Source organism: Octopus sinensis, linkage group LG24 (assembly GCF_006345805.1).
Source record: "Octopus sinensis linkage group LG24, ASM634580v1, whole genome shotgun sequence".
Classification (NCBI taxonomy): domain Eukaryota; kingdom Metazoa; phylum Mollusca; class Cephalopoda; order Octopoda; family Octopodidae; genus Octopus; species Octopus sinensis.
The window spans coordinates 28,560,142-28,703,052 of NC_043020.1; the positions used below are offsets into that span (position 1 = coordinate 28,560,142).

A 142,911-nucleotide genomic window follows, 5' to 3' on the forward strand; every position below is an offset into this window, starting at 1 on the left:
GACATAGCTGAGTGTGCTGTCCAAGGCAACCCTTGTGTTTGCCAAAGCATGCTTATACAGCAGACCCAAGGGTGCTGCCCTGATAAAAGCATTGGATGGGGCAGGCTGTCCCTTCGTCCCTAGCTATGTAATTGGGGAAGCTAAGTAAAAGCATGGTTTTACTTAGTCTTTGCACACTGGCTAGTCCCTTGCAACCCTCTCCAGCTGAGCATCTCTAATCTTGGGAGCTCATAAGTGCTGGTGCCATGTATATAATAATGAAATTATTGTATAAAGTGCTCAGGTGCACCACAACTTGTCAAAAGTGCGTATAAAGCATATACAGTAATGTACAAATGTCTGGGAAGTGAACAGTGTATGAGTCAGATACATGCTTGTGTGTGAATGAAGGGGAGAAAATCAGGTATAGTGTTGGCGAATCTCAGGAAGAATGGAGGTTTTGAAGGATGCAGTGCTCCGATAACTAACAACTGATGCCGGCAGTTTGTTCCGTACTTCAGCAACTCTTAGCGTGAAAAAAATTTTCTGAAAGTCATGGGAGCTGTGCTGTTTTCTGACTTTGTAAACATGTCCACAGGTGCTGCGTAAAAGCATCAAGTACACATGGTAAAGGGGTTGGTGTTAGGAAGGGCACCCAGCCGTAGAAACCACGTCAAAATAGACATGGAACCAGAACAGTATTTCAGCTGGCCAGCTTCAGTCACGCAATCCAGCCCATGCCATCACGGAAAACAGATATTAGATGATGTATACAATAGTTGTAACTGTAGTATCATGCATAAATCTGTAAAACAAAAACAATCTCAAAACCAATTTCATTCATTTACAATGGTTACTGGTTCAATCCCACCGGTTGACACCTTGGGTAAATAAATATCTTCCACTATAGTTCTAGGGCAACCAATGCATTATGGAGGAAACTATGTAGAAGCCTGTTGTACATCCTCATCATCATTTAACATTCATTTCCCATACTGGCATGGGTTGAATCGCTTGGCAGGAACAGGCAAGACAGAGGACTGCACCAAGATCTACTGTCTGCTGTTGCATGGTTTCTACAGTTGGATAGCTTTTTTAGCGCCAACTACTTTCCAGAGTGTAGTGGATGTTTTTTACAAGGCACCAGCAAGGTCACCAAGTAACTTGCAATACAAAGATCCCAAAATACCTGTTACATGGTAGCAGGGCATTCAAAAAATAGCAGCCAAATCTTTCCTTTTTCTGGGGAAGGGAGCCGTTTACACATGATTTCGATGTCACATTTGTTGAAAGCATGCGAAATAACCTGGAAAAGAAAAAAATCCACGAAACAAAACACTGTTGCTGGGAAACTCCCAGTTTCCTGGTGACCCAATGGGTCACAGGTTGTCTAGTATGTATATGTGTGTGTGTGTGTATATATATATATATATATATATATATATATATGTGTGTGTGTGTGTGTATATATATATATATATATATATATATAGAGTCAATCTAGCTAAAACTAAAGTCGTAATAAGTAGGAAGGTAGACAAATCACAAACGCCTTCAGGTAGATGGCCCTGCTCGATCTGTAGAAAAGGTGTAGGTAGAAACTCTATAAGATGCACCAAGTGTAAGCTATGGACACATAAGAGGTGCAGCAATGTCATAGGAAGGCTAACTAGGAAGATGGTTTTTGTATGTGGCAGATGCTCGGGAGCATTAACCTCTGAAAATCTGCAGAAAACAACTTCCGTCACTTTCCAGGGGGAAAAACTAGAAGTAGTTGATAGCTTCCATTATCTTGGTGACCAAGTCAGTAGTGGGGGGTGGGTGTGCTGAAAGTGTAACGGCTAGAGTAAGAATAGCCTGGGAAAAGTTTAGGGAGCTCTTACCTCTGTTGGTGACTAAAGGCCTCTCGCTCAGAGTAAAAGGCAGACTGTATGATGCATGTGTACGAACAGCCATGCTACATGGCAGTGAAACATGGGCCGTGACTGCTGAGGACATGCGTAAGCTCGCAAGAAATGAAGCTAGTATGCTCCGTTGGATGTGTAATGTCAGTGTTCATAGTCGACAGAGTGTAAGTACCTTGAGAGAAAAGTTGGACCTAAGAGGCATCAGATGTTGAGTGCAAGAGAGACGATTGCGCTGGTATGGTCATGTGGCGAGAATGGATGAAGATAGGTGTGTGAAAAAGTGCCACACCCTAGCAGTTGAGGGGACCTGTGGAAGAGGTAGACCCAGGAAAACCTGGGTCGAGGTGGTGAAGCACGACCTTCGAACTCTAGGTCTCACCAAGGAAATGACCAGAGACCGAGACCTATGGAAGTATGCTGTGCGTCAGAAGACCCGGCAAGACCAGTGAAAACAATCAAAATCAAATCATATATCAGAAAGCAGGGGTTAAGTGACCCATCCGTTCGTGTCCACTGCCAGCCTCGTCTGGCACCCGTGTCGGTGATAAGTAAAAGCACCATTCGCTCGTGGCCGTTTGCCAGCTCTGTCTGGCCCCGTGTCGGTGGCACATAAAAGCACCATCCGTTCGTGTTCGTTGCCAGCCTCGGCTGGCCCCCATGCCGGTGACACGTAAAAGTACCGTCCGTTCGTGGCCGTTTGCCAGCTCTCTCTGGCCCTGTGTCGGTGGCACGTAAAAGCACCATCCGTTCGTGTCCGTTGCCAGCCTCGGCTGGCCCCCGTGCCGGTGACACGTAAAAGCACTGTCCGTTCGTGGCCGTTTGCCAGCTCTGTCTGGCCCCATGTCAGTGGCACGTAAAAGCACCATCCGTTCGTGTCCGTTGCCAGCATCGCCTGGCCCCGTGCCGGTGATACGTAAAATCACCATCCGTTCGTGGCCGTTTGCCAGCTCTGTCTGGCACCTGTGCAGGTGGCACGTAAAAAACACCCACTACACTCGCGGAGTGGTTGGCGTTAGGAAGGGCATCCAGCCGTAGAAACACTGCCAGATCTGACTGGGCCTGACGAAGCCTTCCAGCTCCACAGACCCCAGTTGACCCGTCCAACCCATGCTAGCATGGAAAGCGGACGCTAAATGATGATGATGATGATGATATATGCGTGTATGTGTGTATGTATGTATGAAAGAGTGCAGAAAAGTTCCTGGCTTTGAGTAAAAGAAAATAGAGGAGGATCAGTTAATTATGATTTTATTCAAAATATTCCCTCTAAGATTAACACACTTATTGCAGTAATCCTTCAGTTTTTCTAAGCCCTGTAAAAGAACTCAGAAGGCCTTCAACCAGGCCTTTCGCCCTTACAGCACCTCCTTGCATATATACATACATGTATGCACATTCAGCCTTAACTAGCTTAACTTTCCCTAATCATACATCATCGACCTGCAAACTAAACCCCACACGTCAAACTTGCATTGATTCCATAAAGGGAGACATTGAGCACATCCTTGAGTGGGGCCATGCCAACTTTGTCCCTTAATAGCACAAACACTCAAGCACAACTCATATCAAGAAAACACCATCATGCTACACTCCCGCTAAACATAAGTGGAACTCAGAACCCTTAGGGTCGGTCCAAATGCTGGTCCTCAATATCACTGAGGATCTATCCTAGCAAAAGCTAGCAGACACTCCACAAGACCAGAGAGCAGCCCACAGAGGAATGCTGCCCCTATATTTGAGACAGTGATGCTGTTTCACAGACATCCTAGATCAGAGCCAAAGAAGAGCCACTCGCATCCACTCACTGTGATGGACACATACTCCAACATCAGACTCACAGGCATACTGCCTCCTTTTCCTCGATTTCTTTATTACTACTATAATAGCCTCTGAGCTGGCAGACGCGTTAGCACGCCGGGCGAAATGCTTAACTGTATTTCGTCTGCCGTTACGTTCTGAGTTCAAATTCTGCCGAGGTCGACTTTACTTTTCATCCTTTCGGGGTCGATAAATTAAGTACCAGTTGCGCACTGGGGTCGAGGTAATCGACTTAATACCTTTGTCTGTCCTTGTTTGTCTCCTCTATGTTTAGCCCCTTGTGGGTAGTAAAGAAATATATAATAGCCTCTGCCCTTTGGAAACAACTGGCTATGTACCGCCATCACTCGAGCACCCTTCACCCACTCATTACCTTAGTTGCATCTACCCCTACCTCCACTAACCACTATTTCTAGTCCTTTCTTCCTAAAACATTACCGGTACTTGTCTATTGTCGTGGTCCCGTTTTCGCACACGCGAATTCGCGCGCGCGCGCACGCCAGACTTGGGTACTCGATACTCGAGATCCTACGAGGTGACTTGCGCATGCGCAGTGCAGAATTCGCGCATGCGCGTTACCCCCCCCCCCCTAAAAAAAAGGTGTTGGATTTCACTAAAAATATATATATGTGTGTGTGTGTGTATATAACATTTTCAATTTTACACAAAAAAATTACATAGTCGCTTTCCTCGCGGATTTACAGATAAATGAATTAATTACTATTTTACAGAATAAAATTAATGAATTAATTATATAAATTAAATAATTCTTGAAAATTAATTAATATTAACAATATTTTTTGAACAAAGTAAATAATTTATAAAACTTGGTTAATAATTTTTTTTACACAAACGCGAACGTATATAATTTGTGAAACTTTTTTTTTTTTTACAGACGTATATAATTTGGTAAACTTAATGAATTAATTTCTTCTCATCATCATCATCGTTTAACGTCCGTTCTCCATGCCAGCATGGGTTGGACGGTTCGACCGGGGATCTGGGAAGCCAGAAGGCTGCACCAGACTCCAGTCTTATCTGGCAATGTTTCTACAGCTGGATGCCCTTCCTAACGCCAACCACTCCGAGAGTGTAGTGGGTGCTTTTTACATGCCACCCGCACAGGTGCCAGGAGAGGCTGGCAACGGCCACGGTCGGATTGGTGCCAGTCGAGGCGGCTCTGGCATCGGCCACGATTCGGATAGTGCTTTTTACGTACCACCAGTCCAGGGGTCCTGGCATTTGCCGGGTGCCACACTTGCCCCAACATGTCTTCGCAAGCAAAGGGGGTTGGCGTGGGTGCCTGTCGTGGGATGAGGTTCGATATCAACTTCGCTTGCCTCAACAGGTCTTTGTGTATAAATGTATAAATTTTTCGCACTAAATTCTTTCCGTAGAATTTATCAAAAAACGCGCAAAATTATTCCGTAGAATTTATCAAATTAAAAAACGCAAAATTAATATATTTTTTGAAATTGCAAATTATTTAGAATATAAAACAAATGAAGTTAAATTTTTAAAATAAATGTCATATACTTATACTCTGTAAGGTGGTGTGTTCACACTTCAATTTACTATTTTCTAGAAATGTTGCTTTTCTAATTGAAACAATTTTTCTCAATCTCCATTTAAAAGTCCATAATGCCTCTTGAGCCATATCAAAATGAACAACTTTGAATTACGCGGCGGTGGTGGTGGTGGTGGTGTGAGGTTCTAATTTTTTTTTCTGATCTCTCTTTGCCCCCTCTTTATCTCAGTTGTTCATTCCGCTAATATTTAGAAAAATTTTCGCGCCCAATTTTTGTTGTCGCGGGAAAAGATGAACGATTTAAAATAAATATATCTTAATTGTAGTGTGAGAAAGTATATATATTCTGATGACAAAATATATTATCTTTCAAAAACATCCCAAATTTATAGACTATATCGTGTAGGTTTAAGAAATATATATATATATATATATATATATATATATATATATATATTTCTTAAACCTACACGATATAGTCTATAAATTCTACGGAAAGAATTTAGTGCGAAAAATTTATACATTTATACACAAAGACCTGTTGAGGCAAGCGAAGTTGATATCGAACCTCATCCCACGACAGGCACCCACGCCAACCCCCTTTGCTTGCGAAGACATGTTGGGGCAAGTGTGGCACCCGGCAAATGCCAGGACCCCTGGACTGGTGGTACGTAAAAAGCACTATCCGAATCGTGGCCGATGCCAGAGCCGCCTCGACTGGCACCAATCCGACCGTGGCCGTTGCCAGCCTCTCCTGGCACCTGTGCGGGTGGCATGTAAAAAGCACCCACTACACTCTCGGAGTGGTTGGCGTTAGGAAGGGCATCCAGCTGTAGAAACATTGCCAGATAAGACTGGAGTCTGGTGCAGCCTTCTGGCTTCCCAGATCCCCGGTCGAACCGTCCAACCCATGCTGGCATGGAGAACGGACGTTAAACGATGATGATGATGAGAAGAAATTAATTCATTAAGTTTACCAAATTATATACGTCTGTAAAAAAAAAAAAGTTTCACAAATTATATACGTTCGCGTTTGTGTAAAAAAAATTATTAACCAAGTTTTATAAATTATTTACTTTGTTCAAAAAATATTGTTAATATTAATTAATTTTCAAGAATTATTTAATTTATATAATTAATTCATTAATTTTATTCTGTAAAATAGTAATTAATTCATTTATCTGTAAATCCGCGAGGAAAGCGACTATGTAATTTTTTTGTGTAAAATTGAAAATGTTATACACACACACACACATATATATTTTTAGTGAAATCCAACACCTTTTTTTTAGGGGGGGGGTAACGCGCATGCGCGAATTCTGCACTGCGCATGCGCAAGTCACCTCGTAGGATCTCGAGTACCTACGTCTGGCGTGCGCGCGCGCGCGAATTCGCGTGTGCGAAACCGGGACCACGACAATAGACAAGTACCCTGAATTTGTTACGCGACTTATACCCGAATAGATACGGTGCATAGTTTCGAAGCTGAGTGCAACCTGTAAGGTAAATTATTTATGTCAGTGCATAAAAATGAAACCTCGTGTCACCATTCCCAAGACAAGTGTTACCACGCTGTTTTGAAACGATAACCCCCAGAAAATCCCTGGCCTCTTCTACAAAACAATGCCTATAAATACTTCAAAGAAATAAAAATTACAAACTCGGCCTTATATGAAATGACAGTCTCTATGTTGAGTGAAACAGGTTACGAAAATTATTCATGTCAGAGTATGAAGCGAAACTTCGATTGATTGGCGAGGAGTGAGGGTCACCATTCCCAAGACATGTGCAACCACGCTGTTTTGAAATGATAATAATAATATCCAAGAACATCGCTGGCCTCCACTGCAAAATATAACGACGTTGTTTTGAAAGTAATGTAAAATGCAAATATGATAAACAATTTTATCCAGACATACCTTCCCATACTTGATATCAGCGATAGTCGCGATTTGTTGACTGGCATCCCAGTTAATTCCAGGTAGGTAGGACGACGATTCATAAGCGGAGATTAAGTTAGCGGCAACAACTTCTGTCTTGATGGCATGTTCCAACTGTAGAGATGTGCTGCTAGTAAGGGCACTTTGCTGGTCATCTTGGAATTTTAACGGAAGCCCGTCAATGTTCGGGGCTTTCAGTAAACGCCTCGCGGGTTTCGGTAATCTCTTCAAAGAACTCGCCGTCGACCTGTTACGTATGGAAGGCCGATCGTTGCTGTGATTGTGGTTCTCCCTAAACGATATTAGCTCTTGTTTGTTCGACATGACAGCGCTAGAGAGACAGCCCAGTGTTTTACACTTCCAGTAAATTCTGTCTTTGCGTTTATAGTTAAGACGAAACAGATAGCCATTTAAGGCCAAGAGTTGTCCGCCTCTCGTCGTCACGACCAGTTCGTACTCCGGCTGGCGCGGTTTGAATGTCTGCCTTTTTTTATTTAGTTTATAATCGTGGTTAACATTGAGAAACGAATCGTTCGCCATAATGACAACACCTCTGTAGCAAATGCTTCGGCAGAGATGTAAATAAACTAAATATATATTCTCCTGTGCTGTATATTCAACGACAGTATACGCAAGACACTGATACGTTACGCAAATCGAGCAGACATTCGAAACAAGTAAAACTTGAAGGCGAATAAGGCAAAATTAGGACAAGGCGAAAAACAACAAAAAGCAGGCGAAACGACTAGCTTTGCTGAAATGTTAATGGAAAAAAATGTACTTTTACCAGATAAATTCAAACTGATATATTACAAACTATCAGCCTTAGTTTCCTATTTGTCAACAACAAATACAAACAGCGAGCATCAATTTATTTCTATGCTGCATAATGATTTATACGGAGTTTTATGAAACTACCATAGTACAGTTATGTTAATCTGTAAAGGCACTACAAAAGTAAGACTGGGCAAGACGGAACGAAACTTAATTTTTATATCTGTTTTTTTTCGTTTTTGCTGCAGCATACCTACACAAGTGTGCCCCTTCCTCACGATATTGTTTCTCCCATAACTTTTAGAAAAGTGAATGGATTTTAATGAAATTTTCAACAGATATCTTACAGATGGTGCATATTACGATTATATAAAGTGAAAAAGATTGAAGGGGGCACACACAAACATGCTAGCACATCACATCTATCTTCAAAATAAAATTTGAAAAAAAGTATGTGGTGCGTGTGAACATTGTACGTACGTACGTACGCCCATCCTTATTTTTATTTATTATTTTTTTTTACACATTAAACTCCAATATAATTGGTATCAACACTGTCTGAAAGATATCTGTAGAAAATCTCATTTAAAAATATCAATTTCTCTGAAAGTTATAAAGAAACAAAGTCGTACAAAGCACACTTGTTTCGTATGTCGCTTTTTCTATGGTTTATGCGAGAGCGTTCTTACGATCTAGGTTTCCATTGCAGTTATTTCGGTAAAGTTCATTAATGCTTCGGGGAAGGGATGATTTCTAAATACATTATGTTCCCTACATCCCTGCTAATGCTATGAGGATAGCATTTAATTGATAATTTTAATACAGAACGGTTGAGCCATTGTTTTGTTACACTAGTAATTCAAATAAAATTATTAAGTTTTATTAACTCTGAAAGGCACAAAAAGAAAATGACTCTCCCCAGACACAACAGAATATGCGGTTAATATCTAGATCCGCACCCGGTGGAAAAAATGGAAACGCAAATGTGTAACAGTTGTAAGGCATCGTATATTGACGTAATAAGACGGAAAAAAAGGGCGCTGACGAACGGGGGTGGGGGAGGGGGGTCGGAAAGGGGGGCGTGGTCGGAAAATTCCCAGGATCAACCGTAGAGGATCCACGCCCAGGTGGCAAAAATGGAAAAAAGTATGTGTAAGAGGTGTAAGGCACCGTATATTGAAGGAATATGACGAAAAAAAAGCGCGCTGACAAACGGGGGGGGGGAGGGGGCTCGGAAAATTGCCTACGATTTAAAGAAAAATTTACCATCAATTTTCACCATTTAAACGCATTGTTGGCATAAGGGAAGTAACTCTCTAAAAATCTCTATATATAAACGGCAGTTTTTCTGTGTGTCTGTCAGGTTGTACCCTCACCCTGACCACGGCTTTCAACCGATTCTGATGAAACTTGACACACACATAGCCCAATGTCATAATTCAAAACTAACGCAGCAAAAATTTTGAAAAGTTCCCCCAGTTCTGATAAAGATCGATAAATTTGACATGGGGTCGAGAATTTCAATTTTTTTGCTATTTTCAATATTTTTGCTAAAAATGCTTTATAGTTATTTCCCTTACAAACCCGAGCAACGCCGGGCGATACTGCTAGTCTATATATATATTTTTTTTTATTTTACAAACAAAAAGTGAAAACTGAAGTAATGGAATTTGAATTTTTGAAGTTGCGATTGATAATTATTCTGTGACAATCAATAATATTGGGAAAATATAATCTGTACTTACCACATGCGTGGTAGATTTATGCCAACAATGCGTTTAAATGGTGAAAATTGATGGTAAATTTTTCTTTAAATCGTAGGCAATTTTCCGACCCCCCCCCCGTTTGTCAGCGCCCTTTTTTTACGTCTTATTCCGTCAATATACGATGCCTTACAACTGTTAGACATTTTAGATTCCAGGTTGATCCTGGGAATTTTCCGCCCCCCCACCCCTTCCGAACCCCCTCCCCCACCCCGTTCGTCAGCGCCCTTTTTTTCCGTCTTATTACGTCAATATACGATGCCTTACAACTGTTACACATTTGCGTTTCCATTTTTTCCACCGGGTGCGGATCTAGATATTAACCGAATATGCTTCAACACACGAACTCACATAAAGAATCTTGCAAACCAAATCCAAAAACGAAATATTATTACTAGAATGTACGGATTTCCCTTTTAAATATGCAAGATAAAACAAAAAAATAATAAAGAAACTATAGAACAAAAAATTTAGTTTAAAAATCGAATTTTAAAAAAGAAATTTTCACCTGGTGTCTGAATGGAACAGAAGTTTGGTTGGGTTCTTGTTTCACAACTGTTTCAAGCTACAAAGAGAAAAAATTTGAACAAAAATTCATTTGAACAATAGGAGATCAGCATTTAGTAAGAATATAATATAAAATATTGATTTCAAAATTTTGGCACAAGGCCAGCAATTTCCGGGGATTACATCGACCTTAGTTCTCAACTGGTATTTATTTTATCGATCCTGAAGGATGAAAGGCAAAGTGGAACTCAGAATGTAAAATCGGAAGGAATGCTGCTAAGAATTTTGTCCGGCGCGGTAACGGTTCTGCCAGCTCGCCGACTTGAAGTACAATATGAAATATTGATTTTGAGGTAGAGATATAGGTTGAAATCCCTTATCCGAAATTCCTAAAGATTTCGGAATATTTTTATACTTGCATCCATGAAATAGGACACCTTGGGGGATGGGACCCAAGTCTAAACACAATATCCACTTACATCTTATATTATATATATTTTTTTTTATTCTTTTGCTTGTTTCAGTCATATGACTGCAACCAGGACTTTTTTTTTCAAACTCTAGTACTTATTCTATTGCTCTCCTTTGCCGAATTGCTAAGTTACGAGGATGTAAACACACCAGCACCGGTTGTCAAGCGGTGGTAGGGGACAAATACAAACACAATAACGTGCACACACACACACACACACACAATGAGCTTCTTTCAGTTTCCGTCTACCAAGTCCTCTCACAAGGCTTTGGTCGGCCCGAAGCTATAGTATAAGGTACTAGCCAAAGGTACCGCGCAGTGGGACTGAACCCGGAACCATGTGGTTGGGAAGTAGGCTTCTTACCACACCCCCACGCTTAACATTAGAACAGTAAGATATCCGCTTCGATGTCATGTTTTGATTAAAAGATTACACTACATGTACGCCATTTGTATTTCATTCTTTGCTCTACGGATATTGGGTTTAATGTAAGATATAAACATTTTTAAAAAGCCAAAGCATTGAACATGATTACAGGTAAATAAAATGAAAACTGAAAAAGTCAACATAGCATTTTAAAAAAAAGTAATGTACAAATAACGATGTTAGTCATGTTATACTTATACACGGATGTGAAATTCGGGTCTAAAATAAGAATCACGTTTTGGGCTTACTGTTTTTAAAGATTTAATGCCGTGCCTTTTCCTAAATTTTTGCAACCAGTCTGCAGAATATTCACAGCTACCCTTAATTTTCAGTTTGTTATGATAGATTTTTGCCTGTTTCGTGATCAGCAATGCATTAAGCGGGATGTGTTTACTCTGGCACTGACGAATCCATTCCATTAGAACACGATCGTGATTTTCATTTTTCGCTCTATGTAATTTTTTCCTGTACTTCATCAAGCTTTGATCATCGCTTTCTTCATAGAACTGTCTTTTCAGGTCGTAAACAGTCGTTGTTCCGACACCAAACTCCTCCGCCAGTTGCTTCACACTTACACCGCTCTCAAGTTTTTTCAACAACTTAACTTTCTGCATTATAGTTAGACATTGATGTTTTCTCTTTTCACGATTACCCATGTGGGTATTTCCAGGCCTTTTCGACATTTCCGACATCTTCTTCTCGTCACAGGGCACAAAACAGGCGGCAATCACAAGTAACGAGCGAAGGTGTCACTCTGATGGCTGCTAACAAACTTCCAACTGAACTCTGGACGATAAAACTGCACCCAGGGTAGGTGAGGTCACATACGATAACGGCACACATCTGCACTTGGTGGAACTTTCTTAGCACTTTGTAGAATATTCTATTTGAGGTATGTCATGTTAGAATCCACAAAAAAACTTTCGGATTTGGGAATTTCGGATACAGGATTTTCAGCATGTATAGTCGATTAAATTGACCCCAGTAGTATGTAGTAGAATTTCAACGTCCACGATGCTTTCGCCGTGGGAGGTAGACAGTAATACCTTTATTTCTTGGATACTACAATAAATCAAACGAAATGTGTTGACATACAAGTTGTCTTGGTCTGTGATATAAATTACATTGTTAGAGAAGGGCTTATAGAACTGAGTGCCCATAGTAACATCAACCATACAGTTACTAAGGCAGGTAAAGATGTGTGGAGATGTGAACTGTAATATATTCCACATCTCTATATTTCAGCCGCCTAAAATCTTCAACGTAACTTTCCAAGTTTTTCTCACGAACACAACTTCGGCAAGTTTTCAATTATTATAGAAGAAATACAAGTAAAGTTTGCTATTTTATTTGAAGGTATTTTTTTAAAATGCAGTAAAAACTATCATCGCATCTCTTTCGATTAACTCCTCATTAACTCTCAGTCCAAGACAAAATAAAAGCTTGAAGGGTGACACAGGAGATTTTACTCTGAAATATATTTTAGCCGAGATGTGTGCCTTGTCGATGGAAGTTTGGGGCGAATAACGAACCATGTTAGAAAGAGAACATCTCAAATTTTTATAACTTTTTCCTTTTTACTAATTAACACCATGACTTTTATTTCACAACATAGCATAACTTAAGTGAAATACCTTTCTTACAATGCTATAACCATGCAGCATTATAATTCGAATTATGTACATAACAATTTTATAACAGTCCCCAAAACTACCACAATATTAAATAATACCCTTTATCAATACTTTAAATTTCAGCAGGCAACCATCTACCCTTTGCCATATAGACACTTTTTTTGTGTATTGTTACAATGCTCGCGTTCAACAGTGTTAAAAATAAAGTTAGTTTTACATTCGTTTAGCGTTGCAATGTCAGAATTATGTTAGAATCTATGTGCAATGGTGTTAAATATATAAAAAAAAAGACAATTACAGTTGTTTGTTATTGTGATGCCCCTTACCAGATTAGAACCCACGATCAATGATGTTAAAGTTAAGATGCATCCGTTTATATCTACAGTACCCCTATATATATATATACACACACACACAATGAGCTTCTTTCAGTTTCCGTCTACCAAGTCCTCTCACAAGGCTTTGGTCGGCCCGAAGCTATAGTAGAAGGTACTAGCCAAAGGTACCGCGCAGTGGGACTGAACCCGGAACCATGTGGTTGGGAAGTAGGCTTCTTACCACACCCCCACGCTTAACATTAGAACAGTAAGATATCCGTTTCGATGTCATGTTTTGATTAAAAGATTACACTACATGTACGCCATTTGTATTTCATTCTTTGCTCTACGGATATTGGATTTAATGTAAGATATAAACATTTTTAAAAAGCCAAAGCATTGAACATGATTACAGGTAAATAAAATGAAAACTGAAAAAGTCAACATAGCATTTAAAAAAAAAGTAATGTACAAATAACGATGTTAGTCATGTTATACTTATACACGGATGTGAAATTCGGGTCTAAAATAAGAATCACATTTTGGGCTTACTATTTTTAAAGATTTAATGCCGTGCCTTTTCCTAAATTTTTGCAACCAGCCTGCAGAATATTCACAGCTACCCTTAATTTTCAGTTTGTTATGATAGATTTTTGCCTGTTTCGTGATCAGCAATGCATTAAGCGGGATGTGTTTACTCTGGCACTGACGAATCCATTCCATTAGAACACGATCGTGATCTTCATTTTTCGTTCTATGTAATTTTTTCCTGTACTTCATCAAGCTTTGATCATCGCTTTCTTCATAGAACTTCAACAGTTTGTCCTTTTGTTTCTTCAGGTCGTAGACAGTCGTTGTTCCGACACCAAACTCCTCGGTCAATTGCTTCACACTTACACCGCTCTCAAGTTTTTTCAACAACTTAACTTTCTGCGTTATAGTTAGACATAGATGTTTTCTCTTTTTCCTTTCACGATTACCCATGTGGGTATTTCCAGGCCTTTTCGGCATTTCCGACAATATCTTCTTCACGCCACAGGGCACAAAACAGGCGGCAATCACAAGTAACGAGCGAAGGTGTCACTCTGATGGCTGCTAACAAACTGCCGTCAAACGGGCAACTGATGACGGGAAAACTGCGCCCGGGGTAAGTGATGTCACGTGCCATAACGGCACACAACATCTGCACTTGGTGGAATTTTCCTAGCACTCTGTAGAATATTCTATTTGAGGTATGTCTTGTTAACATTCACAAAAAAAACTTTCGGATTTGGGAATTTCGGATAAAGGATTTTCAGCATGTATAGTCGATTAAATCGACCCCAGTAGTATGTGACTGATACTCCCTAATCAAGGAAGATGAAAAGTAAAGGCACTTTCGGTAGAATATAAATTTTTAAAGATACTTTTACTACAGCAATGTACTTCCGTCCGCCACTCTACCAATCCAAAAGTTAGGATTATTTCAGGTTGTTGGTAGAATGAAAAACAGAGTTTTTTCAAGAAAATGCAGTTTTATGAAAATGTTTGGCCCGAGGTTTGGAAAGTGAAAAAAAAAAATCGTGAACACTCGAGGTCGCTACAACAGCTAAATTTCCCGTTACTGAGGATCTCTCTTAATAATCCCACATACTTAATACACCAAAGACTACAGAACAAAAAATATCCTTTCCCTTTAGGGCCCGAAAATACTCGAGTCCCCAACAACTAACTTTCTACGAGGCCCGTGTGAGATCCAGAATGAAGTACCGCATTAAAAAAAAAAGGCCACTCGACAAAACCTGATATGAATTCGCTCATCATCTCTCCAAACTTCGGTGTCAAAGCATGTTGCCTCCTCTCAGTCATTTCTACTATTAGAGAGGCTTCTGCTTCTTTGAGCAAGTTGGTTTTGTGCCACTTCTACTCCAACACCATAGATTCGTCCATTCTCCCTCACGCCACCGCAGGCCAGTACGATCTTAGGAACTTTATAGGGCCCGGGAAAATCAATGCACAGCTGTGAGTACTGAGTGACAACATACAAGCGAGGTTTAAACTATTGGGGGATCGTAATAAAATCTAGATAACCACAAATTCAATAATTTTATCAAACGCAAACAACTCATGAGACCTATACTTCAAAATGTTTCAGAATATACACGGTATTTTGTCCGCCGTTATGTTCTAAGTTCAAATTCCGCCGATGTCGACTTTGCCTTTCATCCTTTCGGGGTCGATAAATTTAGTACCAGTTACGCACAAGGGTCGATGTAATCGACTTAATCCTTTTGTATGCTCTTATTTGTCCCCTCTATGTTTAGCTCCCTGTGGGCAATAAAGAAATAAATATATACACTTAACCTATTCGAATATATTCGGGATATTCGATTTAAATCCTAAACCAACATCACCTCCATCTTCTCAAAAGACTGCAGACTCAGGAAACTCTCTCCTCCCTTTCTATGTTCCTACAATGCATTAACCTCCCAAATTTCAACGTCCACGATGCTTTCGCCGTGGGAGGTAGACAGTAATACCTTTATTTCTTGGATACTACAAATAAATCAAACGAAATGTGTTGACATACAAGTTGTCTTGGTCTGTGATATAAATTACATTGTTAGAGAAGGGCTTATAGAACTGAGTGCCCATAGTAACATCAACCATACAGTTACTAAGGCAGGTAAAGATGTGTGGAGATGTGAACTGTAATATATTCCACATCTCTATATTTCAGCCGCCTAAAATCTTCAATGTGACTTTCCAAGTTTTTCTTCGGCAAGTTTTCACTTATTATAGAAGAAATACAAGTAAAGTTTGCTATTTTATTTGAAGGTATTTTTTTAAATGCAGTAAAAACTATCATCGCATCTCTTTACATTAACAGTCTCAGGCCAAGACAAAATAAAAGCTTGAAATAAAAGATTTTACTCTGAAATATATTTTAGCCGAGATGTGTGCCTTGCCGATGGAAGTTTGGGGCGAATAACGAACCATGTTAGAAAGAGAACATCTCAAATTTTTATAACTTTTTCCTTTTTACTAATTAACACCATGACTTTTATTTCACCCCAATTATCATAGCATAACTTAAGTGAAATACCTTTCTTACAATGCTATAACCATGCAGCATTATAATTCGAATTATGTACATAACAATTTTATAACAGTCCCCAAAACTACCACAATATTAAATAATACCCTTTATCAATACTTTAAATTTCAGCAGGCAACCATCTACCCTCTGCCATATAGACACTTTTTTTGTGTATTGTTACAATGCTCGCGTTCAACAGTGTTAAAAATAAAGTTAGTTTTACATTCGTTTAGCGTTGCAATGTCAGAATTATGTTAGAATCTATGTGCAATGGTGTTAAATATATAAAAAAAAAGACAATTACAGTTGTTTGTTATTGTGATGCCCCTTACCAGATTAGAACCCACGATCAATGATGTTAAAGTTAAGATGCATCCGTTTATATCTACATACCCCTATTCATGTTAATCCATGTTTAATAGCGTTAAATAAGTTATATATATATTTGTTTAATGTTACACTGACCCCAGTCGGATTAGAACCGACGTTTAATGGTGTTAAATCTTTTTTTTTTAATGTAATATACATCTGGCTATCGTTTACAGTGTACCCCATTCGGGGTGGACCCCACGTTTAATAGCGTTAAATAAATAAAGTTATATATATTTGTTTAATTATAGATTGACCCCAGTCGGATTAGAACCGACGTTTAATGGTGTTAAATTTTTTTTTAAATGTAATATACATCTGGTTATCGGTGCAATGTGCCCCATTCGGGGTGGGCCCCCACGTTTAATGGTGTTAAATAAAGAGCAGAACGGAAAGAGAGTCCAGGGGAGACAAATATATAAACTTACATTTTCCATCACCAAGTCCTCACTTTTCAATATCCTCAACATAAACAGTTCCGACTGCGACTGGTCATTCTTGTCGTTCCATCGACCCGTCGCCGGATTTGCTGACTTCACTGGACTCTTGTTGAATCTGGCCTTACTACAATGGTTCTTGTAATTTCCATGTCTGCGACTACTGCACCTCGGACACAGAGAAATATAGATTTTTATGGCTTCGGCCGTCACATTGGCATATAATTGACGGGTGATGTTCTGCATTCTGTTGATACCAGCATGAGAATGTGTTAAGTGAACAGCTTTCAGGGCTCGGAATAAATCCTCGTCGGCGATGTAAGGACGAACGGATTCCGAGTCTCTTCGTCTTCTTCTCTTAATTAGTTTGGTTCCTTGATCATTGGTGACCAAATCAAAACGGCGAGTTACATTGTATTCTTCCCCAGTCCAAGCGGTTTTCTTGTCCCAAGCCCCTTTCAAAATGAGCAGGTATTTGTTGTATTGTTCCTTTGTCATGCTAACTACATTTTTACCTATTTTCTCATTTTTCTTCACTCTCCACGTTCTCAAGAATTCTTCTTCGGACGTCAACATGATGAGACAAGTTGTATTTACCTCATGTGTTTTCTCCTTACCCCTGGGCCGTTATCAAACGAGCAGGTTGGTGTTGGTCAGTTAGTTTCAAGTTGAGACACACGGACCAAATTTGATGTTTATTTTATACACTATTTCCATGTACACTCCTTTCGGACGTGAGCTATTTATTATTTAAATTCAATTTTCTTTTTTAAATCCCCTTCCCGTGTTAGAAAAATAGACGAGGTATAAATACCGAATTAATCTTGTTCCACTGGTTTCAGATGTCTATATAAAGTGGTGATATTTGAAGATATTATTGATCGTAATATGCCTATTTTTAACAAAAATATCCCATCTATGAAGAGATATATTTATATGTGTTATCCGGATGGTTAACTCGCGATCCAAATATATCAGACTTATCCATAGATGTAATTTGCTATCCAGGGAAAAGATGTTAAAAAGAGATCTACAAAGAAAAATGTCCAGAGTGAAAAGATAGGCAAAAATATGCCAGTTGGGCGGGAAATAAAGTTTTATCAGTTGAGATAAATGGATTAGATTAAATAAATTGGAAACTATATCATAACGAAAAACATAGAATTCATTGCGATAATAAGGCAAATGTTGGATCGTAGAGCGAGTGGTATATATTACAAATCATATATAGTTTATGCAGTCTCAAAATAGATAAATGCACGATGCTTAAAAATGACAAAGACGTAAAACGAACAGCTTTAAAGAATATATATATATATTGCTCAACTAAAATCGATATGCAGACATGTAATATTAATCGTATATAAAATTATATGGTTTTTCCTGAATAAGCCATCATTCCTTCTCAGAAAACAGTCTTAGTTCCATAAGGTGAAAGTAGTAAAATGAAATAAGGTCATAATTTCATCTCCAAGTGACATGGAAGTTAACTGAAACAAAATAATAAGTATGGTATATAAATATGTGCGCGTAGAAATGTTAGTCTGGTATAAAAAATATTTTGTTTAAGCAGTTTCTTTTAGATGTTTAGTTATCCGAAGTTTGTTTGCTTCCTTGGTCAGTTTCTATATCGTAGAATAAGAGCATTATATTCGGTAAATCTACACTAAGTAGGTGAATATGATAAAGTTCACAGCTGGTGAAATTCATGAAATGTAGGCTGTTCGTTCTTACGGCATACAGAGGCCCGGGCCAGTTTCCTTGGCAACGAGGGAAGTGCTTTTGATTGATTGACTGTATCTAGAGACGGCGGTGGCGGCGATGGTGGTGGTGACGGTGGCGGTTGTAATAGTTGTGCTATTTGCGTTGGTGGAGGAGCCGAGAGGGGTGTTGCTGTCAATGACGCTGGTAATGGTGGTGGCGGCGGCGGCGATGGTGCCGTATATGCGTATATTGCACATCTTTATATATTCCACGCTGACTGCTGCATTGTGTATGCTCAGATACTATTAACATAAATATGCAATATTGGAGAGGTTAACCTGAATAAGGTGTGGTGGTAGCAGCAGATGTATGTATCTGATTTGTACATGTTTGTGTGTATTTTTAATCTATATATGATGCAAAACCAACTTGGCTCTAATGCATGCCTGCTGTAATTTGAGTGGCTAGCGCTTCGTCATTAACTTTCTATATACATGAATCTAAACTTAAAATATATGGATACCGTATATAATTACATTATGTGCCAGCTTGCTAGTGCTCTGTCTACACATCTATCAAACACGTAGTTATAAGTGTATGTGTGTGCTTATAACACTAATAATGTATGTGTACTTTTAATGTAATGTATGCACGTTGGAGTGCTTAAGCTTAGAGCTGGACTACACCGGCTGAAATCAAACTGGAAAATTATAAACATCATAAGAGGTTTGTGAGTTGTAAACGGAATAAATTTGGTAGCGTTTTGGACTGTGCTTGTCACCAAAATGGGAAAGATATAGATGGAATTATATGGATTTCGATATTAGAGAAACAGAAAAAAGAAATATTGTGTGAAATGTTTGAAAAGAGGAAGGTAAGACAACTGCGCAGGGTGAATTGTAAGAGGGAGATAGAATAATGATCTCTTAAGAAAAGCTTAACGGGAACGGGTGGTTAGGGGGGGTCCCTAGGTGGAAACAAAGAGGGGACGCTAAAAGACAGGACTGATTGTGAGAATCGGAAGGTTTTTCAAAGAGCAGAGAAAGGGAACAAGGATAAAAGAGGGAGAGAAAAAGGAATCGAGTAGAGTGAAAGGTCAGTGCAAGAAATGGAAAATGGTGACAAACACACACGTGTGTGTGTGTTTAATGTAACTGGAATCTTTATATATATATAAAAACCACCCTTTAAAAAAAAATTTTTTTCGACACAACCCCACCGCTTTTCGGCTACGGGGAATAGGAATATGCAAAAAAATTTTCCTTTTTCAAAATATGCAGGAAAATACGGAGATTATGGATTCTGAAAAAAATTTCCAAAAATTTTTGTAAATTTTTTTTTTTCTAAATATGGGGAAAAATTCGGACAAAAATTTTAAAACATTTCTGTGGTTACGGTTTTAGGGTTTAGGGGGTTTTAGGGTTGGAGAGAAAAGTCAAAATTGAAGAAGTTGGGGGGAATTTCACAATGGCAATTTTCTGGAACCTCCGTATCCGAAAACTGGGATTTTTGGCAAAAAAAATTTTTTTAATAAACAAATTTGGAAGAAAATGGGGGGGCGGGGATGGGCGAAAGTCTTTCCTTGTTAAGGGTTAATAAAGCCATGAAAATGAATGGCACTTAAAAACACATCAGAAATAATTAATTTTAATATCCTGTCTAAGATAAACTATTAATAATTATGTTGTGATGGGTCATTAAAAGATCATCATCATCGTTTAACGTCGGTTTTCCATGCTAGCATGGGTTAGACGATTTGACTGAGGACTGGTGAACCAGATGGCTGCACCAGGCTCCAATCTGATCTAGCAAGGTTTCTACACAGATGCTCTTCCTAATGCCAACCGCTCCAAGAGTGTAATGGGTGCTTTTCACGTGCCACCGGCACGGGAGCCAGTCAGGCAGCACTGGCATTGGCCACGTTTGGATGGTGCATTTTTCGTACCACTGGCACAGGAGCCAGTCAGGGTGTAGGTGAAGGCTGGCATCAACCACATTTGGATGGTGCTTTTTACGTACCACTGACACAGGAGCTAGTCGGTGAGATGGTTGTTTTTGAGATAGCACCATACTTCCAACAGTTTTATGATATGCACCAGGTGGACCTTATGCCTGATATAATGGATAAGCATTTTCTCTTTTGCACGAGCAATCCAAATTTTCCTTCCTAATAGGTTGACTTGAGATTAATGCCTGTAACACAACTGTAACTGGTTTTCACAAAATCCCTGTTGAAAATTTTCCTACACCTACCTATGTTCTGCTTGTGTTTTATATTATTTTTTGTAATTTTATTGCAATTTATCATGTGCCACCTAAAAGCACCTGGTACACTGTGTAAAGTGGTTGGTGTTTGGAAGGGCATCCAGCCATAGCGACCATACCAAAACAGACAAATGGAGCTTGGTGCAGCTCTCTGACTGGCCAGTTCTATGTTGAACTCTCCAACCCATACCAGCATGGAAAAACAGACGTTAACTGATGATGATGATGAAAATAATTATTTAATATATTTATTGAAGCTGATACTTTGCAAAATGCTTTATGAAGTTTTCACTCCCAATAAATCTGTTGTGAGGGGTCAAACAGACAGTTGTTGGAGCATTGGCTAGAAAGCTTCCCACTATTTGTTCTGGCCCTCAGTGATCTAAGTTCAATTTGTGCCTTTTATCCCTTCAGGATCAATAAAATAAAGTACTAGACCAGTGCAGAAAGCATCCCTTCTTTCTCTTTTTCTTTATCTGTTTGTCTCTCCTTCTCTCTCTATTTTCCTCCTTCTCTCTCTCTAAAAAAATTCAGCTGTGACCAGAATTGCAGGGGAATGGGTCCCCTCTGATTTAAATCCCACAGATATTCCACATGTCATGTTGGAGTCCCTGTGACTCCATCAGTTGTTGAAAGCACTGTACACATTTCATGCATACAAACATAACCTTGCACACACAAATAACCATTTATATAAAACTAGCTGTACCACCCGGCATTGCTCAGGTTTGTTTCGACCCTTTAGAATAGGAATTTTTGAAAAGTAAAAATTTTACATTATGTAGCTTGTTATTCTCTTTAAGTGAACATTTTTCTGGTTGAAATACACCGAAAAACGGCGACACAGCAGTCAAAATATTGTAAAAATTAGGGATTTTCATAGAAAAAAAGCACCTTTTTGATGTAAATAATTTTTGGTGTTAACATGGTCCGATTTGAATTTTACAGAAGGAAGAGCAAGCCTTCTATCATACTCTCAATTTTGGTGAACTTGCGCTGCAGGGTCTTGGAGGAGATAGTGTTAGTTGAAGCCTACCAAACCTGCCATACACAGACAACTTCAGCTTTATATATAGAGAGAGAGATAACATAAGTGTAGTGGAAGCTAAGGTTATAATCATAATGTCAGTGATATTATGCAAATGGCTACCATCAGTCGTACAAATGACTCAATGATCAGTTTTTATATCTTTGCAGGTTCCAGCCATCTTTTGGATGCATTGCATTCTGTTGCCTTGGCTACATTAAAAATACCAAACTTTGAGTCTCCATTATATTTCATTATGTTTTATTTCTTTTTATCTCCAGGTGACTCTTTTAAGACCTTTGATTGTAAGCAGGTGATACACACAACAGATAAGGTGATGAGATGGCAGAATCGTTGCTGTGCATTTTTAATTGGCATTGATGAAGCAGTCCACCACATAGTTTGTTCCTTGCTGTAGCATGGTAGCTTGTGTCCCTCAATGACCCTGGAGCTATGCCAGCAGAGCATAAGCTCCAGTTGAGCTGGCAGAGTGGTTAGCACGCCGGGCGAAATGCTTAGCAGTATTTTGTCTGTCGCTACGTTCTGAGTTCAAATTCTGCCATGGTTGACTTTGCCTTTCATCCTTTCGGGGTTGATTAAATAAGTACCAGTTACGCACTGGGGTCAATATAATCGACTTAATCCATTTGTCCCCTCTCTGTGTAGCCCCTTGTGGGCAGTAAAGAAATAAGCAGAGCATAAGTTCCTGGTAGGTATTCCCATGCTGGACATGGCTAAGGACAGCGACCAGACTAATTAGGACTACCTCTTCCCAGAGATAAAAATGGGCCAGAAGCACTGATGCCATTTCAAAACCAATGAGCTAGGAAAAGAAGGTCACTCCTAATCTAAAAGCCCAGAGCCAAGAGCAGTGGAGAAAAGTTGTCAATGGCCTACATTTCATTGGGAGCAATGGGCCTAAGTAATTGATAAAGTAACAGCTTTCTAAAAGTTCAGATTTAAATTAATGAATTTAGGTATTATATTGCTTGGTATTTTAGAAGTTTTGTTATTTTGTATTGCTGCCTCAAAGCATAGGAATACCTACCAAGGACAGAAGCAACCAACAAATTGATTAGTCATGCAAGAATGAGTGCAGATTGGTTGAGAAGTTCAGTTCTCAACAATATGGTTCTGGATTTGATCCCGTTATGCAAGCATCTTCATCAGCTGCTTTCTATCAAAGCATTGAGTTGAGCAAAACTTTGTGAATGGAATTTGGTCGATGGGACTACTACGTCCTACAATAGTTCCTTTGTGGTGAACTCCATCAGGGAAAGCGGATGGTTGTGGAGTAAAGGAAATGGTTAAGGTGCAAGGACTGCTGAAAAACATCTCTGAAAGGCTGCAACAAGTTTACAGGTGAATGACTGGTAGATGATGATGATGATGAAGGACTGTTGTTGGAGTTGGAACATTGTGCACTCAACAATTGGCCATTTTCACCATTGGTCCCTGTGCATGTCATGTGACAGCAACAGACACATGTATATAAAAGACGTATGAGCGTGATCGTTGTTAGAGCTGGTGGCACGTAAAAGGGCACCATTCAAGCATGATTGTTACCAGCATCGCCTTACTGGCATTTGTGCCCGTGCTAGTAGGGTGCCAAGAGCACCATCCGAGCGTGATCGTTGCCAGAGCAGCCAACTGGCTTCCGTGCCAGTGACTCGTAAAAGGGCATCATTCGAGCGTGATCGTTACTAACGTCGCCTTACTGGCACCTGTGCCGGTGGCATGTGTAAAAAGATTCGAGCGAGGTCGTTGCCAGTACCGCCTGACTGGCCCCCCCTGTGCTGTGGCATGTAAAAAGCACCCACTACACTCTCAGAGTGGTTGGCATTAGGAAGGGCATCCAGCTGTAGAAACTCTGCCAGATCAAGATTGGAGCCTGGTGCAGCCATCAAGTTCACCAGCCCTCAGTCAAAATCGTCCAACCCATGCTAGCATGGAAAGCGGATGTTAAACGATGATGATGATGATGATGATATAATACCTACCTTAAGTGGACTTGAAATAACGATGGGAACGAACTGAGGGTGTTATGTTTCTGTCACATGTACTGGAATGTTAAGGAGTTTGTGTTTAGTCTACTTCTAGCAAAGAAGTATCAAACCAACGTTTTACATGTGAAACTAGGGCAGCTCATGAAACGTAAGAGGGAAATATATTCCACAGGAAAATCCTATTTACCAAGTGAAAAGTCTTTGTTGCTTTTGCCATTGTCTCTGCTCACTACACTACTCAGTGTAGCCTGGTCAGTTGCTCACCTCTTCACCCAATATAAATTTCTACTGCGTAATATAATTTGGACCTCCACACGTACATACACAGATGATGTTTTGGAGCAGCTGTGGTCCACTGAACTGAATACAGTAAATATTTCCTGCAGATCAATGGTGGAATAACATGCAAAACTAATGACTGTTCAATGCATCACCATCTGTGCCACCCTTAATGATTTGATAATGGTTTCACAATAAATTGTATTTAGATAATAGTAAACAATAAGAATAGTTTCAAATTTTGGTATAAGACCCGTAATTTTAGGGACCGAGGGTTATATATTTTATGATTTAAGTTTTCAAAATAACTAAGGATTAAAGCTAAACAAAATGTCATATATCTGAGAGGATTAATTAATAAAGTTTGTTGATTAGTTATCATTAGTAATGCTCATGCAACATCTTCCAATAAGTAAATCAATTCTAAAAATGTCCTGTGCCAACATCACATAAAAAGCACCGGTGCCAAAGCCATGTAAAACGCACCTGTACCAGCACCTCATAAAAATGCACCTGTGTTGGTACCACATAAAAAGTACCCAGTACACTCAGTAAAGTGGTTGGCATTAAAAGGGGGCATCCAGCTGTAGAAACTGTGCACATAAAGCATATGCAGTAATGTACGAATGTCTGGGAAGTGAACAATGTATGAGTCAGATACATGCATGTGTATGGAGGGGAGAAAATCAGGTGTAGTGTTGGCGAATCTCAGGAAGCATGGAAGTTTTGAAGGATGCAGTGCTCCGACAACTAACAACTGATGCTGGCAGTCTGTTCCATGCTTCAGCAACTCTTAGCATGAAAAAAATGTTTCCGAAAGTCATGGGAGCTGTGCTGTTTTCTGACTTTGTAAACATGTCTACAGGTATTAGACAGGTGGAGTTTGAAAAGGTGCTCAGAGTTATGTTAGCTTTGAACAAATATGGCTTAGGTAAATTGATGATATATGTAAAACAAATGGAGAAAATATAGAAGAAACAATACATAAGATTTATAGATTGAAAATTAACACTTGGCTAGTAATACATGTATAACAGCCCTTTGAAGGAGACTGAGGGTAAAAATGATTAGAGCTAAAATATATAATGTATTATGTTTGAAAATTAATTAAGAATAAGAGTCTAGAATTAGCAGAAATAAAATATGATACTAATTATGCAGTAAGTTTCTAAATTTTTATAAGTGGAGGAGTAGATAAGGTGTGAGGATAAAAAGGGATTAGGGTTAAATATATAATGTATTACATTTGACAATTAAGAATATTATAAAGGAGCAAGTGAAATGTAAAAAATTATTAATTTTTATAATGAATGTTTAGGGGAAACAATAGTCCATTGAAACAGTTAAAGAATGAGTATTAAGAATTAGCAGAAATTAAACTAATGAGGGTCGTCAAAAAGTGGAATGTAATATCTGTGATGTAATTGGATGCTGTTTTTTTTTTTAATATGTATGAACTGTAAGAAACGTTTAATGAGGAAATTAACGAGCAAAGGCGGAAACAGAGAATATATGAGAACAAAGAATGTCTTGCAACGAGAAACAAGCATGAGATGTATTGAAGTTGTGTTACATACTCTTTTTACTCTTTTACTTGTTTCAGTCATTTGACTGCGGCCATGCTGGAGCACCGCCTTTAATCGAGCAACTCGACCCCGGGACTTATTCTTTTGTAAGCCCAGTACTTATTCTATCGGTCTCTTTTGCCGAACCGCTAAGTAACGGGGACATAAACACACCAGCATCGGTTGTCAAGCAATGCTAGAGGGACAAACACAGACACACATATATATATACATATTTACGACAGGCTTCTTTCAGTTTCCGTCTACCAAATCCACTCACAAGGCTTTGGTCGGCCCGAGGCTATAGTAGAAGACACTTGCCCAAGGTGCCACGCAGTGGGACTGAACCTGGAACCATGTGGTTGGTAAACAAGCTACTTACCACACAGCCACTCCTGCGCCTATAAAAACATTTGGAAAAGAACTAGGTTCAGAATTTATGAGATGGCATTAGCAATGATATAGTTGAGACAGAGTTTGAATAGCTTTGAACTCTCCCATCTACTTTTATAGGAAGCCTAAGATATATGCTGGAGAGGACAAAGGATGCTGTGACTTATGGGTGTCTTAATCCTTTCATCACTTTTACGTGCAATGCTAAATGGATCAAGATGTAAGCAGAGCTTTTTCCCAGGACAGTTTGTACATTGACAGACGCACCTTAATTGTAAGAGCTTTTTCCTTTCAAGGTTTCCGAGTTGTTCGACCTAATAACTAAATCTCACATATTTCAACCAATTTGTTGTGTCATGAACGCAATTGACTGGCAAGAAAAAGAGCTGTCTCACCTACATATATCATTCTGCCTTTTACAGAAAATTTATGAAACAGAGAATTTATGGCGGAGAGAGTGCATGTCATTGAGGAAGTCACAAATGGCAACAAAAGGACTTTGAAAGCAAGTGAGCAATTAGCTGGTAGGCTAAATAACTAACCAGTGACTAATAAGAAAGCTGAGCTGACCCCGAGAGTACCAAACAACATTAAAATCCTCCAGCACATTGTTTGGTTTTCTTTAAATCATATGAAATAGGACACAAAACTTTTATAAAAAACTTGAGCGAATCCTCAGTCATTTTGATGTTAGCTTTTCCATTCTGGCAAAAGTTGGATGAGACTTCTTGCCCTGACATCAATAAAGGAAGTACCAGCTTTGTGCTGGTGCAGTTTCCACTTTACCTCCTCCTGTCACATCCTGAATCAAGGGTGGGACAACAAAGGGTGCTTATGTCTGCTCACGACTGCATGGGCACCTAAAACAATCAACAACAGCATGGGTGGAGGTGCAATGGCCTAGTGGTTAGGGCAGCGGACTCACAGTCGTAAGAACGTGATTTCGATTCCCAGACTGGGCATTGTGAGTGTTTATTGAGCAAAAACACCTGAGCTCCACGAGGCTCCAGCAGAGGGGTGAACCCAGCTGTACTCTTTCTCTCACTCTTTCTTCCTACTTCTGCCACAAAGCAGAGGAACCATGGTATAACCCACTATGGTGTGGTAAACTTTCAGACCCTAGTCTAGATTGCGAATCCTCTCTACCCCAGAATGGTTCAGCTCTCCACTCGTTAAAAGCCACCGTTTACGGAATGAGGATAACAACGTAGCTTTCATGCCCGTGCAACTGCCAGTCTGTCGTGTGTGGTGGGTGGATCTTCAAGTTGCCACACGCATTCTTAGTAGCTTAGAGTAGAATCGAAGTAGAGGTTATTCTTTGTAGCGAATGGCGTGAGTCCTGATTGGAAGAAGAAGAAGACAACAGCATGGTACAAGCTAACAAGTTGTCTTTGATTACCAAGAATCTTAGAAATATTTACACAGCATTGAAACGATTATACTAAGTTACTGACTGATGTTTTAATTATTTTGGTAAGTATGGGAGACAACTAAAGACATGTTTCAATACACTTAGTCCTCCTCAGCAAATAAATTTCACTACACTTGCATTATTAATAATGAGAGAACCATTAAGAACAAGTGCAATATGTTACACAACTGAGTATTAAAATTTAGTGTAGGTTGCTTACTCAGAGACACCACCTGCATGAATAAACAATAGTTAAGTTAGTGTTAATGTATTTCATATTTGCAAAGTATGAAAAATTTAATTACAATTACTTATGAGCTGATGAATAAAACAGCATTATTTCAATAACTTGTGCACATGTGTTTCTAATTAAATTCTTAATGTTTTTTCCTTAACATAATTCTTAACGATGATTTCTCCTTAGTGCATAATTAGTTTTAATTTCATTCTTCATGTTTATAATTTTTAACAGAGCTATTTTAGTTTGAATGACGACAATCAATGGAAGAATATGAAATACATTAACACTAACTTAACTATTGTTTATTCATGCAGGTGGTGTCTCTGAGTAGCATTTTTCTTGTTTGTTTTTTTTTTGCCATATGGGGATTTTTTTTCTAGTGCAAAATAATTTAAATATTAGCTTACTCTAAAGGCAGCAAGCTGTTAGACTCGTTATCACGCTGGGCAAAATGCTGAGCACCATTTCAGCTATCTTTATGTTCTAAGTTCAAATTTGGCTGAGGTCAACTTTGCCTTTTATCCTTTCGGGGTCGATAAAATAAGTTGGGCGGGGGAGGGGGGTCGATGTAATCAACTTAACCCCGCCCCCAAAATTGCTGGCCTTGTGCTAAAATTTGCAATCACCATTAGTTTACTTTAGTTTAAATCATTTTGTATGATAAAAAAACATTTCAAACTGGTGTCAGCTCCCAGTCGAAAATATTTCAGTGAAATAAATTTCTTCCCTCTTTGTTAACGGGAATACAAAAATAAAACTTGCATCCATGTAATTCTTTGAAACTTTTGGTGGAACTTTAGTGTGCAGTCTACTGCGATACCCACATGATACTATGAAATACCCTGATCTCAGTTACGAATGGGGTTAGGGTTAGGATTCAGAGTTAGATTAGGGGTAGGATTAAGGTTAGTGTTCAACTGCATATTTTCTTCTTTATTCCCCTCATAAACATAGAGGGGACAAATAAGGACAGACAAAGGGATTAAGTCGATTACATCGACCCCAGTGCGAAACTGGTATTTAATTTATCGAGCCCAAAAGAATGAAAGGCAAAGTCGACCTCGCAGAGTTTGAACTCAGAATGTAACGGCAGCCGAAATGCCACTAAGCATTTAGTCTAGTAGTAATGTGGCCTAACCACATATAATACTGGTGGAGGTTGGCTGTGAAGCAAGTTCCCTTCAATCTCATTGCTGATATTCACTCAGTTACTTTATGAGAGATTTTCACTGTAAATATCTTAATTTCATGTTTATCAATCCCTGGTCATGAAAAACGAATTGAATAATTCCTGTTACAGTAATACCTCACTTTACAAGGACTTGTTTTACAAGACCCTGGGTTTATGGGTTCTATTTTTCTAGCACAAGATCCAAATTTTGAGCAAAGTGCAAAAGTTCCTTCTACCATAGCAAATGCTCCTGCGTATTGCCAAGAAATTTATAAAGAGTAAAAAAAGCTTCTTCTAAGCAAGTAACTCTGGACTTGTTTTTCAAAAAGAAATCTACTAGTCTGTCTATGAGTGCTTGTGAATCAGTGATCATGTCTACAAGTTATGGTGTGCGTGAGTCTAATGCGAGTGAAAGTGATTCAGAAAACAATTATAATATTTTTCATTATAAAAGATCTTGACATTCCTTTTACTTTATATAAAATATTCTTTACATTCTACTGTTGTTTCAGTGCCATTTTTTTTACAAGTATTATAAATTTTATAGGTAAACTATTTTTCTGGGAACGAATTACGATTTATTACTACTATGGGAAATTATTGCTCTGCTTTATGAGCAGTCTCTGGGAACAAATTAACTTGTGTAGTGAGCTAGAAAAGAGAGAATGTAATACAACGGCCATGGGAAATTTTCGTGTCCATTCATATAAAAATCGAATCGATCTTTTTCGATGGGAATATAATCCATTTTCAGAGCGATTAGAATTTTGGAATCTAACTTTTAAAAAAATATATATTCGCTCGGGTTAGACTCCAGAGTTATTTCCCTTGTGCCATTTCTAAACTAAAGTTTTCGCAATAAGTTTTATGGAGTCGAACGTTAAGCTCGGAAACCAGAATACATTTATTTTTTAGCTTTCTTTTACTGAACACTACGGTAGCTCTATGGCCCGTCAGTCCAGAAGTTCCCTTCTATTAGGTTTTTTTTTTTTCATTTTTCAGGCAGTTTGCCAGATCTGTCGCAATTGCACCGTAATACTTATTTTTGTTGCCAGAATGAACTTCAGCAGCGTGAAATGAAATGTTTGGATCAAGAACACAACGTGTCGCTCGATCCAAGAACCGAAACCACAAACTGACGATCACGAACCAACACCCGTAACCACTAAGCTACACACCTACGCAGGATACAATAATATTTATTCAAAATTCATTGTCAAATTTTAATTACTCTGCAACCTAATTTTTTATATAGTAAAATGGTAATGTCATAGAAAAATACCATAATATAGAATATAAGATGACATGATATTCATTGTTATTTCATACCAGAGGTTGCAACAATTATTATTTTTTTAAATCCCAGTTGCTTACAAAACTCTCCTGCATACAGTGTTATGACTGTGTTTTCAGAGGGTTTATCCTAATCACTACAATTTTATTTGTGACTAGCTTAAAAGCCACACTCCGTGGGGACTTTTTGACTAGCTCCTGTGGAGGGTTAGTTGGGCCTGCAGCCCAAAACTAAAGAGAATAATAATAATGATAAAGCATTTATCGGTACCCTACCAATATGGTATCACTCTAAATTCAGTTTAAATGCAAAACTTGTATGTTGACAAATTTTTGGACTTCTTTCAAAATTTGAATTTTCAACTGTCAGCATATACAAAAATCCTCATCCAGACCTGATCCCAATGCTGGATGTTCAAGAACCAAAATGAAAAGCAGATTTTCAATCCTGGGATTATCCTGATTCCAAAAAGCCATAATATGTCTATGAAGAGCAAATGTTGACTGAGACACAGGGGTCCTGAATGGATGGACAGACAGAATTCTACTCTTTTACTTGTTTCAGTCATTCGACTGCAGCCATGCTGGAGCACCGCCTTTAGTCGAGCAAATCGACCCCAGGACTTATTCTTTGTAAGCCCAGTACTTATTCTATCGGTCTCTTTTGCCGAACCACTAAGTGACGGCGACATAAACACACCAGCATCGGTTGTCAAGCAATGCTAGGGGGACAAACACAGACACACAAACATACACACACATAAATATATATATATACATACATATTTACGACAGGCTTCTTTCAGTTTCCGTCTACCAAATCCACTCACATGGCATTGGTCGGCCCGAGGCTATAGTAGAAGACACTTGCCAACATGCCACGCAGTGGGACTGAACCTGGAACCATGTGGTTGGTAAGCAAGCTACTTACCACACAGCCACTCCTGCGCTTAGGTTTATTATTATAGAAGGAAAATCTTTTTGGAACAATTAAGCTAGCACCATCATTATCATCATCATCATGGTCTCATCACCTTTTAACTTTCATTTTCCATACTTACATGGATCAGACAGAAGTTATTGAGGCATATTTTCTATCAAATCTGATCAGCTGATTGTTTAGCAGCAATTTCCATAAAGAATTTTTACTTTATTTACTTTTGTTACCAATTCCTGTTGAATCCAACATTTGCTTTGAAGTCAGTGAAGAAGGTGAAAAGGGAAATATGCACCCCCTCCCCTATTGACTTCCATGTCCATGAGTTGAATAGTGAAACACACACTCACATGCATACAGCCATTGCAATAACTCTGAGCACCTCGTACAAACAATAACTCTGAGCATACAGCCAAACAATAACTCTGAGCACCTTTTCAAACTCCACCCATCTAACACCCGTGGACATGTTTACAAAGTCAGAAAACAGCACAGCTCCCATGACTTCAGGAAACATTTTTTCACACTGAGAGTTGCTGAAGAATGGAACAAACTGCCGGCATCAGTTGTTAGTTGTTGGAGCACTGCATCCTTCAAAACTTCGATGCTTTCTGAGATTCGCCAACACTACACCTGATTTTCTCTCCTCCATACACACACAAGCATGTATCTGACTCATACATTGTTCGCTTTCCAGACATTTCTACATTACTGCATGTACTTTATATGCACTTTCTGACAAGTTGTGGTGCACCTGAGCACTGTATACAATAATTTCATTATTATTATATTATTATTATCTTTCTTATACACATATATACATAAAAACACATACATCTTTTTTGCATGTATGTATGGGTGTATGTGTGTGAATTTGTGTTTCACAATTCAACTCATGGACATGAAAGTCAATGGGTGTGTATGTGTGTGTGTGCATGCGTGTGTGTGTATGTGTGTGTGTGTGCATGCATGCATGTGTGTGTGTGTGGATAATTCTTTATTAGCGTTATCGCTCATTTAACTGAACTCTTCAAGACAAAAATTAAAACCAAAATGATAAAAACATTGCCCATTAAATAAAATAAAGTAAGTTCACAACTGTAACCCACACCAGTGTCGCATAAGCTGCCCACTCAAAAGTTCCTTGGATTGTAGGGCGTCATGCCATGCTTGGGGAGACCTATTGAGTCAAGTACATCAAAATCAAATCAAATCACATTCAAATGGAAATTGTAGTTGTGATCCCCATCCTGGTGGCATGTAAAAAGCACCACCCGAATGTGGCTGATGCCAGCACTGCCTTGACTGGCTTCTGTGCCACTGGAATGTAAAAAAATCCACTACATTCTTGGAGTGGTTGGCATTAGGAAGGGCATCCAGCTGTAGAAACACTGCCAAATCAGACTGGAGCCTGGTGCAGCCTCCTGGCTTCCCAAACCCCAGTTGAACCATTCCACCCATGCTAGCATGGAAAACGGACGTTAAACGATGAAGTTGGTGATGCACACACACATATACATACATACATATATATACACACACATACATATATATATGTATCTATATGTGTGTGTCTGTGTTTGTGTCACCACCACTACTCGACAATCAGTGTTGGTTTGTTTACATCCCTGTAACTTAGCAGTTCAGCAAAAGAGTTCAATAGAATAAGTACCAGACTTTAAAAAAAACAATAAGTGCCGGGGTTGGTTTGCTTGACAAACCCCTTGAAAGTGTTGCTCCAGTATGGCTGCAGTCCAGTGACTGAAACAAGCATTACCTAGAAGGCAAAGTTCAAGAGAGTGTACTGTCTACACTAGTGTGTTCATAATAGGGGTTGTTACTTTATTTGCTTCTGTTCTCCACTCAACCATGAAATTTAGTACAATTGCTGTTTCATGGTTGGGTAACTGGGGAAGAGCATTCAACCATGAAAGTATTTACTCCTAAAATAAGCATCAAACCATCAAATAGAAATACAAAATGATAAAATAAATTTTTACTTTTATATTGAAATGTTAGGTAAGGACATGTGCTTGTAACCTTGTTACAAACTTAGCAGAGACAAATTTTTTTTACTAAGTAGGAAAGAAGACCTGAGTACTGTCAAGGAAATGGCTGCAGAACATCTGTGGAAAAGAGTAAATTGAAATTCTGTAAGGTGTAGCCAGTGTAGGCTTTGGATGTACAAGAGTCATAATGAGATTACAGGTAGGGTTACAAAGGAGATGGAGTTCATAATTAGTAGATGCACTGGAAGAGGAAGTTCTAAGAGTACCTGGGAAATAGATTCTCTTAAATAGATGAATCCCTAGAAATAGCTGATAGCTTTTGTTCCCCAGGTGACCCAATTAGCAGTAGAGGTGGGCGTATAAAAAGCATAGAAGTCAGGTGGAGAAAGGTCAGGGAGCTGCTGGTAACAGTGTTTTATAAGGTGGTGAGATGGCAGAAACGTTAGCACACCGGGCGAAATGCTTACCGGTATTTCGTCTGCCGTTATGTTGTGAGTTCAAATTCCGCCGAGGTCGACTTTGCCTTTCATCCTTTCGGGGTGGATAAATTAAGTACCAGTTACACAATGGGGCCGATGTAATCAACTTAATCCGTTTGCCTGTCCTTGTTTGTTCCCTCTATGTTTAGCCCTTTGTGGGTAATAAAGAAATAGGTATTTCGTCTGCCGTTACGTTCGGAGTTCAAATTCCGCCGAGGTCGACTTTGCCTTTCATCCTTTCAGGGTCAATTAAATAAGTACCAGTTATGCACTGAAGTCGATCTAATCGACTTGATCCATTTGTCTGTCCTTGTTTGTCCCCTCTGTGTTTATTTAGCCCCTTGTGGATAGTAAAGAAATAGGTAACAGAATGTTTTATTTTCAAAGTGATGTGTAGATTGTATACTGCTTGTGTGCAAATTACTCTGTTGACTTGTTTGCAAAACAAGGGCCACAAATGGGGAGCATTTGTGAAAACTGGAAATAAATAAAGTGAACCTGCTCTGCAGGATGTGCAGTGTTAGTCTGCATGAATGAGAAAATAAAATTAAGCTGGCAGAAGAATTGGATATCAGAGTAATTGCATGTGATGCACATAAAGGAAGGCTGTGCTATTACAGGCATACAATGCATATGGAAGGGGTATGGATGCTAAAGTAGATGGAACAAGACTGATCTCAAGATGCTGAGCTTTATGGAGAGGAGAGAAAGGACTATGACAATTGGTGAGACAGAATGTTAGGGAAGACCTCCTTCTCCTATGAACCTATTGTGAAAAGATCATTAAAAATATAAGTTATGATGGAGGCTAAAAATACAAAGTCTCCCCAGAAACGAATCCTAGGTAATACCTTGCCATGATGATGCACTGAGGTCCCAGCACTCCAAGGCTAAACCTATCAAAGCCTTTGTGGTGGCCTGTCTCCAGAGATGTTATATGTAGGCCCTTAGCGTGTGATCACACCATAGGATTCATGAAGGTGCATGGTTCAGTGGTTAGAGCACTGGGCTCACAATCATGAGGTAGTGAGTTCGATTCCCAGACCAGGCTGTGTGTCGTGTTCTTCTGGTTGAGAACCGCTTCACTACACTAATATTCAGCATTGACCATGCTTCCACCCTTATTCATCATTTTCTCCTTCCACCTTTATCATCTCTAACCATCTGTCACTCTCTTCCCATATTCTTGGGAACTAACCTACCTACCCACCCATTCTGATCCTCTGTTCCTATATCTCTCTTATACTAACCCTCTTTTAACTTGAGGGTACAACCTGACACCTCATCACCCCTATCGTTTCTTTTGCTCTCTAGTTGGGGTATCCAAATACATATATAAAAAATACAAAATGGGACAAGAACGCAAAACATCCGGACAATTAGGTGATACAAAAATGGGACAACAATACATCCAGATTGATGATACAAAGAAAACAAGGACGAGTCATTCGAAGATTTCTTTCCTCAGTCGAGTACCAGATTATCTTCGCAATTTTGGCTGATCTCCTCAGCTGTAAGACATCTGTTTCCTGGCCCCTCTATCGTACTTCAACCCCTCAGTTCCTGGCATAAGGCCACCTCCCTCAATTCTACACACCCACTGAGTTAAAGGGGGTTTGTCTTGCAAGTTACTTGGTGCTGCAAAAAAGCACCCAATATACTTTGTGAAGGGATTGGCGTCAGGAAGGGCATCTAGCCATAGAAACTATACCAAAGACATTGGAACTCCTGAGCTCACCATAGTCCTTTAGCTTGGAGGTTTCTGTTGAACCATCCGACCCATGCCAGCATGGACAATGGAGGTTAAATCATAATGGTGATTACTTACACACACACACACGAATATGTACATAACTGGGATCTTTTCGGTTTGAACTGCAGTTTTTTCTAGTGGTGTCATATGAAATTGTCACCCATAATTATGACCCTAGTATCGATCTATTGCATTTCAATCTGTCTTAGGGTTAGGGGGATGGGTATCTTTTTTTCTTCGCAAATGTAAATAAACCCAATCTGTCTCTTAAACGAGGGACATATTCATACGGCACAGAATGTTTTCACCTCAGTAGACGTCATTGATTGGTTGAAATTGCAGAAAAAAAACAACAAATATCTTACAAACTATAGAATTTTCTCAAGAAAGCCAAGAGAAAATTATGTTTTATAAACACATTCTACCAGTATACGAAGTTTAAAAGTGTCTAGTTACGTGGAAATTATTATAAAAAACTGCCGTTCAAACCGAAAAGATCTCATAAATGTCTCGGAACGAAACTCTTTCCCCTTAAGCAACTGCCATAGTATTTTCAACCAATTAGAAAAGTTATGTACAGTCGGCATTACGTATTAAGTTTTCCTCCCCAAACCCCGTTTCTGAACCAAACGCACTTCCTATATAAATATATAATAATATCCACTGCATAGGTTTACACACACATATGTGAGTGTGTAAACAGATAGAAAGGTAGACAGAATTGTCTTCCTCATACTTCCTTATATCTTTTCTCTCTCTCTCACATACACACGCTCTCTCTTTCCCTGTGCATATTTTACTCTTTTTCTTGTCTCTTTCTCTCTCTCTTACATACAGACATACATACATAGAAACACACACTCTCTCTATTTTCTTCTCTCTTTCTCTCTCTCACATACACACACACACTCTCTGTCTCTCTTTCCCCTTTCATATTTCACTCTTTCTCTCTCTCTCTCACATACACACACTCTCCCTCTCTTTCCCCTTGCATATTTCACTCTTTCTCTACTCTTTTCTTCTTTCTCTCTCTCTCTCACACACACTCTGTGTCTCTCTTTCCCCTTGCATATCTCACTCTTTTTCTTCTCTCTTTCTCTCTCACATACACTCTCTCTCTTTCCCCTTGCACATTTCCCTCTTTCACTTCTCCTCTTCTCTCCTTTCTCTCTCTCTCCCCCATTTCTCCTCACCAAAAAACAAAAACAAAAACCCCCCACAAGCGTGACTTCCTCCCCCTCCCTCCCTCTCCCTCCATCGTCGTAACGACGAGAATCCCGTCGATAATCTCGCCGCTGTCCTGTTCTCTCTTCTCTCTTACTCGCCATTTTGTCGAAGCCTTCACATTTGTTGTGGTTTTTTTTTTCCCTCTTTCCCGCCTCACAACTCCACTTCTATGGAATGCCTGCTCCAGCCGATCAACACTTTACTCAACATGTCCAGATACCCTGCGGAACACCACATACAGGTTCGCCTCCCAATCTCAGTTTCTCCTCCCAACTTTGCTCTTTTCCTCAACCAATGGCCTCCTCCTCCTCTGCCTCGCTCCTCTCGTCTCCGTCTCTTCGCTTTCTTCTCCACTTTTTTTCGCTCTTTTTTTTGTTTTTCTGGATGTTTTGTTGTTACTGCTGCCTTCTTCTTTTTATTTGTGTTAATCCATTGATCTAGTTCTTCTTGTTTTAGGAAAATTTTGCTTTCCTCCCGATGACAGTTTCAATGTATGTAGATCGCCTCGTGCACCACATATGTGGACGTTACTGAACGCGTACCTGCTGTATACATACGTGTGTATATGTGTATGTGTGTGTGTATATATATATATATATATATATATATATATATATAAATATACATACATACACACATATACGTAAAACAGTCATATTCATACACACACAATATTAACACTCACACATATGTATATATATATATATATATATATACAGATGTATGTGTGTATATATATATACAGATATATATATACAGATGTATGTGTGTATATATATATACAGATATATATTACAGATGTATGTGTGTATATATATATACAGATATATATATACAGATGTATGTGTGTATATATATATACAGATATATATATACAGATGTATGTGTGTATATATATATACAGATATATATATACAGATGTATGTGTGTATATATATATACAGATATATATACAGATGTATGTGTGTATATATATATATATATATTTGTATTTATATATATATATAGATGTATGTATGTATGTGTGTATATATATAGATGTATGTATGTGTATATATAGATGTAGATGTATGTATGTATATATATATATTTAACACGCACACATATGTATGTGTATATATATATATGTGTATATATATACATATATACACACATATATATATACACACACATATATATACCGGAGTGAATTTCTGCTGCTCTTAAATAAAGTATATGTATATGAAAGAAAAAAAGGTGTTCAAAATGCTGGATGGTTGTAAAAATATATATTTATTTACATATCACATATTATTTCTTCAGCGCTTTCAACTACTCCTGTAGTTTCATCATATATACATAAATATATGAAATATGGATTAGAGATAAAACCACTATTATTCAACTCAAACAGTGATAGACATAAACCAATACATAAATAACCAATATATATATATTTTTATAAAACATATAACTTATAACTACATCTCAAAAAGTATAAAATGAATGATAAAAATATATAAGCAAAAACATATATACATACATATATATATACACACTCATGATAGTTATGCGTGTGCACATATATATACATACATATATATATATATATTATATATATATATATATATATATATATATATATATATATATATATATATATATATATATATGTGTGGCTCAATCACTAATGACACAGATTTTAATACAGATATACGCATTTATATACACATGTAAAAGAGAAAGTATTATATATATATGTGTGTGAGTGACTTATTACGTTATCCACCCTCAGTAACGAAGACGACATAATCACCGATATGTCACCGTTGTACAGTGATTGCCTTTTTATATATCTGCCTACAACAGTGATTATTATTATTATTATTATTATTATTATTTTTGTTTCCTTTTTGATGTTGAGGGGGCTTCACGTTTTCTTCTTTCACCTTAAGGTTTAACAAGTTACTTGACATGGGATCATAGCATCGGATTCATACGCTACCGCAGGCAATAATATAAAACTTGAAATATCTTCATTTGCTAATTAAGTTCGTAACCAGACACGAATGGATCTCTACATTTAGGTCTATGTCGATGGATCTCTTTATTCTAAAACCCCTCCTTGTTCAAAATGGCTCGCTACTCAATTGACATGGCCACAATCCATAGACTTTATATTATTGCCATGTCCAGTGGAGGTCAAGCATTATTAACCCGCAGCCTGTGTGGAGTCCCTTTCGAAGTCTCCCCACTTCATACCTCAACCGATTTTACACCCTTTGTCTTGGCTGGACCTCATACTTGAAATAAGATAACCGTGCAGTTTCCACTCTAATCTATTTGGAAGTGGTTACATAATCATTAACCTCGGTTTATACTCCTGCTTTGTCCAGTTCGGCCCTCTTTCAGAAGTGTCAGTTTCAAAACCGGAAGTGACCTCCGACGACTGCCAGCAATGTTCACTTTCACTATAGGATAGGTAACGAAGCAGCTAAATGTGCTTCATTAAAAACGTTTAAGAGTCGTTAATTATCCACTGTAGAGTTATTTAAAACCATTTCAATTTCATTTCACAAATGTCATTTGGGATTTTGATTTTTGAAAGTTGGATAATTCTCCAAGAACGCATCAAATTCACTTAAATGAGATGTTTCTCCATCTCCCATCCCGACCTTCCCCTCTGCTGAACTAGCCTTCATGCTTCCTCTTACGTATTATTATCATTATTATTACTACTTTAATGGTTTACTGCTTTGTGAACTTATTTCTTAGTCATGGAGAGTCTATTTCATATTCTCGTCGAGCAAATTTCCTCCTTCCGCCACTCTTATCACGTTCCTCTCCAACTTCCTTTTCCGCTCATATCCTGGTCCTTATTTCTTCTCCCCGTCAGTCATATCGCATTCCTCTGCAACTTCTTCCTCGTTTAAAGACTGCAGGATTTCTCTAGTAAAAGGCGGAACAAGACTTATTTTCGGGCCCTGGAATGCAGGAATTCTCTGGAAACTTAAAGGGGTGTGGCTTTTTTTTTGTTTGTTTTTGTTTGGGAGGGGCCCCCACAAATAGTTACTAACCCTTTCTCGGCGCTCCGGGCCCAGACTAATGTATCAGCTGACCCCCCCCTTATAAGTCCTGTTCATATCGTACCATCTGCAGGAGGAACATCTGGGTTGTGGTTTTCATTATCATTTTCGTCATCATTATTTAACATCCATGTTCCATATTGGAATGGGTTAGATGGGTTGGCAAGATCCGACAAGTCCAAGGATTACATCATGCTTCAATGTCTGCTTTGGCATGGTTTTTATGGCTGGATACCCTTCCTAACGCCAACCACTTTACAGCCTGTATTGGGTGTCTCTGCCATGGCACCAGCGCTAATGAAGTCATCTTGTAGTTTGTAAGACAATGAACCCTGAGGGAAGTGGATTCAGGCTAGCAGATGAGGAGTTGAAATATTATGGGGCCAGAGCAGAGCAGGTTTCTTGCTGCAGAAGAGTTACATAGTTATTCATATTTTAGAAGAGAGGGTGGGAGTGAGTGGGTTGGAACTGGAAAGATATAAAGATTGTGATGAGGTGTCTGAGTGGACCTTCAAGGTATGAGGTGAGAAGTGATTGGGAACAAAAGAACCAGGAGTGTGGATGGGTAGAGGTTGTAAGAGTGTTTGGGAGAGTGAGATATGGGGAATGAGTGAGGGGGGTGATTATAGTGAATAAGAAAGTGTTTTGGGGGTCGAGGGGGTAGGTGATAGCTGTAGAAATTGGGTAGGGTTGAGGGGTGAATTGTTGGGAGGGGTCCACCAATGATGCATATGAGTCAGGGAAGATAAGGGAGAGTAGGTGATGACTGGCAGTACAGAAAAAGGGGTGGGGGTGAAGATCAACTAAATAGTAATGATGATACAACAGACAAGGGAAGTGTTTTGCTCAAGAACACAATGCACTGCCAATCTGGGAATTAAAAACCATGATTTTGTAGCCCTGAGTGCAAAACCCCAACCACTAGACCACACGCTTCCACCCAACAAGAAGCAAACATTAAAAACTCTTTATAAGTATTAATTTTGATTTGGTGAAGAATAAAGAATTGGCTTTCTGCCAGTGCTTCTGTTTGTGCTGGAGAGGAAGTGTGTATTATCTAGGGATTAGTCATTGACTGGTGGACAGCATTTTTTGGTTTTGAGTAACAACCCATTTATAAACCAGACAGTCACAAAGACAACAACAGACTCATACAAAAGTATTCTCACTGCAATGGAGATGTCACAATCTGGTTGTGGCAGAAAAGACATGGAAGTTGTCTTGTAAAGTCTTCTTTATTATTAACTTCTATAGATTGACCTCACTCATTGTCCTTCACTTTACTGCTATGTTCCTATGTTTGTATTGCTTGGGCATGGCTTCTCTAGCACAGTGTCTCACTGCTTCTTTCAACTCATTGTTATCTCCTTTGTGGGGTTTGGCATCCTGAGATTATCCTCTTTTGTAGTTGTATTTCACCTTAATTACTTGGCACTTTTTTTTTTTACTCAATTGTCCTCCTTTATATGCCTCATGTCCTGTGGCTTCTCACGGCTCATTTATTGTGTTGTTATGAAATACACATTCAGCAGAACATGTCCACTTCATTTCTTTCCAACCTTCTCAAATACTTCACATTCAGTGTCCATACTTAGGAGAATATTGTCTTAATGACTAGCACATCAGATGTATTGTCTGATATTGAATCAAGACTGTACCATTTGATTGGGAGGGTGCATGGGTTGCTGTAGAATGATGATGGTGTGACAATAGCTTCTCAAGTTTGATCCTACGTTCTTGGAGTTTTAGACTTTTAATAAATGATTGATAGAAGAATGTAAGCATAAAGCTATACTAAATGCCTGGTTGCATAAAAAAGTTTGAAATGCAATTTGGAACCTCATCTCTTGAAGAGGCAAGTGGATCATATGTCAAAGAGGTTGGTAGCCCTGATGAAATAACAAATTGGAACAGTTTGAGGGAGGGTTTTGTGCAACCTGTACCAACAATTAAAGGGAAAAGCATTGAGATGAAACCTACAGTTTGTACCCATCAACCAGTGACAAATGTTACTTTCCTGCTCATAAGAGGTTTTTACTATAGGTGTAAGGCCTGAACTTTTGGAGGAGGCTTTTGTCAATTACATTGACTTCTGTGCCCAACTGATGCTTATTTTCTTGACCCTGAAAGAATGAAACGCAAAGTCCATCTCAGCAGAATTTGAACTCAGAAAAGCTGGCAAAAATGCTGCAAGGCATTTTGTCTTGTACACTAATGATTCTGCTAGCTTGCTGCCATCCTACTCAGAAAATTAAACTTTTTACCTGCAAATAGTGAACTACATTTAAGGGGTGAGGGTAACCATTAACTGCAGTCAGTAGAGTCCCTTCTGGGGTCTATTCACTTCATATCTCAACCAAATATATACTGTTCTTACCTTTGCTGGATGATTGAATATAGAACCCTTTCTGAAGTCAGTCCAGTTCATATCTCAACCAAATAGGTACCCTTTGCCTTGGCTGGAGAATCGACCATATATATATATATATATTCCTGGTACTTTGAGATAACTGATGAGTTTTCTCTATAATCCGTTGTTGTGGTGATTACACATTCATTAACCTCAGCTCGTGCCTCTATTTTTATTCAGTTCAAACTTGTTTCAGAATTTTGTCAGTTTCAAAACCGGAAATAACCTGATGAATGCTGGCAACATTCACTTTCACTCTAGGATAGGCATGAGAGGTAGGCCCCGAAACGGCGCGCATTCTCTCCTGATGACCCCATACATTTGCTGGCTTCCGGTATGCGGAGTTTTTGACTGGTCGCACTTGCATGCGCAAGTTGTTTGCAAAACATGTACAATATTATAAACTATCTACTGTAGACATCTTAAGAATTTATTAACTTTCAAGAGAGGGTGAAATACTTCCTTTTTGGAACAGTGGATCTCGAAGCACATCAAGCTATGAGTAACATTGTGTAAACATTGAATTTGAAAACCCTTTTGTGGGTTTGTGTCCCATGGGAAGCCTTTGAAAAGGGGTTTTCAAACCAGTATGTAAATGCTATAATTCACGTGCTTTGAGGTCCACTGTTCCATGAAAGGATTATCTCCTGTAAAATCAGAGAGAGCATTTCAATTTTGTTTAAACAAAAGCCATTGGGGATTTCATCTTTGAAACCTGAGCTGCACTATGGAAGCACATCTAATTCACTTAACTAAATGGGGAAAACTTAAACCTAGCACTTCCACTTAGGGTTCGTAATACAAACAGCACCGAGTGATAACTACCGATTGAAACCTCTGAGTGCAAAGAAGAGCTTGGAGCTCCCTTAAAAATTTGAATTTGTCAGTGGAATTGAAGTGGATAGAGAACGGTATCAGCTCAGCTACAGTTTCTTTCCCAAATCTCCTGTTCATAACAACTTGCAAAATGCATTATTCGAGTGTGCTTAATATCCGCAGTAATTTCAGTCTCCCTCCGCTCTTGCTGGGAATGTTAAATCTACCTGCTTCAGTCACGCTGATAAGATTACGCAATCAGCTTAAGCTAGCTAGGTGCTTAGTAACTGGACTATCCCCCTCAAAATACATTGCCCACGGCTTTGTATACGCTTCCATTCTGGTATACTGGAAGTCTTGGCTGTGTGGGTAAGAAGCTGGCTTTACGACTACATGGTTTCGGGTTCAATTCCACTGTGTGGCGCTTTGGGAGTGTGTGTTCTACAGTAGCCCTGAGTTAGCCAATACCTTGTGAGAGAATATGGTAGACTGAAACTGAAAGAAGCCTATTAGTATATATATATGTATGTGTGTGTGTGTGTGTTTCCCCTCCATTCCACTGCTTGACAACTGGTGTTGGTTTGTTTATGTCCCTGTAACTTACTAGTCCAGCCTTAGAAACCGTTAGAATAAGTACTATATAAATAAGTACTGGTGTTGATTCCATCATCATCATCATCGTCGTTTAACGTCCGCTTTCCATGCTAGCATGGGTTGGACTGTTTGACTGAGGACTGGCGAACCAGATGGCTGCACCAGGCTTCAGTCTTGATCTGGCAGAGTTTCTACAGCTGGATGCCCTTCCTAATGCCAACCACTCTGAGAGTGTAGTGGGTGCTTTTATGTGCCACCGACATGGAGGGGCCAGTCAGGCGGTACTGACAATGACCTCGCTCGAATTTTTGACTAAAATCCTTGAAGGTGGTGCCCCAGCATGGCCGCAGTCTAATAATGACTGAGACAAGTAAAAAGATAAGCTGTTGCAGATGTTTCACACTAGAGAGGTGTTTCTTAAATAGAATCCGCTCTGTTCTCTCGTTTCATTTCATACATTGACTGGTTGCCCAAATTTTCCAGCCTCAATTGCTTATCAAACAAATATTTGCTAAAAAAAAAAAAAAAGTTAATCTGATTGCCTGACCTGAATCGGTTCAGGCAATTATCTCATTGCAGTGGCAATTGCAGTGGCTCTACGGTGATTAACCTTAATGATTTTACTCAAATCTGTTGCCAAAAATGCACGATTGCTCAACCTGCTAGAAAGAACAGTCAGATTCCCCCTCAAGCTGCGCTCTATCGTCTTAAACGAAAAATAAAAAGAAAAGAAAACAATTTAGATACTCTGTTTGAAAATATGCTAGGTAGGTCATGGCTAGACTGCTTTGATCATAGATTTACTCAGGTACGTAAATATTAATGACCTGTAGGGACAACATATTTTGTTATGCAACCAAAGTATATTAAATGTTTTAAGGCCAATAGCTGGCAGAATCGTTAGCACGCCAGGCGAAATGCCTTGTGGTATTTCGCCCACCGCTGCGTTCTGAGTTCAAATTCCACCAAGGTCGACTTTGCCTTTCATCCTTTCGGGGTCGATAAATTAAGTACCAGTTTTGCACTGGGGTCGATGTAATCGACTTAATCCCTTTGTCTGTCCTTGTTTGTCCCCTCTGTGTTTAGCCCCTTGTGAGCAGTAAAGAAATATATATTAAATGTTTGTGTAAGTCAATACACTGTGTTAACAAAATCAGTCCTGGCTATAATTTCTATGGAAAATCTGTAAAGAGAATTCTAACAAGATTTACTCAGGGTTTACTTAGGACTGAACCAGAACAACAGCTCAAAGTAGATCACCTTGGCTGTTTTTTGCTAATCCATCTGGTCATGAAGATTTCTGTTTATTTTCTCAACCGTCTCTCCAGTCAGGTGGTGAGTTTTACTCATCAGAATAATAGCAGGCTTTGATTTGCAGCATATGCTGAGTTAGGTGCTAAGAGTGTTGCATATGACATACAATCAGCTTTCTAGAAATATATATATATATATAATATATATATATATAATATATATATATATATATATATATATATATATATATATATATATATATATATAGAGAGAGAGAGAGAGAGAGAGAGAGAGAGAGCAATAAGAAAATGGAGGGGATCAATAGACGGTTCATCAACTTTTAGACATTATATTATGTCAATTTATTTATTTACTAAACTGACAATTACAAGAATATTCATACATGTATAACATTATGCTCTACTTATAAAATATATTAATATATAAAGATACCAGTAATTATTACAATATAACATATATATATATATATATATATTTATATATACACATATGACGGGCTTCTTTCAGTTTCCATCCACCAAATCCACTCGCAAGGCTTTGTTCGACTTGAGGCTATTATAAAAGACACTTGTTCAAGGTGCCACGCAGTGGGACTGAACCCTGAACTATGTGATTCAAAAGTAAACTTTTTAACCACTCAGCTATGCCTTTGTCTCCAAATATTAGAATTCTTTTAAAACCCTAAAGTTTTCTAAATAGCTTTGCACACCTACAGACCATCCATGACCTGATTGACACGGTGCTGAACGTCCGATTTACCCAATCACAAATTGCTTCGTGTTTATGTTTTCACTTTCCTCCTATGTAAAGTATTTCGTTTGTGTTTATTGTTTTCCCTTTTGTTTTATTTTATTTGTATTTGTGCGAATGTTTTTCATTTTTTTTCTTTAAAGATATTTTGATTGGAATTTGTTACAACAGATAATGGATACTTTACGAATCTGAGGTCAAATTTCATTGATATTGGCTTCATTTTTCATCTCTCCCGTGTCAATAACAATGATTAGTTGGATCCGGTAGAACAGCAGATAAAATACCTTGTGGTATTTTGTTTCTCACAATACTGAGTTCAGATCCCACTGAAATTTAGCTCGTTTCTGTGTGATAATATATATACAATCATCATCATTTATACATCCACTTTTCCTTGCTTGCACACAAGTTGGACAGTATGTTGAGGCAGATTTTCTATGGCTGGATGCTCTTCCTGTCACCAACCCTCACCCGTTTTCCAAGCAAAGTAATATTTCCCTATGACCAGGCATGTTCTCTTAGAATATTAGAAATGAACGACACTGCTTGTGTGACGGGGATGTTCATTTACAACCATCAAGCAATTTTGAGACAAAGAAACACAAACATGCATCCACTCACAAATTTACATGCATGCATAGAGTAAGGGTTTCTTTCAGTTTCTGTCTACCAGATGCACCAAAAGGCTTTTGGCAGACTGAGGCTGTAATAGAAGATGCTTATCCTAGTTGCCTTGCTGTAGGTTTGAACCCCAAACCATGTGGTTAGGAAGCAAACTTCTTAACCACACAGTCATGTCTGTCACGAAGAACACTTCTATTTTAGTAACAGACTGTCTTGGATAAAGTAGTCCCAGGGTATCTTTACCCATGGAAAGACAGAATGGATGGAATACCACTGATCATAGGCCTGCCTGACCCCTTAGCATTTAAACCAGTTATATCAGACCCAAATATTTTACCTGCTTCATGTTCAAACTGGCCAAATCCGGCCTCTCACACCTACCTTACAATGTCATCCTAAAAATAAACAACCACATCATCAAAATCTCAAAGCTGTGAGATAATGCGGGATTAAGTGAAAAACGATGTGAATAAATAATTATTACAGTTGACAGGATAATCTGAATACAAAAGGGTTAATCAACCCTCCCACTAACACTCTACACCTTTATTGCCATTATAAAGCCTCCCTTCACACTCATTCCTGTCTAAGCTCTCCCTCTCTTTGGCTTGCCTTCTCGTTCATTCCTGTCAAAGCTCCTTCTCACTCTAAACAGTATATTGAGGTGTGTCTGTGAGACAAATATTTTGCCTGCTTGTTTTTATTATTGCTTTCATTTCTTTTCAGATCAATTCGTCATAAAGATGTTCCATTGGAGTTTACATTAAAATAATTTTCTAGGAAAGCAACTGCCCCATGTAAATACCACCAGTTTTTATACCATCACTGTATTTTAAAAAATAATTGTATTGTATATTAGGGGAGAAAAAAAGATCTTTCCATATCATATATTAATCATGACTTCTTTCTTTGTGTGTGTGACTTGTAACAATTCTGCATATTCTGCTGTGATTTCTTTTACCGATTGATTAATGAAAGTGTTTTACAATCAATCTCCTATATTAACAAGAATAATAAGCAAGTTGTTCTTCATTTGAACATTTGCCTTCTGTGATGACAAATGCTTTCTTGGTTGGATACTCTTCTTGACTGCCGGCTTACTTGATTTTCATTTAAGAATGGAATCTTGTCGGCAAAGCACATTTGTAGCAAGTGTAGTTTTGGCTGTAATATGGTTTGAAGTTTTCAGAATACTGCTGTGATCTGCCCCCTTTAACCTCAGTTTTTGTGCCTTATGCTTTTGAGTGGAAAGTACTAAAGATCGTTTTGAGTGACAGGCAGTGGTAGCAGCCAGAGATGATGTTTTCCGAAAGGCATAAATAAACATTTCCCTATCTTTGTGAAACCTCACGTCTATGTAAGAAATCCTCAAATATTAATAATGTGTGTTCATTGAGAAAATAACTTAAGTAAATGTTTTACTGTTTCCATTGCTTTAATTAAACTGAAACGAAAAAAATAACCCACCTGTCTAGTAAATGCAGTACATTTAAAATAGCTGTCTATGTATACATTATGTATGATGTATAGATGACTGTTCTAATTTAATACTATCTCAATTGCATATGTAGGATTTTTTTTCAACTGGGCAGCAATTCACAACATCAGTAAATGTTTTATTCAATTTCTCATGTATCTGAGACAACAAATTCTTGTCCAAGCATGTTGCTGACTACAAGAACATGCTATTGAAAAACCCCAACAAAGCTGAAATGCAACTGTGTCCCTTGCTGGCCACCACTGGGATAAATTTTCATCTCCCTCTGTTGTTTATTTTTTGAGCATTGCACCTCTATCAGAGAGGTTACTTGTGGGCAAATGCCACAATAACTGACCTATCAACAGTTTCTATACATTACGATACACAGACGGATATTTTTAATTCCATACTGTCTCAGTTGTGTATACCAGACGATATATTTAGCTAATTAAATCTTCCATGACTCATTGTTTTTAATAGACATAATATATATTAGTGTAGTTTCAGAATGGGTTTTTTAAAAAATAGGAAAACGGGGCTTCATCTTTCATTGAAGAGAATAAATGTAGCTTGGTATTGTTTTCAGATGTGCTGGACCTTAGGTTTCCAACACAAGATACATTTGTCCTCAAACAAGCCATTATCTTTCACATTCACTGATTTACAAAGGATATTTATAATGTACAGTAAAAACTCATATTGTAATGATTGTTTTGCTGTACCTAAGAATATCATGAATATAAGCCTTCATTCTTAAATTAAATAAAATAGAATCTTCAAGTCCAGCATTTTACTATATAAGTTGTTTGAAGCGATGTCGACAAAAGTGTTAGAATCATCAGTTCAGTAATTCTTTTCTTTTTATTGCTTGCAAAAAAAAAAAAAAAAATAAAAGATAATTATGCACTTTTAGGAATGGATGTTGATGTGAGTGAGACTACTGCTGTTTGGTGTGTCATCTTAACATGTATTTAATTGACTTGGAAATAAGCAGTTGTCAGCCTGTTCCACAAACATAAATATCTTCATTGAAAAACTATATATTGTTTATGTTTTTGTTGCAAAATTATATTTTTTGTTCTTTTCTTAGTCTTTTAAGATAACAAAGTGTAATGTAATGTAATTGAGGTGGTGAAGTTTTAGCTTTTGATTCAGAAATGTAGGCAGTTGCTCTCGAAACAAATCTAAAAAGAAATGTAATAATGAATTACTGTATTGCTGGTTCTAGATGCCAATGGACTGGTTAAAAACTGCAGCATGTGTAAATGAAGGCTATCTCTTAAACTTCCGCTCAGCCAAAAGGTTTAGTAAGGACTCCCCCACACCCCGACACACTTGCTGATGATTTTATCAATGCTCATTCCTATGAGGTGGGTGGGGTGGGTGTGACAGCAGGTCGGCTGTGGCTGCCTGGATGTCTGCTGGTTTGGAGATAAGTAGGTTGTATGAAGGGGGGTGGTGGTGCTGTGTGGCACAAATGAGCTTTAGCATTTCTGGCCTAGAAAGGCAGAAGTAGGGGAATAATAGGGGATGGTAGATAGATTTGGCATGAGCAGAATGGAAAGAAGTGAAGTCGAAGCAGATAAAAGACAGACATGGAGAGAGGATAGTGTGGTCCAGAGAAATAGAGGTGTTCAGGTGATGAAGATGATGGGGGTTGAAGTCTAGGGCAGGTTGGAAGGTTTGATGAAAATGATGGAGGAATTGAGCTGTAAGGGAGTTGATGTTGATACAACCAGCAAGGTAATGACTAGGGATCTAGCAAATTGAGAGATTTAGGTTTGAACATGACTAACAAGCAGGTTTGTGTAATTAGGGTCTACAGTAGACCCCTTGAGACTTTTTGGTAGAAATCTTAGACCTTATCATCGATACCCTCCCCCTTTCACCCATCTTATCTCCTCCCCAATGCAGCATCCTATGGAGCTTCCGTTTCTTCGAATCTGACTCTGTTACTCCCCATATATTTCCTAAACACCTCCCTTCCTTCAAATGGAAATTGTAGTTGTGATACCTGTGCCGGTGGCACGTAAAAAGCACCATCTGAACATGACCGATGCCAGCGCCGCCTTCACTGGCTTCTGTGCCAGTGGCACGTAAAAAGCACCCACTACACTCACGGAATGGTTGGCGTTAGGAAGGGCATCCAGCTGTAGAAACACTGCCAGATCAGACTGGAGCCCGGTACAGCCTCCTGGCTTCCCAGACCCCGGTCAAACCGTCCAACCCATGCTAGCACGGAAAACAGACGTTAAACAATGATGATGATGATGTGACCTTCTTGTCCATAGTTGTTTCATCCCTTGCCACATACAACCTGGAAATTTATTTTTCTCTGGCTCCCATTACAACTGTCTCTTCGTCCAGAGCATCACCATTTCACACAGGCCTAATTCATCTTCCATCTTACTAACCAGTTCACTCATACCTCCAAGAGAAATATTTCACTACATAAAATGCCAACATTGTAGATTGCTGTAGTTTGGAGAAAGTGATTGATGCTTGACAGATTGTTGTGATGACATCCTTTAGATGTCTGACACAACAAGTCAACCACCCTGACCTGTGGCCTGTCATTTTAATATTCCCGGCCACGCCTGTTCGCATCTTGCCCATCTGTAGTGTTGTTTTACATCTCCTGCATCAAGAACAAATGAAATTAAAGTCAGTTGTATCAAAGAAAAGGAAGGGGGCATGGTTAGTGACTTCATTTTCTACTATTTGTTGAGGGAGATTTAGCTGCTCTTTCTACCAGGTGCAACAGCTACAAAGACCGCGTAAGCATTAAGCATAGAGCAAAAGAAAAAGAATACGAAAGCGAAGTAGAGAATAGCAAAATTGTTAAATGTCAAACGAGAAGCTGAATAATCAGACGTCGAGTGAAAGCGTAGAAGTACTGAAAGATGATGCTGCTCTGCACAGACAGAAAAGAGACATCTTAGACTGCATCCAAAAGGAGACCACCCCTACCTGATTGGCAAAGATTCAGTCACCAACATTGTTTCAATAAGTAGCTCACAGATGGTACCGTTTCTTCTCTCTGCCTGTTTTACTGGTGATATCACGATGGCCTCTGCAGTATGAGATTCTTTTGGCTCTGCCTCTCTCTTGTTGCTCATTCAACACGGACTTATTCTCACTCAAAATATGTTTTTACATCCATCTGCTATCGTGAGTTTATTAGATCTCCTTTTACATAATTCTCTCTGCCTCTCTCCTTCCCCTCATTCGTTATCTAATTGCTCTTTAAACATTTTAATTCTTTAAATTGCTGTTTACCCAAAAGCTTAACTACAGGCTATGATCCTGTTTTATCTAATCCCACAGGTTTACAAATACAAATGTTTCAGTGATATTTGAAAAAAAAAAAACCATTCAGCTACGTATTGGTAGATCATGGACTCAAACGCTGGTATATATGTTGTTTGTTCCTTCTCGAGCCATGCCTGGCTCATAAGGGCTGGTTTCCCGGTTTCTTTGGCATATAGGTTTCCCCACCTGGATGAGACGCCGGTTCGTCGCAGGTGAACCGCAAGATGCAGGAGGAAAGAGTGAGAGAAAGTTGTGGCAAAAGATCCAGCAGAAGTTCGCCATTACCTTCTGCTGGAGCCACGTGCAGCTTAAGTGTTTCACTCATAAACACACACATCGCCCGGTCTGAGATTCGAACCTGCGATCTCTCGACTGCGAGTCCGCTGCTCTAACCACTAGGCCACATGCCTCCACAAACACTGGTATATCGGTTACGTGGTTCTGTTAGCACTCTACGAACCACAAAGTACCACTCACTCATCACCAGGGCTGTGGAGTCAGTCGGAAACAATTACTGACCCCCCCATTCCCCAAAATATGCAAGGAGGTAAAGTTGACTTCAGTGGGGTTTGACCTCAGAGTGCTGGCAGTCGGAGCAAATACTTCAAAGTGGTTCAGCCTGACATTCTAAGTAGCCGTATTGAATTCTCTGCCTTCTCACAGTTTCCACAAGGTCTTACTTAAATTTACATTAATTCAAGTAAGTCTTTAGATTAGGATAGAAATGTCAACAACCCAATTGCGTTGTCAATTCTAATAACAAGTATTTTTGTAATGAATTAATTTTTCAAACTGCTGTGCTTGATAGCTTCGTTACATAGATTAAATTGACGTTTAAATATGTCACAATAAAATGAATCCTTGAACCTTGCATTCATATTAATATGCAAAAAAACAAAAAATTAATCTCGTGATTGAAATCAAAGCTAATCATTTTAAAACTTCCTGTACTTTGTGATCCTTGTTGTCTAGAAAAAGGATTTAGGTCGTGTTTTTTTTAAAATTCTAAATTGAATCTTTATCTGTCATATTTTACTTGTTTTAGTCATTGGTCTTTGGTCATGCTGGGGCACCACCTTGACTTCAGTACTTATTTTGAAAGTCTGATGCATATTTTATTGGTTTCATTTGCCAAACTGCTTAGTTACAGGGATGTAAACAAACCAACACTGGTTGTCAGGCAATTGGGGTGTAAAAAACAAACACACTCTCTATCTCTCTCTCTCTCTCACACACACACACACATATATAGGTGCTTCTGCGTCTGTCAATAAAGAACTAATGTGAATGTTTAAATGATTAGTAATCAGTGAACTATGAACAGCAAGGCCTCACAAACTGGAAGTTAGAAATCTAACACTTTATATTTTTGATAAGAATTTATACTAACTTTCAGAAGATATGCTTCCAGCAGTCTCTCTTTAGTTTTTCTCTCTCCTTCCTGATTTCAATTGAAAGTTCCATGATAACCTGTCTAGAAATGATTACTTTCCTATAACGCTACAAAGAAACAAAGTTCGTAGTATTCGGACTTTTGAATTTTGTTTCCAACTGGCAATATATGGACATGGTTGACACACTCTTGTTAAACCAGTAAACATTGGGTATATATATCTTGATTTGACTAAATTTTTTTTCACATTCAAAATCGTCTTCATTCTACAAATTCAAAACACTTATTGAAGAGTACCTTCTCCAAAAAAAAAAAATTATGTAAAATTTCTGCTGCAAGATTATTTTGTGAAATGATTTCTTAATATAGATGGATGCATAACTGTTAGGGAGTTGGACACAAGGAAGATGAAAGGAGATGAGAGATGGATAGGAAGATAATGTTTAAGAGGGGATGACATGAACCCAGCCTATTTCTCTTTGGAACCACATGGATCAGAATCTGGTCCTACTGTGTGGCTGGTGTCCTCTACCATACCTGTGTGTTGACCAATTCCATGTAACTGCATTTGGTAGAAGGAAACCAGATGAAACCTGCAGTTTGAATTTCCCTTGTCTTGACGAGTTTTGTACATTGATTATAAAGCTGGCAGCTAGAGTCCTTACAGTATCCAAATGTTGTGCCTCACTATCATCAAGGATCTCTTTTGGAAGAAGCACATCCTTGACATATATGGAACCACATCCCAAAGACTGGCTCTTCTTTTCTTGGCCATTGGCCCTCTACAAAGCTCAGGAAGGGCATACAATTGATTATTGCTCCCATATGTGGACCAGTGTTACTCTGGTACACTTACACATCCTGACCATGTCCAGAGAAGGTGCCACTTGACTGATTGATATAAAGTCACTCACAGACACATTCCAGCTTCTGGTCCATGAACTTACAGCCTCCTCCTTGTCTTCTCTACTGAAACTATAATGGCCTCTGTTCCCCAAAGTAGGCTGGGTTCATGTCATCCCCTCTTAAACATTATCTTCCTATCCACCTCTCATCCTTTCATCTTCCTTGTTGTGTCCAACTCCCTAACTTTGCACTAATCATTACACCCAGTCTTTCCTTGCCAGAACTTTGGGCCTCTGGATACCCTTCTCTACTCATGTTTTTCTCTGTAAATGTTGGCAAATAAAGGTTTGATAGGAACAATCAAAGCATTAACCTCACCAGCCTAAGAGGACCCACAAAGGCCAGGGGGCACTGCTGCTTCTTCTGGATTCAGCAACTAAAAAAAAGAATACATATACATGCTGTTGATGCAGGGGCAAATAGGGGGTTGGTGGCTGAAGAGCATGTACCCTTCTAAATAATATTACGCCTTTTTCTCCTGGATTTGTATTTCCTTCTGACCTTGTGTCCCCGCTTCAAAAAATTCCCAGGACAAGGCCTGTGATGTCACATATGAAATGATATTTGATTGCTTAAACAGGTTTTGTATGTCTGTGATGACACACTTGCTATATTACTCATAATTACTTGCTATATAATTACTCATAAACCTCTCTTCTCTCTTTATGCACAGATTTGTCAGCAGAAATGTTTAAAAAAAAACTTAATTCAGTTTCGAATAGAAAATAAATGGCAAAACCACGAGCACTAAGGGCAGAGTTAGGAGGTTGCTATACGCTGAAGAGTGTGGCAATCATAGGACTGTCGGAGAGTTTTGTATCTCAGAAAAGTTAGTGAGAGACTGATCTGATTGGAACGAAAAGAAGAAAATGCCAAAACAAAACCTGTTGTATGATATAGTGTCTTCCAATATAAGAAACTGGAGTGGATTTTATATAAGCTGGGTGTGTGAATAGAGTTGTCATTCACATGGCTATAACAAAAGCACTACAGTTAACCGGAATACAAATAAACACATTAGTCTTTCATGCTTCAGTTGGTTGATTGAAATTAATGAATAGAAATGGGTTAGTATAACATGGGTGAAACTGGGCTGAGATAATGTAGAACAAGGAGTGGCAGAATTGACTCCAGAATTTTAACACAAAGTACTGTGAGTTCTGATCTTGCCAAGGTCGTCTTTGTCTTTTGTCTTGAAAAATAGAATATTGGTCCAGCAATGGAACTGATTCTTCTATCTCTTACCTTTTTCTTTGGATTTTACCTTTTAGCATTTAGACTTGCCATGCCCAGCCCAAATGTTCTACTTGCTTTATGTTCAAACTGTCAAGAGCTAACCCTTCACAGCCACATTACAATGTCATTCTAAAAATAGACAATTCACATCATCAAAATCCCAAAGCTATGAGATTATGCGTGATTAATTCAAAACGATGTGAATAAATAAGTATCGCGTTTGACAGAGTAATTTGAGTGCCAAAGAGTTAGATAAAGTCCTGGCCTTGTTATATTTATGTCTTACTGATTTGGTCTGAGAAATACATAAAAAGGTACAGGTGTCTGTGTAGGATACTTAGCCAAAATGTGCCGACCCTTTAGCATTCAGCTTACTCTGTTGAATGTAATGCTTATGTATTTACGTTGTTTTAAATTAATCATACAAAAAGCACCATCTGAGCATGTTCGTCACCAGCGTTGCCTTACTGGCACGTGAACAAAACATTCGAGCGAGGTCGTTGCCAGTGCTGCTGGACTGACTCCTGTGCAGGTGGCATGTAAAAAACACCATTTTGAGCGTGGTCGTTGCCAGTACTGCTAGACTGGCCCTTGTGCAGGTGGCACGTAAAAGCACCCACTACAGTCTCAGAGTGGTTGGCTTTAGGAAGGGCATCCAGCTGTAGAAACTCTGCCAGATCAGATTGGAGCCCGGTGCAGCCATCTGGTTCGCCAGTCCTCAGTCAAATCGTCCAACCCATGGAAAGCGGACGTTAAACAATGATGATGATGATTATTATTATTATTTTGTAGCTTCAAGATTTCGATGATGTGATTAATTCATTTATGGACATTGTAGAGCAGGTGTGAGAAGCCAGACCTAGCTAGTTTGAACATAAAATAAGAATATTTGGGCTGGGTGTGGTTGGTTTAAATGCTAAAGAGTCAGAAGATACCCTGCTATATTACCTGTTAATTTCACGAGTAGGAATTCATTTGGTTGACTAGCTAAATACTCAGCATCGAGACCAATTTAGAATCCACCGATTTATCAGTCAACCAGGAATGTAGTTTCAAAGTTTGTTCTAGACTCAGATCATAGAAACCTATTGCTGTGATATCTATGGTTCTGGGACTTTGCTAGACTATATTTAACAATGATTGAGATCATTTCAGCTTAACATGTTTATTATTATTATTATTATTATTATTATTATTATTATTATTATTATTACTGTTATTATTATTCAAACCCAGTCACAAGTGATATTACGAAAAGCAACCTGTGACTCATGTATTATAAGCACAAAGACGTGGGTAGACCATTTCTATTGCCTTGACTTACATTCAGGCATGGTTGTGTGGTAAAAAAATTATGCTTCGTAACCACATTGTTTTGGGGTTCAGTTCCATTGTGGTGACAGGTGATTTTTCCTATAGCACAAGGCCAACTAAAGCCTTGTGAATGGATTTGGTTGATGGAAACTGAATGAAGCCTTTCATAGGTGTATCTATGTTCATGTCTCTTTGTTTTGGTATTGCATGCTAATTGTAAACAAACCCACACACACCTAGAAAAGTAGACATTAGGTGCTGATGTGGCTGTGTGGTAAGTAGCTTGCTTACCAACCACATGGTTCTGGGTTCAGTCCCACTGTGTGGCACCTTGGTCAAGTGTCTTCTACTATAGTCTCAGGCTGACCAAAGCCTTGTGAGTGGATTTGGCAGATGGAAACTAAAAGAAGCCTGTTGTATATGTATGTATATGTATATATCTGTGTGTGTATGTCTTTGTGTCTGCCCTTTTCCCCCAACTAGTGTTGGTGTGTTTGCATCCCTGTGACTTAGCAGTTCAGCTATAAGACCAATAGAATAAGTATCAGGCTTAACAAAGAAGTACTATGGTTGATTGATTCACTCAACTAAAAGGTTGTGGCAGTGCTCCAGCATGGCCGCAGTCTAATGACTGGAACACGTAAAAGATAAAAAATTTAAACAACGACAATGACGTGGTAGATTAATCTTTTCTATTAATGCCATTTCTTTGTCTTAATAAATGTAGAACCATTTTCCACAGCAGACAGATTCCTTACAGAGGTCTTGGTCATTTGATAGTGAAACAAAGGACTTTCTTGGAAGATACATTTTCTCGTCTTCAGCTAAACAAGATTCGACTGAAGCTGTCTCGCTTTAAGTATCAAGTTTTTCTAAATATGATAGTGTTGTTCTATTAATTCCTGCGTTGCTCATTCGACTGTTAAATCGACTTTTGTTCAATGATTCACAACAATGACATTCAGTTTTATAATATCCGGAATGTTCAGAGAGACATCCCCCCCTTCCTCCCTTCTTCTCAGAAGTAGACCACTGTTATTTCTACGTTGACCTTTTCAATCTGGTTTCTCCGTGTGTTTTCTTTACCTTACTTGATGTGTAAAGAAACCAGAATAGCTTATCAAGATAAGCTTTCAAATTAGCACCTGATTAACATACTGTTGTTGTTGGTGGTGGTGGTCATATTGTTGTCATTGTTAATAGTTCAAAAGAAGAGACTATGGCTTCATTTCAATTAGTGGTACCTGATTTCTTTTGTGTTACAAAACTAGTTTCCATTTATTTATAGGAAAATTAGAACTTTTTTTTGTTTCTGTCATCATTTCATATAAATACAGGTTTGGCTGAGTGGTTAAGAAGCTTCCTTTTGCAACCACATGGTTTCAGGTTCAGTCCTATTACATGGCACTTTGGACAAGCATTTTCTACTAAAGCTCTGGCCTGACCAATACCTTGTGAATGAATGTGGTAGATGGAAACTGTGTGAAGACCCCGTGTGTGTGTGTGTATTTGTCCCTCACCACTGCTTATGCAAAAGGGGGTGGGTGGCGTGCAGGTTGGAAAGTGATGTTGTTTAACCCTTAAGTGTTTAAACCGGCCATATCCGGCCCAAATATTCTAAATGTTTTATATTCAAACTGGCCATATCTGGCCTCTCACACCTAATCTACATTGACATTCTAAAAATAAACAATCACATCATTGAAAGCTCAAAGCTATAACATAATGCATGATTAATTCAAAACAATTTGAGTGAAAAAGTATTACATTTAATAGAGAAATTTGAACACCAAAGAGTTAAGTTCTATAGTAAATAAATGTCTTATAGTTAAGTGGATGTGTAAGGACTAGTTGAGTGAAAATACCTTACTTGTAAAACAAGTGAAGTTTTATGACAAAAAGCACATCCAGCTATAGATCTATCTTCATAAGTTTTGTCTAACCTAAACACAAGCAACTCTTTTTGAGAAGTGGGCCACATGAGATATGGCTCTTCATCAGACAAGATGTGTTATTAAAACACTAAAACAGTTCATGATAAGTTTTCATTCGGCTTGTCATTCAGGAAATCCTGCCAGTTAGAACTGGTTGTTAGAACTGGTCTAACCCATGAAAGCTTGAGAAAATGGACATAAAAACAGTGATGATAGTATGATATAGGATATTGCTGGAACGGTTCCAATATTTTCATGCTTAGTTTTCACATCGTTTCCAGCTAATATGACCTGTTCTTTCACAGTGTCTCAGCTTTCTTGTGTAGCTCCATGGGCAGGTAAAATTAATAAAAGGTGTGGCTAAATAGTTCTTGTAACCAGATCCTACAAATGTTTGTGTTGTTTGTAATTGTTGGATACCAGAAGGTACGAGATTCGTTAGTGTCAGATAGGATGTCTTGTGATATTTGTTTGTACTCTGTAATCTGAGTTCAAATCCTGCTCTGTTTACCTTTGCCTTTCATCCTTCTGGAAGTGATTAAAATGTATGGAATCATAGAGGTTGGATTGGCAGAACTATAAGAACATTAGATCAGTGTCTGGCACTGTTTGTCTCGGCTACCTGCATTCTGATGACAATATCTGCATTAGCTCTGCATTAATGTTTTGCTGTGGGTGACATGGAAAATTGGGGACTTTTGTGTATGGACGGCTGCTAGTTTCCCTTTACCTATGCCTGCTCTTTGGAAAAATTTACCAGGTGCAGAAATACATTCTTAACCACAACTGACAGGGTCACTTTATATTCCAATATAGGTGTTATTTGAGCTTTGTTGAGATGAGCTCCTGATCAACCCTTAGCGGTTTTAGATATGTTGTTCATTGTTGCAGAGTGTGAGGTACATTGACATGTGTTGATTGTGTCTGAAGGTAAATTGATATTCATGGCCTTGTTTTAATGGTTGTTGAGGTCTGTTCATAAAGGCAGTGCAAGGTGGCCATCAATTGTTTAGGTTGCATGTGGCTGACACTCTTTTACAGAATGTTAAGGAGTGTTTGTGGTTTTTGTTAGAATCGACAGCAAGTAGACTGTTATTGTTTAGAATGAAAAGTGTGGGAGACATATCCAAACCACATTTTTTTCATAAATTATATTAGATCTTTGTGCAGAGAGAAGGATTGGAGCTCGCTGTGGAGGTCACCCTAAAAGTAGGATGTTAGTGGTTGCTTGTTGAGTTAGAGTTTTAATACTTGGCAACTGTGTCAATGGGATGAGACTAGTGATGAAGTGTTTAGGAATTTTTATTTGTGTGTAGTTAACACAGGGGTAAAGGCTAAAGATCCCCTTCAGTCATGAATTACCATGGGATTGCACCTAGAAAGTTCCCCTCCATTATTCTGTAAAGCTTGAAAAAAATAAAAGAACCTACATATATGTTTCAGTCCTATCCCTTAGTTGATCAGAATTTCTAAGCATATGGGGTAGGACTTCTTCAGGGTTATTATGAGCTTATGGAACTTGAAGGATGCATACAGAGTAAGGGTCCTAACGCTATGTAGTTAGAAAATGGTACTTTTCTTAATATTTAACCAAATGCTTAGAATTTCTGATTAACTAGAGGATAAGACTGAAACATATGTCTAGGTTTTTTTTATTTTTCTCAAGCTTTACAACTTGTAATCAATTAATTTGTACTGTTATGTTTTTTAAAAGAAATTTTCAATATTTTATGACATAACTATGGCCTATGCTAGTGCAACATAACCAGCCCATTTAAGAGTACCCGTCAATCATTGGGCAATAAACTGCGCTTGCAAAGACATGTTGAGGCAAGTGAAGTCATTGTCATGGCCAATGACAGTACCGCCTATTTGGCACCCGTGCAGGCGGCATGTAAAAGGCACCATTCGAGCGTGGTTGATGCCTGTACGGGCTGAATGGTCCCGTGACAGTGGCATGTAAAAAGCACCATTCGAGCATGGTTGTTGCCAGTGCCGCCTGACTGGCACGTGTACTGGTAGCTTGTAAAAAACACCATTCATGGATGGCTGATGCCAGTAACGCCTGACTGACCCTCGTGCCGGTGGCACGTAAAAAGCTCCCACTACACTCTCAGAGTGGTTGGTATTAAGAAGGGCATCAGGCTGTAGAAACTTTGCCAGATCAGATTGGAGCCTAGTGCAGCCTTCTGGCTCGCCAGCCCTCAGTCAAACTGTCCAACCCATGCAGCATGGAAAGCGGATGTTAAGTGACAATGATGATGATGATAATCCATTTTTTTCTCCATTTTCTGTTCCTCCAATATTGATAATGTATAATTTCAATAATCCTTAACATATACCAGTGACTTTCACATTATATGATAGAGATTAACCAGTGAAATATCTTGGATTATATATTCCCTAATGAGGATATAACTTCCTTGAATTAACTATATATATATATATATATATATATATATATATATATAAACAATTACAGCGTGGAAGGTGTTTATAAGCATTTAAAAACCCACAAAATCCATTAGATTCACTTCAACATTTAATTTGCCAAAATATTTTTGCCGCTTCGAGACCGCGACCTGTTCACTGACAAAATTCCATGCTGCATCTGAGAAAATAACAGTTCATGATATATATATATATGTGTATACCTAACATTTAGCTGCTCTTTTGGCTACCTGCTATAATTCTCGTATATATTCTTGTATGTGTTACCATTTCCTTGCATCAACACCATCTGATGGTTATAAATGAGTACCACCATCATGTAAGGGGTGCCTTTTGTTTCCAATCTTCTGCGAAAACATATCAGGTCATGGGAGAAATATTCACCTTAGTTGCAAACAGGTGAGGATGAGCAACAGGAAAGGCGTCCAGCCATAGAAAATCCTTCTCAACATTCTGTCCCACCCATGCAAGCTTGGAAAAGTGGATGCTAAAATGATGCTGGCAATTTGACTTCATCGTTTTGAATTGCTTCAGAAAAAGAGGAAAGCTGTCACCATTATTTTGATCCCTTGTAAGTAATAATCCAATTTTAAATCAGTGGTTATAAGTGGGTTTCTCAAAACCAGTTATTGCTGAGGCAGTCGTGAACTGAAGGAGAAGTGGATATAGAATTCTGTGCCAATTAATAGGGGAGGTTCCCAAAGAATCAGCTACAGGTATAGGTGGTTTACTCCACCTGGCAGCAAGTTTCTGCTGGAAAACATCTTCCTGTACCCTCTGGTAAACAGTAGCATTTCACAAGGGAACCTTCAGTTGGAAGCAGTGCATTGACAATCATCACCAAAGTAGACGCCAAGGCTGAATACTTGCAACAAAAGGATCTTTACTAAAGATACTGCAGGGTTTTCCCTGCTATGGGGTGTGTATACAGGTCTGAAACCTGTTATGTGCTGTATAGACAAGTCTCTGTCTGTTATGGAATGTGTTCACAAGTTTCTGTCTGTATTGGGTGTCTATGCAAGCCTTTGTAAATGGGGAGTGCTTAGGGTTTATTACACTAGTTTCCATGACAATTAGGTATGTCTATAGAAATTGCCGTCCATTTATGCAGCTATCACTATCTGTTACAGTATCTGCGTGTGTATATCGTTTGTGTATCATTAAACTGTTGTAACCTAGTAAAAGCAGGGGGGGGGGTATTGGTTTTTGCAATCTGTCAATTTATGCAATAGAAGCTTCTGTTTACCTGTGAGTAAAGGGAGGTATGTATTACTCTAGCAACATTCCCCTAATAATATTTCTCTTTGTGTTGTAAATAGGTCACCCTAGTCACCATAGCGTGCAACTTGATCCACGAAGATTTAGAGTGGGGGTTGGGTGGAGAAAGAAACCCTTTGATTTTTTAGGCAGGGCCATGAGTGGTTGCCTAATTTAAAATCTTAATATGGGTTTGGGACATTTGTGTCTCCAAATTGAACTGTGTCAGGTCCCGGGCTGCCTTGCCAATGTAGCAGCAATCAACACAACCGAGAACTAGTTACGCAGATTTATTATAGCGCAACACCGATAAATTGCTAAGCTGAATGTTGTAATGAGAAATGTTATTCTGGGGAGCGGTCGTTAGGTGGCAAGTCAGCATAATGCCTGCAGTCAGTGTTGATAAACTTGTTAACGAGAGCAGTAGTAGCGCATTGTGCTGTTAAGCAATTAAATAGATCTGATGAAGCATGCATTATTATTATTATTGTGACAAGTTACTCTGCAAGTTTCATTGACAATAGGGTTCAAAGATGATTGTTTGTTGGTCCTGGAGTAAGTTCTGAGATTTATAACATTTGGGTTTACCAATCCTTTTATTTTATGCTTTTAGTGATTAAATGTAAATGTTTTAAAATGTATTCACTAAGTTGGTGACTAAACTGGGTTTGTGGTGTTAAATGATAGAAAAAAAAAAGTCTCCGTTTTGATTGGACAACAATCTATCTTAGATACTATTGTGTTTATTGTCAACACCTAGGTACACTAAGGCAAGTGCTGCTCAGATAACTAACAATATGTTGATACGGAGATAGGATCTGAGCTATTTATTGTTTACTAATAACCAATGATGAGATTACTGCCTAATCAAGATAGGCATAAAATACAAGTTCGATATTTGATATATAGGCAGTTAAAGTAATCATGATTTTGCTCTCTCTTTCTATCTATCTAACTCTCTCTCTCTCTCTATATATATATATAAGAATTTTTTGCGTAATAAGATAAAAAAACCAAGGGTGTATAGATATTAGAGCATTTATAGATAGGTCTTACAGCTGTTTCTAGGATATTTATTAATAATATCCCTTCATCGGAGACAGTGTGTGAGGAAAGTTAAGTCATAGTTTAGATGTGATATATGTATATATATATATGTGTGTGTGTGATTATCTGTAAGGCTGGAGATGGGAGTGATGACCTCCCTCACAAACTATACGGACACAGACTGTGTGTCGTTAGTCAGCTGGGAAAGATGTTTTCCTGGGACTAAAACAACAGTAACATCGTCCTTTATAGGACTACCACATTCTGTTGGCAAATAAGCTTTACTATATATATTTATATATTTATGTATATAATGAAATTGCAGACAGTCTGTAGCTAAAGGTTGGGAAAGCACTGGGTGTGATTTTGTTTGATAATCATTTCAAATTTACACAATAGTGAGAAAATGGCTGATATGAAAGAGATTGGATGATGTGTGCAGGTGAGGGAACTATTTTAGAGTGGAACATGGCATACATATAGGATTTGTACATTCTGGGTGTTGACGTAAGTTGACACTAGAACTTTGTTTTATATAATTTGTTCTACATTGGCATTCATGTCATCTCTATATAAAGCTGAAGTTGTCTGTGTGTGGCAGGTTTGGTAGCCTTCAACTAACACTATCTCCTCCAAGACCCTGCGGTGCAAGTTGACCAAGATTGAGAGTATGATAGAAGAAGGCTTGCTCTTCCTTCCGTAGAAGAAAAAATTCAAATCGGTCCATGTTAACATCAAAAATTATTTATATCAAAAAGGTGCTTTTATTTCTATGAAAATCCCTATTTTTTACTGCTGTGTCGCCATTTTTCAGTGTATTTCAACCAGAAAAATGTTCACTTAAAGAGAATAACAAGGTACATAATGCAAAATTTTTACTTTTCAACAATTTCAATTCTAAAGGGTCGAAACAAACCCTAGCAATGGGTTTGATACTGCTAGTTCATTTTAAAATAATAAATTTCATGCTATGGATGTCACATAAATTTTACATAAATTTCAAAAGTGATACTTCATAATACATTTTCTGGAAAAAAAAGGAAGAAGAAAAAATCTCAAAGCAATCATATCTTGCCAGGAAGAAGAGAAAACAACTGGATTTCACTGGTTACTGATAACAAGGGGGGCAGAGAAGAAATGAATTTGAACTACAGGTGGGATATTTGTTAATTTATTTATTTGTGTCAACCGACTGCTGCTGCTGCTGCTGAGCTGTTTTCAAGAGACAAAGCCTGGTGAAGATGTTTTCTCATGAAAATCATGTGTCCTACAAGGACATCCATAGTGGTTATCTGTCAGCAGATTAAAATTATCCCATCACTATTGTCATCACGTGGTCAGACTCAGCCGAAATGGATTCACACTTGTTTCAATTCTTTAATTCCTGTTATATCATGTCTAAGAGTTGTGGTACTTATCATTTCTTTTAATTAAAAATAAAATAAAATAAAATTGTACTCCTTTTTTTTTTTAAGTTTTAACTCTTTAACATTTAAACTGGCCACATCTGACCCAAATATTCTTTCTGTTTTATGCTCAGGCCAGCCAGATCCAGTCTCTTGCGCCTACCCAATAATGGTCATTCTAAAAACGGACAATCACCTCCCTGAAATCCTGAAGCTATTAAATAAAGCAGGATTTATTCAGAACAATGTGAATAAACAAATGTTACATTTGATATTGAATGTTAAAGAATTAAACTTAGGTCCCCAAGCGGAACCCCAAGGAAACATTCCACTGGCTTGAGGAACCCCTGTGCAATAATTTAATAGTCTTATGCATACATATCTGCACAGGAGAATTAAAAACTACTGCCGATTTTAGCAGTTTTGTAACTTCTTGCGGAACCCCTGGACTGTACTGGCGGAACCCTGGTTGAAAACCACTGGTCTTAACACACATAGACACATAAGTGCCAATCAGAAAAATAGATGAAAATTCATTGTGTTGAGGAAGGCATTAGAACCAGTAATTAAACAAAAATCCACTGAGGTTGACTTTGCCGTTCTTCCTTCTGGGGTTGATAAAATAGGTACCAGCTGAACACTTGGATTGAGATGTAAACCGCTTACCTCTTCCCCCCGAAATCACTGGCCTTGTGCCAAAATTTGAATCCAATATGCAATTGAGGCTGCAAAACCGACTCTCTTAGAAGAGTATTTGATTAAAAGACCTGAAGTTTATGGCTCAGACAACACAGACTGTACAAAAAGTTGATAGAGAGTAAGGGAGAGAGAAAGAGAGGGAGCTATTTCTGATGTCCAGTTGACAGATTTTAGTGTTGTTCTTTGTGTCAGTAATATTTTTGAGTGAAGGTGTTCTCGTATCTTCAGCTCACAGGATCCGTGTCTCCGAATTGTAAAACAATATCAAGTTTATGTAATACAACATTTGGTATGTTTGTATGAGCCCTGCCAAGTCACAAGAATAAGACCTCTCCAAACATCTATCAAGTCCTAGTGTCATCTTTTATTTTCTCACCCAACTAAAACTTTGCTGTTACTATTACTACTACTACTACAAGCCAACTAGAAACTTTCTACTAGAAATAGTAGTCAAATTCCTCTTGGTCACACATGTCTTCATGTTCACTTTAGTCCACACTTTTCTGTGTTTGCATGGGTTGCGTGGAATTTTTTAAGGCAGAGTTTTTTGACTTTCCTGTCACCAAACTTCCTCCCTGAAGAGACCTGCTTTTTTAGATGATAGGAAACATGATGCCGCTTGTGTAAGGATTCACTCATCTACAACTATCAGACAATGTCAAAATGAAGAGGCATGTGCATGCACACTCACGACAGGTTTCTTTCAGTTTTCACTTATCAAATCCACTAACAAGGCTTTAGTTGGCCCAAGGTTATAGTAGAAGACATTTTCCTAAAGTGCTGCTCCGTGGAACTGAACCTAAAACTGTATAGTTGGGAAACAAGCTTCTTAACCACACAGCTGTGTCAGTGCCTAAAAGCTGTGCCTGTACCTATGACCCTTTAAATAGGGATGGAAAGGTACATTGGATAGATTGTAATTTCTGTGATCAAGGTAGACGTGTCTTAACAACAATTACTACTACATGTAGCTTAGTTTATTACCGATTCATTCATCTCTGAATTGGGATAACATGGAACATTCAGTTGTGAACCATGTTACCCTGATCACAGATTGGTTTGTGGTAACATGGGTCAGCGATCGGTCAAAGATTCTGCTTGTGCCTCAGTGAGCACCCATAGTGCTTGGTTACCCAGAAAGCATTGATTATATCTCTTGTGTTTTACGTTACTGTGCTGCGAAGCCGTGTTTCTTTTTATACAGATTTTTCTTCTTGGACCCATCAACATTGGGGTCAGTGAACAGGAAAATACTAAGGCTCCTGATCATCACAAATGATGCAGATGAGTGAATTCTTTACAGGAAAACGTTGAGATGATCAAGAAAAATATGTGATAGAAGTTTTGCTGCTGTGGGTGGCAAGTTTGGTGTCGAATGAATAATCTACCATTCATTCTGTTTACTAAATATGTGATGATTCATTTCTTATGATGTATTTTTGGAACCCAATCCCCCCATGATAGACAAGGATATACATGTTTCATGATAACTAATAAAAAGTTGGCAGAGTCTTCAGGAGGGTACAGGTATTTGGTGCAATGGAAGATCTACTCTTGAGAAAATGACTGTTAGATTATAAGTTAGCATTACAGAAACTACAACCTGATACTGCTATGAGCTAAGTTAGTCGGTTCTCTCCATGCCATGAGGCACATAAGGCTGCAGCAGAATCTTTCCAACCAGCTCTGTTTTCTGCCATTCATCTGGTCTCGTTCCAATTCCTTCACAATTCTTGTTTCCTTTCCTTGTCAGTGATCCTTCACCGTGTGGTTTTACGGTGCCTCGATGCTCTTCTCCCCCTCAGGCTGCCACTTTTGTGCCATCATAGAATCGCTTTCTTGGTCTTGTCCGAGGACGTTTCCAATCCATTCCCAGCATCTGGATCTTCATCACTGATCCTGTTGACGCTTGTTATCGTCTCGGTTGTGTCATTTCAGATTCTTTGCGGATACTTGATGTCGAGTATTCTCCTTAAGCATTCTACAATCAGACAAAGAAGCAAAGTTAGAGGCTGCAAAACAAAGCTGAAACTGTTCAAGACATTGGTCCGACCAGTGTTACTCTACGGATGTAAAAACTGGAAAGTAACAAAAATGGAAGGAAAAAACAATGGACAGTTGCCACTTCACATGCTTAAGGAGAATACTCAACATGAAGAATAAGAGGCTAAAGTAATAAAGGTTACAATTCACCATAAAAGTGTTGACATTGTTCCATAGTCTCAAGAATCAGGTCTGATTTAAAAAACAAAGTTTAATTAGTAAATAATATTTTTATTCTCTTTATGGCTGGGCTGTTAAGAAGCCTTTTTGCAACTGCATGGTTTCGGGTTCAATTCAATTGCATGGCACCTTGGGTAATTGTCTTCTATTATAGGTCCTGGTTGACCAATGTCTTGTGGACAGAAACTGCATATAAGTCAATCGTATATGTGTATATCAGGTATATATGTATGTCCCCCACCATCACTTGACGATCAGTATTGGTTTGGTTGTGTCCCTGTAACTTGGCAGTTCAGCAAAAGAGACAGAATAAGTACCAGTTGGGAAGCAAACTTTTTATGATAGCAGCCATGCCTCCACATGCACATGTGCAACAGGCCTCTTTCAGTTTTTATTTACCCAACTCTGACTCACAAGGCATTGGTTGACCTGGTGCTATAATAGAAGACGCTGCACAGTTGGGCTGAGACAACATGGTTGGGAAGCTAGCCATTCCTGTGTCTTGAAAATGACTGAGTAAACCAGGGGTCCCCAAACTTTTTAGACCATTGGCCTCTTCACGGAATCCTCAACCCATTTATCAACCCCCAGGCATGTACAAGAAAATAAATAATAATAATAATAATAATTAAGTAGATGTGCATTTATTGACCCCTTGAATAGTCCCGTCGACTCCCAGGGTTTGATATCAACCACTGTGGAGACCCTTGGAGTAAACCTTTCAGGGTGGTGTCCCTTATGACCTCACACCAAACAGCTAAGGCAACTAACAGAATAATAGGACATGGTTGTAGTGTAACTAATATGCTCACTCTTGTTTGGTTATGTTCTTATCAGATGGGTGCACGTCTGCACCTAAACGAGATGGTCTGTAAACGAGTGATAATGAGTTCCAGTTTCATTATGTTAGACTAAGATAACCAACAACAACATGATGTGAATAAGTTGGATGAATTACTGCTTAAATATGCCATGAATTATGAACTCGAGACCATTATATTCGTATTTTCGTTTTAGTATATGCTGTGCTGTTACTATGAAATGGTACTTAAGTGTTTTGAGTTAAAACTTCTCTTGAAGCAACCAGCTTTCTATTTAAAAAAAAGTGTGTGTGTGGGGTGGGGTTTAAACATAAATATGTGCTTGAGTGGGTGGAGTCCTCTATCAGTCCCCTTTGGCAAAGGGGATTGATATTTTATTGGATAATGTACTTATTTGGTGTGAATTGCTATTAGCTCCAGTAATAGATAAAATATCAGCTTTGTGTATGTGTGTGTGTTTCCCAGCTAGATAGATTAAAACAAGTGGATTAATGCCTCTTAATAATAACACAAGTATCTGATTCTGTGATTGGTGGTGGTGGTAGTTTCATATATCTCTACCCCTATACCTCTTCGATTTGGGGGAAAGAGAAATAAATCTAAACAAGTGTTCGGCTGCTGCTGCTACTACTACTACTGATGATGATGATTTCTTTTATTTGTCATTGGTGCGAAGGATGAGGGGGACAATACAAAGACAGACATAAGGTGTTGAGGTTTAATAATAATAATAATAATAATCTTATTTGTGTTCATGTATCTGTGTGTTATTTCTTGAAAAGAAACCTGTTACAATTGTGATCTGCAAGTTGTTCTGAGAACTATTCTTCACCTAATTTTCTATTTTGGGAAAGTTTATTTTTAAAATAGCTTGAAACAGAGGAATAAGGCCACCTGAACTATTTTAGTCATAAAGAAACTATTGGATACTGACCCACAGTCTTACAGGTTAAATTATGAAGCTTTTTGTTGGTCTTTCTTTTCATTCTCTATTTATAGAGAATAGATACAGGTGTGACCTTGGGGTAAGAAATCTACTTCCCAGCCACATGGTTTCGGGTTTTCAGTCTCACTTTGTGGCACCTTGGACAATGTCTTCTCCTATAGCCACCACCACCACCACCACTTGTGAATGGATTTGGTAGTTGGAAAGTGAAAAAAAAAGCCATTTTGTGTGTGTGTGAGAATGTATTTGTCCTCCAACATTCTTTAACAACCAGTGTTGGTTTGTATACATCCTATAACTTAGCAGTTTGGTATGAGACCAATAGGATGAGTTCTAGGGGTGACTCAGCCAACTAAAGTCCTTCAAGGTGGTGTCTGAACTGTGTGGCACTCAGGGCAAATGTCTTCTACTAAAGCCTTGTGAGTAAACTTGGTAGATGGAAGGGGGAGGAAGCCTGTTTGTGTGTGTGTCCCCGTCCATCCATGTCCGTGCCTTTGTCCCCTGGTTTTGACATCATGTGATCGTTGTAAAAGAGCATCACAATCGAACAAGCAGTTTTGTTCATTTGCAGTCTTTTGTGAAGAATATGTCTGGCCATGAGGGAAATATTACTTAGCTTAGAAACAGATGAGGTTTAGCAACAGGATGAGCCTTCAGCTGTAGAAACTCTGCCTCAACAAATTCCATCCCTGACCCATGCAAACCTGGATAAGGGAATGTTAAAGCAATGACGATGATGATGCTAAAACATTGTTTTACATCTGGATATTCCTCTCCTTATTTCTCTTCTGTTTATCAAATTAAGGATTTTATTATCCCACTTTCTTTGAAAGCCCTGAGCTACAGGACAGTTTGTTGACAGAATCATCACCAATGTGTGCTGTCTTACTCAGTGCTATTTTCATGTGTGCACAAAACGTAAACATTTATGTATACACACATGCATACTTGCATATGATGGGCTTCCTCCAGTTTCTATCTATCATATTTCACTCACAAACCACAACCGAAGTAGAGGACAACAGCTGACTGTCACAGTGCAGTGGGAGCTAACTCTAAACTTTGTGGTTCTGAAGGGCACTTCTTAACCACACAGCCAGCCTGCACCTATGGATTTTATATCTAGATTTTTAATACTAGGCGCAGGAGTGGTTGTGTAGTAAGAAGCATGCTGCCCAACCACATGGTTCCGGGTTCAGTCCCACTGCGTGGCACCTTGGGCAAGTGTCTTCTACTATAGCCTCAAGCTGACCAAAGCTTTGTGAATGAATTTAGTTGACAGAAACTGAAATAAGTCCATCAGATATGTGTGTGTGTATAATGTATTTGTGTGTCTGTATTTGTCCCCCACCATCGCTTTGACAACCAATGTTGATGTGTTTACGTCCCCATAACTTAGCAGTTTGGCAAAAGAGACCAATAGGATAAGTACTAGGCTTACAAAGAATAAATCCTGGGGGCGATTTGTTTGACTAAAGGCAGTGCTCTAGCATGGCTGCAGTCAAGTGACTGAAACAAGTAAAAGAGTTAAAGAATCAAAATATTTGATCAGTAAAAATGTTGGGTTTAGTAGCAGTGTAACCTGTTCTATAGCAGAATCTATTCTGTAGTATAGTCTACTGTTATATTGTGCCATTTTCACTCTATGGGGCAAAAAGCTTGGTCTATGTATGCAGCAGTGGAGAAGATAGAAGCCTTTGAGATGTGAATCTTTTGTAGATTGGACAGAACAAGCTGGGAAGTCAGGGTAACAAACACTGAAGTATTTAGAAAAACGAAAAGTCCAAGGACACCTTTTGTTGAGAATCAAGTCTACAAAGCTCTCCTATTTTGGACACACATTGCACCTGGAGCCACTGCCCAAGACCATCCTGACAGGAATTGTAGAGGTAAAGAAAGCAAGAGGTCCTTGAAGATGTATGTGAACTGACAACATCAAAAACCAGTGCCTGGCTGATTGTCTGCATGCAGCAACACAAAGGGAATGGGGGTGGGTGGGGGAGTCTTGGCAGTTGACCTCTCTGATATATGGCTGAGTATACTCTATAGATGTCATTGTTTAGGCATTGAACTCTTATCTTGTTTTAGTTCTAGTTCTTTCTGTGTTTTTTTTCCTCCTTTTTTGAGATAAGTGATGGTTTGTAATTTCACATCAATCCTTTTTTTCTTTCTTTCGTATCATGCTTACATGCTTATCTGAGTTCATTTAATATGTACAAGCATACACCAAGTAATCTTAACAAATAAAACTGATTTTTAGCCCAGCTTTTGAATTTGATTGAGAACAGTTTCAGAAGCGAACTGATGTGTGGCGATGGGGATGGTGGTGGTGGTAATCTGCTTGCAATTGGAAAATTTAACATTACAGCATGTAGCGTGAATGTATGCCAAGCATAGATTATTTGAGTGTGTTGTGGAGTCTCTCTATGAATGGCGTTAGCTGTGATTGATTTGCGAGAGAGGGAGATCTGAAATATAGGTGAGGTTGAGAAAGGATTATGAAAGAAATGTGTTATGAGAATGTAATGTCAGATGGGATGGGAATTAGGATAATTGGAGTGGCTATGAATGTGATGGGCATTGCTTGCCATCGGAGTATACAGGCTGTTGTTGCTTTGTCTCAGGCCAGCCCTGATTGAGCAGACATATTCAAAGGCATTCCAGTTGTGACCATCCCATCATTGTAGAAATATGTTAGGCAACATTCGTTCTGTGTGACCTTTCATTAGTTAAAATTGTTGGGTGGGATTTGGGGGGAATTTGGTTTCTATTTCTAGCATGTTGAGTGGCAGCATGGAGGCTTGACCAATGGCTTGAGAATTTGTGTGATACAATATGGTAAGTGGTAGCTGCATACGCATATGATGAAGATGGTTAGTAATCAGATGTGAGATGAGCTGCAGTAGGGTGAATGGGTGTATAAAAGAAATATTGGTAGAGATCTCAGTGCCATAACATGGTCACATCTGACTGAATGGAATCAATGGAAGAATAATTACAACTGAGAAGCTATAAAATGTTTTCCTCTATGTGGTATGGTTGAATGATTAGCATGTGATATGTTGACTGTAATTTTGAGGAACTTAGTTAAACATAAATTGCTATATAACCAGCCCGTTTAAGAGTACCTTTCAATCATTGGACAATAAACTATGCTTGCGAAGACCTGTTGAGGCAAGTGAAATTGCTGTCATGGCCAATGGTAGTACCACCTGATTGGCACCTGTGCCAGTGGAACGTTAAAAGCACCATTTGAGTGTGGCCAATGCCATTACTGCCTGAGTGGCACGTAAAAGCACCCACTACACTATCGGAGTGGTTGACGTTAGAAAGGGCATCCAGCTGTAGAAACTTTGCCAGATCAGATTGGAGTCTGGTGCAGCCTTCTGGCATACCAGCCCTCAGTCAAACTGTCCAACCCATGCCAGCATGGAAAGCAGATGTTAAACAATGTTGATGATTTAAGGAATATAGGGCTGGTTTCTCTGGCATATATATTCTTCCCAGGTCAAGATGCCAGTCGCAGAATTACTAATTTTTACCAGCTGAGTGAACTGGAGTGACGTGAGATTAAGTGTTTTACTACAATCCAGGAATCAAAACCACCATCTTACAAGCATGAGTCCAACACCCTAACCACTAAGCTCCACATGGATTATCATCCATTCTTCTTCCAGTATAGGGAATTGGTTACTTTGTGTGTGTGTCTTTGTTGCTATTTGTCCCACCACCACTTGACAAACCAGTGTGGGCTTGAGAAAGGAGACCAATAGAATAAGTAATCAGACTTCAAAAGTATACACTGGGGCTGATCTGTTCAACTAGAAGCTTTCAAGGCTGCCGTCCAATGACTAAAACAAGCAGAAGAGATAAAAGATAGGGGGTTAAAGAAGTTAGAGGCTTAATTTTTACCAACAGATCTCCTTTCCTGATGACATACTAATTTGCGCTTCCTCATAATTTGATTCGCCTCTATTATGCCTGCCACCCGTCTTCTCAAATTGGTTAGTACCGTTATGAATGTTTCTTTTCCTTTCCTTTTTTTCTCTCTTTTCTCTGATATTTTATCTCCACAGGAAAATTCGGCAACCGCAAATGAGCCAAGAAAAGCATTTATATAGTGCGTAATTTGGGAGGAGGGAATGACAGACACTGTGTTTGGTGTAATGTCAACTAGCAGGCAGTAGTTATATTTGTGTGTGTGTGTGCTTGGATTCCATACGTTGTGCCAATTATTCTTTTGTCTCTGAAAATTGGTGTTTGTAATATCTTGTATTATTTTGGTTTTAGAGTTAGGGGTTTTTTTTTTGTTGTTATAATTTATTAGCCATATTTATCTTTTTGTCTTTTACTTGCTGCAGTCATTGGACTGCAGCCGTTCTGGAGTGTCACCTTGAAGAGTTTAGTCAAACAAATCAACCCCAGTAATTGTTTATTTTCTTTCTCAGTCTGGTACTTGGCCGATTGGTCTCTGTTGCCAAGCTGCTAAGTCATGGGGCTATAAACAAACCAACACCAGTTGTCAAGTGAGATATGGGGGACAGACAGACATGTACGCACGCATAGGTTTCCTTCTACCAACTCCACTCACAAGACATTGGTCTACTAAGGCTGTTGTATGAGACACTTCCCCAAAGTGCTATGTAGTAGAAGTGAACTTGCAAACCAAACTTCTTAACCACACAGCCATGCCTACCTTTTTTTGGTTCATAGTTAATGATGCATAAAGGGAGATAATCCTACTTCCTAATGAGAGAATTGTAAGATAAAAAAGGTTAATGGTTTCTGTACTCTTTGAGTTATAAAGTAAAGCAAACAAGATAATCAAATCTCGTTGATTATTTATGTCCTTTGATATTTGTGTTCTGCTATAATTAAATTCAATCTTGGCAAGTTCTTCCAATTACATTTGTGTCAGTTTGGTAAATTTGAGGTAAACATATTAATATGAACATGAGATCCTTGGAAATTGTATGTTTTATAAGTTTTCTCTTATTTTATCACATAAATTTATAAATCTTAATAAACTCCTGCTGAGTAGATGTGCTAAGCAGTGACCGAGAAGAAAATAAGCTTGAAACCGGTTCTAATGTCTGAGAGATGTTGGAACTCATAAAAAGTTTTATCACTACAGTTTGTTTATGAAGAAATATTCTTACTGGAGACAAAAATCCATGGCAAGTTCAGAGCTTTTCTTCCCCACCTGTCAGGCTGGTGGCTACCTGTATTTCAAAGTAGTTAGCTGCTCATCAGTGCCGGATACCATATTGAGGCAATTCTGAACTGATAAAGAAATTGCATTTCTCTAACATTGTTTTGTTATGCTGAAGATTTATTTTTTCTTTCTTGATAATGAACCAGATAACAGATTGAGGTTATTGATAGAAATTAGGATTTAGAACAACTTTCAGTGTCAGTAGCAGCAGTATGATAAATTCTGGTTTTCTCCTGATGTAGAATGGTTCACCAGTTCATCGACTGGTCTGACTCACAGCTGAGATAGTTTCTTTCAACCTGCTCTCTCTCTCTCTCTCTCACTCACTCACTCACTCACTCACACACACAGCCATGTGTTCTTCAGCAAGACACTTGTTCCTGTCCTTCTATCATACTTTCACCTCTTTCAGTACTACAACTCATTTGAGAGATCTTCTCTTAAAAGCACTTGGTGACCTCACCAATCCTGGTGCCACATAAAAAAAGTACTCAGCATCCTCTGTAAATTGATATTAGAAAGGGCATCTGGCTGTTGAAACCATGCCAAAGCAGGCATTGGAGCTCAGTGTTGTCCTCTGGTTTGTTGGTTTCTCTTGAATCATATCATCGTAGAAAAAGGAACTTTAAATGATGATGTTGCCAGTATCTTTATTGTTGAAAATGCCCCCCCCCCTCTTTTTTTTTTTACCTGCAAATACTGCCGAAGCCCCTCTTATATGCAAGACTATGGCAGGGCTCTTGTGCAGTTGCCTTATTTCAAAACATACAGTCAAAACAAATCAGCCCCAGCACTTATTTGGTGAAACATGTAAAGTATAATGTGGTGAATATGCTCTTTACTTGGTTCCAATATGGGTTCTTCATCATGTAGAAAATTAATAGACTCTAATATATGGTTGCTCTACAGGAATTCTTCTTGGAAAGGTTATGCATCGGTGACTGCCACCAACGTTTATAGGTTTTACAAAAGACAACTTCAAACTGGTTCAAATTCACAATTGGACAGAGCTTTCTGTACAATGTGACACTTACACGTGTGTGTGTGTGTGTGTGTGTGTGTGTGTGTGTGTAAACGAATGATTAAAAAAGCAGATAAGGAAAAGTGGGCGTAAAAGGTATGTTTACATGGAAAGTTACATATATAAATAAATGAATGATGTAATCAAGTCTTATCTTTACAGCTGTTTCGGATAAACAATGATCACAGTGCTATAGCCATGTAATAGGGCTCAATAACAGAGTAGGTGTACAAATTAATACAGTTTTAGAGATTCATGAGTGAAATCAGGTTATCCTCATCAGAAGACTTCACTGAGCAGCATAACTTGATTTAGCATTCTTCTACACACACACACACACACACAGAGGAGGTGTGTGTTGTTTTCCCTTAAATGTGATTCTTTTTTTTAACTTGTTTCAGTCATTTGACTGTGCCCATGCTGGAGTACCACCTTTAGTCGGACAAATCGGCCCTAGTACTTATTTTGTTACTTACTTTAGCTGAATCGCTAAGTGACGGGGACGTAAGCACACCATCGATTGTCAAACAACGGTGGGGGACAATCACAGGCACAAATAACAAATACATACATATATATACATATATATACACACAATGAGCTTCTTTCAGTTTCCATCTACCAAATCCACTCACAAGGCTTTGGTCGGCCCAAGGCTATAGTAGAAGATACTTGCCTAAGGTGCCACGCAGTGGAACTGAACTCAGAACCATGTGGTTGGGAAGCAAGCTTCTTACCACACAGCCACTCCTGTGCTTGTTTAATATTGAAGTTCCTGGGAAAAGAATGATGTAAAGCTTCATAAATGACTCTAAGCCCTCGAATCTCTTATGTAGCTTTACAGCCAATAAAGAAATGTGTGTGTGTGTGTGTGTGCATTTATGTGCATTTATGCCTTATATTAAAGGGAATGGGATTATGGACTTGCGCCTAAAAATGTGGAATCCACATTCTTACCAATTGTACACAACATGATGTGTATACTCAACTGTAAAGTTGATCACACAAATATTTAGACATGGGTCTGTAATAATATTCATTCTCTCTGTAGCACAAGCTGTTAATTTTTCCAAGTTTCATAGATTTTGTTGAATATTTTAATTTTAATTATTAGAGATTCTTGTTCATTTTTAGTTTGATGTTTGAAACTTTTTTATTGATTCTTGAAAATATTAACAAAACATGGAAAAACAAAACAAAAACAGAACTGATATAGGTGCTAATTAATAATCATCATTATTATCATAGAAATGAAATGGAAGCAAATTGGAAATGGCAAATCACCTCTAGGTCGTCCCATAGGATGCCCCTTTCTAGGGGCTTCAGTTACGCATACTATAGGAGTCACAGGGCGCTGCTCCATGTGGTCCTGCAGTTTCCATCTAACTAGGAATATTAGGGTCTTATCCATTGTCTTATATTCAAGATCCTCTGCATGACATCCTGTGAGTTCAAAGCCAGGAATCTGATCTGTTAGGTCCCCTGCCGATAACTAAATCCACACCCTGCTGCTGACGCTTCGATTTATTGTTGTTACGGTTTTGTCTGTCTCCTACCCTTCAACCTGGCCTGGTAAGACCTGCCTGAAGATTTCTCTCCCTCCAGCATAGCTCTCTGGGTCAAGCACACAGGCACTTCACTGTGACAAGGTCCTTGTTGAATTGGCCGTTGACTACACAGTAGTTCTTCCGCCCTTTTAACAGGTCTTATTTTCCATTCCGCAGTGTGTCCAACAATCACCCTCCTCACCAAGCAAGCTTGATAGAGTTGCTAGTTTAGTTGCTGACGACCCGACCATGTAACAGGTTGTACTGGATTACATGTTACTAGTAGCACTCAAGTGTGACCTGACTGAAATGACAAATAAACAGCTTTGTATTTCTAAATTATATGCATTGAGTTATTAGAAAGAAAAAGAGGGGAAAAAAAATCAACCAAAATGTAAACACTGTTAAAATGAAAAATATGCAAATTGAGTCCTGTGTTAACCAAGAGACAACCAATATATATATATCTTATATTTGTGTATAATAAATAAACCATGTAAAACAGTATTGTTATGCTCACTTAACACCGTCCACATAGTTGAAATATTTTCTGTTTGATGTTTTCAGATACGTGAGACATGTTTTGGAAGTTCAATCTTGCCTCTACTCACATTGACTCTTTACTTGAAAAAGAGGTAGGTCCCTGTTTACATTCATTACGTTCACATTTGATCTGGGCCCAGATTATTCTTTGTCTCTAACTTCCGATCGGAAGTATTTTCTCATTCTTTGGTGTTTCCGTTCTTCAATAAAATGCAGGTATGACTGGGTTGTGAAGAAGTTCGCTTTGCAACCTTGTGGTTTTCCGATCCAGTCCCACTGAATAACACCTTGGGCAAATGTCTTTTACTATAGCCCCTGGCTGACCAACACCTTGTGAGTGAATTTGCTACATGGAAACTGTGAGGAAGCCTGTCAGTATATGTGTGTGTGTGTGTTTATAGCCTCATCATCACCTGGCAACAAGTGTTGGTTTATTTACACCCCTGTAACTTGGCAGTTTGGAAAAAGACCAGGCTTATAAAAAAAAAAAAAACTTTCTTTTTAAATATGTACTTGGGGCTGTTTATTCAACTAAACCCTTTAAGCCAGTGCTCTAGCATGGCTACAGTCCAATGACTAACAAATAAAAAGAAAGAGAAAACGGTAACAAGGTAATGATTTTAACAGATGCAAATATTTACCATAATGCACTCAGAAAATATATCAAAATATAAATTTAAATTAAGATATAAATATAAATATAAATTTTAATTAAGATATAAATATAAATATAAATTTTAATTAAGATATAAATTTCAATATAAATTTTAATTAAGATATAAATTTAAATATAAATTTAAGCGTCGCCTTACTGGCACTTGTGCTGGTGGCACGTGTAAAAACATTTGAGCGAGGTCGTTGCCAGTACCACCTGACTGGCCCCCATGCCGGTGGCACGTAAAAGCACCCACTACACTTTCGGAGTGGTTGGCTTTAGGAAGGGCATCCAGCTGTAGAAACTCTCCCAGATCAAGATTGGAGCCTGGTACAGCCATCTGGTTCGCCAGCCCTCAGTCAAAATCGTCCAACCCATGCTAGCATGGAAAGTAGACGTTAAACAATAATGATGATAAAGATCTAAATCTTGTTCAGTTTGCAGTTATGCTCTACCAGACGTGTTTCAAAGCCATTTTGTTTTACACCTAAATGAAATTAAATGCTTTCTAGGCCTCTGTCTGTGACCAGTAAAGTCTCACAGGCAAAGCATTCAGTTGTGAAATCAGTTTTCTCAAGTGTTTGTGCAACAGACCAAGCTTCACACTATTGTGTCAGGGCAGACTTAGTACTACACCTATGGTTATATCATCATCAGCACTGTCTTACTGTCTGATTTTCCTTGCTTGCTTGCGTCTGATGGCCTTAATTAAGGCAGATTTTCTACGTCCAGCCACCCTCCCTGTCTAATATTTCCCCATGGCTAGACATGTTCTCACAGAATGTTGGAATTGAATGACACTGCTTGTATGACAGTGACACTTGTTTACAACTATCCCAGTGTCAAAACAAAGAGACACAAACATACACTCACACAGTTACTCATACACATGTATATATATATATATATATGACAGGCTTCTTTCAGTTTTCGCCTATCTGATCCAATCACAAGACTTGGGTCAACAAGGGGCTCAGTATGCTGCACAGTGGGACTGAACCAGAAAGCATCGGGTTGGAAAGCAAGCTTCTTAGCCATAAAACCATACCTGCATCTCAAAAACGAAACTGCCAGGAATCTATGGAAATGTTGATCAAACCAGTATAGTAAAATGGTGTTGGACGCAGATGCCGGAATGGCTTTGTGGCCGAGAAGTTTGCTTTCAACCACATGGTTTCAGGTTCAGTCCCATTGTGTGGCACTTTGGACAAATGTCTTCTACTATAGTAGATTTTAAGTGACCTATAAACTTGTGTAGGTTTAAAATGTTTACCTTCTGTATAATGGAAATTACTGTTTTATACACACACACACACATATATATGGTGCAGCCTTCTGGCTCACCAGCCCTCAGTCAAACCGTCCAACCCATGCCAGTATGGAAAGCGGATGTTAAACGACAATGATGATGATGACATACACATATATACATACACTGTATTTTAACATTTTATAAAGAAGCCCCTAATTTTGGGGGCTTAAAATTTTGAAAAAAAAAGCTTTTGTAAGGAATTATAATACTATCCATGTATAAGAAACTCCCATATTTTTTAACCTAATTTTTGACAAAAAAGGGTTCCCTATACACGTTAAAATACAGTATATAAAAACAAAAGATGTTCATATTAAGTTGGATATAAAGGTTATCTTTTGGTATTAACACTGCTTCCATCACTAAGAGTTTATATATATATAAAACTGAGAATGTGTGTCTGTATGTGTGCATCACTAAAACTCAAGAACTAGCCAACCAATTTCATTCAAATTTTACACAAGCCTTACTTAGGGTCCATGCAGTGTCAATTTCTTGCCTAATGCGAGCCTGGAGCAATCTCTTATCTCTTACACTATTTCAGTATTACATGTCAAAAGTGAAACAATAGCATCTCTATTGTAATGTGAGATAATACTTTCAGTTTTAATAATTTAACTATTAATACTGAAACTACTAAAAGTGAAATTATTATCTCACATATATACATGCATATATATATATATCATCATCGTTTAATGTCCGTTTTCCGTGCTAGCAGGGGTTGGACAGTTCGACTGGGGTCTGGGAAGCCAGGAGGCTGCACAGTCATATGACCGAAACAAGTAAAAGAGTAAAAAGAGTATCTATATCTTCAGTGTGGTTTATTGTAAACTATTTAATTTTTCTGATTGACTTGGTGCTAAGCAACCACAACAACATCAATGTAAACCATTTAAGAGAGAACAGAATCAAATGAATGAACCGACAAAATTGTCAACAAACAGCCTGAACTGGAAACTCTGCCTCTAAATATCTCATTTCTTAAAATATGATACTATCATATTTCATAATTTGTTGTGTGTTTTTGTTTGAGGTCATGCTGGTAGTGGGAACATGAACCAATAAATGGAGAGAGGGAGAGAGAGAGAGAGAGAGAGAGTGAGTGAGTGAGTGATAGTTGGAGACATTAAATTTAACTGAGAAAACAGGAGAATTTTCAGTTTCAAAGGAAGCAATTCTTTTACTTTTCTGATCCAAAAACACTTTCAAATCACAAAGTGAAAGTGGATTATTTCATATTTAAGCATCAGTGAAATTAAAATGAACATTTAACTGATTTCTCTGTATATTAACAAAAAGCCAAATGATTTATTATAAAAGCTCCTCGTAACTTATGAAATAAAAATGATTGTGATTTACTTCTATCTGTAATGGTCAAATTATTTTTACTAATATTAAAATATGAAAGCAATAATAAGATGATTTATGCTTTGTCTATTTTGTACCAAGAGTTACAAAGATCTGGATGTGGGCTTAACTTTCACTATGTGATCTTAAAATGAAAGATCACCAATAAATGTATTTATGGTAAATTTTGTGGGAAATGAATTTTCACCCAATTTCATAGTTTATATTTAAAGACGGAAAAGAATAGAGAACAAAATACACTCTTATTTCCGACAGATGCACAATTTTCTACCATTAATAAAACAGTCATCATTTAAGATGACTCAGTTATGTTTAATTAGAAACACTAACTGATGTTTATGTTCTAACGATATTAACACTAATGTCACATGAACAGAAGTCCAGTTTGAACCTTTAGCACTTTGCATTTTCTCTAGAATTGTTGCCCTTGCCACTGCTCTGCAACAAGACAGAAAACTCTTTTGGTGATTTGATGCACCTACCGTGTGCTAAAAGTTGATAATATAGCTCTGGGCTGCTCTTAATGTACTTACCAATGTGTAGTTAATTTTTCTTCAAACAACAAACTAGTGTTTGCAAACTGCAGTGGCTGCATATTTGTATGAACCCATGAGCAAAACCTTCCTTCAGTAGCTAGACATGTTTGGAAATGGCAACTAATTCTCCTTCATATTGCATGCTTCTTACTTATTTAATATTCAGTCATCACATGTCTGCTAGTTAGACAAAAAAGATCACTGTTTAAACAGATTGCAATCCTGGAAAATAAAAATTTCCAGTTCAACCTGGATATATTTATTGCCTCACTAATTTTTATTCCCTTTTTCTTCAAAAGTTATGAAAATAAAAGTTTATTTTTTTTTAGAAAATGGTTAGCAAATGGGTGGCTGTTGCAAAATTCAGTCAGAAATATTTTTTTATTAATAGAAAAAAATTTTAACTAAACATGTTTTATTTTAATTAAAAATGTAATAAATTAAAGCAACAGTATAAATTTCAGAGTGGGAAAGTATTTTAGACTGTTTTATCTCCTGTTACATCCTTGATTTCATGGAACATTAATTGTGTAAGTTTCCTTTAATTAAAGGGCAAAAATGGATTGCATTAAATTCTCATGTTCGCACAAAATTTCTTTAAAAAACTGGGAGAACAACACATATTCATCTTTACCATTTTTATGTTCTGTGTTGGCATGAGTTGGGTGGGTCATTGCTACTTTCATAGATGGGTTTAAGGACCACATTTCATTTATTTCTTTTCTTTTTTTTTGGTTCAGTTTATACATTTAGATGCCTTTCTTAACAACAGTCACTTTATTTTATACACAAATGAATATGGTCTGTGCTGTAATTGACTTTGTTTTATTAGTATACATACCATTACTGTTACCAGCGTAAATAAACCTAACATTTGACTGAACTGAATGCTAAAGGGTTAAACAGGATTGCTGTTACTGCATTGACACTGTATTCTAACCCTAGGCCCTGTACTGACATGTGGTATAGCCATAGGTACCAAACTGGTACTCTGGCTATAACTCTGTGCTTTATTTAAACTGATGTTTAAACTTTAATTTTTCAGGATGTTACCTTACAAGAACTTCTTGACGAAGATGATATTCTTCAAGAATGTAAAGCCAGACATAAAAAGCTTATTGACTTGTAAGTATTCTTTTTTTTTTTTTTTTTTTGGGTGCTTGTAAAGAAGAAGAGAGAGAGAAAACTATTGGCTGGGGATAAAGTGTGGGCAATAAAGAAATAAGTAACCTTGGGCCAACCAAAGCCTTGTGAGAGGATTCGGTAGACTGAAACTGAAAGAAGCCCATTGTGTGTGCGTGTGTGTGTGTGTGTGTCTATGTTTGTTCTCCCCTGCACCACTTGATAATTGGTGTTGGTATGTTTATGTCCCCATAACTTAGTGGTGTGGCAAAAGGGACCAAGTCCTCGGGTTAATATGTTTGGCTAAAACCCTTCAAGGCAGTGCTCCAGCATGGCCGCAGTCAAATGACTGGACCAACCAAGTAAAAGAACAAAACCTGCATCTAAACATCATTGTGTAGTGAGGCAGATTTTCTGTGGTTGGTTGTCGCTCCTTGTTTCTTAGCAAAGTCCATACTTCTCAATGACCAAATATCTTTTCAAGGAAGGCTTCCAATGAACGACATCGTTTGTATGATGGTGATGCTCATTTACAACCATAATGTCAAGACAAGGGCACGCACCCACGCGCATGTATGTATGAAACGCAAAAAGGGGAATAGGAAATTATATATTTTTAATTCATAATATACAATCCATAATTTGCCTCCGCACCTTTCAGAATAGCCAGTGTTACGTAAGGCAATGATGCGTTAATTCTGCCCATTGATTCATATTTACTCAACAATAGTATTACGTAAATCGAGAAAATCAATGTTAGCACGTCCTCTTCGAAGCAGCTGCACTCAAGAAATTGTGTTTTGTGTGTGTGTGTGTGTAGGCTTGGCTGTGTGGTAAGAAGCTTGCTTTTCAACCATATGGTTCCAGGTTCAATACCACTACAGGGCACCTTGGCAAGTGTGTTCTACTATTGCTCGGGACCAACCAAAGCCTTGTGAGTGGATTTGGTAGATGGAAACTGAAAGAAGCCCATCGTGTGTTTGTGTGTGTGTGTCTTTGTCCCCCCCCCCCCAGCACTGCTTGACAACTGGTGTTGGTGTGTTTATATCCCAATAACTTAGTTGATTGGCAAAAAAGACTGACAGAGTTAGTACTAGGCTTAAGATATAAGTCCTCGGGTTCATTTGTTCAACTTAAAGGCCCATCAAGGTGGTGCTCCAGCATGGCCACTTTCAGTTTTTATCCACCAAACCCACTCACATAGCTTTTGATTAACCCAGGCAACAGTAGAAGACACTTGCCCAAGGTGTCATACAGTATGGTTGAACCTGAGAGTGCAAAGCAAGCTTCTTAACTACGCAGCCAAACCTGAACCTCAGTAAATATAAATTCCACCTAAACCTTGCTTTTACACATTCAGGTCAACTGGTCTGAGTTCTCAGTTGATCTCTATATTTCCTATAACAAGCTCTTATCTTACAAAGTCTCAGCAACCTTCTTGAGAATTCTATCTTCTATCAATCAGTTTCTGCTAAAAATCAATAATTTTTTAATAACACAAATGAGACGTTCCAAACAGCAGCTTAATAAGGACAAAGATGTGTTACCAAATACTTGATTACTTCAAAAATGAATCAAAACGAGGGCAGTGTGTTTCGACAGATATATGGTAACAAAAGGGTTAATCCTATCCTAGTAAGGGTGATTCAGGGTGATCCCCATCTGTATGTGCTGTGATGATGTGATCTAACAGGAAGCTTACATACTGAGAGACCGGAGGTGGATGGAGTCTGTTTGGCATGTAAATTCATAAAACAACATCACATATTAAGTCCTGGTTTCCTTTAAGATATTACATTGAAACTCAGAAGGTTTTAACCCTTTAGTATTTAAACCGGCCATATCCGGCCAAAATATTTAATCTGTTTTATGTTCAAACTGACCAGATCCAGGCTCTCACACCTACCCTACAATGTTATTCTACATTAAGTAATTACACCATCAAGATCTTGAAGATATGAGATAATGCATGATTAATTCAAATCAATGGGAATCAATAGGCATTATGTTTGATTGAATAATCTGAACACTAAAGGGTTAAGGGAGTTTGGAAGAGTTTACAAAATTGCTATATTCTCTTGAATGGTATTATTTCTGTTCACTTTATTTTTGTGACATTTCTATTTGAAATACTTCATTATTTATCATCTTTTACTTTCTTTCTAAATGACCTTATATGTCCACTTACTCATGTGTTGGTTATTGCTTCTTATTTCAGTCTTATCCGTCCGGATAACTTAAGAGAAATGGTCAATATGGTTACTGAAGAACCATCTGAAGATATTGAAGAGAAACAGCGTTATAGGTAAATTCCGCTTTTCGTTATGATGTGAATTTGTACGCCACAGTTGCAGGTATTTCAGATGAATTTGGACAGAGCGCTTAATTTTATATGCTTAATTAATTCTCATTATCAGTCTATCAACAAATGCCCCAAACTTCTAATCAACTATTTAATCAGTAATTGATTCTAATTAATGCTTTGTTTCTTTGTCCAAAAGGTACCCAAATACATGCTGTGAAGTATTGACATGTGATGTAACTCAGATCAATGACTGCCTAACCGGAGATAGTGTTTATATAAACAAATTATATGGGTTCTTGGAGATGAAGGGCCCTCTTAATCCCTTATTGGCTAGCTTTGTCAGTAAAGTGATAGGTCTTCTTACAGTGAAAAAAAGTGAGATGGTGAGTATTGTTGCATTTGAAGATCTCCATTCATGTTTGCTTTGCATAAATACACTTAACATATTATTGTAGTTGGTTAATGGATGAGATGTTGTGAAGTAGAGCCTTATTAGGTTGGTACAACATTTGCAAATTCCATGTACTCTTTTACTTGTTTCAGTCATTTGACTGTGGCCATGCTGGAGCACTGCCTTTAGTCGAGCAAATCGACCCCGGGACTTATTCTTTGTAAGCCCAGTACTTATTCTATCGGTCTCTTTTGCCAAACTGCTAAGTGACGGGGACGTAAACACACCAGCATCGGTTGTCAAGCAATGCTAGGGAACAAACACAGACACACACACACACATATATATATATATATATATATATAATATATATATATATATATATATATATATATATATATATATATACATATATATACATATATACGACAGGCTTCTTTCAGTTTCTGTCTACCAAATCCACTCACAAGGCATTGGTCGGCCCGGGGCTATAGCAGAAGACACTTGCCCAAGGTGCCACACAGTGGGACTGAACCCGGAACCATGTGGTTGGTTAGCAAGCTACTTACCACACAGACACTCCTGCTCTGTATATCATCATCATTTTAATGTCCACTTTCCTATGCTTGCATGGATTGAACAGAGTTTATTGAGGCAGATTTTTTTTATGGCTGATGCTCTTTCTGTCACCAACCCTCGCCTGTTTCTAATCTTCCATGAAAACATGTTTTGACCATGGGGTAAATATTACTTTACCTGGAAACAGATGTGGGTTGCCAACAGGAAGAGCATTCGACTCTAGAAAATTCACCTCAACAAATTCCATCCAACCCTTGTGAGCAGAGAAAGTGGATGCTGAAATGATGGTGGATTAGTTACTCAGATGCCTTTAAACACTTCACCACTACCAACACGTATTGAGTTGTTCTAATGCAGTGCTTTTCAACCATTTTGCTGGAGCGGAACCCTAAGGAAACATTCCACTGGCTCGAGGAACCCCTGTGCAATAATTTAATAGTCTTATGCACACATATCTGCACATGAGAATTAAAAATTACTGCCAATTTTAGCAGTTTTGTAACTTCTTGCAGAACCCCTGGACTGTACTGGCGGAACCCTGGTTGAAAACCATAAACCACAACACATGAAAACAACCTGTATAGACTTTGCCAACAGCACAGATTTTTTTTGTGAAGAAAATAGATATTTAGCCTCTAACACACACACACACACACACTATACTCACTCTCAATATATATTTGCCAATTGAAACTAATCCAGCAAATTTTGCGATTTTTTTTTTCTTATTAATTAAAAATTTTTTTTTTCTCCAGATATTTAAATATTTGAAATCAAAATCAGACTTTGTCGGAACCTTACTGACACACATTGGTACATCTGCAATGGTGGATCTCTTGTTACGGTTGATAACCTGTATAGAATCTACAAAACTAAAGTTTGAAATGATAGAGGTAACTCACCTTTTTTCCTTAACCTTATATTATTATTTCCGGCACGTAAAAAGTACCCTCTACACTCGCGGAGTGGTTGGCGTTAGGAAGGGCATCCAGTTAGAAACACCACCAGATCAGACTGGGCCTGGTGCAGCCCCTAGCTTCCCAGACCCCGGTCGAACCGTCCAACCCGTGCTAGCGCGGAAAACTGACATTAAACGATGATGATGATGATGATTTCATATATCTTTTGCTTGTTTCAGTGATGGGTCTGTGGCCATACTGGGGCATGCCTCAAAGGATTTAGGCATTAGGAAGAGCATCCAGCTGTAGAAACCATGCCAGTGCAGCTTGGTGTGGCCACTGGCCTTACCATCTCCAGTTAAACTGTCCAACCTATGCCAGCATGGAAAGATGCCACATGAAAGGGGCCGAATCCAAAATACATCTTGGAATCGAACAAACTCAGCTAAATGTACTTCATGACCAGATGAAAGTGTTAGGCAGGGTGACATTTTGAGCTTACTGTCTACGAAAAGGAACTGGGCATGTCTTATGGTGGTACCAATACTGGAGACATCTTACTAGTCATTTGCTGTTTAGGGTGACCCAGGCACTTAAACTTGGTGCTTTCAAAGTGGTTGTAGAAGCATCGTCATTCCTGAAATGGTTTACTGGCAGCTGATGTCAGGTTTACAAACCTATCAGGATGTTGAGTATTCAGAGAGAGAGAGAGAGTCAGAGAATGTGTGTGTGTGTGTGTGTGTAGATGAAAGCTTAGACTTTATCGGAAAATGGAATGAACATTTTTGGCCTTTGTACCTTTATAAAAGACGTGTATGAAATAGTTCCAAGGAATCTAAACTGTGTTGTGGAAAACCATGAGTAATATTTTATCTCTGTCACTTACAATATTAAACTCTCTTGATCCAAATTTTCAAGTGAATTTCAACTGTAAATTTAAAGCCAATGTTTTGTGTCTCTATTTCCTTTTCTCTTCTATTTTTCAGTGGTTGAATGAAGAAAAACTGGTGGAAAGACTCGTGGATCAAGTTGTTCCATCAATTGAAGAAGATGTGAGTTACTTTTAGTTCTCCATTCTGTAGTTTTCCACCTTGGTTGTTTCTCTATTGTAGGTATGTGTGTCTGTGTGTTTCCCCTTTGTATCTACTATGTATATGTGTGTGTGTGTGTGTGTCACTTTGACAGTTGTTTACTTGTGTACCTCTCCTATTTCCATGTGTGTAACTCTCCAATGCGGTGTGGAGTTAGCAGAGACATTGCAGTGTTGGATGGAACACTTTGTGATATTTGTTTCAGCTTCCTTCATTCTGAGGTCATACTTTGCCAAGGTCAGCCTTACCATTCCATCCTTTTGGAGTTGATAAATAAAGTACCAGTCTAGTACACATATGCATAGAAGGAATCAGTCTTAAGCGCTCTCTCTCTTGCCATCTTTCTCTTCCTTCCTCTATACTCTCTGTAGTCACTTCTATTCAAGAGGGATGAGTTCTGTGAATTTTAAAATGTGGAAGACACTGTACGTCATGATGGTGCCCCTACCATTCCATGTAGGGTTGAAGGCCCGAGGCAATACAACACTTCAAACCTGTACTGAAAATCTATAACCACAAACTCTCAGCTTGCAGCAGAAGTTTCTCTTCAATAATACTTTCTCTCATTTTAATTACAAATGGAATAAAATGTTGTGGTGGCTGTTTTGATCTTTTCTGTATTTATGCTTTAATGTAACCATGTCTTGCTGTATGTTAGTAAACTTTAGAGACCAGTATTGTTTGGTATTTTCTTTGTTAAAAGTTCATCTGTTGTCCCTCCCTCCCTCTCCCCCCTCTCTCTCAAATCCCCCCAACCATCAGAAATTATTTAGTTATTTTATATCTTACCTTGACCTTTATTTCTGCTTTATTCTTTCTGGATTCATTGTCTGTGATTTAGGTGTAGACATGGCCATATGGTTGAGATGTTTGTCTTCCAACCCAGCTCTAAAGACAGGGGTTGATTAGTAATAGTTTCACATGGAACCCCAGCTTCACAACCAGCACAATGCTTACACATCAGATTTGAACCAATGTTTTGACTATAATATTGTTACTACTATTGTAGTCTGTGTGTGTATATGTCTATATACCTGTGTGTATTAATCTAGCTGTAACTGTCGCACTTGGTTGATTCGTTCTTTTTTTCTTCTCTTTATCAATGTGCATGACTTTGCAAATAATAATGAGGACAAGCAATACATTGTCATGACCGTGTCTCCACTCATGTTCACCACTTTCTGCGTTCCCCCTTTATCGCCATTGCTTTCCATATGCCATTCTTTCCACACTCTCGTAAACTTAACTTACTCATCCTGTCCAATCCTCTCTATCACATCTCTTATATATAGACTTCTTCACCTATTTCTTTACTACCCACAAGGGGCTACACACAGAGGGGACAAACAAGGACAGACAAACGGATTAAGTTGATTACATCGACCCCAGTGCGTAACTGGTACTTAATTTATCGACCCTGAAAGGCAAAGTTGACCTCGGCGGAATTTGAACTCGGAACGTAATGGCAGACGAAATACCGCTAAGTATTTCGTCTGACGTGCTAACAATTCTGCCAGCTCGCTGCCTTCACTTCTTCACTACCATCTGTTTTCCATTTGGGGTAACCATGTGTCCTCCCTTCAGCAAGACTTCTGACCCTCGATCATCCTCTAACTTCTCATAACCTGATATAAGGCCTCTTCCCTCAATATTACACTCCCTCAGTCAAGTGGGAGGTTTTGTGGTTACTTGGTTGATGCTACTTGTGCCAGTGCCATGTAAAAAAGCACTTAGTACATTTTATAAAACGGTTGGCATCAGGAAGAACATCCAGCCATAGAAATCACACCAAAGCAGGCATTGGAACCTGGCACAGTTCTTTAGCTCGGCAGCTTCTGTGAAATCGACCAACCCATGCCAGCATGGAAAGCACATTAAATGGTGATGTGTTTATATCTGTAAGGTGTTGATGTGATTCAAACGACATGATTAAAATGTCGACACAGTGTCTTTGAAGTTAAATGTGTTTTATACTTGTGCGAGAAACTGATATTAAAGTATGTGATGCCAAAAATGTCAGACTCGTGTAACAGACAGGATGACTTTAGATGCTGGTTTGGATTTTAATGTTTAATATTATTGACAAGTGGCTGAGATAAGTACCTTGTCGATGGAGAGGCAGACATAGATACGGAATTAAGTTAATTTAACTAACATATGGCTATAGATTGACCTTTACTGCTGGGAAATTTGTTATTGGTGAATTGTGTTGTGAGTGCTTTGGGATTTCAAAATCCAATATCAGATGTGCTGTTTGTATGGTTCTTATCATTATCGATACCCGGGTGGCCAGACACTGTTACTGTTTGTGGAAATGGTGTTTCCATGCATCCAGCGTACTCGGGTGGTTCAGGGTGGAGTTTAGATTTTTTTTTGTTAGTCTTGATGCCATGAGAACATTCTGTAAAGTGGTTGGCAATAGAAAGGGCATTCAGCCATAGAATCCCCAGCCACATGATGTGTACAAGTGTTTGCTCCCAATGACAAATGGCTTTGGCCATGATGACCTGTCCAACCCATTCCAGCATGGAAAGCAGGTGTAAGAAGGGAGGTAATCGTTTCTTAATATGAGGTAGGGTTAGAAATTTGAATTTGAAATTACAACGAAAAAGTTGCATAAAAATTCAAATATTTACTTATTTTATTTTTATTTTGTTTACTAGTTGGTACTAATCATGTAAAACACTATTTCATTCCTTTTTGGAAATCCTCAACATGATGTAACTTATGACTTATTAAATCTTTTACTAAATTAGACATTTCATTAAAAGTAAAAATAATTACAAACTGGAGAAAATTTATGGAGTAATTTTTTTTTCTTTTTTGAAGAACATTAATTGTTTAGGAATCTGGGGCAAATAGGGAATGTTCTTAATACTTACATGTGGAATAATAGCTGTTTCCAAGGGATTTCTACGTTGAGAAAATGTCTTAGAGTAATCAATAATTTCAGTTCAAGTTGCAACAACTCCACAAACCATTTTCCAATTTATTTGTTGAGGTGTTGACAAGTATTTCAATCTAGGTTTTCTGTTAAAATTCTTTTCCACTGAAACATGTTAATCTGTTTTGGAACACTGCATTTGGTTGGATGGCTTTGCAGAGCATTATCAAATGGTTATTGTTACCGAAATCTGCATGACCAAACACTTCAAAGGAATCAAAAATTATTATCATCATCATCATTGTTTAATGTCCGTTTTCTGTGCTAGCATGGGTTGGACGGTTCGACTGGGGTCTGGGAAACCAGGAGGCTGCACCAGGCTCCAGTCTTATCTGGCAGTGTTTCTACAGCTGGATGCCCTTCCTAACGCCAACCACTCCGAGTGTGTAGTGGGTGATTTTTATGGTAGACATCTATCCTCCTGCCTCCTTCTCTCTCTCTGTTTACATGTGTGTTACTTTTACTTGTTTCAATCATTTGACTGTGGCCATGCTGGAGCACCGCCTTTAGTCAAGAAAATTGACCCCGGGACTTATTCTTTGTAAGCCCAGTACTTATTCTATCGGTCTCTTTTGCCGAACCGCTAAGTGACAGGGACGTAAACACACCAGCATCGGTTGTTAAGCAATGCTAGGAGGACAAACACAGACACACAAACACACACACACATACACATATATATATATATATACATATATATGACGGGATTCTTTCAGTTTCCATCTACCAAATCCACTCACAAGGTATTGGTCGGCCCGGGGCTATAGCAGAAGACACTTGCCCAAGGTGCCACGCAGTGGGACTGAACCCGGAACCATGTAGTTTGTAAGCAAGCTACTTACCACACAGCCACTCCTGCGCCTGTGTGTGTATAGTTTGATAAGTGCCAACACATGAAACTCTTGGACTTTGAGTCACTCTGTTACTTCTGCTAAATATTAATAAAAATATGCATATACTCATATTTTGACTTCTATTTTTTCCTGTTTGCACCAACATGCATGCATCTATATGTACACACATGCATAATCTATATGCATGTGTGTGTGTGTGTGTGTGTGCACACACATACTCACAAGCAACTATTTGACTGATTGACCGATTGGTACAGACTCACTCACCAACACTTGTCACTCACTGGCTCATAGCCATACTATTTTCTTACCTCTTCTGACCATGACCACCACACTGATAGCTTCTGTTGTTCTAAACTGGCAAACAATACACCTGTCACTCCTGCCCGGTCAATGCATCCACTGCTTCTTCTTCTTCTTTCATAATCCTTTCTCTCTTTCGATCAACAAACCCACCCTAAACCCTCTCCATAATAATCCTTGCCCCACAGCTTCTGTCGTTTGTATCCTTCTTCGAAGTGCTCTTCTTTTCCTCAGGCATCATTCTGTATAGTTCCAAGTATGGAAGAGCTTGCCAAAGGTTACTACCACCACCGTTTTTTGTCCAACTAAATAATTAAAAAAAACTAAACCTACTCCATGTATTATTCAGTTCCCTTCACGGAATATATATTTTCATTGTTCATTTTCCATTATTTTTATTTCTATCATTTTTATTTCTCTCCACAGTTTCATACAAATGCAGCTCAGTTTCTTTGTGATATTGTCCGATTAGGTCGAGAACAACCGTCTCAGATTCAGGAGAGTCCTCAACCATATCCCCTCTTGGCAACTTTAGAATCGTACGTATACCAGCTTGCAAAATCTAATATCTTATAGCAGTGACTAGTTTCTCAACCGAACCCTGTTTGCGTACCAGTTCCGATTATTAGTTCCCACTGCTTCACTGGTTGTGATCACCACTTTCTTAGATAAATATAAATTGCCATTGTTTCTTTCTCTCGTTAGTCCAAATGATCAAACCGATATATGCGACCCAGTGGAAACACCCCTGGATGAAACAGACGGAAGGAGAGGGACCTGCGCCTGGGCTTGCTAATGCTCGTTTCACTTGAACGGATTGGAGCAACATGATTAGAATTGCCTCGTTACCCTGTCAAGAAATTGAACTCACTGCCTTGTGATTTTGAGTTCATTTAATTACTACAAAAAACAATGTAATATTTACTAAATGCCATGTGTGGATATGTGTATAGATGAATGACTAGCATACATGATGGTATTCTCTTGTAGTCTTCAGAAAGACAGCTCTGCAATTTCTTACTGAAGAACCTGCATGGATGATTTGTTTCTAGTGATCATATGTTCCTGCTGTACGTTAAGCTCACTTCCTTCATCAAATTGATGCTGCATGAACAGGTGTAATAATGTACCACACATCAGGTGTCAAAATGAATGCAGAGCAACGTGATGTGAAGTGTTTTGCTCATAAACACACCACACCACACCACCCAGTCCAGGAATTGAAACCACGATCTTGCAATCATGAATTTGATACCCTAACCACTAGGCTATGCACCCTCACACTACCATATATAGATTAACGATTAATGAGTTAGATGAATGACTAGTATATATATAAACTAATGCCTATAGTTCTCTGGTTTCTTCAACAGATTTGTCTAAACGGCCGTTTTATTTATTTTGCTTTTTTCAGTGAACCTGTTATCGGTCGTTTGTTAAACAACATCTTGGACGGAGAAAAGAACGAATCAGTTATCGTCAACGGTCTTCTTGTCGTACAGATTTTGCTTGATATCAAGAAAGTGTAATTTTATTTATATTTTCCACCTCCCACCCGACCCCCCACTTATCCTCTCACTCGAATCAGTTGCTTTGACCATGTTTATTAACCTTGCATGTCTCAGGTGTCTCCACACCTGTAATAAACTAGGGGAAAATGTTGGACGACATATATCCATACACATGTGCATACTCTCTCTCACACACGCACACACACACATTCTTTTACTTGGTTTAGTCAGTTGACTGTGGCCATGCTGGAGCACCGCCTTCAGTCAAATAAATCAACCCCGAGACATTCTTTGTAACTCTAGTACTTATTCTGTTGGTCTGTTTTGCCGAACTGCTAAGTTACAGGGACATGAACACACCAACATCGGTTGTCAAGCGATGGAGTGGGGTGACAAACACAAACACAAATATACCACACACACACACAGTCTTTATTCATGTATAAATTACACTATTTTGAAGTCGGTTTTACCTATAAAAAAAAAAAAGGGTGCTACTTGTGCTGAGGGCAAAGCTAAAACTATAGTTGCAGGTTCAGCTGCCCTCCACAGCACCATGGGCTTTTATCTTTTACTTATGGCCCCAGGGCTGACCAATGCCTTATGAGTGAATTTGGCAGATGGAAACTATGTTCTAGCCCATTGCATACACACACATTTGTCTCTTCGTGCCTTGCCTGTATTTGTCCCCTTTACCATGTGACAAATGGTGCTGGTTTTTCATATCCCTATAACCTAGCAGTTTGTCGAAAGAGACTGATAGAATAAATACCAAAACCTTTTTTTTAAAACTGAGGTCGATATGTTAGATGCATTTTTTTTTTTAAGGATATGATGTGAATTTTTAAAGCTGCTGTTTTTACCGTTTTTAGTGACTTTTGAAAATACTTTATTGTATTCTCTTGTCTTTCTTTGTAGATATGAAGGAGAAGTGGACCAGAGATCTAGTTTAGAAATTGAAAATATAACACAAGGTGTCAACCATGTTCTGTATGCTATAACTCCCAGAATAAAGGACTTCCATTCACTTTTATTAAATCCACCTAAGGTGAGTGTCACTTAAAGCTGTCTATATCATGATGACTATTGATAAACAGTTCTAACCATCTATCGGATTGATTTCCTTCACGTCTTGTCTTGTAGGGAATCTTTGATTTATTTCCAGAATCTGTGGCATTTCAAATCAGCTGTGTGGTTAAGAAGTTTGATTCTCAGCCACATGGTTTTCGCTTCATTTCCACTGCATGGCACCTTAGGCAAGTCACCTTGGTCAAGTGTCTTCTACTATGACCTTGGGCCAGCCGAAGACTTGTGAGTGAAGTTGGTCAATGGAAACTGAAAGAAGCCTGTTGTGTGTGTGTGTTTACCTTTGTCTAGCTATCATATAATGGATGTAAATAGGCATCATCATCATCATTACTAGCAAGGGTTGTTTATTTGTCGTCTTCCAAGAAAAACATGTCTGGCCATGGGGGAAATATTACCTTGCTTAGAAACAGTTGATGGTTGATGGCAGGAAGGGCATCCAGCTGTAAAAAATTTGCCTCAACAAACCCTGTCCAATCCATGCTGGCATGGAAAACTGAATGATGATGAGTTAGTGCCAATGTGATTTGCTATTACACATTTGTTGAAATAAGCAAGCGAACTATAATGACTTTGTGTGTGTGTGTGTGTGTGTGTGTGTGAAGGTTCATGTCTTAGTGGCTAGGGTGTTCAGCTCATGTTCATAAGGTTGTGAGTTCAATTCCCAGTGGCATGTTGTGTCCTTGAGCAAGACACTTTATTTCACATTACTCCTGTCCACTCAGCTGGCAAAAATGAGCTGCATCAGTAGCCCAAAGGGGCCAGTCTTGTCACACTCTGTGTCACACTGAATCTCCCCGAGAACTACATTAAGGGTGCACGTGTCTGTGGAGTACTCAGCCACTTGCATGTTAGTTTCACAAGCAGGCTCCTCTTTTGATTGGATCGACTGGAACACTTTTTGTCATAACCCGGTGGCACATAAAAAGCACCATCCGATTCATGGCCGTTGCCAGCTTCATCTGGTCTCCGTGCTGGTGGCACGTAAAAAGCACCATCTGATCGTGGCCATTTGCCAGCCTCGTATGGCACCTGTGCTGGTGGCACGTAAAAAGCACCCACTACACTCACAGAGTGGTTGGCATTAGGAAGGGCATCCAGCTGTAGAAACACTGCCAGATCAGACTGGAGTCTGATGCAGCCTTCTGGCTTCACAGACCCCAGTTGAACTGTCCAACCCATGCTAGCATGGAATGCGGACATTAAACGATGATGATGATGATCAGTGATAGGAAGAAGAAATGTGTGTGTGTGTGTGTGTGTGTTTAGCCAATATAAAATTATTCCTGTTGATGATCTGGTGCTGTTCTATATAATTTCCCTTTTTTTCCCTTTTTTTTCTTCTTCTTTTTAGCCCCGGTACTGTGCTATGCCAACAACTATTGGTATACTCGAACCACCTCTGGGAAATACTAGGTTACAAATAACAAAATTGATCACTGCTTTAATTCAGACCAATTCTCATGAGGTCAATGTAGAATTGGCAAATTCTGGGACCATTGGTGTAATGTTGGTAAGTAACGCTTTACCTGTGCGATTTGCATCTCCCCGCTTCTCTTTCGCAGCATCTGTTTTCTCTTAGATTTTACCATTTCTTCTTTCAGGATTTATATTTCAAATATATATGGAACAATTTCTTACATAGTCAAGTAGAGCAATGCATATATTTAATACTTAACAACTCACCTACAGAAATTGATAACAGAAAGGAACATCCTCTTTTAGAACAAGTGAGTAGATTTTGTTGTTGTTTTTTTAAAGTTTTTTTTTTATTTTTATTTTATTTTTTTACTTTGTAAAACATTGAAGTTTTGCTAGAAGTTTTGACAAGGTGACCTCATATCATGGCCTTGCAGGTGGAGTTCAGTTAAGAATTTTCTTCAGGTCAAGTTACCCATCTCGCTCAAGAGGTCCTTGAATAAGGGTTGTCTAAGGATGATGAACAAAACACCCATGTTTCCAGGAGTTAATTATTCTAACTCCAAACAATCCCTGCTCAACACTTGGCTATCATGCTCCCCCACTACTCCCACCTGTCAGGTAGATTATTCCATGCCCTTCATGTTGTCACACCTGTTTCTAAAACTTCTCCATGGCCAGATATGTTTACACATATTATTGGAAATGAATGATACACACCCACATGCACATGTTTACATATATGATGGGCTTCTTTCAGTTTCCATCTACCTGATCCATTTACAAAGCTTTAGTTGACTTAGTACTGTACAAGACACTTATTCTAGGTACCAGCTAGCAGGGCTGAACCCCCAAAAATGTTTCATTTCTATTGAATTATCATCCTAATAATAATGATGATGGTTTCAAATTTTGGCACAAGGACAGCAATTTCTGGGTGGGGTTAGGGTTAGATTAGACTGACTGCTGCTAAGCATTTTGCCCTGAATTTCGGCACAGGGCCTAACAATTTTGAAGGGTGTTCAGCTGGTACTTTATTTCATCAATTCCAAAAGGATTTTCTTATTTATAATCACTGTTCTATTAATTAGTAAAATCATTAAATCCATAAAAATGTTTTAGCCCGAAGGCCGCGGCCATACTGGGGCACCACCGCTAAACAAATAATGAAAACCTTGCCAGTTCTGTATGAAATCATAATTTACTCCTTTTTTGTTTTATCTTCAGATATTTATTAAATGTAATTTGATACAGAGAATTCTAGATTCATGGGAAGAAAATGACCAATACGAGTAAGTGACCTTCAAATATTTTCATTTTTACATTTTGCCTTTTGTTGTTATGTTTGCATGAAACATGGCAAGCTGGCTGAATCATTAGTGTATCAGACAAAATGCTTGGTGACATTTCTTCTGGCTCTTTATGTTCTGTGTTCAAATCCAACCAAAGCCAACTTTGTCTTTCATTAGTTTGGTCAGTAAAATAAAGTACCATCCAAGTACGCAGAAATTACTGGCCTTAAACACTGCTGCAAGCTGGCATCCTGTTCAATTGAATGCTGTGATCTTGATCTTGATCATCATCATCATCGTTTAACGTCCACTTTCCATGTTAGCATGGGTTGGACGATTTGACTGAGGTCTGGCGAACCAGACTCCAATCTTGATCTGGCAGAGTTTCTACAGTTGGATGCCCTTCCTAATGCCAACCACTCCGAGAGTGTAGTGGGTGCTTTTACGTGCCACCAGCACGAGGGCCAGTTAGGTGGTAATGGTAACGATCACGCTCGAATGGTCACTTTATGTTTATTGCTTGAGGAAAAAATTGCTCTCACAGACTGAGACTCATAAAAGAGAAGCATTTGTTACATAACTATATTATTGCAGAGATACTGTATGGTATTGTAAGCTCTCTGTCAGTGGTTCAGTGGTTCTGATCTATTTGCTAGCCTGGCTGTGTAGATACAGAGTTAACTTAGCAACTCTGAGGTTTTGTGTTCTTTCCCTGCAGGGCACTGTGGGCAAAGCTTTGCTTCCATAGTGTTGAGGTAACCAATGCCTTGACCGTGGAATTGTTAAGCTGAAACTGTATGGTAGCTCAGTGTGTGAGACCATTTAGCATCGATGTTCCATGGGTTGGGTGGTTTGACAGGATAGGATGCTTTGGCATGGATTTTGCAACTGGATGCCCTTCTAAACGCCAGTTACTTTACAGCTTGTACTGGTTTTTTTTTATGTCACGTGGTCGCCATGCAACTTGCAAGAATACGAACCCAGAGAGGGCAAGTTTATGTTAGGAGCTGAGGGATAAAGTAAAAGAGAAAAGGGCCAGAACAGGTTTTCTGCTGTAGAGGAACTACATGACTACTCGCATTTTAGAAAAGAGAGTGGAAGTGATCAGGTGGAGCTGGAGATAGTGATGATGAGGGTATTGGCATGGACCTTCAGGGTATGGGGTGGGTAGTAATGAGTAGAGGAGTAGGGGATGCCTGATAGTGCAGAGCACTGTGTGTGTGTGTGTGTGAAATTGTCTGTTTGCCCTGACAGTGTGTGATAGTCATAAGTGAGTATTACTGTCACAAAAGCAGTGTCATGCATTTCCAATGTTCTGTGAGAACATGTCTGGCTAAATATTATCCTTGCATGAAAACACATAAGAGGAAGGGCATTTGGCCATAGAAGCTCTGCCTTAAATATACTCCATACGACTCCTGCAGTCATGGAAAAGTGGACATTAGATGATAATGATGATGATGTTTAATCGCTCCATGATTTTGGATATTATATGGAATAAGTGATACAGATATTTGGCTTCACAGAAGAGAATCATTGGGTTTAGGTGCATGAAACTGTGTTAAGTCATAGACTCTTTCCAACTCAGAGCAGCATGGAAAATGACATGAAATGAGAGAAAAATGAAAATGTTGAAATCTCAAAATGATACATGTTATTTTTTAATGTTTTTTTTGCAGACATCGTATTGGAGGTAGACGTCGAGGATACATGGGACATTTAACTAAAATAGCAAATCACATTACTGAATGTATAGAAAAAGGAGAAAACAGCGAATTAATTAAAGAATACTTAAAAGGTAAGGGCTTTTATTAAATTTTCTACTTGGGGCAAATTTGAATGTTTTCACTTTAATCACAGTCAATATTAATATTAATATAGTTGTCATCATCATCGTTTAATGTCCGTTTTCCATGCTGGCATGGGTTGGACAGTTTGACTGAGGTCTGGAAAACGGATGTTAAATGATGATGTTGATGATGATGATGATGATAACTACATTAATATTGACTGTGAATGAGATTTTGGTGAATTTAAGAGTATTTATTTTAACATGTATCTACATGTGGGGGTCAAGCTGGGCAAAATGCTTAGTGATATTTCATCTGTCCTTACATTCTGAGTTCAAGTTCCAGCAAGGCTATCTTTGCCTTTTTTCCTTTCGGGGTTGATAAAATAAGTACCAGTTGCATAATTATGCAAACGGTTGCACAAACAAATACAAACTTCCATAATTATATATTTACATATTAAAGAATGCCATTTGTATTTCAGAGATTCCAGAAGAATATAGAAATAAATGGACGACTTTTGTTTCTTCGACACTTGCTGAGACCAACAAACAAAATACAATTGAATTGGTACGTATTAGTAACTCAGTCTTGTGTATTTGGTTTAGATGTATTTAGGTGTGTGTTAGGCTCAACTTGAGGATGATATAGAAGACACCTGTCCAAGAACCCTGAGTTTCATGGCTAAGAGACAAACTTCGTTACCACTCATACATATGTGTAAATATAGATTAAAAAGAAAAACATATACAGGGTGTCCATAAATTACTTTTACAATAGATACAATAAAATTGTAGAAGTTGTAAAGATTATTTATGGACACCCTGTACATCAGATATGTTGTTGGTAGTGTTCTGGTTAGCAAGAACTAAGTCTGTTGGACTTCACTGTCTTAAGTCCTAGAATTCACAGGGCCAGGTACCTGGTTTCCACGGTGCATAAATGACCGAAATCACAACCATTTTCCTCCAAATGGGATGCCAGTTCACTGCAGGGTTATTCATTTACAGCTGAGTAGACTGAGGCAACGCGAAAGGAAGTGTTTTACTAAAGAGCACAATGCAGTATCTGGCTAGGGATTGAAACCACGATCTTGTGATTGTGAGTACCACCCGTTAGCCACTAAGCCACACATGTTTGCCGTTTAGGTTAGGAAATGAGTAATTTGTTTATACTCTTTTACTTGTTTCAGTCATTTGACTGTGGCCATGCTGGAGCACCGCCTTTAGTCGAGCAGATCGACCCCAGGACATGTTCTTTGTAAGCCTAGTACTTATTCTATCGGTCTCTTTTGCCAAACCGCTAAGTTACAGGGATGTAAACACACCGGCATCGGTTGTCAAGCGATGTTGGGGGGACAAACACAGACACACAAACATATACACACACACACACATACATATATACGATGGGCTTCTTTCAGTTTCCATCTACCAAATCCACTCACAAGGCTTTGGTCTGCCTGAGGCTATAGTAGAAGACACTTACCCAAGGTGCCACACAGTGGGACTGAACCAGGAACCATGTGGTTCGTAAGTAAGCTACTTACCACACAGCAACTCCTATTTATATTATAGAAGCTTGCATATATGTAAAAGAACTGCTTACTTTCAAGTACTTATATGTGTGTGTGTGTGTCTTTGTGATTTGTAGGTTCAAGGTCATCCGCTCCATTCAAGTAGTGAAGACGATGACACTGACTTCAGAGATTTGCCTTTTAACCAAGATGCAGTCATGCAACAAGTAAGTCCACCTCTTTCTGCTTTTTTCCGTTTCCTTTTTAGACCCAAATATTCCGAGTAATTGCGGTTTCCGTCTCTTTGCTTTAAACTTCTGTTGAAATTGAAACACAATTCTTCAGATGGAAATGTTTAACCCCCACCCGCTCCTTATAACTCTTATATTCAGTTAAATTCTTTTTCATTGTGGTGGTCGTGACAGGATATCTTGGAGGAACTTAAATGAGGCGGGTATAAAGATGTGTAAACTAAGTGCTATACTGGATTGAGTATTGGGATTGGTATGAACGACTAAAACTGCTTGAAGGTCATATCTCAATATGATCACAGTCCAGATACTGAAACCTTCATGGCTAATTTATGGGTAGTAAATTTCCTGTTTTTTTTTTTTTTTTTTTTTTTTTTTAACTATTAAGGTAAAAAATCCTTGCTTTCCTGTATGAGGGGGACACCTTTGTAATTGATGTGAAACCTTGATAAGGAGACACGAGGACTTTCACACACACACATAATGGACTTTTAAATTCTGCCTACCAAATCTTCTTACAAAGCTTTGGTCAGCCTGAGGCTGTAGCTGAAAATTCTTGCCCAAAGTGTCTTGCAATGGGATTGAACCTAAAACCACATAGATGGGAAACAAGCTAATTAACCACACAGGCATGCCTCATGTGGTTTTCTGCCTTATTTAACTGTTTCTTGTTTGATTACAGTTTATTCAATATTTCGTATTGTATTAAAACTGTTATGTATTCTATTCTCAAGTAAGTAATGTTTTAATAATGCATATATTTTGTACAGAAAATTTTTAGAGAAATGTTGATCAACTTTCCCAACTGCTTTAAATCTTATCCATTAGAGGTGTTTCGTTGTGAATGTCTTAAAAATCTGCTTTGGAGTTAGCTTATTCCGTTACTCAGGTTTATGGAATTGTGAAGGAAATTCTTTGAAGAACTATGTGCAGTGAATGGATGGTTGGCTCTGCCTAAGTGCCAGGCTTTAATACTTTGCTGTATTTATGTGTTTATGTCTAGAATACAGTTCTCCCCAGAGTCAGCATTGCCTTTCTACATTCAGACAGAAACCCTAATTATTTATAATTATTCTCACATTAGTTTTCTCATCTTCTCTCTTCTAACCACTTTCTTCTGATGCTTGTCATCGACATTGCTTTTTTTTCAGAAACCCAACTATTCTCAAGTAAGTAGTGGACACTTGTCTCACCACGTTAATGGTCTTGCTGCCCTCAGATCTGTCTAATGTCATTTTATTATTGCTGGTAAAGTGGAGGGCAGGCTATATTATCAATTATCCTAGTCTCATAGCTTGTACTTTCCACATGACTCTCAACCATCATCACTCATGTCACTGTGTGTTCACTTACTTCCAAACCTCCTCCCCAGCTCCCTTATTTTTTTCCATATTCAGTTGTTGCACTAGTTACTGTTTTCGTTTTGACTGATTTTAGTGTTTAGTAAATTGGGGTGAATCTGTGTTGTCCCACACAGTCCCGTGCACACGAAGGTTTATAAAGAGGTCTGTATACGAAAATATATTTCATTCTTTACAGCATATTACTCATATTTAGACAGGCCCCATGATAATTATATATATATGTATGTATGAGTGTGTGTGTGTGTGTGTGTATACACACAACACACACACATATGCATATATAAAGAAAACAAGATGACAAAGGAATAAACAATTATGAACTTCATTAGCTTACAGCTGTTTCTGCTATAAGATGCAGTGGACTCAGGTGAGTGCCTGAGTAACACCTTAATGCTTCATCAGAGCCTCTAAAATATGGCTTAGTGGTTAGAGTATTCAGCTCACGATGGTAAGGTTGTGGATTTAATACCCAATAATGTGTTGTGTCCTTGAGCAAGACACTTCATATTGCTCCAGTCTACGGAACTGGTAAAATGAGTAGTGCTGTACCTGTAATTCAAAGGGGGCCAGCCTTGTCACATTCTTTGTCACACTGAATCTCTCTCTGACAACGACATTAAGGACACATGTTTCTGTGGAGTGCTCAGCCACTTGCACGTTAATTTCACGAGCAGGCTTTTCCGTTGATCGGATCAGCTGGGACCCTTGTCCCCGTAACTGACAGAGTGCCAGTTATACAATCAATAAGGGGCCAAGCTGGTAGAATCATGCGTTGGACGAAGGGCTTAGCAGCATTCCTTCCAACCCTTTTGGTTCTAAGTTCAAATACTGCCAAGGCCGACTTTGCCTTTCACCCTTTTGGGATCAATAAAATAAAAGTACCAGTCTTGTACTGGGGTCAGTGTAATCAATCCCTCGTTCAAATCACTGGTCTTAGGTACTGATTAGAAAGAATTGTTGTTATAAGGCCAAGTATTTTGGCAAACCAAGGCAAAGCAAGAACTGTGCCACCAGTTTTGAGTTTATATAGCTTCTTCCCAGCAGGCATAAGTGTAATTCTCATTTGGTATTGTGATTGTATCATGGAAGTTACTGGTAATGAAAATTTATTGTATTGTTGATATAGTTCTGAAAATAATTAGATGAAATATGGAATGTCTTGCAGTATAATTATTAAGCTGTTTATCTGTATAAAAATTTGTTCAATGTTGATGACATTAATATATTCACAATATAGTTTAGATTTTGCTGTCAAATACTTTATAATGCCAAATCATTTTGGCAAGCCAGAGGGTAACAGCTCAGCCACCAGTTTTAGTGATATCTTCAACATCAGCTTGAAATCTAGTGACCATCTGCGGAATGTAGTATAGAGCTGTATTTGAGGTTTTATGATTCATGCTGTTATTTTTACAAGACTAAATACGTTTTTTTTTAAATAACCAACTTAATGTCAATGCATCACCGAAAGTTAAATTACTGTGGTATTTATCTAGAGATAACATCTCTTATGGACATGCTGTGTTTAAAAAACATAATAGTGGAGGGGAATATAAATCACCCCAGCAGTGGCTAGTGGGAACACCAGGTGCATTTTGGCCTTGTTGGGTTTTATCAATGGCAAGTACTCACACCCAGGGACATGCTTAGAGGAGATTTGTCACATCCAATATCTAGGAAACAATGAATAAACATTCACTAGTATTGCATTCTTGCTGGCCCTACTGGAGCAATTTTCATATCTCTGGATGAATCCTGCAGTAAAGTGCCTTTCAACATTGTATATACTTTAAGTATGATACATAGAGGGCTATTTTAATTTAATGCTGCTTCTATTATATATGAAATGTTGTTTTGAAGCATATTTTATAGGCATTAGATATGCATATCATTAAATGATTACAGTAGCAAAATTTACCTACTTAAAATACATTAACAATATTTGATCATGATTTAGCTTTTTTGTAAGTGTTTTTTTCATACTTTTGAAAGTTAAAGCTCAGGGGTTTGTTAATGATGATAAATAGAGGGAAATACTTAAATAGGGTCTGTTGTAACTTTGTGCCCTGCAAGAATCTAATGGCTTGGTTTATTGATAACACTGGGGGGCTGGTTTGTACCTATAAAATGCAGTGCAAGGAAAACTATTCTTTGTCCTGCGCTACATTCATAACCATGGCCCATGGGGCTGTTCCAGACAATTTGTCTGGAAGCTGGTTATGTTGCTGGATCTATGACGTGTTCGAGAGTTGCTTCATGCATTGTCGAGTCTTGTTAGACAAAGCAGCTTGCTCTGCCACTCTAGAAAATACATCTGAAAAGAAGTGGTTAAGGCAGGCCTGAGGAAGCTGAACATATTTTTCAGATCTGTGCAACATGGGGCTTGCATTAAAAAAGACCAAAAACAAAAAAAAAAACAGTCATAAAAACCAATACAGCTCATTAGTTTATGAAGGTCTTGTATAGGTCTTTATATTTGCTGGCATTTCCAGCTGATTTGGGATCATAGATGGGGTGTGCTGTTTTCTAGAGAGAGAGAAATAGAGGTTACTTGTTTTATTGAGAGAGGGAAATAAGATAGAAATGTGGTCAGGCTGGAGCATCTTTTGGATGTATCATAACGTTTATTGTAGCCAGGTGTTTATTTCAAGAACAAAGGCTGCATGACCTTGTTCCATCAAATTACAAACTGTTTGGATAAAGAGGAAATATAGAAGATTGCTAAGCTAACGACATGGCCACAGTTTAAAAATTTGCTCTAGTCAAATATTAAGATGTACTCTTGAGACTATCAGTGTCATGTTACTAATAGAATGTTATACAACTATATATATATACATATATATATATATATATATATATATATATATGTATATACACGTTTTGTAATTTTAATTAGTCTGACCTTAAATGCATCTATTGCTCACAAGTAACGGTATAACTTAGTGATAACATAGTATTTTTTAGTGTTATCTTTTGACAACAGCAGGTCTTATTGTTAATATAAATTGTTTAAATGTTTGAGGTATTGTATCGAGGTTTTTTAACAACTGATTTTTTTTTCTCTCTCTTCCATGCCTAGTTGACCTGCATGTATTTTGTCTTTTAATGTCTGACATGCACTATAAACTAGATATTTGAAAATAAATTTGTTCCTCTGAAAAACGTTACATGTGTACATATATATGTGTGTGTGTACATACATATATAAATGCATATATACATTCATGCATGTATATATTTATATATATACATGTGTGTTTATATATATATAAATATCATGTAATTTTCTTTTGTCTGCATGTATTTATATTTTAAGATGTATTAATTTGTATTTCTCTGATGTTCCTCTTAACCCACAATTACAGTATTTTTTCCCCCTTTTTTTTTCGTACTTTAATCTGCATCAGTTAAATCTGCTGTATTCTGTTTAAAATTTTGGATATTTTACAGTAATTTTAATTTTGAGAGTTTAGAAACTGCTTCTGTAATTTGCCTTATACAGGAAGTGCTTAAAGCATTAAATTGGATGAAATTAATTATCACTGATTGAAAGACATTGTCACTGGTTTCTATGAGTTTTACTGAAATTGAGGTTTGCTTCTCTCAATTAGTTTCTTCTATTTTATTCAACTTTTTTCACATTTGTTTTCGTTATCAACAGGCCTTCTCTGATTACCAACTACAGATGACATCTAATTTCATTGATACATTTGGCTTCAATGAACATGATTTTGCTGACCAAGATGGCAAAATTGAGTGAGTGTTCATTTTCCACCTTCCGTCTACTCATGTTATGCCTTGATATTTCTTTTTCTGTTTTATTTGATGGAACAGAAAATACTTTTTCACCAAAAAAATTTCTTCAAAAAAAAAATCATCCCTGTTTATATATGCAAAGTTGGGCTCATATTACATACTTCAGTTCTCTAAAACTTTTCCCTGAATATGCACTGCAGCAGTTGATGTGCATCCAATGTGTCCATGTGTGTTTTATTCCCTGAGATACAGTTGCATTAATTCTACCGAGCATCAAGATAGATTGAAAGCCATCTATCCACTGAGAGCACACACAACTGAGTCAGAAGCCATGCATCCAGTTGATGTAATAACAACTTTTATTACATCAGTGTGCAGAATATAATCGTAGCTGCGATCGTCTTTTAGTTGTGAATAAATTGTAGCATCAATTCACTGTTTGCTTCTTTCCTTGTTTCCTGCAGCACCACATTTAATGAGAAGATCTCAAGCATTGACTTCAATATAAGGGCTGATGAAGATAGTGTAAGTATAGACCTCTCTCTCTCTCTCTCTCATCAATTATCTCATGATTCTTTGCAATCCAACCCAAAGCACATCCAGACACAACATTCTCCCGTCATTTCATTCCATAGATAGAATTGAGGTGGTTCTGAAATGTTACTGGACCAATGGTTTCTCTGTTCCAGAACTGAGCATCCAAGACTAACAAGAAAAGATGAAAAGTTCTTAAAAAGATCCAACTCAGACATAGTCATGTCTGTCACATAACACAGAAATACAAGATGTTTTCAATCTATTCAGATATACAGCGTGGTTGATGCCAGTACCACCAGACTGGCCCATGTGCCGGTGGCATGTAAAAAGCACCCACTACACTCTGAGTGGTTGGCATTAGGAAGGGCATCCAACTGTAAAAACTTTACCAGATCAGATTGGAGCCTGTTGCAACCTTCTGGCCCACCAGCCCCCAGTCAAACCGTCCAGCCCATGCCAGCATGGAAAGCGGATGCTAAACGATGATGATGCATTATCTTGTCAGTCTCACCATAAAACATCTGGTCAGTCTCACCATAAAACAAGCAAAACATTTGGGCCGGACCTGGCCAGTTTAATTGCTAAAGGGTTAAATCTTCAAATGCGACAATGTTTACAAATGTTAGGCTTTACAACCCTGGGTCTGTCATAACAACAACATTCTCAACCTGGTCAAGATGTGATCTAAAAAGATAAGTTCTCTCTTCAGAGCCACTAAATTATTCAGTTGTCATGTACCACTCACACAGTCAAGTTAAATCTTCTACCATCTTCTTTGTTCCCCAAATCCACATTAATCCCATGATTAGTGTACTCTGAAATTAATGTGCATTTCATTTGACCTTATTTTATGCACCAACCTCACCACCACTTCCACAACCCCATAAAAATTGCTAAATAATCATTTCTCTGTAGAACACATCCCTGTCCTCCTAGAACTCCCTTATTCTCCATTCTAGGAGATACCATGGTAACTAGGTGGTCTATTCAAGTAAGATCTTCATTGAAAGAGTCTAATTGTGTTATTATTTCAGCTAAATGCTGTCCAGACATTTTGACACAGTTATATTGACTAAACACTTGTGCTGAGTGTCTTAGCGAAGAAGGAAAAAAAGTCACATGTATTATCTTGCTGCAACTGCACTTTCTATTGTTTGTAGGCCCCTAATGCCACCATGTTTGAACAAGCCTGTAATGAACGAATCCAGCAGTTTGATGACAATGATAGCGATGAAGAAATATGGGAGAAAAAGGAAGTTATTCTCTTTGAAAATTCACCTGTCCGGCCAACTGGGTAAGCAGCCAGGTTACCTCCTAATGTCTCCTGGGCATGTCAGCCTCCCTCTCTCTCTCTCTTCTCTAATAATCTATACTTTTCCTTATTGGAATAGAGAAATGTCTTGTAGTTGTGAAACCCTGCTCAGCCCTGTTCTCAGTTTGTTTCGTTTTCTCACTCTGGTTGTAGAATGTCAACTGACAGTCTCGGTTCTGATGATCAGGAGGAGGAAGAGGACAACACCGACAGTGATGAAGAATTAGACTCTCCAAAGTGCATTCTACAACAGCCTCAAGAGAAGATGGATGTAGATGTAGAAGGTCAGTTGTCTTTGATCCTTATTCTAGGCTATGTATCAACCAGAGAAAGCTGCTAATGCTCAGCCCCTCTTCAAATGTTCAGTATGCTGGTTGATGAGATTTCAAATTGTTTCCATCAGCCTGGTTCTATGTTGATCTTTTATTTCTTGTTTCCATCATTGGACTGCAGCCGTGCTAACCCTAACCACGTTGACGGCTTTAACCCTTTCGTTACCAACCCAGCTGAAACCACCTCTGGCTCTGTAGTACAAATGTCTCGTTTTCATAAGTTCTGAACTAAAATCTTCCACCAACCTTAGTGACAATTTACATTTCTAACACTAGCTGAATGGTAACTAAGTTGTTTTACTAAATTCTTTGTTATATTTAAAATAATTATGAGAAAAACAGAGAATCCCAAAATAAATACAGTAATGAAAGGGTTAAGTTGAATAAATTGACCCCAACACTTATTTCTTAAGTCTGGTGGTACTTGTTCTCTTGGTCTCTGTTACTGAATTGCAAAGTATTTCTGACTATTTTACATCAATAATTCTCCACCAATTTCTTTGGTGTTGCATTTGATTATTAACAAATTCAATTTACAAAAAAGGTTCTGTCTTTGGAGTAAAATTGTTATAATTTTACTTTCTTCTCTTACAGCAATGGAAACGTCCCCTTGGGATGCAGCACTTGTGCCAAGTGAGACTCCTGATCAAAAGTGGGCTAACTTTGATCTGAAAATGTCAGAAAATAACTGGGCTGACTTTTCTAGTTTTAATTCCTCTTTAGAGCGGTAAGGACAAATGTGTTGCCTTGTTTGACTATGTTGCCGTAATACTTTGAACGAATGTTCTTAAAATCTTCATCACTTTTTCTTTCAAACTACTCTTCCTTGTTGAATGGGGGCAGCTTGTTTTGTTACTTAAGCTTTTCCTAACACCAACTGTTTTACAATGTGTAAGAGACCCCCTTTGGTCATGAATGACTATGGGATTGCACCTAGAAAGTTACCCTCTGAGGCACAAGTCCAGGCAAGGTTGTTTATGAAAGACCAGCAGTCACCCATGCACACCAAATTCCCCTCTCCATGCCACCAATGTTATCCAAGGGAATGGCAAAGGGGCCGATAGAGCTTGACACCAGTGATTTGAGTCACCCGAAGACAAGTCACCGTTATTTTCTTTTCTTCTTTTACACTTTCTAAGTCTTCGAGTATAAATCCTCCCAAATCAGAATCACTGAAGCTTCATGGGTAAATACAAAAGTATCAATCTGCAGTTCATGTGTTGTTGAAAATTTCACAGTATTTACATTTAGAATCCAAATGTAGGAACATTGAGAAATATATAAGTCTTTATTAACGACATAAGTCCAACTGGGGTGGCCATATATCACCTCTATTGCAAGACACGTGTTTATGTCCATCTAGCATAAAGCCACCTCCTTCAGTACACTCAGCTGATGGGTCTTGACTTCCAAGCTGCTTGGTGACCCCACTAATGCTGGTGCTGTGTAAGAAAGCACCTGGCATGCTCTGTAAGGTGTCTGGTATTGAGATGGGTATTCGGCTGTTGAAACCATGCCCCAGCAAACATTGGAACGAAATACAGTCCTCTGGCACATTGGCCCTATCAGAGCATCCAACCCATGCCAGCATGGAAAATGAACATTAAACAATAATGACGATGATGATATCTTTAATAAAGACTTACGGCTTCTTAATATTTTTCAACATTTGTTCTTCCTGCATCTACTCAGAAGGCATCAGACAACTCAGAGAAGACAATTGCCCAATGTGCCATGCAGTGGGGATTGAACCCAAAGTGATGTGGTTGCAGAGTGAACTTCTTAACCCCACAGCCATGTTTAAACCTGATGTATTGACCAATTCCTGTCATCCAATAATGTAATTCTTTTTTTTTTCCAGAATTCCTCGGAGTAGCTCTCCTATAGCTATGGATACTGGTGACACTGTGTCTAGTTCAGGCTGTGAAGATAAGAGTACGTATCCATTTATATAATTGGAATAATTATTACCTCCGCCTTAACGAAAGCGGAGGTATTCTTTTCAGTAGTGTTTGTTTGTCTGTTCGTCCGTGAACAAGATATCTCCAGAACGGTTTAACTGAAAACTGGTTATCCAGGGACCTGCACCAGTTTCTGATCTGATTTGGCAAGGTTTCTACAGCTGGACACCCTTCCTAACGCCAACCACTCCAAGAGTGTAGTGGGTGCTTTTTACGTGCCACCAGCACAGGTGACATTGACCTGACACTAGCATTGGCCGCAACTACAGTCTTACTTGACTCGACAGGTCAACACAAGGACGGTATATCACCCATGGTTTTGGCCACCTGTCACTGCCTCTCCACAAAGGCCCAACACTCGAACGATGCTTTTTATGTGCTACCATTATTATTTACTCCAGAAAATTAGATTTGAATTTATTTAATTGTTCTTCTATTTCATTGTTGTATATTTGTCTGTCTGTTTTATAGTTTTATAACTCTGGTGACTGTTCGTTTGTTATGCTGTAAACCTGCCTGGTTGTCTTCCAGTCATGTGTGACCCCAGTAGCCGTCTTACTTGTATATCTATAAACTCTACATGTTGTGTGTGTGCAAGAGAGAGAGATAGACCATTATCATGATGTTCCAAAACTCTGTGTTTCAGATTCTCCAAGAAGTCCTCAAACCAGAACAGTTGAAACTGCTGCAAAAGATGAAAATGGGAAAAGTTCTAAAGAAGATGCACTTTGGAGGTACAACTTTGATGAACACATCCTTCTATTTCTTTTTTTCATTTTTTTTAATTACTTTTTCCAGTCATTGGATTGCGGCCATGCTGGGGCATCACCTTGAAGGAAATCAGTCAAACAGACCCCATCTCTGTACTTTAGTTTTACATCTGGTACTTATTCTGTTGGGCCTTTTTTTTGACAAACCGCTAATTTAGATGGATGTAAACAAACCAAAATTGGATGCCAAGCTGGAGGTGCGGTACAAACACAGACACACATCCATCCATCCATCAATCAATCATTGAACTTCCATGTTCCATACTGGCATGGGTTGGATGGTTTGACAGGATCCAATGGGTCTAAGGACTGCATCATGCTCCAGGGTCTGCTCCGGCAGGGTTTCTACAGCTGGATCCCCTTCCTAATGCCAACCACTTTACAGCATATACTGAGCACCTTTTGTGTCCCCAGCACTAGTGAAGCCATCATGCAGTTTGAAAGAGTACACCATCACCCCTTAGATGGGGCTGGGGCAAATTTGTGCTTGGAGATGACGGGCAAAAATATGAGAGAAAGGACCAGGGCATAACAGGTGTCTTGCTGTTGAGGAAGTGCGTGACTACCTTCACACACATGACAGGCTTTCACTGTTTCTCTCAACCAAATTTAGTGACACAGCCCCACGGCTATAGTGGAGGATATGTACCTTAAGTGCCTTACTTTGGACTAAACCCAAAACCACATGGTTGCAAAGAAAGCTTCTTAATCACCCTCCATTTCTTTTATCCTTGACATTTTGTCATAAATGGATTGAATGAGAAAATCTTTACCCAGATATTTTGAAATATAGACCCTTCAGTCAAGGAGAGCTTGTTTAGTGCCAGATGCCTCGATAAAATTCAATCTATGCATTCACTGGTTTATGGGGAAGCTGGGGGCAGCTTGTTTTGTTACTTAAGCTTTTCCTAACACCAACTGTTTTGCAATGTATAAGAGACCCCCTTTGGTCGTGAATGACTATGGGATTGCACTTAGGAAGTTCCCCTCCAAGGCACAAGTCCGGGCAAGGTTGTTTATGGAAGACCAGCAGTCACCCATGCATACCAACCTCCCTTCTTCATGCAACTGATGTTATCCAAGGGAATGGCAAAGGGGCCGATAGAGCTTGACACCAGTAATGTCGCAACTCATTTTTACAGTTGAGTGAACTGGAACAATGTGAAATAAATTGTTTTGATCAATAACACAACACACAGCCCAGTCCGGGAATCGAACTCACTACCTCATGATTGTGAGCCCAATGCTCTGACCACTGATCTATGTACTGGGTGTTTTTTTTTTAGGGTAGTTTCTGGTGATGTTGGCTGTAGTGTTCTAGTACTGGTAATTTCATATTTGTATTTTAAAATGTTTGGTTTTTTTTTTTGTCTTTTTTTTTAACAGTGGTGATACCAAAAAAAATGTTACCAATAAAGAATGGTCTAAAGATGACAGCAGTCAATCTGATAGCAACCAGTCAGCTAACTCAGACCAAACTGCTTCAAGTGACGACGCTGAGGCAGAAAAAGTAGTAAACTGTTCACAAGAAAGGTATAGTCATCTCCAGTTTGTTAGGATAATGAGTAATGATGAGCTTCTGAAAGTACAAATTGTGACTCCCTTCACTTCCCTCACCCCATGTTCTGTGACGTTGTATATTAGCACCTGAACCATTCTCTGCACTATTTAGACTGGTGTTGTTTTACATTTTAGACCTTGAGATCCAAGTCTAGAACATTACAGAACAAATTTTAAACCACCACAATCTCTCTCTCTCTCTCTCTCACACACACACACACTATGTACCTATGTATGTACACTAGAGGTGGTGGAATAGCAAAGAGACCCTATACCCAACACCAAATCATATCCAACTCTAAGAAAATGAATTGCTCTGTGATAAGTCTTCTCACAATAATTATATGTATCCTCGTTTATTATCGTTAACATCCCCTTTGCTTGCTTGCAAGGGTCAAACAATTTATTGAGGCAGATTTTCTATGACTGAATGAATACCCTCCCTGTTTCCAAGCAAGATAATCTTTCCCCAGGGCCAGACATGTTTTCCACGGAAGACTGGAAACTAACTACACTGCCTGTATGACAGGGATGCTCGTTTACAACCATTACACGATGTCAAGACAAAGGTACACCCAAACATATACACCCACATGTATATGTGCACACATACATACATGACCGGTTTCTCTCGGCTTTCATTTACTTCATTCACTCACAAGGCTTTGGTTGGCCTTGGGCTTTAGTAGAAGATACTTGAGCCCAAGGTACCACACACTGGACTGTACGTGACTGAGACCACATGGTTGATAAGCAAGTTTCCTAACCACACAGCCACTTCTCTACTATCCCTGATTATATAGTGTGGCTGTTTCAGATTTTCCAAATCTTCATTCCCTCCTTTTTTTGTTAAAGGCCTACTCCAGAATATCTTTTTCTCTTTATTATTAGTTTTATTATTCATTAACCAGTCATGGATGTGTGGTTACAAAGTTCACTTTTTAACTGCAATGTTATGAGGAAGCCATTAGTATAAAGAGGGGAAGATGTTGGAGAAATTTTGGAGCCTTGTGGAGTTTATACTGTGGATCGGCAGCCTCGATGAACCGGTTTTGTTAAGAAATTTTTGACATAAGAGTTGGACAACAGCCGGAGCTAATAACCAGAGAGGTGGGGGTGAGTGGGGAGTGATACAGCAGCCTCTGTTAAGAAGTCTTTCTCCTTTATCTCACCTGTGTAGCACAGGTGAGATTGTTGACAAAAACAACAGAGCAAGAATCTGTGTTTACCACAAGACAGGTTGAGTGATTCTTCCAAGAGCGATTCCAAATGGTCAGAGGATTATTTTAAACTGGCAAATAAGGATTAAAACGTCCCTTTTTTTTTTTAAGGGTACGTTATATTTTTGTAGCAGCACTAGTCGTCATCTGACAGGACTCAGTCCGCTGTATATTGCCCTTGTTGTTTTTCAATTTTCAACAGTTTTCTGTTTCTTTCATTAATTATTCTTCCTCTTATCCCCTAAGGCTATCCATCTGACCAACATAGCCACTCAACACAATTTCAAATATTTTAAAAATAGATATATGTTTTTGTCACTTTTCCTTCTACATTTTATCATTATTTTCCTTAATGAAGTAACTCCATCTAAGTGTCTGTTTGTCTTTAAGTCAAACCATAATTTCTGTGCAAATAATCTCCCTGTAATCACTTACTGATGGAAAGCTAGTGGCGTTCGTTAGCATTTTGTAGTAATCTATTGATGGATTTGGAGGTTTCATATTTCAAAATCATTATGACAATCACCTCATTAGTTAATTACAAACATAAAGCCCAACATTCTGTGTCTCAGGAAATCTTTTGCTCATGATTGCAGTATTTCTTTCTTTCTTTTTCTTTTTTTTTTTCTTCTCTTCACTCAGCATTGAGTCAAGATAGCTTTTCTTTTTCTCTCCTTCCGAATAAAGGTTACATTTTGAAACTGATGAAGAGCTTTATCAGAATTTTAAGTGAGTTTTCCTCTTTGAAAGCTTCCGCTGACTGCACCGTTCTTTTAGGTGCAAACTGCTTCTCCTGCACTGCTTTCGGCTGGCACCATTCGACCGGTTACAATCCAGACAGGACAACCTGTCTGACTTGTTCATTTCTTTGTTTTCGCATTCTTTATTTGAAATTCATATCAGATTTATACAAATATTATTTCCCCATGGATTTTAATGTCTTTTTAAAAATTGCTTTTCAACATGAGTCTAGTTCCTCTTCTATGACAATCTACACAAGCTTTTAGCTTCAAAGATGTAGCTTTTATATACTAATATGCTCTGTTGTAATGAATTTAGTTGTTCATTCTCAGACTTAATTGTAATCTTTTGGAGTGATTTCTTCCCTGACGTGTGGTTCCCTCTTGACTAACGAGTTACACCTGATACTACTGTTTCCTCTTCAGTTGTATCCCGCTCTGCCATTGGTAATTCACTGCTAATATTTTGGGTTTGTGGTGGGGTGAGCAGAAACTGTAACACAGTTTTAATCCCCGATTTCTTTGTTTTGATAATGTTTTTGAGAAATTCTTCAATATTGCATTTTTACTTACATCTCCCAAAATACAGAGCCTTTTGTGCCTACTCAATTTGGTTTCAAGAAGAAAAGAAAAGAGAAAAAAAAACATTGAGGTTGATCTGACTGTAGTCAGTAAGTGCAAAGTGTTCTAAAACGCCTCTAATAGCTTAGGATTTGTGACATGATGATTTTAAATTTGAAAAAAACCCCAAAAAAACGAACACATGATATTCATCATCATCGTTTAACGTCCGTTCTCCATGCTAGCATGGGTTGGACGGTTCGACCGGGGTCTGGGAAGCCAGGGGCTGCACCAGGCTCCAGTCTGATCTGGCAATGTTTCTACAACTGGATGTCCTTCCTAACGCCAACCACTCCGCGAGTGTAGTGGGTGCTTTTTACGTGACACCGGCACCTGTGCCAGGGGTGTCTGGCATTGGCCACGATCGGTTGGTGCTTTTGACATGCCACCGACACGGAAGCCAGTCAAGGCGGCACTGGCATCGGCCACGTTCGGATGGTGCTTTTTATGTGCCACCGGCATGGAAGCCAGTGGGGGCGGCGCTGGCATCGGCCACGTTTGGATGGTGCTTTTTATGTGCCACCGGCACAGAAGCCAGTCGAGGCGGCACTGGCATCGGCCACGTTCGGATGGTGCTTTTTATGTGCCACCGGCACAGAAGCCAGTCGAGGCGGCGCTGGCATCGGTCACGTTTGGATGGTGCTTTTTATGTGCCACCGGCACAGAAGCCAGTCGAGGCGGAACTGGCATCGGCCACGTTCGGATGGTGCTTTTTATGTGCCACCGGCACAGAAGCCAGTCGGGGCGGCGCTGGCATCGGCCACGTTTGGATGGTGCTTTTTATGTGCCACCAGCACAGAAGCCAGTCGAGGCGGCGCTGGCATTGGCCACGTTCGGATGGGGCCTTTTATGTGCCACCGGCACGGAAGCCAGTCGGGGCGGCGCTGGCATCGGCCACGTTCGGATGGTGCTTTTTATGTGCCACCAGCACAGAAGCCAGTCGAGGCGGCGCTGGCATCGGCCATGTTTGGATGGTGCTTTTTATGTGCCACCAGCACAGACGCCAGTCGAGGCGGCACTGGCATCGGCCACGTTCGGATGGTGCTTTTTATGTGCCACCGGCACAGAAGCCAGTCGAGGCGGCGCTGGCATCGGCCACGTTTGGATGGTGCTTTTTATGTGCCACCAGCACAGAAGCCAGTCGAGGCGGCGCTGGCATTGGCCACGTTCGGATGGGGCCTTTTATGTGCCACCGGCACGGAAGCCATTCGGGGCGGCGCTGGCATCGGCTACGTTCGGATGGTGCTTTTTATGTGCCACCGGCACAGAAGCCAGTCGAGGCGGCGCTGGCATCGGCCACGTTTGGATGGTGCTTTTTATGTGCCACCAGCACAGAAGCCAGTCGGGGCGGCGCTGGCATCGGCCACGTTCGGATGGTGCTTTTTATGTGCCACCGGCACAGAAGCCAGTCGAGGCGGCACTGGCATCGGCCACGTTCGGATGGTGCTTTTTATGTGCCACCAGCACAGAAGCCAGTCGAGGCGGCGCTGGCATCGGCCACGTTCGGATGGTGCTTTTTATGTGCCACCAGCACAGAAGCCAGTCGGGGCGGCGCTGGCATCGGCCACGTTCGGATGGTGCTTTTTATGTGCCACCAGCACAGAAGCCAGTCGAGGCGGCACTGGCATCGGCCACGTTCGGATGGTGCTTTTTATGTGCCACCGGCACAGAAGCCAGTCGAGGCGGCACTGGCATCGGCCACGTTCGGATGGTGCTTTTTATGTGCCACCAGCACAGAAGCCAGTCGGGGCGGCGCTGGCATCGGCCACGTTCGGATGGTGCTTTTTATGTGCCACCAGCACAGGTATCACAACTACTATTTCCATTGATATTTATTTCGATGTTCATGTACTTGACTCAACAGGTCTCCTCAAGCACAGCGGGATGTTCTGGAATCCAAGGTACTTTGAATGGGCAGGGGCTATGCGGGGCTGGGACATTGATAAGGAATATTAAAAACTTTCAAAAAAAAAACTTTTTAAAATGAATGTGCTGCTTTGTGCATGTCGGTGTGCTTTTGATGTGCAACTGTGCTGGTGAATGCATGTGGCAATATCTTTTAATGTTTTCCAATTTCAATGTGCAAACCTCTTCATCATGTGCAAGTCTTTTTGTTTCTAATAATTAAAAATTGTTCTCTCTATATTCATCTGCAATGATAAACAAGTGCTCCAAAGGTCACTCTCTCTCCATTAATCATTGGCCTTTGGCATAGATACCTGTAGCTTTCCATTCCTTTATTTTCGGTAAGATTGCTTTTTTGCCTTGTTGTTACCAATTGCACACCTTCCTGCATTTTAGTACTCGTTCAGAGTCTGTATCAAATACGCATGACAAAGGCTGCTGCCATTTCTTTTTCTTTCCACAACTTAAAACGGTTGTCTTCATGTACTTTGATCTAGATATATATTTTACATTTGCTTTATACATTTATATATTTCTTTATTGCCCACAAGGGGCCAAACACAGAGGGGACAAACAAGGACAGACAAAGGGATTAAGTCGATTACATTGACCCAAGTGCGAAACTGGTACTTTATTTATTGACCCCGAAAGGATGAAAGGCAAAGTCGACTTCAGCGGGATTTGAACTCAGAACGTAACGACAGACGAAATACTGCTAAGCATTTATAATTGAACCTTAAAGGCTATCACTACACTTCTCTCTTGGTGTAGATATTGACTGCTTTTTGTATTTTCAGTCATCCTCATCATTTAACATCCTTTTTGTCTCCCCCTCATGATGCTGGCATGGGTTTCACAGTTTGACAGGAACCGACAAGCCAGGGAGCTGTGCTGAGCACCACTGTCTGTTTGATAGAGCTTTTCAGAATGACCCCGCAGCCAATGCTCTGGAGCAGGAGTGAAGAACAGCTCTTTCGAGAGGTTACACTTTCCGCTTCTGATGTTGTGAACTAGAATGAGATCACCACGGCGGCGGCGTTTTTCTAGAGAATAAAGGTCGAGCGTCTTCAGCCTTTCTTCATAAGACAAATGCTTGAGACCAAGAACCATGCGGGTAGCCAGCTTCTGGACTCTTTCGAGATGCTGTATGCATTAATGAGGTCACCAAGTACTCATGAGTATTAAGTTTAAATAATTAAAGTTTTGCTTAATTTCCAATCTTACCTCAGACAATGAAATAGCGAGAGGTTGACAAAACGAGTTTTCGTACTTAGCTGGAAAAAAAAAAAGCTGGGGTTGAGTTTGGGAAAAGCTGGCATCCTCACCCCATGAAACAAATATAGGGGGGATTGTTCTGTATATTGATGCAACTGCAATAATAATTCAAAAGAGCAATTTAGAGACCTTGATTACAATTGATAAATAATATATCTAGCACCACTTTGCTTTTAAAGCAGTCTCAAAGAAAGCTTTGATTTTCTTAATTCTTGTATGAAATTCAAACTTGAAATTTGAAGGATTTCCCATTTCAGCAAAATGTAAGAAAATGTGACATATTTCTGTAGTTTCGTTCATGACTTCTCTTTCTTCTTAAAATATCAATATTTATCAATGATTGTTAAAACCCTTTTTTTTTTGTAATTTAAACACATTTTTCAAATAAACCAGATGTAGCTATCAAAATTTTCCTGATAAAGTTAGTTTCTCTTTTGGCTTATTTTTCCTTTCTCTTTTGATCCTGCCTTGATTCTCTATTAATGGTTTGGAACCACTTCCAGCATTACCTAACAAACAAACAAACAAACAAACAAAAGCAACTAACATTGTTGTATCATTTTTTAAAAAAATGTTTTTCTATTCACGTGATCTTTGTATGTTTTTCTATTTCAGTTTTCTGAGTTCAGCTGGTCTTATTAAACCAAGTAATTTTGAAGAGGCTTCTTCCTCTTCTTCTTCTACCACCGTTGTTCCCAGTGTATCCACAACAGAAAGTTCATCCTGTGTGTCTACAACAGAATGTTCCAGTGTTGCTACATCAGAATGTTCTGGTGTTTCTACAACGGATTGTTCTAGTGTTGCTACAACAAGTGTTTCTACTGCCAGTAATGATAAAGACCCAGAAGGAGTTAGTGAAGATAAATCCAAGTCTAACGATGATTCTGTTGCCAAGTCCACCACTTCCAATTCAGATGGCAACAGTGAATCTTCCAAATCTAATTTGATAGAAAATGTCAGGTAATTAATTATAAGTTTGCATGGTGTCAGGAGAGTCCTCTTCATGAGGCATCTCCTCAACCACTCTCACCCACCCCCATATGTAATAGGGGTTAGCTATATATCTCCTCTCTAGCGACATGCCTGTGTTTTTCTTTTTCAACATCCAGCATCCATCTGTAGAAAATCTGCCTCAATGAATTCTGTTGCCTCACTAGCACTTGTGCTGGTGACATGTGAAGCATTCAAGCGAGGTCATCGCCAGTACCACTGGACTGGCTCCTGTGCAGGTGGCACAGAAAAAGCACCATTTGGGCATGGCCGTTGCCAGTTCCACCAAACTGGCCCTCGTGCCGGTGGCATGCACTCGGAGTGGTTGGTGTTAGGAAGGGCATCCAGCTGTAGAAACTCTGCCAGATCAGATTGGAGTCTGGTTCGCCAGACCTCAGTCAAATCGTCCAACCCATGCTAGCATGGAAAGCGGACGTTAAACGATGATGATGATGATGATGCTTGCATAGGAAAGTGGATGTTAAAACGATGATGATGTTGTTTTACTGGATCCAACTCATGATGGTAACCAAAGGGTTGACAGGAAGAAAGAGAGAGAAATATTTGATGGAACTTTAGCTTAAACAGTAGCAAATCGGAAGAATTATTCCTTGTTGCACCTGACGAAATGCTGAGCTGCATTTCTTCCTGTTCTTTACATTGAGAGTTCAAATTCTGCTGAGGTCAGCTTTGTCTTTCATCCTTTCAGGGGTGGGGCGGGGCAATAAAACAGGTACCTGCTGAATAACCGAGTTGATGTAATCAACATTCCCCTCTCCCTTCAGAATTGCTGGCCTTGTACTGGAATTAGAATTATTTAGCTTAACCCTTTGGCATTCAGATTTCTTACTGAAATATAATGCTTATTCACATTACTCTTTACTCTTTTACTTGTTTCAGTCATTTGACTGCGGCCATGCTGGAGCACCGCCTTTAGTCGAGCAAATCGACCCCAGGACTTATTCTTTGTAAGCCTAGTACTTATTCTATCGGTCTCTTTTGCCGAACCGCTAAGTTACGGGGACGTAAACACACCAGCATCGGTTGTCAAGCGATGGTGGGAGGGACAGACAGACACACACATACATATATACGACAGGCTTCTTTCAGTTTCCGTCTACCAAATCCACTCACAAGGCTTTGGTCAGCCCGAGGCTATAGTAAAAGACACTTGCCCAAGGTGCCACGCAGTGGGATTGAACCCGGAACCATGTGGTTGGTAAGCAAGCTACTTACCACACAGCCACTCCTGTGCATTGTTTGGAATTAATTCTGCATTGTCTTTTAGCTTCAAGATTTCAATGATGTGACTGTATATTTTTAGAATGACATTGTAGGGTAGGTGTGAGAGGTTGGAGCTGGTCAGTTTAGGGGTTTTCTCCGTCCGGGTTGCGGATCCGTGGAATAAGCTGCCAGACGAGATGGTGAAGATGCCGACGACCGCTTGGTTCAAAGTCTCCCTTGACCTCAAGTGGCCTGAACTCTTTACATGAACACCACCCTGTACATAATTCCATCTCCCCCTACATGGCCTTGCTTTTTGCTTTTTGAGCCAAAAAATTAACTAACTAGTATAAAACACAGAGTATTGCGGGGCCAGCTACGGCCGGTTTAGTTGCTAAAGGTTTAAACCTGTCCTGTCTTTCTGTTTTGCAGGTCTCAAGCGATTGAAGCCATGGAAAAATACGAAAAGGCTATAACAGCATCAATGAAGAATGGACCAGTTTGAATTAGATATCCTAGATCCTGTGTTGTCCAGGGCGGCAGCATAAACAACATTCTCAACATGCCTTAATAACAACTCCCTAATTGTCTGACTGCCCTGTCTAACACTTAGAAAGTCAGCATAGTGTTTGGTTGCTAAGTAACACTGCCTGCAAACAAACGTCTATAACAAAACATCTTATCTGGAGGAACAGCGTTTGCCTCAAAGGTTTATTATACTTGATGGTCATCTTCCATCCAGCTGGCTGTTGACTTCAGTAATTGGTAGTATATTTGTTTTTGTCCCCCTGTTCTTTTATTATTATTATTATTATAATAATAATAATTATTATTATTATAATTATTATATTCACACATTGGCCCCCTTTCCCTTGCCCCTCCACCCCATGTCTTTCTTTGCCCTTAACCATTTGATTTATTTTGGGTGGGGGGTTCGTTTTTTCCTTCTTCCTTCAGTTAGTTCTCGGTGTCTGAAATTGTTTAATTTGTCTTCATTTCCGGTTCTGTTTTGGAGCTCTCTTCTGGCCTTTGTTTCCAGTCCAGCTTATACGACTCTTGTCTGCTGCTGGGCACTCACCAAAGTAGATACTGTTGAACAGACAGACACACCCTCTCTTTCTCTCTCTCTCTCATTTGTTAATAATTATTCTCATTTTATATTTTCTTGTGTCCCCCTCCCCCCTTAAAATATTGCAATCTATTGGACTTGAATAAGGAACAGGAAGCATTATCTGTAGAAATGAGTTGCTTTGTTTTTTATACATACATTATATATATGTGTGTTAGAGTGTGTGTGTGTATATATGTATATATATGTGTATATATATATGTATATGTGTATATATGTGTATATATGTATATATGTGTGTGTATGTGTATATATGTATATATATATATGTGTATATATATGTATGTCTATATATATATATATATGTATATATGTGTGTGTATATAGATATGTATATATGTATGTGTATATATATATGTGCATGTGTGTATATATATATAATATATGTATATAAAATTCTATTGATGATGTTCTATTTGGTCAGAATTTTTATCTGTGCTCTTTTGTACGAGAAAGGTTTGCTAGATGAAATATGGACAATGAAAACTGTGTGAAACCCTTTTCTAACCGTTACATGTCACAGTTGCACACAACAACAACAACAACAACAGGGTGAAATAAAATGTTAAAACCAAACCTCACCTATTTTTCCAACTCTGTATTTCTCTCCAAGAAGTGAAGCGTAAAAACACGGTATATTTTACTGGTGGCACTGAACAGTAATTGACTCAGATCTCCCGCGTACTGCGACGCCAGCCCCAGTGTGCCACCGCCGCCACAAGCGACTCTAATCCAATTCGAAGAGCTGTCTGATCTAAATGACATTTCTGGTGCTTTTTTTTTTTTTTTTATTTTCAGATACTATAATGATAATAAAAAGAAAAAAGAAAAAAAAAATCAGGGAAAGTGAAAGCCTTGTCTATTTTCTACGTGTTTGGGGGTGAAACTAAAGAAGATAGATGAGAAAAAGAAATATAAAAGAAGAAAAAAAAAAACCCTCCCAATTTTTAAAACCTTTAGATTTTTGAAAATTTATTTTATTTTTATAATGAAAGAAGTGGTGATCGTTGTGGTGAGTGTTTGCATTGGTAATTAATGCTCTGACTTGGTTGTGGCTGTTTCTCTGTTTTATATAAATGCTTTGAGTCAGCTAATTTCAGTTGATTATTTTTCTTTTTCTTTTTTTTTTTTTTTTTCCATCTTTAACATTTTGCTTTTAATAACACTAATATAGTATCACCATGTTTCATTTCCAATAACTCTCAGACAATTGAAAATGGCCTTCCTTTTGATTAAAACGAAGCAGTTTGTGTCTAGATTCCGCGTCTTTTTTTTTTTTTTCTCTTTTTGTTATCTTTGATTAGATCAATCTCATCTTTGCAAAGGTGTGTCACAATAAAGTACGGTACCAGTGTTTGGCTACTGTCCATCAAAACTGACCATTTGTCCATCTCTAGAGCTAGTCCATAAATCTGCCCGTTTGTACACTTTGACTTTGTACAATTTCTTTAGTTTTGTATTGTCGTTATAAATACATTATTTTATTAGATATAAAATAATTAGGTACAACTTCCAGACTTCAGCGCTTCTCTCTCACCTCTGAACCACAAAGAGAGGGCAATTTGGCTTTAACCTGTATCTTACGTGTTTTATTTTATTTTATTTTTTCTAATCTTTTTATGTATTATTCGTTATCCAGTGTAAATAGGCCAACACAAAAATTCTTTCTAAAGAGAAGAAAGCTGTCCTATAACAGCAACTTATTGCCTGATTAAGTTTCCTGGCTGACCACGTGAAACAGCTCTCTCATTCCAGCTCTTTTTGTTTTTTTCTTTTTATACTAGATCTTCCATATTTGACTGATTAGGCTAACGTGAAGTGTAAGTCTCTTCTGAGACGTCTCTTAGACTCCAGACACCATTGAGCCTAACACGTGGATATTTGTCATTTTTTAAATTTAAAACAAATGTTTCTAACACACACACACACACACACACACACATTCTCTCTCATTCCGTTATGTGATTCAATTAAATTCTAAAATAGTTGTGAATTTAGATTAGTTTCACAAAACAACTATAACATTTAAAAAAAAAATTTATTAATGCTTTAAAATGGTGTTTCAAAACACACAGAAAGTTTCTTCCATAAACCTGTTGACTAAAATATACTCTAATTACAGGTAAGTACAGGTAAAATCTGAACTATAATTATTTAAATTTTGTTGAAATATCATACTATATAATGAGTTATTAACCAATATGATATAATTTACTAAAAAACAATTATATTTATGGCAAAAATACCTTTATTTTGTATAGTTTATCCTTTGCTTACATTTTGCATTGTGATTTTTTTGTATATTTTTTTTTTTTTTTTTTGCTGTTATTATAGAATATTTAAGGTGGTGAGCTGGCGAAATCGTTAGCACCCTGGACAGGGTGCCAGCGGTATCTCATCCATCTTTATGTTCTGAGTTCAAATTCCATTGAGGTCAGCTTTGCCTTTTATGCTTTCGGAGTTGATAAAATAAGTACCAGTTGAGCCCTGGAGGTCAATGCAATCGACTAGCCCCATCCCTGGATTTCCGGCCTTGTGCCTATCGTAGGAAGGATTGTTATGAGCTGGCAGAGTTGTTAACACATCAGGCAAAATGCTTAGCAGCATTTCTTCCAGTTCCTTACGTCCTGAGTTCAAATACAGTCGAGGTTAACAAAACAAGTACCAGTTGAACGCTGGGGTCAATCTTATCAGCTAACACCCTCCTGCTAAATTTGCTGGCCTTGTCTCAAAATCTAAAACCATTTGGACTGGAATAAACAAAAGTAAATAGTGAACAAGGTATTCTGATAAAGTCTTGGGGATAAACCTCTTGAAGTTTGGTTTCTTCTGGAAATCTTGGAAGAGAAATATTTTTTTAATCTTTTACTTTTGCTCCATTCTCTTTGCGGACATCATTTTCGGTGCCACTCTCTGACATTGCTTACACACTTGGAATTTGAAATCCGGTTCAGAGTCCATCACATGTTATAGACTTGAAGCAATTTTTTTTTTTATTTGCTGCTTTTCAGAATCGTTTAAATTCAGAGTTGCTATTACGGAATCTGAAGCTTCACATAATTTCTCTTTTTGGAAAAAAAAAGGGCAGAACATTCTAGAAATTATGAACAAAAATATCAAAACAAAATTTGGAAAATACAAAATTCACATAATGTTGGCTGGTGCAATGTAAGTACATATTTAGTGAAATCCTATCGTTTATGCAATAACAATATTTTGATTTAATATGAATAGGTATACGCAGACAGTCTCAGGCACTTTGGGGAGTCTTTGATGATAGGTTGTGTCAGGCAGGCTGGTAATAAAAGGGTTGAGAAATATAAATTTCTGTGGGTGGAGGGGACAAGAAACCACTCTCTTGAGATGGAACCAGAAAATTCTGATCTTATGAGTATCCGGGCAGAAAGTATTAAAAGACTGTACTCTTGTTACATTCTTTTTAAAAGTGTCATCTGTACGGCTGTTGTGTGGACGAATGGTATGACTGGTATTGTTTTACTACTACCTACTTGCATGTGGCTATGCATCCAATGTGTGTAAAATTTATTGAAAATACAAATTATACAGCTGATACATGTAATATGTGAAGGCGCATGGCTCAGTGGTTAGAGCGTCGAGCTTACGATTGTGAGGTTGTGAGTTTGAATCCCGGACTGGGCTGCGTGTTGTGTTCTTGAGCAAGACAATTCATTTCACGTTGCTCCAGTTAACTCAGCTGTAGAAATGAGTTGCAACGTCACTGGTGCCAAGCTGTATCGGCCCCTTTGCCTTTCCCTTGGATAACACTGGAGGCGTGGAGAGGGGAGGCCGGTGTGCATGGGCGACTGCTGGTCTTCCATAAACCACCTTGCCTGGACTTGTCCCTCGGAAGGTAACTTTCTAGGTGCAATCCCATGGTCAGTGTCGTGACCGAAGGGGGTCCCGACATGTAATATCCAAAGTGTGTGTGTCTGTGTGTCTACTGCCAATTATAAGATTTGTGCCTTAGTTCTTGGCTAGTTCTAGCAACTACATGTTTCACTTAAGTCTCTGTAGCTAATGGCTTTAAATTCCTGGCAACAATTCCTTACTTTCACCATTCTCTTTTGCCTCTATGCTACTCAACAACCTAAAGATTAAATCTGTTTCTCATGGGTTTAAACTACTTTATATACACCTAGTTTTATAGCATCCATCCCACTGCTGTACTGTAGCATATACTTTACCACCCAGCTACCACTGCTTTACTGTTTCCTGTAACATCCCCTGTTATTGACCAATTCATATTCTTACCTTCTGCAGAGTCGCTTGGCTGCAACTAATCCATCAAGCTCCGTTTGACACTCTGCTGTGTAGCTTGAAAACAAGGCACCCCCTGCATTTATTTTCTATTCTTGCAAATTTGTAATCATTCGCATCAATGGTTACAGGTTTCTGACATGTCAATCATTAGTCCTCTGCATCACGTGTCACAGTGAGTGACGAGGGAGCACGGCCGATTTGCTGAATCTTTTAAAGAGCATCAATCTTTTTTTTGTTTTTTGCTAATATACAATGGCAAAAGATATAATTACACACGCACGTGCGCATGTATGTGTGTGTAAATATATGTATATTAATTGGTGAAATTTACGGAGTGACTCAAGGGCTGAGTTTCACTCATTGGCCCTTACCAAAATGCATAAAACTCAGGAGCCTTCAGTCACTCCTATAACTTCTACTGGTTAATAAAAATAAAATGTATATATACTCATGCTTCAAGTTCTATTTTCTTGCATATTTAATTAAACCTAGCAACATCTGTAGCCTGGTCAGTCACGGTGATCACAATGATATATATATATGGAGGCGCAATGGCCCAGTGGTTAGGGCAGCAGACTCGCGGTTTCAATTCCCAGACCGGGAGTTGTGAGTGTTTATTGAGCGAAAACACCTAAAAGCTCCACGAGGCTCCGGCAGGGGGTGGTGGCGATCCCTGTTGTACTCTTTCTTCTGTTGGCCTGCTCGCTTAGCCAGCGGGGTGGCGTCATTCAAAGGCTAAAACAATGTGAAAGCGTTGTGACCAGCGATGTGTAACAACATCTGATGGTCTGGTCGGTCACGTGATCACATGATATATATATATATACACACACACACATATACATAAGGCTTAATGGCAGTTTCTGTCTGAAATTCCTCTCCCAAGGTATTGATCAACCTAAGGCAATGGTAGGCAACTCTTGCATAGAAACAAACAGAAACACTTGCTGGCAAAAGCCAACTCTATCACATAGCCATGCTTGTGTCCAGAATTCTATACAATTCTTTTTTTTTCTTCTTTTCTCCCCCATTTTTAAAATACATTTTCACATTACAAAGTTCCACCGGACTGCTCGTAGCAGAAGTCTTTATTGTGCATCAACCATCTTCATTGGGTGTTGTTTTAAAGTAACAGAACTCAATCAGTAGAACAGAAACGAACAAAAGTCAACAATGTCCCTTATAGTCTGACAACTCCCTGAATTAAAAGGGATCATTCTCTTCTCTCTCACAGTGTTATCTACCACACCCACCTCTTAGAATATTAACATAGGATTTCAGGGTTAATTATGACTATCATCTTTAGATGTCACTTAATGAAAAGCTGTCTCTGAAGTATGTTTAGTGATGGGAGCCGCAGGTGATCTGTAAGATTGATATAGTTGTATAGGGGGGAAGGGAGTATATTTTATTTGTAATGTTTGTTTAGCATGTGTTTTTACTCCGCCTCAATTAGCAACACCTTGGTTCATGGTAATTTTGCTATTTTGTGTCATTCCTATTAATCAAATGGAATCTTCTCCGTGTCATTACCATCTCTGAAATAACTTTAGTGATGACAGTTTGTATGTATAATAACTATACTGTTTCATTTGTAAGACAGGGTGGCCACTGAAGGACTGAATGATGTAAAACAAAAATAACTTTTGCAAACACAGTCACGGTTCGTAATGGAACCGTGACTGGCTCGCTATCTCCGGTGAACTGGCGCAGGACCGTCGTGCGTCGGCTGCCATGGTTCGAGATGCCTCGAGGGTGGTAGAAGAAGCCGACTCAACCCGCCCAGGGTGAATGTCGCCATAAGGACAAGTACATGGTTTGTTATATTTTTATTTGGATAGAAACATTTTAAAATCCAGTTTCAGAATCTTCTGAAGCGATGCTTAGTTGGGCTGAGTGACAACTGGCAGAGGTTGATGGATCCTGGAGGACACTCTGCTGTAAGCTTCCACCTCTGCGTCAGTGCGCTAAGGACCCCTTCCCGGAAGATCGCCGACTGATCCAATTCTTTCAAACTCGGCAAGTTACATTCTGAATCATGTTATCGCTGGGAGATATTCTGACAGTAAAATGTTGCCAGTATTTTCTCTGGCTTTAAATAAATTGATCTGTCACTGGAATAGAAATACTCAATGAGTTTCACCCGTTGCTGGACATCATAAATAGCCATTTTAATATCCAAGGGATGCAAAAAAAAAAGACGGTAAACAAACAAGTTATGACTTTTTCAAACCCTTCAGTTTTTCAGTGACCTCCTTGTATATTTCTTGATCATGTTAGTTCAGTCTTCAGAGGCTGACAGCCTCCGTTATCAACATCTTAGCTTCAAGCAAATGTGCTCTTTTTTTTTTCCCTGTGTCCTTGATAGTAAAATAGAATATTGTTATTGTGCAGGAAAGAAGGTCTGTTTTATATTTCATTCTTCGTATTGGTCCACTCACACTCTATCAACATCTTAGTTTATATTTATTGTGCTATCCCCCCCCCCTTACTAATAGTTGAATAGAATGTTCTTACAGAGTCAAGTGATTATTTTTTTTCTCATAAAAAAAAAAAAATTCAGTCCTAATACTTTGCAAATTTCCAGTTTCATAGATGATGCGGTGCTTTTCATTAGATTGTTGTCTCACCAGCTTTGCAAGTTGTCACTGAAATAGGAGTCATTCACTGCCTTCCTCCTCTCAACTACAGCATCAGTGATATATATTCTATCACATGGTGATGGTTTTGAAGGCTTGCATTGTTACCTATGTAAATTGTCGGTCTTTAAAAAAAGCAGTAGATATTTCTTGTTCCCAAATACATCTTTGTAAGAGAAAAAGGGATCCCTTAGGAAGTTACATAACTCTGCTTGCCTGAGAGATAACAGGTTATGTTGTCTTCTCCACAGAAGTACATTTAACTTAAATCTTCTTAGGTAATCTTATCCAGCTGGATCTTTAAATATTCATGTCAAGTAATCTTTAACAGCATTACCATGAGCTTCAAATTATTTTTCCATCATTTACTAAAAGAGAAAAAGTCCAGCATCTTTTCCCTATTTCTCTTTACACACACTTAGACATATATATCTAGATATAATCAAACGCGGCGAGCTGGTAGAAACGTTAGCACGTCGGGCAATTTGCGTAGCCGTATTTCATCTGCTGTTACGTTCTAGGTTCAAATTCCACCAAGGTCGGCTTTGCCTTTCATCCTTTCGGGGGTCAATGTAATCGACTTAATCCAATGTCCCCTCTGTGTTTAGCCCCTTGTGGGTAGTAAAGAAATATATATATATATATATATTTAGATATAACCTAGGTCTCCAGTTTGAGGATAATTTTCTCCCGCCAATCTTGGAGGCCCCGTAAAAGATCAGAAACCCTCTCTCCTAAATGTAAGATGTAAAACCTCAGTATATATGTATATTGGTGCGTGTATATATAAAGACAGAAAGAGAAATAAGGGAGATTCATATTTTTATCTAGTAATATGTTCCTTCTTTTAAGTGGTAGCTTAATGACTTTAATAATATATATGTATGTATATATTATATGTACGTATGTATATATATATGTATGTGTATATGTGAATATGTATGTATATATGTGTATATATATGTATATGTGTATGTATATATATGTATGTATATATTTATATATATGTATGTATATATTTATGTATATATGTATGTATATATTTATATATATGTATGTATATATTTATGTATGTATATGTATGTGTGTGTATATTTATGTATATGTATGTATATATATATGTATGTGTGTGTATATATATGTATATATACACACATATACACTAAGCTGGAAGTTATGCTACAGACATATATTTAATAATCATCTCGTTATTATAAAGATTCATCCCTGAAGTAATTTTGGCAAAACTAATTGAATATTGATTCTGATTATGTCAGCTGTATGATGATGCTGATGATGATGAACTTTGCTTGCAGTTTCTACAAAGTGAGTGCCTTCACTTCAACTATTTCTTGCATTACTGTCTCTTGTTTCTAGTGAATGTAAAAGATTGTCCTGTGCAGAGCTCTGAATTTGGCAATAAGTATTTCAGTTATTTTTAATCAGTTTCCATTTCCTGTTAATATCAATAATCCATTTTTCCTCAGAGAAACAATTATTACATTTGCAGTAATTTAAAATATAAAAAAATCTTAGAAAAGTCCCGTCCAATCCATGGAAAGAAAAAAAAAAAAAAAAACGGACATAAATTTGATTTGTTTGTAAATAATTTTTCTTTTTTATCGCCGTGACCAGTTCATTTCAATTCCATATTAAGTCCACCCCCCTCACTTAATCATCTTGCCAAATTTCCAAGCCCAAACTCCTTAATAACTGTTCTAGGTACTTCTGTTCACATTAATAAAGTTTTGATGAGCTGAGAGGAATTTTTAACAAATCAGATTATTTTTAATGTTATACATCTTATATATATATACAGAGATATCAAAACTAAAACAGAAAAAAAAGTCATTGAATTTTATTGTGTAGTCTTTATACACCCTCTCAAATCCAACTGTAAAATCTACTTCAGTTATTGGGTGGAAGTTTGAGAGATTGTGAAAAACTGACAGTTGGGTAATGAGTCATAAATCGGACACTACAGATTAGCCTGAAACTTAAATTAAGGATCTTCATTCTACCACTCTCCATACTGTGTAACATATTCGATAATTGTTTTTTTTTTCTTTAATTATTGTACCAGCTTCTTTTGTAATCAAAGTCTGGTGGTACAGTTGAACTAACTGGTTGAGAAACAAAATCCCTGTTTGTAGAAGTTTCTCATCATAAGCAATAAATAAAAAGTCCATACATAAATCAGTCATTGTTAAACAAATATAAAAAAAAAAAAAACAATACATTGTAGGTTATTTAGCCACTGGACAACCTGGTGTCTTTTTAAATGTTCCACGTCTGGTCCTGTGCTTTGCGCCCCCCGGCCCTTCTGTCACATGTGTAACAGGTTTCTGCAATTCGGTCAGATCTAAAGCCCTAATACACTTATTGTGCCAAACTGATATTCTTAACATCATCAGAAAAGGAAAACTAAAAAAAAAAAAAAAAAAAAAAAAAAAACAAACCTGTGTATTTTGCCATTTTAATTGTAAATTTTCTGCAATTTTATTTCAAAGAATAAAAAACAATATGAATCGTGTGTTTTTTTTTTAATTATTATTTCTAAGGGATGATTAGAACCGAGTTCTGCACTGTCTTTAGGTCACAAATTAACCCCTTAATTGTCAGCAACCTGGCTTCTATGTTCAATGACATTATAATGTTTGTAATGATGATGACGTCATCACAGGATGTGGAAAGTAAATGAATGATAATGTTATGCAAAATGACAATTGTATTTTCTGCCCATCAACAGATCACATATTACACAGGAAGGGGTGGAAAAGGTGTATGTGGGGAGGGGTTTTATTCTGTGATGATCAGTTCATCAATCGCCCAATCTTCGTAGCTTCCGTCAGGTAAGTATCGGCGAATTATGATTGGAATTTTCCTCGCTCTGCAACAGATTGAACACAAGTTAACAATACCATCATCATTAAACCCTTTCGTTACTGTATTTATTTCGAGCTGCTCTCTGTTTCTTTCAATTACTTTAAATATAACAAAGAATTTAGTAAAATAGCTTAATTATCATTTATTTTCCTAACACCACTTGATAATTACAAATGAACATCAGCCGTACAATCGATGCCACTTCATTTCCATGTCTTTTTTCATTAATTATTCTTAGTCTTACAGCTTTGAGATTTCAATGCTGTGAATGTTTATCTTCAGAACGACATTGCAGGGTAAGCGCAAGAGGCCAGGTCTGGCTCAGATTAACATAAAACCAGAAGAATATCTGAGTCTGATGTTGCCAGTTTAAATGCTAAGGGGCTGATCAAGATACCTTCCATCACATTCTAATTTAATGTTGCCTCAGTAAAATTTCTTTCCCGTTATAGTTTTAGCTTTGCTCCTGTACAAATTAAAATCTAGCATAAAACAGAGCAACTTATTATACGGATCAATACAGTGAATGGCACCCTTTCCTAGTTTATACAATTGAGAAACACATCTTTCAATCCTTTGATGCTTTCTACACAAAAATAAAATTCAAACAGAAGTACTGACCATATTAAAGCCACTCATCTTAATGCCACTAATCTAAGTTAATCAGAGAAATGGTTAATGAAAGTAAAACTTACTTGAGTTCCTTCATAGCTATCTGTAATGGATCTGTTTCACCTTCGAGTTCGACCATGACCGGAGCACACATCCTGCAGTTCAAAAAATGATTAAGTTTAGTCATTCATTACAAAATAGAAGACACAGGCATGGAGTGTGTGGCTGAGAAGTTTGTTTCTGAACCACAGGGTTTTGAGTTCAGTCCTACTGCGTGGCACCCACTACTAAAGTCCTGGGTTGACCAAAGTTTTGTGAGTGGATCTGGCAGACAGAAACTGAAAGAAGCACATTGTCATTATCATTATTTAATGCCCATTTTCCATGCTGGCATCGGTTGGACAGTTTGGCTGGCAAACTGGCTCCAGTGTTTTGATATGGTTTCTAAAATTCAATGTTCTCTCTAAAGCCAACCATTTTTCAGAGTGTACCGAGTGCTTTTTACATGGCACCAACATGTACCCATATCTGCATGCTTGACATCACACAATTGTTGTAAAACCATTGACACTATCATAAAAACGGTGCCGTTTGTTTCCAATATTCTTCAAAAACATGTCCACACTTCCAACTTACAAAAGAATATATACCGTAAATCCTCGAGTATAATACGCAGGGGATTTTTAGGGGGCTGTACCTCTGAAAAACCTAAAACTCGTGTATAATGCGCACCCCCTCTCTAACTTGAGTCGTGCGTAATTAAGCCAGCAGCACCTAGTCGAACAACCACTTCCGCGCATGCGTAATACAATAAAGGTGATGTTCTTAACTGTTATATGGGAATGTAAATATGTTTGCAAATTGTTTTTGTTACATGTTATTCTGTGTTCTGAATACTTTTATTTTAATAAATGTTGCTTACTGCAAGTTATGACTGATTCTTTTAAGATTCCATTGCTTTCAGGCTTAGCTTAAGGTATTTTCGCGTCCGACATCACAAAACGTGTCTGAATAAACACTGCCAGACAGCAAATAGAGACTCGGACATTGCTTAGAAAATAATTTTCATTTTTAACCTCGTATATAGTATGCACTAAGGATTTTGACATCTAAATTTTGGGGGAAAAATGTGGATTATACTCGAGGATTTACGGTGAATATAAAAATTAACAAAATGCAGAACAGAAAACATTACTCACGCTATTTGTAAGGCCCTCGTCCCAAGCACTCGAGCACGTTCATATTTTGTCATAAATGGTGTTGTGATTCTTTTATCATGGTCCACTTTCAGAGATGCTTCACTGCTTGGAAGGATGTCAATATTTTCAGATTCCTGAAAATAAAGGAGGACAGAATGAAAAAAATAAAAAATATTTTTCTTTATATCAAGAGAAGGAGACAGTTCCAATACTCATGTCTCTTTCAAGAACGTCATTGGCATCAAGGGATTATAACAATCAGCAAGGCACAGGCTTGGCTGTGTGGTTGAGAAACTTGCTTAACAACCATGTGGTGTCAGGCTCAGCCTTACTGGGCAGCACTTTGAGCAAGTGTCATCTACAATAGTCCTGGGCCAACCAAAGCATTGTCAGGAGATTTGGCAAGTAAAGACCAAAAGAAGCCCTTCATTTAAGTGTGTCTTTACACCATGTGATGGTTGTAAACGAGCACAGAGTGGAACCCCTTTAATCAACCCCTGAAATGATCAAAAGCAGAGTTGATCATAGTGGGATTTGAACTCAGAGCATAGAGAGTCAAAAGAAACACAACCAGGCATTCTAACCAATACTGCAATGACCCAGGCCAATTCACCATCAAGGCCGGTACTTCTTAACCATTTTTTGACCATGGACCTTTTTGATTCCCGTTTGATTCCATGTTTATAAAAAAAAAAAATCTTAGTGTATTTTTACAATATTATTAGGAATTGTATAAAAAGAAAATTAAAACATTTTGTGTATTGTACAAGTGTAGCCAGTTTGTGAAGGCACATGGCCTAGTGGTTAGGCCGTTGCACTCACGATCACCAGGTTGTGGTCTCAATTCCCAGATAGGGCGACGCGTTATGTTCTTCAGCAAAACACTCCAGTACTCTTTTCAACCAGTGGGGAATGTCGGCCTGCTCTCACCTAGCCAGTGGGGTGACGTCACTCAAAGGCCAAAACAACACAAAGCACATTGTGACCAGCGATGTGTAACAACATTTAATAGCCTGGTCGGTCACAGGCTATCAGATGATGTTATTTATTGCACATAAATTTTAACAACAAAACACCTGGACGTCCAAGAGTCATACGGACCCCCAACTGAGAACCACTGATCTCGGCTTAAGTCTGCTAAGAAAGTACAACTCACCTCAGGGTTTTCAATTGGTTCATCCAAAGGCTCTTCATCATAAGCAGTGTCTAAGTCTTCCAACCTAAAAATAAAATTACTCAGATGTACTGTTCATTTATATGTTTGTTTTACGTCCGTTTTTCCATGCTAGCATGGGTTGGACAATACTTATTATTGAGACATCGTTTCATACCTGTTTTTCAAGTAAGGAATGTTGGATCTTTTCGCTTTGACCGGCAGATTTTTAAAATAAATTCATATGACACCGCAAATAATTGTTGTTGACAAAGAACCGGAGAAATTGTATTCCCCTTGTCTATGAAAGTGAAGAGTTACAGGTCAATTTGTCAGCAGAAACACCATCAACATGACAGTGTTTGCTGAAGTTGATAATTTTGCCTCCAAATTACATGGTTTTGGGTTCAATCCCACAGCGTGGCACAGCATCTTGGAGAAGTGTCTTCTACTCTAGCCCCAGGTTGACTGAGTGGATTTGGTAGACAGACTCTGAGAGAAGCCCATCATATAATAAATGAGTGTAGATAGATAGATAGGTAGACAGACTTTTGATCATTTCAGGGGTTGATTAAAGGGGTACCAATCTGTGCCCGTTTACAACCATCACATGGTGTAAAGACACACTTAATTAAAGGGCTTCTTTTGGTTTTCACCACAGGCACAATGGGTTTTAGTAGTTACTATCTGTCAAATTTCATCTACAAAGCATTAATGCATTCTTGAGACTATAGCAGAAGACACACCCAGAGGGCCGTGCAATGGATCCAAAGTGGAACTGCTTAACCACAGCCTTTTATAGTCTTGTGGTAGTCTACAGCAAGAGTAAATGTATGCAGACGTGGCTACATTAGTTTCAAATTTTGGCACAAGGCCAGCAATTTTGAGGGAGGAGGCAAGTCAATTACATCAATCCCCAGTATTCAACTGGTACTTGTTTTATTGATCCTGAAAGGATGAACAGCAAAATCGACCAGTCAATATAAAGATCCTCACCCGGGAACAAAAAACAAAATCGACCATCCTGGGGGGTTTTAACAAGTATGTGGAAAACGAATATGAATAAAAATGCGCGCTTACAACCCTTGGTGGGTGACTTTCGGAAAATTCAAAAGATCCGATTTTTCTGTCATAACTTCCGGTAAAATGGATATATATTGTTTTTGTTTTTTTTTATGGAATCCCATGTTTTTGGTTATGGAGGATCCGATTCTGAACAAAATTTTTTTTTCAAAAAATTCCATTTTCAAAATTTCAGTTACACCCCACATTTTTTACTTTTCCTGGAAATTTTTCTTTTTGCGAAATACATAGAAAAATACGAAGATTATGATTCTGAAAAAAATTTGAAATCTAAATTTGAATTTGTTTATTTTTTCCATATCCTTAATCTCCGTATATTCCCATGTAGATTGATGGGGGAAAAAATCCGAAAAAAGGTTTTTTTAAAAAAATTTTAAAAAGAAAATTTGAGAAAAAGAAACCCACTTTAATTTCCCATTAGTAGATTGATTGCCTTATGTTACCGTAGTTTTGTGAGATTTGGCTGTTATTTCTAGTATGTGGACAGTGGACAAAATGCTGCCAAGTATTTTGCCTAGCCTGCTAACAATTCTGCCAACTCAACAATTTATACACGGCTAGATAAGTTGTATGTGCATAAAATACATGGGATTCGATTGGATCTTAGGAAGTACAGCTCTATGATAATAGTGAACGAAGTTTCCATTCTCAGTTGGAAGTCTTCTATTTCCCCTGTATTTCTGATGCTCTTGTGAAAATATGAACTTCAGTTCTAGAAATCTAATCCCACTTTTTAAAACTACACCTTTTTCACCTGATCCAAAACATCACTCACACTGCTGAAGTGATTCACAATGATCAGGTGAGTCATGGAAGAATGAAGAGTTAATTATAGGTGTGGTAAGAAGCTTGCTTACCAACCACATGGTTCCAGGTTCAGTCCTACTGTGTGGCACCTTGGGTAAGTGTCTTTTACTATAGCCTCGTGCCGACCAAAGCCTTGTAAGTGGATTTGGTAGGTAGACAGAAACTGAAAGAAACCCCTCTTGTGTTTATATGTGTATGTATATATATATATATATATAATATTAATTAGAGACAAAACCACTATTTTGCAAATCAAACAAAGAAAGACTTAATCCAATACATAAACAAATTTAATATAAATTAAATAAAATTAAATTCGCCACTACAATTATTTCTCAGATCTTCTATTCAATTTTAACTTAAAATTGAATAGAAGATCTGAAATCCACCTGATGAATGTCCTTAGAGACACGAAATAATTGTAGTGGCAAATTTAATTTTATTTAATTTATATTAAATTTTTTTATGTATTGGATTAAGTCTTTCTTTGTTTGATTTGCAAAATAGTGGTTTTGTCTCTAATTAATATTATATAATATTTTACTATAAAATTGGATTCAATCCTAAATCTGATTTTTCCCTGTAAATTTGGATTTATTCCCTAATATTTATTATTATATATATATATGTATGTGTGTTTGTCTCTAACCACCATCGCTTGACAACTGATGTTAGTGTGTTTAGATCGCCGTAACTTAACAGTTCGGCAAAAATAACTGATAGGCGTAGGAGTGGCTGTGTGGTAAGTAACTTGCTTACGAGCCACATGGTTTCGGGTTCAGTCCCACTGCGTGGCACCTTGGGCAAGTGTCTTCTACTATAGCCTCGGGTCGACCAAAGCCTTATGAGTGGATTTGGTAGACAGAAACTGAAAGAAGCCCGTCGTATATATGTATGTGTATACGTTTGTGTCTGTGCTTGCACCCCCAACATCGCTTGGAAACCGATGTTGGTGTGTTTATGTCCCCGTAACTTAGCGGTTCGGCAAGAGAGACCGATAGAATAAGTACAAGGATTACAAAGAATAAGTCCTAGGGTCGATTTGCTCGACTAAAGGTGGTGCTCCAGCATGGCCACAGTCAAAAATGAAACGAAAGAATAAGCATTCACTGGGTCTTAAGAGCCAACTCTACGTGTTTGCTCAACAACCAACAACGAAACCTCTTCGCTGTATTGACTGCGATTCGAACTTCTTAACCACAGAATCAAACCTCTGCACCTGGCTCTAATATTCGGACCTTTCGAAAGATTAACTCAGTAACACGATACATTGTTCCCTAATACTGTGACTTCTCCCCCACCTCATTATCTCATTTCGCAGGAACCGCAAAAGACCAAGGGTGCAGTTCTCCTCTTCTGACCAAGCCATGAAATAATATACACTGTACGATTCTAAAAAATGAATCCCATATGACATCATGACTGGTTTGTTTATTTCAATTAAGTACATCAAGGAATGTGTTTATATCGCAACAGATTCCAATATATTGACTTGACTTGAATGAATAAACAACAGACGACCAATGCAGACAATTTAATGTTTAAACAAAAGCGGAAAATATCATCTTTACACGAGGGACGTTTGTTTGAGTGAATCTCAGTCTCGAGTGTCCGTTTATTCTTCGGCCCAATAAATATAAAGTGAAGACTAAACAAAGGAAATGCAACCACAAACGAAATATAAACGATAACATTTGCAACATTACATCATTAAATAATTATGGAATACGTCCGAAACTGTTATTTCACAGAATGGAATAAATGTTTTTTAAAAGAACCTCTTCTTCTTTACATGAGCTCAGAAAAATACTTCTGAATGTGTATAAGAAATGATGTCTTTGTAAACGTAAGTAAAAGAGAAAACAGGAATAGTTCAAAGCAGAATGTTTCAACGATATTTTCATGTATTAAATAAAAGTTTGAGACCAAATATTATTAATTTAAAGGAAAAGAAGTTCCACTCACTGTTCGCCGACATCGTCGCCGTCCGCCATTTTGCAAATAAGGGAAGTAACTGGTGTGAAGACGGTGTCGTAGGGAAAACAGTCACCTGACTAACAGAGTTCCGGGTTTCTTGGGTTGAACAAGAGAATCCAATGTGTTCACAAATACACCTCAACATACATCGTTTCGAGATACGTCTTCTGCGATTTTACGTCGTTGTCTTAAGAATTTTCCTTGAAATTTACAATAGGGAGAGAGGGGTCCGGACAAAAGCCCCCTAGAACGAAAGTCCCCTGGGATGAAAGTCCCACCCCCGGACAAAAGCCCCACGGTTATATTTTTAGGCTATTTTTTCGTTTTTAGAATTTTTAGTTGAATGAATCGATCCCAATATTTTTTTTCTTTTTTACTTGTTGCAGACTGCAGCCGGCCATGCTGGGGCACTACCTCGAAGAATTTTCAGATGGCTGTATGGAACACAGAATATTTTAAAACCTTGATCAAAAACACTTCTGTGATATAATTCAACTTTGTTTTTCTTTTGACTTGTTGCCGTCATCAGACTGTGGCCATGCTGGGGCACCACCTTGAGGAACTTTTAGTCGACCCCAGAATTCTTTTAGATGATTTTCAATCAGCGCATAAAGTTAAGCCTAGAAGGGCTCCCGACATGCTAGAAATAACAGCCAAATCTCTTGAAATTTTTTCATAACCTACCTCGGTTACATTTTTTGGTTATTCTTCGTTTTTTTTCCTTTTTTTCTAAAAATCTTTTTACTTGTTTCAGTCACTGGAACGCGGCCATGCTGGGGCACCGCTTCGAAGAATTTTTAGTTGAATGCATCGACCCCAGAATCTTTTTTAGGTGATTTTCAACCAGAACATAAAGTTAAGCCTAGAAGGTCTATCCATGTGCTAAAAATAACAGCTAATTCTTACAAATCTTTTTTTTTTTTTTAATTTCACGTAAACAAAAACGGAAATCGTGGTTGTAAAAAAAAGTTATTTTCCAAAATTCCAATTTTTAAGTAAACAAGATATATTCAATAGAAAAGCGGTGTCAAAACATATAAGTCCCTAACAATGGTATGTTCCGTGTGTTTGCTCGTATTTAAAATACGTTTGAATGACTAGCCTTCTGTTAGACCTTCAATGGCCGGAGAAAGTTCAAAAGGTCAACTTATTCTCATTAATCTGTAAATGCTGAGAGAAGAAAACAAAAGACTTTAAATATATATTTTAAAATGCTGATTTTTTGCAACCAAAAATTCTTCAACCTAGTGCCCCAGCATGGCCGCAGTCGAATGACTGAAACAAGTAAAAAAATTTTTTTAAATATAAAAAAACCCCAAGGGGTTTATAAAAAGATTTCAAGAGATTTGGTTGTTGTTTCTAGCATGTGGAGATACCTCCTAGGTTTAACTTCATGTGCTGGTTAAAAATCATAAAAAAAAATTCTGGGGTCGTTACATTCAACTAAAAGTCTTCAAGATGGTGCCCCAGCATGGCCACAGTCTACTAACAGCAACAAGTAAAAGGTGAAAAGAACAAAAAAATTACTCGAAAAATATAACCATGGGGCCTTTGTCCTAGGGGAGCCTACATCCTAGGGTGCTTTTGTCCTACACTCACAGTAAATATTGGAGCAGTTATACTTTGAAAAGAAAACTTCTGGATAACTGAAATGGCTTAAGTCAGAAGACTCGTTGTAGATATATTTACACATGCTTACGATGGAAAGCTTACTGGTCTGAAATGGTCTTTTGCACGACATGTTTAGCAGAAAGGGTCATGGGTGGAAGTGGCAAATTGACCGAGTGGACACTACGTCCAGAAAAGAAGAAAGGGGAGAAGACTATGCAGAGGTTGGAAAGAAGACTTTGTTAGATTCTTTGGCACCCAAACATGGATGAAGAAAACATTGGACTGTAGATGGTGGAGAGAATATGCTGAGGCCTTCGTCCAGTAATGGACTGGACATATGCAAGGATGGCGACAGAATGCTTAGGCGGCAAGCTGGCAGAATTGTTAGCACGCCGGGCGAAATGCTTAGTGGTATTTCGTCTGCCGTTACGTTCTGAGTTCAAATTCCGCTGAGGTCGACTTTGCCATTCATCCTTTCGGGGTCGATAAATTAAGGACCAGTTACGCACTGGAGTCGATATAATCGACTTAATCCATTTGTCTGTCCTTGTTTGTCCCCTTGTGGGTAATAAAAAAAAAAATTAAAAAAAAGAATGCTTAGGCAGGTAATTTAACCAGTTTGCACACAACAATACAAACTTGATTTCAACTCTGATGAGGTGACACTAATCTGCCATACTCAAGTTCCTCAGTTCTCCTTAAATAAGTTTTATACATATAAGCAGTTGTGTATATATATAAGCAGTTGTGTATATATATGTAGGACCCTGCTTGGCCCTGCCCAAGATTTGAAACCAAATCCACCTTCTTGTTGCTTGTCAAAACGAGAAATCTTTGTTCTATCAAGAAGGAACATTGACTGATGTGTTTCCACTCGACCCCATGAAAGTGGACAAAAGCCCCATGGTTATATTTTTCGATTATTTTTTTGTCTTTTATTTTTCACCTTTTACTTGTTGCGGTAATTAGACTGTGGTCATGCTGGGGCACCACCTTGCAGTGTCAGGAAGAGTTCAAATGGACAGCAAGTGACCTAGATGAGTATAAGCTATTCTTATAATGGCATATTTCCATCTTTCTAGCTGGAATGTGCTGTTATAAATACCAGCGCTCTGTAGACAGGAAATTAGAGACAGCCTCAACCACCACACTGGGAACTGTTCTTGGCTGCCGCAACCGAACGCGATGACACAGACAACTCCAGCTTTCCAGCAACAAATACAACCGACCTGCCAGTCGCTCTCTACCTCTTTCTCACTGGCTTACAGGCATCTTCACTCCATCAATTTACTGCTGAGAACAACAGGGTACACGTAAAGCACGCCTGCCCATTGTGGTTTGGCATTCAGAAAAAGTAACCATAAATAAAATTTGGTTATCACAACTTCAGCCATTGCCTTCTTTCTTGGAGTCAGCATCACCATCTGCAACACTTCTTCACATTTGGCAACCACATCTATTACATGTGGAGGCACAATGGCCCAGTGGTTAGGGCAGCGGACTCACAGTCGGAGGATCGCGGTTTTGATTCCCAGACTGGGCATTGTGTGTGTTTATTGAGTGAAAACACCTAAAGCTCCACGAGGCTCCAGCAGGGTGTGGTGGCGACCCCTGTTGTACTCTTTCGCCTCAACTTTCTCTCACTCTCTCTTCCTGTTTCTTGAGTAACGCTGCGATGGACTGGTGTCCCATCCAGCTGGGGGGAACACATACGTCACAGAAACCGGGTCCATGAGCCTGGCTGGGCTTGAAAAGGGTGCATCATCATCATCATCGTTTAACGTTCGTTCTCCATGCTAGCATGGGTTGGACGGTTCAACCAGGATCTGGGAAGCCAGAAGGCTGCACCAGGCTCCAGTCTGGTTTGGCAGTGTCTCTACAGCTGGATGCCCTTCCTAATGCCAACCACTCCGTGAGTGTAGTGGGTGCTTTTTATGTGCCAGGTGAGGCTGGCAACGACCACAATTGGATTGGTGCTCTTTACGTGCCACCGGCACAGAAGCCAGTCAAGGCGGCGCTGACATAAATAAAAAAAAAATCTGTTACATATGTTTATATGAAAGGAATGTCTGTTTTCCTGCTGGCATGGGTTGGACAGTATGACAGGAGCTGGCAAGGCTGGGAGCTGTACCATGCCCCAGTGTCTGTCTTGGCATGCTTTCTACAGCTTCAAGCCCTTCCTAGTGCCAAACACTTTACAAAGTGTACTGGGTGCTTTTTACATGGTACCAGCACTTTTTGTGTGGTACAGTCACTGAAAAGGTTACCAAGTACATACACACATATACGATGAGATTCTTTCAGTACCAACTTTAAGTACCCATGTGCAGAAAGCAGTGTGACAATAACAAAGATATTTTATGGCGAAAGTGCAGATAATTCTTGACTTCTCCTCGTACATATATATGAGTGTATATATATATATATATATATATATATATATATATGGGCAAGAGGTGGTGGTGGTGGTGAGGGGTGAAGTTGCTTCTCAACATACATCGTTTTGAGAGATGTCTTTTGTGATTTTACATCGTTGTCTTCAGAAATTGAGAGAAAAAATCAAATTCGACTTCAGTCGATTTATCCGACTTTACCTCGGTCTCAGTGAACATTTTTATTTTTAAAAGCTTAAGAATTAGAAAAAAAAACACCCAAAATTCAATCCTGAAGTGGAAAATCAATTAAGGTAACCTGTGAAAAAATGTACAAACCATTTATTGAAATAGATAATAAAGTTTTTTTATTTAATGTTTTTTCGTGTTATCTGGTTTTTCAAGAGAAGTCGATTTGACTTGGAACCAATTACCGATGTTAGACTTGGAACCAATTACCGATGTTAGATGAGTTGTTTTCATTCATTTTTCATTTCCAGATATTGTTCACATAATCGTTTCTTTTCTATTCTAGGCACAAGACCCGAAATTTTTGGGGAGGGGTCCAATCGAGTAGATCGACCCCAGTATGCAACGGGTACTTAATTTATCGACCCTGAAAGGAAGAAAGGCAAAGTCGACCGTGGCGGAATTTGAACTCAGAGCATAAAGACAGACAAAATACTGCTAAGCATTTTGCCCAGCCTGCTAAGGCTTCTGCCAGCTCACTGCCTTTGGTTATTTGTATAATGTTGCTGGAAATGTTTCACTAACTATAAGGTACAGAGATGGGTGTGTGGTTAATAAGGTCGCTTTGCAGTCAGGTGGTTTGCAGTTCAATCCCACTGCACAGCAAGTGTCTTCGACTTATAGTCTCTGATTCAACAAAAGCCTTGTGAGTGAATTTTGAAGGTGGAAAATGTATGGAAGCCCATCATGTGTATGTGTGTCTTTGTTTGCTTCCCCCTCCATCAACACCACCTGACAACCAGTGTCCAACCATTTTGTACCACGACCAAGGACACACACTGAAATTGGCACCAAAACTGATTCTATTTATAGGCTGTGTTCATGGAACCTTATTGAACAATCTGGAGTGGATGTCACGTGAACAACGACCACTGATTGGACGCTAACTCAGCTGCACGCATGATCAAGTCATTGTTATGTCAGGACATGAAATTTGTGATGTGGTAACACGAGTTCACGTTCTGTTGTAATATTATCTGTTTGTGAAGGTGGCAAGCTGGCAGAAACGTTAGCATGTCAGGCAAAATGCTTAGCAGTATTTCGTCTGTCTTTACGTTCTTTGTTCAAATTCCGCTGAGGTCAATTTTGCCTTTCATCCTTTCAGGGTTGATAAATT

The 142,911-nt window shown here is 38.6% G+C and overlaps 3 protein-coding genes across 6 annotated transcripts in view; 1 reads left to right on the plus strand and 2 right to left on the minus strand.

Annotated features, from left to right (window-relative positions):
• LOC115223832 overlaps positions 1-18,842 on the minus strand; it is a 44,947-nt gene extending 26,105 nt beyond the window's left edge. Inside the window, exons 1-2 of the mRNA XM_029794510.2 lie at positions 16,943-18,842; positions 10,218-10,274 (exon numbers count right to left, since the gene is read on the minus strand). Coding sequence (XP_029650370.1) covers positions 10,218-10,274; positions 16,943-17,527 — 642 coding nt within the window. The 5' untranslated portion in view covers positions 17,528-18,842. The remainder of the gene's footprint in view (positions 1-10,217; positions 10,275-16,942) is intronic.
• A 17,924-nt stretch (positions 18,843-36,766) lies between these two features.
• LOC115223817 (serine/threonine-protein phosphatase 6 regulatory subunit 3) lies at positions 36,767-121,118 on the plus strand. Of its 4 annotated transcripts, none has more exons than XM_029794488.2 (29): positions 36,767-36,952; positions 46,975-47,045; positions 77,024-77,091; positions 81,919-81,998; positions 84,214-84,300; positions 84,497-84,683; positions 86,026-86,163; positions 87,156-87,221; positions 91,788-91,900; positions 92,776-92,886; positions 93,791-93,920; positions 95,313-95,471; positions 95,563-95,688; positions 96,605-96,669; positions 98,349-98,467; positions 98,944-99,029; positions 100,113-100,202; positions 101,378-101,395; positions 105,255-105,349; positions 105,814-105,874; positions 107,047-107,180; positions 107,352-107,482; positions 108,125-108,257; positions 109,392-109,465; positions 110,138-110,225; positions 111,648-111,794; positions 113,729-113,770; positions 118,198-118,542; positions 120,229-121,118. In XM_029794488.2, the coding sequence occupies exons 3-29, from the start codon at positions 77,035-77,037 to the stop codon at positions 120,299-120,301; spliced, it is 2,955 nt and encodes a 984-aa protein (XP_029650348.1). In that variant the 5' UTR covers positions 36,767-36,952; positions 46,975-47,045; positions 77,024-77,034; the 3' UTR covers positions 120,302-121,118. The 4 variants fall into 4 exon arrangements, with proteins under 4 accessions (XP_029650348.1, XP_029650350.1, XP_029650351.1 ...); XM_029794490.2 differs by having other exon boundaries at positions 92,776-92,880; XM_029794491.2 differs by lacking the exon at positions 101,378-101,395.
• Positions 121,119-129,838: 8,720 nt separating this feature from the next.
• LOC115223935 (DNA-directed RNA polymerases I, II, and III subunit RPABC2) lies at positions 129,839-137,702 on the minus strand. The gene is made up of 5 exons (XM_029794678.2): positions 137,551-137,702; positions 133,699-133,762; positions 132,543-132,676; positions 131,427-131,498; positions 129,839-130,735 (listed from the first exon to the last, which is right to left on the minus strand). The coding sequence occupies exons 1-5, from the start codon at positions 137,577-137,579 to the stop codon at positions 130,645-130,647; spliced, it is 390 nt and encodes a 129-aa protein (XP_029650538.1). The 5' UTR covers positions 137,580-137,702; the 3' UTR covers positions 129,839-130,644.
• Between the last annotated feature and the right edge of the window lie 5,209 nt (positions 137,703-142,911).

Coding starts and splice junctions, on each gene's coding strand:
- LOC115223817 (XM_029794488.2), top strand. CDS start 77,035: ATGTTTTGGAAGTTCAATCTTGCCTCTACTCACATTGACTCTTTACTT. Junction 93,921..95,312: donor TTTTATTAAATCCACCTAAG/GTGAGTGTCACT, acceptor TCTTCTTTTTAG/CCCCGGTACTGTGCTATGCC. Junction 109,466..110,137: donor TTCAGGCTGTGAAGATAAGA/GTACGTATCCAT, acceptor TCTGTGTTTCAG/ATTCTCCAAGAAGTCCTCAA.
- LOC115223935 (XM_029794678.2), bottom strand. CDS start 137,579: ATGGCGGACGGCGACGATGTCGGCGAACA. Junction 131,499..132,542: donor ACGAGGGCCTTACAAATAGC/GTGAGTAATGTT, acceptor TTTGAACTGCAG/GATGTGTGCTCCGGTCATGG. Junction 130,736..131,426: donor ATAGCTATGAAGGAACTCAA/GTAAGTTTTACT, acceptor AATCTGTTGCAG/AGCGAGGAAAATTCCAATCA.